A 144179-nucleotide genomic window follows, 5' to 3' on the forward strand; every position below is an offset into this window, starting at 1 on the left:
TGTAGCCGGTGAAAGAACTCTTCTGAGACTCCAAAGAAGCTACTTGATTAGCTACTTTATTAAATGAAGACGGGAGGAGCCAGCGCCAGCGATTGAAAACAAATCTCATCGTTTGTAGAACAAAGCTCATGTCACGCTCAATCGTCTACGATACATAGATCGTGTGCCTCCATTGAGTGCGCCTATACTCAGTGCAGCGGAGAAACTGCGGGAAGCTTGTATTTCTACCACGCCTGGTGTGAGTTGTTCTTTGGAGATTGTCTTCATTGCGGTGATCAAACCCATGTCATCAAGTAGATAGCAATCTAGTGCAGTGATTTCTCCACGCGAACGTATATAAGCTTTCTCGGAGAGAAAAATCCAAGAGGGAATAGGAGTCATAGAGCCATCCTGTGTTGCACACTATGGCTTTTCGATCGCCTGTAGTGGCTTGAATACCCGATTTATGCCATGTACCTCTCCAACGCACATTCAAGAAACGTAAAATATGCAGTAGATGCGGCCTACAAATGTAGGTTATTTTCCGTGCGTAAAGAATTCATTGAAAGTATCGTTCAAGCAGGTCCATCGCAGAACTGTATTCTCCCCAAGAGCATGGGCCTCAAGAGCATGCTGCTTTCCTGGAACCTCCGAGTTTCGACGTGAGTTACGGAAAACGTTTTGCGGAATTGACGTCATTCTGAGCTCAGGAAGCACGAATACAAGTCGGATAAAAAAGGTTCTTTTCGGTTGAAACACGATCAGTAAAACTGAGTTCGCTACGAACACAGCAAAGTGAAAATCTGGCTGCTCGACTCAGAATCATGTCATCGCTAAATGTACATTCAACTTTCCCCTTTTGATTGTAAATACAGCCATTGATAACGCAAATTCAGGCCACCTCGGTCATGGATATATCGTGTCTCGTATTGATCGCAGAAAGGTGTCTTTGGCTGAATATTTGCTACAGATTTCTTTATTTGTATATTTATAATAGCTTCATGGCAATGATATTGAAGCGGGAAGTGGATACACACGAAAAATAGAAACAAAACAGTGTAGTTAATTCAAGTCCGACATATTTCTTCAAAATATACAAAAATAGTAGTTATTTCAAGAAATGAAGACGATAAAAAAACAGGAGCAATAGGCAGCGGTAACACTGTGCCAAATAATTCTTGAGAGACTGATTGGTATCTCAGATTGCCAGGTAAAACATCTACCATTTTATCGTTTGGAGCCAGTCAGTTGGGTGCGAGCTTGAGTGCTATTCTGTCAGCGCTACATAAATTCATTCAGGCAACCGGAAGAATACGCTGCTAGTGGTACTGCCAGATATATCACATTCTTTGTCCCCCTTTTTCATTTATGCTAATTTGTTTTATAAATTCTGCTTTATCGAATTCTTTTGCGCTTTTTCACGTTTTTTCAAAGGAACATTATTATTGTTCTTAACTATTCCCTCTTTTTTTAGCAAGCGTTGTACAAAAACTTTTCATTATAAGGTACGATGTGGCCAATCCCCCTTGCGGGTATTAACAAATATCTTCTAGGCGACAAGACAAGACATTATCCTGGTTGTGCAGTGTAATTATTATTTCATGAAAATTTTTGCAGTAAGTGATACTTGCAACCATTGATGGAAGGTGGTTTTAAAGCTGAGACGTATAGAAAATGTACGACTGAAAGACATAGTGTCATAATATGCAGTTCCTATACCTTATTACGATTATAAACACGGTTCGAAACGTACATAGGCCGGGTATGAGGTAATTAATAAGTGTTTATTGGTAGAACATTTTTTGAAATAGAAAAATATGGGTGATTTTTTGCCACTGATTCCATACAAAAGGTGACGTTCTTTTTTTATGAAGCTTATGCTGGCAGTGTTGTTATAGTTAGATATGGTGAATCTAGCAGAGATATTTTGTTCTAGTTCAACAGAAATGATAACGTTAGCATCGCTAAGATCTCATATGGCAGAGGTATACTCAGGTTCAGAGCGTATGAGATACTTATAGCGTGTTAGTTTGAAGGAACGATGTGCTATAAAATTTGAGTTGGAAGTACCCGAGCATGGGATTAGCATTGTTGATGATTTAACTTACGTCAGTTGTACAACTTAAGTTATTTATGCGCATGCCAAGATATTTATTTATAAATTACGGAACCCAAAGAAGGGTGTTTATATTGTATTGCTTTGCAATAAGTATTATCTTTGCGCGCAAAAAAAAATGAAGAAAAAATATTGCTTGGTGTTGGATGCAAAAAAAAAACAAGACAACGATTGTGAAAGGGAAATGTAGGCACCTTGACTCGACTTGTCTTCTATCTATACGCCTCAATCAGCGTCATTACGCCCGCACTAAAAGCTTATTAGACGCCACACCAAGGCTTGCAGTTCTCAAACGTAGGTCGAAATAAATTGATAAGGTATAAAATATTATATCATAAAATTATTCAGTAGCTACCACATTTGGTAAACTCAACATCGGGAAAAGGTGTCGCAAACATAAAAATTATTCCAGTGTAATGCAAGAGAGGGCTCTATCACATCACAGAGTTAGCGATTACCCCGTTACCTTCGTAAACAGTGCGTCCCACTTGAACACGTGTGATAGGGGAAACAATCTGATCACATTCGCTACAAACGGTACCTATCTCAACTTCCCTAACAAGAAAGTAATTGATAAGACCCAGCAATGCATGCGCTGAAGTTTCGATGCTGCTGAGCGCACCATTTTCAAATCTGAGACAACTGGGTGGGGAAGAATTAAACGATGCGATTGCTTTGAGTTCCCGCCTGTCAGAAAAAAAGAAAGTGATTCCTCGCACAAGCAACCGAAACCACCTCGAGAGCGGCTCAACAAACGAGCGTGACGGGCGACAAGAGAAAGCCCTCGCCAGATGCTACTCGAGGTATTGTGCGCATCCCGATATTACTTTTGACGTCAACAATGCCTGCCTTAATTAATCATGTAACATCACGTGGGGCCTCTGTCTGCGCCAAACTAAAGAAGATGTCGATTAGTGTTGATAACTCAGACGAACCCTCATTCTTAACGTGAAATTAAAGTACATATAATAAAGGTAACACACCTCACTAATAATTTGTCAAAAGTGCCCCCACAAGGACGGTTAGGCAACACAAGTATGTCGACTTTGCAATTTAGGTTTTAGGGGTCTCTCGAAGGCTTAAAAAAGAACTGAAACGACCCGTACTTCAGGGAGAGTTTGTTGGCAAAAAACGTTTCTTTGATAATTGCACTTATTCACTGATTGGAATAAAAAATAAATTAAAAAAAGATGCCTCCAGCTTGAATACACCGCTCAACTTTGTCGGCCTTCCTTGACGGGGCTGCGCGTTTCATTATGACCGATAGCATGCAGCATGTGCTGAGGTATGGCTTTGACCTTTTCGAACAGTTACGTAGTTTGAAAAGACGTGTCATCAAAGCAAAGAAAGACCTTGAATTTCTCCAAACCCGGGCCATCCTGCAGAGCACCCCAGGATGCAACGACATGTATAACATATTTTCCGATTGTTATGTATAGATTGTGCTCAGCGCGCACACGTTCGCAAATTTTGCTGGAACTCAAAATAGTGTCAGCTATAACGCTGAAAGGTTTTCTCAGGCGTGTCCATAAAGCAACGGGTATTACGCACGATGAGGTTACCATCCGCTCATGATTGCGTTAGAGGGTATCTTGTCTTGTCTCCTAGGAGATCTTGGCTCATACCAACATGGGGGATTGGCCACACTGTACCTCATAATAGATAATTTTTCACAACGCTTGCTAAAAAAATAAAGAGAAAGTAGATAGGAACAATAATAATGTTCCTTTGAAAAAACGTGAAAAATTGCAGAAGATTGCGATAAACCAGAATATATAAAACAAATTAACAAGAATGAGGAAGGGGGAGAAAGAATTGGATATATCTGGCACTACCATTAGGAGCGTATCGTAGCACTCAGTAAGTCACTTCGTTTTTTTTGTTCGCAAAAATTCGCGAAAGAAAGTATTTTGTTTTTGACTGATCATATTATGTTCATTACCGTGGACACGTGGCAATATACTGAAGGGTCACGTTTTTGACCGTATACTTGATAACATATTATGATAGATATTTCACTTGCAGTGTCTTCTATTTTGACAGTTTATTGCTGCAGCGTTTGCAACGTCTCCAAATATATTTACATGCCAAACTTGATACCCTGGCTTATAAACTGCATTCTTGCCGTCTCCTTCAACAAAAATAAAATAACTAAAAATGTGTCTTGTGGTGGTATCTCTCCCAGCACTTCTTATGCGGTGCCACGCTTTAGAATTGATTGAGTCAATTCTGAAGATTTGTACTCAGCAAGCGAGATGGAAAGAGGCCAGGTCCTCCGGCGTATTGACCAAGTCTGACGCTTATGTCGCAACCCCGCCTTTTTATTTCGCACTATCTTTGTCGCAGGGTCATGGTACTCTTTAGAATGCTAAATAGCGATGCTTTCCACTTGTTTAGTTTTTGCAGACGCTGCCCGATTCGCATCTTCTAATAATTTGGCTTTCGCCAATGTTAACGACCTCAAACGTGCCAAGATTGACGTTGAGAAGGACAATCTCTTGGTAAAGAATACATTGTATTTTGTTAACCTTTCCTGTTTTCAACAGCTGATTTGTTGGATGAAACTAAATAACATGCCATGACTTTTTAAGAGGCTAACGAAGAGCTCAGATATCAATAATAAAACACAAAAACCCACTGAAAAATCAATGCCAAATTCAGCTTGTAATAAGTATATTAAATTCTGTGACCCTAGAATAAATTGAAGAATCTGCAATGGGCCAGTATGTCGCACTCAAGAAGAAGCGATGAAGTTCAATGGATCACCTTTGCTGGTTTTCTAGAAGAGTTAAAATATTTAGCGCAAAACTTCTCTGTGGTTTCTGATTGGTATATTTACCACATTGAGTCGCATATCAACTGCAGCTACTTGTTACGGTGAGTTACTAGGCGAGTCTAGAGTGGTGGAAGCCAGTCGCTCCAAGGTACAATGACAAACACACAAAATTAAGAACAGGATGTATTTCATTGCCGCGTTCATGTCTTTGTATTAAGTTGTTGAATTCATGTGTGCTTGAGTATATGTTGCCATTAGTACAGCAGTACTTATTACAAAAGCATCCGAAGAAGTTACAACTTTGACACTGATAAAAACGAATGTTACAAAACCATTTGGTTTCGCATAACACAGGAATACAAGATCATATATAATATCAAAATTGTTGAAAAGAGCACCCAGAGCCAGCTTGAGATATGCAAGGATGAAACATTTAATGCCTAAACCAATATTTGCATCTGATAATGCATCGGTGAATGGAATATAGTTTTCTGTGAGAGTATTTAATATAATGTCAATGGTCCTCATATAACCTTAGGTGCCAGCTGCATAGAAGACTCCAGACGGCTCAAACAAGTCATGAATGCTTCGAAAGCTGAGTCTGAGGAGTCTGAGAAAACACAAGTGTGTGAAAAAGGAAGGAAAACTTATACCTATGACAGAGGAAATAATTGGTCTATATTATATTCACTTCAGTCGTTAATTGCTGATGTGGTGATAATGTTGTGTCCAGACGCCAACCTGTACTGTTTGCCATCATTTACCAACATATGACAACGACATATGCTTGCTGAAAGGCACATGCGTTATGCATCATCTTTTCGAAGTGATTTTGAGGAAGTAGTTTTACAGTGACTAATTTGTTTGCGTACTGCAAGCACTTTTGGCACCCATCTATCTATCTATCTATCTATCTATCTATCTATCTATCTATCTATCTATCTATCTCTCTTTCTATATATATATATATATATATATATATATATATATATATGTATATGTATATATATGTAGGTATGGGATATGGCACAACGGTAACGTTGTCAACAAGGATAAATATATTTATTTCCCAACAGTTTCGGAAGGGGTCCTCCCTTAATCAGGGGATGAGTTATCCTGACATGAACTTCCAAACTTCGTTGCTGCCGCGTCCCTCTCGCCTTGAAAGATGTTTGCGAGAGTGAGAGGGAACTAAAAAAAGAAAAAAAAGGAAAAAGGGAAGAAAAAAGTCGAAAAAGAAAAAGAAAGAAACGAAAGAAAGTAGAAAAGAGGAAGAACCACTGTCAACACTGAGAACGAAACCAACTGTCCGTGTACGTCCACATACGGTTCTTATCACGTGCTGTTCAGTTGTCGACGTGTGTCGGGCCACCCAAGATTGTCGCCGCGGTGGCGGGAAGGTCCGTGACGGCGTACGTAAAGAAAGGGTTTCCCCTTAATGGGTCGGTCGGCTCTTTACCCTTAATCTTCGTCCGTTTCCCTTCAATGGTCCTCAAGTGGTAGGCAAACGTAAACACTTTGTATGTGCATGTGAAAAAAGAAAACAAGGAAGTAAAAAAGGAAGAAAAAAAGGAAGAAAAACAAAAAAACAAGAAAGGACAGTGTACACGTACGAGTCAGTCAGAAAAAAGCTTGGTCTCCAGCTATCAATCTTTGTCACCAATTTCCTCCTGGCTTACTTCTCGGAGGCAGTTGAGTTTTCGGGGTCCTCGTTGATGCCGGCTAGAAATGTTCGAAATTTGAAAATAAATTATGCCTCACGCTGTTCGCGCTCGCGTCTGTTTGAGAAACCAGACTGCAAAAGAGTTACGCTGATATTTTCAAAACTGTGGTTTGGCAGGCGCAGATGTCTAGATAAAGGTAGCTTCGGCAGTGAAGTGGCATGGTACCAGTGATTATTGAACCGAAGCCAGAATGGCGTGTCTGTTTGGCCGATATATTCTTGTCCACAGATGTTGCAATGTAGAATGTATATTACGTTACTGGAGTCACAATTACGGCTTTCAGTTATGCAGAATTTGAAATCCGAGATGTTCGCTTTGGATTCACGTGTTGTCACCATCTGTGGGCATACCTTGCATACAGCTTTTTCGCAGGGATGGCACCCTGAATGAATTTTGGGGGTGTTTGTTTTTGCTCTGACAGGAATACCTTCATGAAGACTAACTGGCCCACTGAATTATTACTCCCACATATATGTATGTATATATATATTGAAATACAACGGTTCATCTGACGCTTTATTCAAGCAACAGCCAGATGGCGCCGATGATGAAGAAGAACGGGCGAAGACTGATGATGGTTGCTGACAGATGAGGAAGATGACGTCCAATGAATTCTTACACTAATTTCCCCGTCGACGGAAGCGGCCAGTCTGGCCGCGAATTACGCTGGGGAACGCATACGATAGGGCTTGAGACGCGAAACGTGCACAATCTCTGTCTCTTGGCAGCGTTGGTGGGTGGGGACATGAACAGGTGTGACAAGGTAGTTCACTGGGGAGGTCTGTTCGACAACTTTGTAGGGGCCAAGATAGCGTGACTCAAGCTTCTCGCATAAGCCAGGCTTTCGCGCAGGAAACCACAGAAGTACACCGTGGCCAGGGCGGTAGAGAACGACGCGGTGAGTGGCATCGTAACGATGTTTGCGATCTTTTTGGTTAGCTTCGGTGTTTACACGGGCAAGACGACGGCATCGAGCAATACGGGACAGAAACCGGTCGCAAACGAATGGTGAAGAGTTGACGGGGCCCGAAAAGAATGAAACGTCGAGTGGTGATGTCGGTTGGCGTCCGTATACTAGGAAGAATGGAGAATAACCTGTGGTTCGTTGAACTGACGTATTATATGCATACGTGACAAAAGGAAGTATGCATCCCAATTGCGAAGGTCTGGTCGGATGTACATGGGCAGCATGTCACACAGCGTGCGATGAAATCTTTCTGTTAAGCCATTGGTTTGCGGGTGATAGCTAGATGTTGTTTCATGAACTGTTTTTGATGCTTCAAGAACTTCTCTGAGCGTGCTTGAAAGAAATGCCTTGCCCCGGTTGCTTAAAAGAACACGGGGGGCTCCGTGACGTAGATAAACAGCATTCAAGAAGAAAGTTGAAACTTCCGAAGCAGTTCCTGAAGTGATCGAGGCCGTCTCAGCGTACCAGGTTAAGTGATCAACGGCGTTGACGATCCATCTCTTGCTGTGTGATGTAGTTGGGAGGGGCCCGAAGAGGTCAATTCCGACGACAGAGAACGGCTCTGATGGACAAGAAAGTGGTTGTAGGGTCCCCACTAGAGCAGTTGAGAGCCGCTTGCGGTGTTGGCAAAGTGCGCACGAGGCGATATATTTAGCTACCGTCGTGGAAAGACCTGGCCAGAAGAATCGACTGCGGATGCGCTCACATGTTTTGTAGTAACCCAAGTGTCCTGACGTCGGGTCGTCGTGGGAAGCGCACAGAACTTCAGTGCGTAGTGCGCGTGGTACGACGGGAACCCATCGGTGGCCTTCCTGGTGGAAAATGTATCGATATAGCACATCGTCCTCCAACTTGAATAAGCGGAGTTGTTTCCGGAGCCTGGCATTAGGGGAAGATGAAGCGCCGGTAAGCCAACCGATGATGTTAGTGCAGCGAAAATCGGCTCGCTGGTGAGTAGTAAGTACTGACGGACGGGTGTATGAAGGTAGGGAAGAAATGGCTGATATAGACGAGGCGTTCTTCGTATAACCATTTTGACAAGGGGATGTGACGTGCGCCGAAAACTGCTGTGGCAAAGGGCATCGTGACAAAGCGTCGGCATCTTGATGTTGTCTTCCAGTCTTGTAGATGACGTCAAAGTCATAAGATTGTAATCGGAGAATCCAGCGGCTAAAGTTCCCGACAAGTTTTTGATTGTGGACAACCAGCAAAGAGCATGGTGGTCTGTCACAACAGTAAAATGTCGACCACGTAGGGACGGACGAAATTTTCGGATGGACCAGACAACAGCCAAGTACTCTTGTTTGGTTATCGAGTACCTTTTCTCTGCAGAGATCAGAGTGCTGGTTGCATACGCGATAACTTTCTCGTGAAAGGCATGGTCGCGCTGGAGGAGTACGGCGCCGATTCCTTGTCCACTAGCGTCAGTGTGTAATATCGTAGGTTCCCTGTCATCGAAATAACCAAGCACCGGTGGCGATGTCAGTGCCTGCTTCAGTTCTTCAAATGAGGCTTAGCATTGATCATTCCAATCGAAGGAACCGGTACTGGCAAGGAGTTTGTGGTGAGGAGCGGCAGTAGTGGCAAAGTTGCGAATGAAGCGGCGAAAGTACGATGTGAGTCCAAGGAAACAGCGTAGTTCTTTGGTGCGAAAGGGTCGCGGAAAGTTGAGGACTGCGGAAATTTTGTCAGGATAGGGCTGGATGCCATCTTTACTAACGAGATGTCCTAGAACTTTTATGGCTGTGTTGCCAAAATGGCACTTCTTTGTGATTAGTTGAAGTCCAGCATTGGAGAGACATGTGAGCACTTGATCTAGGCATTGCAGATGATCAGCAAAAGTGGAAGAAAACACGACTATATCATCGAGGTAGCATAGACAAGTTTTCCACTTGAGGCCACGAAGAACAGTGTCGATCATCCTTTCAAAAGTGGCGGGAGCATTACTCGTAAAGACCGTCCGGCGTAGAAAAGGAGGTCTTTTGTTTGTCTGCTTCGTTCATCGGTATTTGCCAATACCCGGACTGAAGGTCAAGTGTGGAGAAGTATTGCGCGCCTTGCAATGAGTCAAGTGCATCATCTATACGGGGCATCGGATATACATCCTTTCGGGTAATCTTGTTGAGCATGTGGTAATCAACACAAAATCGTACCGATCCATCCTTCTTTTGTACCAACACAACGGGTGATGATCAAGAACTGGCAAAGGGTCGTATGATGTTTCTTTTTAGCATATCGGTCACGTTCTCCTCGATGATTTTGCGCTCGGCTAAGGAGACTCGGTAGGGACGACCGCGTTCAACAGTGTGACCGTGAGGGTCAATGCGATGATGCGCAACTGTGGTCTGTCCTAGTGCCGAAGCATTGGCGTCGAAGGAGGCCTGGTGTTTCGTTAGCAAATTTAGCCACACCTCACGTTGAGAAGCAGAAAGGTCAGGATTTATCCCGGGAGCAAAAGAGGAGGAAGTAACAGACTGGTCCTGTTGTGGCTGAGCTGTCAAGGCGTCGAGAGAGACAAAAGATACCGGTTGGGTATCCACATAACATGACACTGCACAACCTTGGGGTAGGAGGACAGGCTCTGGGGTAGGGTTTTGGCCTAGGATTATCACAGCACTGTCTTTGAACCGCACCAGGCTGGAGGGGACTATTACGCCGTGAGCTAGATAGCTGCTGGAAGGGGTGATAAGGACGTCACCATTGGCAATATTCGGAGAAGTGATGGTGATGAGTTGCTCTTGACCCAGGAGCAGTATGGATTCGAAAGCTGTGAAGAAACACAATGGTTTTTCGTCGACGCGTTCGCTGCAGTGATCGGTATCGGTCATTTCGACTACACGCTGACGGCAAGAAATTAATGCAGATGCTGATGAGAGAAAGTCCCAACCTAAAATTAGTTCATGAGCACATGAAATTAAGAGAGCGAAGGTGATGCGATGATGAATATTATCAATGAAGACACGCGCTGTACATTGGGCCGATGGTCTAATTATTGCTCCATTGGCCCCAATCAAAGATAATTCAAGATAGGGTGTCTTCACTTTCCACAATCGAGAACACAAGTCGGCACGCATAACTCAAATAGTTGCTCCCATGTCCACCAAAACCACCACCCGCACACCTTTCACAGTTACCAATAACATGTTTGACGGTTGTTTAGAAGGACTTGGGTCATTTCGCCGCGATGCAGTTTTCCGTCAAAAAACTGCACTGTTTAGTTTTCCGATCGCTGGGCAGCAAGTTGAGAGACTGGCCGAAGTGGTGAAACAGAGCTTCGGAGTGGCGATGGGAAGCGTGGTCGGGATGCACGTGTGTTGTTGGTCGTGTTGGAAATGCGCACGATGGTGATCGGTGGTTGGAACGACTGTCGGCATAATGGTAGTAACCTCGAGCACATATGTCGTCTCATTCAAAAGCGGCATGCCCACGACGTTCGTCTTGCAGCCGACGTCGACAGACCCGGGAAATGTGTCCTCGAATTCCACAGTTGTAGCAAATAGGCCGTGGGTCCTGCCAGGAAGAATTTTAGGTTGGGTTCGGTGGACGGGCGACTAGAGGTGCGAGATGTTCGTGATCAGGCACAGGTGGTGGTACTTGAGACGGCGAGGGTTGCATTGAAGCGATCTGTGCATACGAAGCGGGTTGGGGGCATGGTGGAGCACGGTGGGTGCTTTGAAACGCTGACATTTCTTCCCCAATAATGCCACGCCGATCGCTAGAGGCGGGTTGAGCGGGAACGTTGTTAGAAGGAGGTAAACTGTAGGCTTGCAATTCCTCACGAATTATGGCTCGAATGATGGATCGGAGCTCCATGCTGTTTGCCAGGGGGTTTTCAGAGAAGTCGGGTCGCAGGCGGATTGACTGCAAGGTATCAAGACGCTGGCATACAGAGACGACGTCGGAAACCGTCGAAGGGTTGTGCGCGACGAGGGCGTTGAAAGCGGTAGGTCCGATACCCTTCAGAAGTTGCCGGACACGATCACCCTCTGGCATGGTGTCGTCGATACGGCGGCAAAGTGCAAGCACATCCTCAATATAGGAAATTTAGGACTCACCGCAATGTTGAACGTGTTCTGCCAGTTTCTTGCGAGCAACTTTTGAACGGACGGTCGGTGTGCCGAAAATGCATCAGAGCTGGTCTTTGAAGGAAGACCAATCGCGGAAGTCGCTCTCATGATTCAGGAACCACGTTTTGACAACCTGAGAGACGTAAAACTGGACGCGTGCTAGTTTCGATGCCTCTTTCCAGTTGTTGTAGACACCTACACGGTCATAGTTGTCGAGCCAGTCTTCGACATCTTCGCCAGGCAAACCGGAGAAGATTGGGGGCTCCCGAGGGGGGTTGTTGACAGGGCTAGGGTTGGCGGCTCGTGCGCCGGCGGGTGGTTCGGTTGGGCTTGTTCTTGTGCCATGGTGCTCTGCTGGCATAAGCGACGTCCCGAACGGAGCTCCAGGAGTTGGCTTTAGATGGAGAGAGGTCGAAGAGATCGGGAAGCACCTCCACCACTTGAAATACAACGGTTCAGCTCACGCTTTATTCAAGCAACAGCAAGATGGCGCCGATGATGAAGAAAAACGGGCGAAGACTGATGATGGTTGTTGACAGATGAGGAAGATGACGTCCAATGAATTCTTACAATATATATATATATATATATATATATATATATATATATATATATATATTGCCACAGCTCGATTATCGCAGAAGATGCTTGCCACAATTCGCGTTCGTAAAAGCCGCCAAGCAAGTAGCAAGAAAGCCGCGTCATGGAACGCCGTCCTGCACGCGCCACGATGCTATGCCACGGGACCGCCACCAGACTCGAGGGGCAGAGGAAGGGACCGACGAAGTTGGAGTCAGCGAGCAAGAGACATTTTTGGCTGACCATTTTTAGCTTTAAGTTTACGGGCACAAGTTCGCCCTAAATAAAGGGTTTATATAGTACCAGGTGCTATATTTATTCGTAGCAATCTGGTGGACGTGCTGGGTATGATTCCAGGCCCACCACAGGCAAGGGAAAGAAGCCCAGATCCCAGAAGATTGGAGCCAGCAGAATTGACACCTGTGCACCAACGCACGAGTCGCCGACTACGTGATGAGCCGCCCAAGTTTGGCCCCCTAATTGACTCATCAAGACCTGTCGAGACCTCAAGCACAAGCGTCACTGCGATGGCCACACAGTCGATGCCATCTCCATCTCACCTCATTGTGGATTCGCCACGTACACCAGAGGTCTTCCACGGTGAGACCGTTGAAGACGCCGAGGACTGGCTTGAAGGCTTCGAGCGCGTTGCACGTTTGAATGGTTGGGACGAAGCCCAAAAACTTCGTTACGTTTACGTCGCCCTGCAAGATTCGGCACGTACGTGGTTTGAGAACCACGAAGCGTCCTTGCTGTCGTGGGGCGAAGTCTGACGAGAGCTATTCGCAACCTATCCGAACACGGACCGCAAAGAAGAGGCAGAGGCTGCTCTTAAGGCGAGGAACAACGGAATAACGAGAGCGTGGCCATGTACATAGAAGACATGTCGCGGCTCTTCCGCCGAGCCGACCAAAACATGGCCGAGGAGAAGAAGTTGCTGCACCTAATGCGCGAAGTAAAAGGAAAAATTTTTGCAGGCCTGGTGCGTAATCCACCACGAACTGTGGCGGAGTTCCGGTCCGAGGCAACGACCATGAGAAGGACACTACAACAACGTGCGCGACTGTACAACAGAGACTTCAGCGTCTCTTCAGTCAGGGCGGAGTCAACGACCCTCCCCACTAACGCTGACGTCCTTCGGGAAATGGTGAGGGCAATTGTTAAGGAGGAGCTCCAGAAACTGCAACTCCCCCAAAGTCCTCCAGCGATGCCCTCAATCGTGGACGTTGTACGTGAAGAAGTGCGGCAAGCAATTATTCAACCGCAGCCTCAGGTGCCACACCACACGCAACCGGAACCTCAGCCACAGCTGTCGTACGCGCAAATCATACGGCAAGATATGAGACGCCCGAGCTTTGCACAAGCTCCCGTTATGCCACCGACCTTTCACCGACCTTTCCTCGCAGTACGCCACCGCCGATGCAAAAATCGAGATCCCGCAAAAGTGATGTATGGCACACGGCAGACCGGTGGCCACTCTGCTACAATTGTGGGGAGGCAGGTCATCTTTATCGGACATGCCACTACCATCGGGTCAGGCGCACCCTGCCCTCGTAACGGTGAGCGCCCTTACAAAATCGAAGAATATTTTTCTTTGCGCTATCCCTATCCAAACACTCAGCTACATGAATCGCGGTCGATTGCACCAATGCGCAATAGGTCGCTGAGTCCACACCCATCATCTACTTTTCCGAGGCGTCGTTCACCAAGCCCGCGACGGGAAAACTAGAATTAGCGACCTGTGGAGGCAGGATCGCTGATTTTCGGAAAACTGAAAACCCTCCATCGCTAACCGGATCAGACGACGACACTGACACAATGACGGACAAGCACAGTAATGGTGACGTGACATCCGAGCTACTAGTCAGAATCGACGACGTCGAAACCTTAGCGTTAATAGACACAAGCGCAGACTACTCAGTAATAAGTAGCATGCTCCAAAGAAGCTGAAGAAAGTGCTCACTCATTGGACTGGACCGCAGATACGCACCGCCAGAGGGCATTTATTCAGCCCCGTAGGATTGTGCACAGCGAGAGTGGGAATAAGAGGCCATGTGTACCTCTGCAGTTTTATTGTTCACCCCGAATGTTCCCGTGAGGCAATTCTGGGCATGGACTTCCTGCAAGCAAACAGTGTCATCATCGACTTGCAGAAATCCCAAGTTTCTTTCTCTACAGAGAACGCTGTTGCAGTGTGTCATGCGGAGCAACCAATTGTTTCGTCTCTTCGTATTGTGGATGAAGGTGTGACAGTGCCGCCACGTAGCAGCGTGACAGTTTCTGTGAAAAGCGACGTTTTTCGTGAATATGCCGGACTAGCTGATGGAAATATCAAACTGCTGCTCACAAAGGGGAATACGCGTGGCGAGAGGTCTAGTGAACCTGCGGAACGGATATACTGATATGCTATTGACTAACTTTACCAGCGAGGTACAGCATGTGGTGAAGGGAGCAGCCATAGCATCGCTTCATGACTACGTACAAGTCTCAGACGTTTGCATCATAGAAAAAGTACCTACAACACCCTCAACAGTGGACAGTGTCCTCGACAAAATAGATATTGAACGAGAGCTTTCATCTCTGCAGAAAGACCAGATTCTGGAGTTGATCAAGGAATTCGCAGTGTTTTTCCTCTTCATCGAAAGTCGGACAAACGCCTGTAGCAAAGCACCGCATTGTAATCGAGGGGCATGTTAGACCAGTATGTCAGCATCCATACCAAGTAGCTCCGAAAGAAAGGGAGGCGATAAAGAAGCAAGTACAGGAGATGCTCGACGACGATGTCATACAGCCCTCCAAAAGCCCATGGGCATCGCCGGTAGTACTGGTGAAGAAGAAGGACAACACCATGCGGTTCTGTATTGGTTACAGAAAACTCAACCTCGTCACGAAGCGAGACGTGTACTCACTTCCACGAGTCAACGATACGTTGGATAAACTGCGCAATGCTCGCTTTTTTCATCATTGGATCTAAAGAGCGGGTACTGGCAAATAGAAGTCGACGAACGAGATCGTGAAAAGACGGCGTTTGTGACACCCGATGGACTCTACGAGTTCAAAGTACTCCCATTTCGTTTGTGTTCTGCTCCCGCTACCTTCGAGAGGGTGATGGACACTGTGCTCTCCGGCCTCAAATGGCAGTCATGTCTTGTGTATCTTGATGACGTAGTAATTTTTTCCACTACGTTCGAGCAGCACGTACAGAGACTGAGAACGGTACTGGACGCCATTCGCATTGCTGCACTTACGATCAAACCCGAGAAGCGCTAATTTTGATTCCGGGAGCTTCGGTTCCTCGGGCACATTGTCAGTTCTCACGGTGTCCGCGCAGATCCCGATAAAATCACTGTGGTTGAAAATTTCCCAAGGCCAAGAGACAAGAAAGCTATGCGACGTTTCTTGAGGCTTTGTGCCTACAATAGGCGCTTCGTTGAAAACTTCTCCTAAATTGCGGAACCACTGACATGGCTTACGAAGGAAGGTGTGCCATTCATCTGGCACCAAGAGCAAGAAGACGCCTTCTTTGAGTTACGACGGCGTTTGCAGTCACCTCCCATACTCGCTCATTTTGACGAAGATGCCAAAACAGACATTCATACGGACGCCAGCAACGTTGGCCTCGGTGCTAATCTTGTTCAAAGGCTGAACGGGGAAGAAAAAGTTATTGCTTATGCAAGCCGCACTCTGTCGAAAGCTGGGTATAATTATTCAGCTACGGAAAAGGAATGTCTCGCAGTTATATGGGCCATCAGTAAGTTCCGTCCATATTTATACGCTAGACAATTCCGAGCCATCAGTGACCATCATTCATTGTGCTGGCTTGCGAACCTCAAGGATCTTTCCGGAAGACTTGCTAGATGGAGCCTGCGTCTACTAGAATACGACAACACCGTAGTCTAGAAGTCTGGACACAAGCACAATGACGTAGATTGCTTGTCACGAGCACAAGTCCAGACCTGGTCTGCTTAGCATGAACAAGACTCCGTATTTCTTGGAGCTGTGAATGTGTCGGAGATGGCTCATGATCAACGAATGGACCCAGATTTACTTCTGCTCATTCATTACTTAGAGGGGCAGCAAGTCGATGTTTCGCGAGTTTTCTTCCGTGGACTACGTTCCTACGTCCTCCGCAACAAAGTTCTCTACAAGAGAAACTTTCAACACACCGGTGAAACGTTTCTACTGCTGATACCGTCATCACTGCGAGCGGAAATTTTAGAAGTGTGTCATGATGACCCATCGGCAGGTCACTTGGGTATTAGTAGGACTTTGGCAAGAATCTGCCGGAGATATTACTGGCCAAAATTGATGAATTATGTACAGCACTACGTAAGATCATGTCGAGAATGCCGAAGACGCAAATTACCACCTCTAAAACCAGCAGGTCTTTTGAAACCGATAGAGCCACTGAAAGTCCCGTTTGAACAGGTCAGAATGGATTTGCTAGGATCATTTCCTATGTCATCGTTTAGGAAGCGCTGGATAGTTGTAGCAACCGACTACGTGACCTGGTATGCCGAGACGTCATCTCTCACAAAAGGAACGGCAAATGAAGTGGCTCAGTTTTTTGTGACCCAGATAGTGCTGCGACATGGTGCACATAAAGTCCTTATAACTGACAAAGGAACTGCATTCACTGGAAGGCTTGTGCAGTCTGTCATGAAACTAATGCACACCGACCAAAGAAGAACTACCGCATACCTTCCGCAAGCAAACTAACGGGTTAACTGAAAGGCTGAACAGGACGCTTGCTGACATGATCGCGACGTATGTGGACGTCGAGCATCGGACTTGGGACACCATATTACCGTATGCTACATTTGCATACAATACCGCAGTACAGGAGACAACCCACTTCACGCCATTTCAACTTGTTTATGGTCGGACAATAATAACGACATTAGACGCGATGCTGCCTGTTAACAGCACGAATTAAGAGGACCCTGACATAAGCGAATATGTAGAAAGGGCAGAAGAGGCGCGACCACTAGCACGGAACCGCATCATTCAACAGCAAGATGGCGACGCGAACCGTTACAATCTAAGACGAAGGGACGTTCAGTACTCCCCTGGAGACCAAGTGTGGGTCTGGACGCCTGTACGTGCACGTGGCCTATCAAAAAAAAGCTTATGCGGCGCTATTTTGGCCCTTACAGGGTTCTTCGTCAGCTAGGCCCATTAAACTACGAAGTGATCCCTGAAGGTCAAGTATGCACAACACGACGCAGGAATCTCCCGGAAGTTGTACATGCATTACGTATGAAACCGTACTACGACAAGAACTGAACAAGTGAACTGACTCACGTGGTCTAACACAAGGACAAGTCCTATTGTTTAGAAACTGTCAGTCGGCTCTACGCATCGGGGCGATGAGTGCTAGGAAGGGGACTAATGCCACAGCTCGATTATCGCAGAAGACGCGTGCCACAATTCGCGTTCGTAAAAGCCGCCAAGCAAGTAGCAAGAAAGCCGCGCCATGGAACGCCGTCCTGCACGCGCCACGATGCTACGCCACGGGACCGGCACGAGACACGAGGGGCAGAGGAAGGGACCGACGAAGTTGGAGTAAGCGAGCAAGAGACATTTTTGGCTGACCATGTTTAGCTTTGAAATTACGGGCACAAGTTCGCCCTAAATAAAGAGTCTATTTAGTACCAGGTGCCATATTTATTCGTAACATTATATATATATATATATATATATATATATATATATATATATATATATATATATATATATATATATATATATATATATATATATATATATATATATATATATATATATATATATATATATATATATATATATAAAATAAGTGTACGCCTCTAAAAAACTGTTTATTGGTGACGTTTCGATCGGAGACCGATCTTCATCAGACAAAATTTAGTAGGCTCCGACGCGTTTTTATGCCATCGTCCAGCCGAGAGAGAGAGAAAGAAAAATATACATATACCAGTGGCCCAACTACCCATCATGCACTGATAAGCAGCCGAACAGCCACGTGTGCGTACTACGCATTGCACGTGCATTAAAGAAAAAGAAAAAAGAAAAGAAAGAAAAAAAGAAAAAAAAACGCACCTGGGCCAGTGGCAATACCACCCATTATACACTGATAAGTAGTCAAATGACCACGTTTGCGTACTAATAATGGCAGGTGCATTTTGTAAAAATAAAATAAAGAAATAAAAAAGAGTGGTAAACAACGTACAATCAGGGCAAGTTTTTGGGTCCAGTTGGCTAAAAAGCAAATTCCAGTGATAAAAAGTTTGACTCCTTAGGTTCACCTCTCATCAGCTTTCCCCATAGCTTGTAAGGAATACCAAAGTAGATTCCTTGCGATCATTGTCGCTGTCGCATTCCACCTGTTCTCCCCCTCCATAGTTGCTCTTGAAGCCTGGTCAGAGCAACTATTGAGGGGGGAGCAACTATATATATATTTGCATTATATATATATATATATATATATATATATATATATATATATATATATATATATATATATAATGAAGTCTTGGTAGTCTTGGTTGCGGCAGTAATTAATTGAGGAAAGACCTCACAAACGATCGGGCAAAGCCAGTACACAGACGATGACGATGATGATGACCCAGAGTGGCAATGAGGACAAAGAGCCAAGTGGATGATGTTGATTGTGATCATGCAGGGATGAGGACCATGTAAGTAACAAATGCCCACACTAATTCCCCCCACTTGGAAGCGGACACCCTGGCCGCCGTAAGTCAGTGACGGGAAACGTCGCGTGAAAGGTTTCATGCGACAAACGTGGACAATCTCTGTGCTGCGGTAGCGGCGGTCTGTTGGGGCGAAGAGTGGTGTCACACGATAATTAAGCGGCGAAGTCTGTTCTAAAACAATGTATGGCCCAATGAAGCCTGGTTGGAGTTTGTCACAGAGACCAGGAGTGCGAATAGGTGTCGAAAGCAGCACCTCATCACCAGGTTGGAAAGACACAACGCGGTGGGATTCGTCACAGTTGATCTTGCGCTCGTGCTGTCTCGCTTCAGTATTGATGCGAGCCTGATGGCGAGACTGGGCCAGGTGGGAAATGTATTCTTTGCTAGAAGACTGACATGAATTCTAATGGCTGCTGAAGAAGGAGACGTCGAGAAAGGTAGTCGGCGTGCGTCCGTACACGAGGTAAAACGGTGAGTAGCAGGTTGTTTGCTGAACGACAGTGTTGCGAGCGAATGTCAGGAATGGTAAAAGAGTATCCCAGTTTTGTGGTCGGGATGGACGTAAATGGCTATCATGTCTGCAAGGGTTCGGTGAAATCTTTCTGTGAGACCATTTGTCTGAGTGTGGTAGGTTGAAGCTGTCTTGTGAGTAGTTCCAGAAGCGCGCAGTACTTCATTTACCATTTGTGACAAGAACACTTTGCCGAGATCACTAAGCAGTACACGAGGAGCCCCATAACGCCGGATTATGGCGTGAAGAATAAAGTCTGCAACTTCCACAGCTGAGCCTGTAATAACAGAGGAAGTCTCAGCGTAGCGTGTCAGGTGGTCAACGGCGGTCACTATCCATCGTTTGCCAGCAGATGTGACGGGGAGAGGCCCGTAAAGGTCAACACCTACAACCTCGAAAGGCATTGAAGGGCACGGAAGTGGCTGTAGAGGTCCAGCAGGCACACACGTGGGAGTCTACGACGCTGGCATGGGTAGCAGGAACCGACGTACTGAGCTACACTAGAAGAAAGGCCAGGCCAGTAATAACGACATCGAATGCGGTCAAGAGTTTTTTTTAAAACCAAGATGACCAGCAGTCAAGTCATCGTGGAAGGCTTTGAGCACCTGAAGTCGAAGAGAGCGTGACAGTACAGGAACCCAGCGCTGACCTTCAGGGTGGTAGACGTGGCGGTAGAGAACCCCATTATCCAGCTTAAAGTGCAGAAGTTGACGACGGAGTCGCGCGTTTGGTGCACGAGAAACTCCCGAAAGGTGGTCCATCATGCGTCTGCAGTATGAATCGGACCGCTGGTGGGAGATAATGTTGGCTCGTCGTCCGAAAAGGGTTGCGTTATTGATGCGAGCGTATGAACTTTGGTAGATGTGGCGGTTGAGTTCTCATCAACGCTCATATGGGTAGTTGGAAGCGGGCAACGAGATAAAGCATCGGCGTCTTGATGTTTTCTGCCTGACTTGTAAGTTATGTCAAAGTCGTACTTCTGCAAGCGTAGTATCTACCGACCCAAGCGTCCGGACAAGTTCTTCAGTGTAGAAAGCCAGCATAGAGCATGGTGGTTCGTAACGATTGTGAAGTGACGGCCGTGGAGATAGGGACGGAACTTCTGGACCGACCAAACCACAGCCAAACAGTCTTGCTCAGTTGTAGTGTACTTCTTTTCAGCAGGGGTGAGTACGCGACTGGCATATGCAACAACTTTCTTTAGGGAAGACTTGTCGCGTTGTAGAAGAACGGCTCCTATACCAAGGCTGCTAGCGTCGGTATGAAGGATAGTCGGTGCGGCTTCGTCAAAGTGCAGAGCAGAGGTTCAGACGTGAGTGCCCGCTTCAACAGCTTGAATGACGTTTGGCATTCTTGAAACCACAGAAAGGGGACGTTCGAAGCGAGTAGTTGGTGTAATGGAGCAGCAAAATAAGCGAAGTTCTGGATAAACCGGCGAAAATAAGAGGCGAGACCAAGGAAAGTGCGAAGCTTCTTTGGTTTTTCGAGACGCGGAAAGTGAAGGACTGCAGAAATTTTGTCAGGGTCGGGCCGGATGCCATCTTTGCTAATCACATGTCCTAAGACCTTGATAGATTTGTTAGCGAAAGAGCATTTTTAGTGTTTATTTGAAGCCCGGCGCCGGCAAGGCATGTCAGAACTTGATCCAGTCGTTCTAGGTGCTCAGGAAACGTTGACGAAAAGATAATAATGTCGTCCAGAAAGCAAAGGCAACTTTTCTGTATTAGGCCGCGCAGCAGGGTATCTATCATGCGCTCAAAAGTCGCGGGTGCGTTGCAGAGCCCAAAAGGCATCACGTTGAATTCATATAGCCCGTCGGGGGTTGCAAACGCCGTTTTCTTCTTATCGTCTCCATGCATGGGGATCTGCCAGTACCCAGAACGCAAATCGATGCTTGAATAAAATTCCGCGCCTTGTAGGGAATCAAGGGCGTCGTCAATGCGTGGCATAGCGTACACGTCCTTTCGTGTGATCTTATTGAGCGCCCGGTAGTCCACTCAAAAACGCACAGAGCCATCCTTTTTGCGGACCAAAACAATTGGAGACGACCAAGGAGTAGATGAGGGATGAATGATTTCCCGTTTAAGCATGTCCGCAACGTTTTATTCTATAATTTTTCTTTCAGCTAGAGGCACGCGGTAGGGTCAGCGGTGTACGATAGATGTCCCAACAGTTTGAATTCGATGTGCTGTAGTATTAGTGCGGCGCAGCTTAGACGAGCAAAAATCGAAAGAATTTACACGTTTCTGTAACAATGCGAGCAGCTGCTGCCTCTGTGAATATGTCAATTCGCTGCTGATAGCGGTGGTAAAGGTGGAGGAAGAAACATGCTCACCAAGGGAAGGTTCTTTGGATGCGACGACCTGAAGTGGCGTGACAAATACAGGCTTGAAGTCGGCAACACGGGCCAATGTAGTGCCCTCTGGCAGTAAGATCTTCTCCGGCGTAGAGTTGACAGCGGTGACAAGTGCAGAGCCATTGCAAAAACGAGTGACACCGGACGGAAGAACTTTACCTTTACGAACGCAAAGTGGTGACAGTGAGACCAATACATCACCGTGATAGATGTCATTGAACGTAATGCTGACAATTTGCTCTTGTAGTGGAGGCAGTTCGATGTCTTTCGCAGCGACCAGATGAAGTGGCTTGTGATTGTCGTCGTCAAGCATGTAGTCGATGTCAGCGAGGTAAACGGCGCGTTGTCCACAACAAATCGCCGCGGAAGCAGACGATAGAAAATCCCACCCTAAAATTTGTTGGTGAGAGCAGAGGGACGGGACAGCAAACTGGACATGATGGCGGCCGCCGTCAATGAACACACGCACAGTACAAAACGCGGAAGGGCGAATGACGTTCCCCTGGGCAGAAACTAACGTGGGGCCATCGCAAGGCGTCATTACTTCCCTTAAATGTTCACACAAATCAGCACGCATCACAGACAATGTCGCACCTGTGTCCACCAAAGCATCGACTCGCATTCCTTCCACTTCCAACGAAAGCGTGTTACACGGGCCTGATTGAGGAATTTTAGTTCTAATTCCGAATGCAGTTTTTCCTCCACAAACTGCATCATTTAGATTCCCGAATGAATATCAGATGAGAATGAGGCGGGCCGAAGTGGAGAAGTTGAACGGCGGAAGGGCGAAGGCGAGCGGCGTCTCGTGTTTCGGCTGTTTCGCGGTGCAGTCGATGCCGGAGGAGATGGAGACCGGTGCTGGGGAGACGAATTACACCGGCCTTGATAAGACGCCCTAGTGTACGTATCCCGTTCGCGCACGTCGTTCCGACGCTCATCTTGCTGGCGCTTTCGGCAGAAACGAGATATGTGGTCGCGATAGCCACAGTAGTAGCATACAGGGCGAGACGAGCGCCACTGTGGGGAATAGAATGCATTCGGGGCACCTGAAGATAGTGCGATCGGGAGGGCCGGAGGGTCAGGGAGCACGGAATGGTAGTTTACCGGAGGAGCGGCAGCAACTGATGCGTAGGATGGACGCAGCAATGTCGCGTGGGCGTCGCTGGGAGGCACGGCAGCAACTTCAGGGTACGTGGGTATGGGGCGTGAAGCAGGTGGCTGTACGGGCGCAACGCCGGTCAGAGATGTAAGTTGCTCCCTGACGATGTCACGCAAGGGCACTCCCGAAGACTGCGTAGGACACGGTGTAGGAGGAGTGAAGCCCATAGACCACAATACTTCACGTTAAATGTCCCGGATGAGGTCAAGCAGGTGGCCATGAGACGTAGAGTGGTGGTCGTCAATGTCCGGTTGGAAGCGAACAGAGTCCAGCGTATCAAGGTGCTGGCATGTCGTCACGACATCAGCGATGGTAGCTGGGTTTTGGACAGGAAGTGCATTAAAGGCAACAGGCCCAATGCCTTTCAATATGTGGCGCACTTTGTCCGATTCCGGCATAGATTGATTGACACGCCGGCACAGTGCGAGGACATCCTCGATGTATGAAGTGTAGAATTCACCGGGATGTTGTCGGCGAGTATCGAGTGTCCTCTTCGCGACGGCGGATCGAATGTCTGGAGTGCCAAAAACATGTTGCAGCTGCTGCTGCAAGGTAGCCCAGTCGGGTAGGTCAATAAACGTGGTTAAAATACAATGTCTTTGCGACTCCGGTCAGACAAAAAGGGACGTAACGTAGTTTGGCGGCGTCGTCCCACCGATTAGCGACACTTACGCGGTCGTAGTCCTTTAGCTAGTCTTCTACTTCTTCTCCACGAAGACCAGCGAAGAGCGGGGGTTTCCGCTGATGTCCGTGTATGTAAATAGGATGGGCAGCTTGTGTCGGTGCGTGGTTGATGACATCAGCTCCAGTAGGCTCGGTCCGGGACATGCTGCCTGACAGTGCGCGCAATCGGCGGCCTGAACAAAGCTCCAGCGGGTAGAGTGGGCTACGAAAGGTAAGAACGCTGAAAATACACCTCCACCACGTATGAAGTCTTGGTAGTGTTGGTTGCGACAGCGTTCAATTGAGGAAAGACCTCGCAAACGAACGGGCAGAGCCAGTACCTAGACGATGACGATGATGATGTCTCAGAGTGGCAATGAAGTCAAAGAGACAAGCGGATGATGGTGATTGTGATCATGCAGGGATGAGGATGATGTAAGTAACAAATGCCCACACTATATATATACATATATATATATATATATATTTATATATATATATATATATATATATTTATATATATATATATATATATATATATATATATATATATATATACATAGCCACTTATGTCTGGGTGCTCTCGTGATAACCCCCTTAACTTGGCGTGAACGAAAGTTAGTATGCCTGGGTAAGATGTTTTATGCCTGTAAGATAACAGCGGGGGCTAAGTGCTACTGGTATGCGGGTATGTGCCACAGGTGACTGCCACATAATGGCGTAATCAGTTGGCTGCTCCGGTCATCTGGCCCTTATTCACCAGATGCAGAAGCAGCTGGCAACCGGAGCGTGAGAGGCAGTGTGCCAACCGAATACTTTGCCCATCCCAGAGCGCTTAGCGTCACCGTGCAGCCAGCGCGGGAAGCTTCCGGGTAAACATTGCTGCGCCGCATCAAGAAATGGTGCCGATTAGTTCAGTGGAAATGTCTGATAAGTCCGACTTTTCTTCAATGCTTTCTATTTCTATCTCACATATGTTAAAGTGGCAATCGTGTTCGTCCGACCTGTTATCTTCAAGGCAAATCACGAGACTGTCTTCGAGCTGCCATAACGACAGCATTGACTTTTTCTACCCCTTCGCTTGCCGCCTCGTTATTGTCGTGGTGCATTTATGGCTTGTAGAGATCAATTTGCTCAACACACACCCAAAAACGTCATTAACAACGCACATGAATGAAGTTTTATGTGCCCTGTGATTACCCCTACCGAAATGCGCGCTTGCGCTCTCCACCTTGTTTACCTGCCGGCCACCATGTGATTGGCCAGCTTCTGCCACGTGATCCGTCCTTTCAGTCAGATCGCGCCACGCTTTCACTTCGAAGTCAGAGTGGTGGGAAGCGCTCTGAGTCAGCTGCTGGTGCTCTGAAAGAACTAACCGAAGGTAGTCTGAGCACTTGAATTCTACCAACCGAAGGCGATACCACTTTTAAGAGCGCTCCAGAGCGCTTGTAGACACCCAACCGAATACGCCATTAGTATCAATCGAAGAATGACGAGAACAAACTTAAGAAGTTTGAATGCGTGAGCGTTAAGAAAAAGCTGACATTTGCAGCGTTCACCTGACAAACGCAAAGAATATGTGTCAGGTTTCCAGCAGAATTCAAACCCCAGCATTCTGTGTGGCAATCAAGCCTTCTACTACAGACCCACGCCTTGACTCGGAACCACTTTTGAAATAGACAGTAATGCTCGTGAAACGTCAATTACGGTTGCAGTGCTGGGCAACCACATTTGATAAAAAAGACATGTGCACTTCTTTGCTAGAGCCGCCCATTGGCTTAACGTCCATTGCAGACAGGTGCCATCTGATGAAGGTAATTTATGCAGCAGCGTACGGTGCTAATATTCACGCGCGCACGAGCTCTTCATATCAGCTTATCTCTCCTGGTGTTTATAATTCTAATGTTTCTGTTGGCATCTTTGTGCAAGTGCAAACAACTGCTTATATAAACATCTACAACTGTTATGCATATGCGAGTGCATGCAACATTTTTACATATTGTCACGCGTTAGGAGCTCGAAGAAACGTATAAGGAGAAGCGACTGTCAAAATCTCAGACACAAAGAAGGACGTCTCCGCTAGCACGGACTGCTCGTCTTCTTCGTTCCCAGGCACAGAACTGGCTCATTGTTCACTGGCACAGAACACAAGATGGCACTACTCTTCCTCCCAAGAGAGCATTGACCTGATGCTCAAAGAAAAGGGTGCACAGCAGTGGGTCAAAGTATGCAACACCAACAGACAATAAACAAAGTAGCGCACCAGAGAAAGTGCGTCCTGGGCCCGGCAATTTTAAAGAAACGGCATTCAATGTTTACATGAGGAGTTCACTGGTACACGAAGAAAATTTGCATCGCCGCGTAAAGTATGGTTTTAGGTGGACCTCGTGTACAGTATCTGCGCGTGGTAGCCTGCGCTGAGATGATGTTAAGCCTCCGTCTGGAACCACTTCGTAGTTCACGTCGCTAAGACGCCTGAGTATTTTGTAAGGTCCAAAGTACTTCCTCAAGAGGTTCTCCTTGAGACCTCGCCGCCTAAGGGGTGTCCAAACCCAAACTTGGTCACCAGGTTCATAATTAACTTGTCGATGGTGGATGTTGTACCGCTGTGCATCTGTGCACTGTTGAGTTCTGATGTGCACGCGGGCCAGTTGACGTGCTTCCTCAGCGTGCTGAATGTACTCATTGATGTCGGGGGCTAATTGGTAAAGCTTGTCGAAGTTCTCACATGGCATCATGGCGTCTAGAATAGTTCTGACATCTCGACCATAAACGAGCCGAAGTGATGTGAAGCGTGTATTTTCCTGCGTTGAAGTGTTGTACGCAATCGTTACATACGGCAGGATGTCGTCGCACGTTTTGTGCTGCACGTCCACGTACATAGCGATCATATCGGCTAGCGTTTTGTTTAGCCTTTCTGTTAAACCATTACCGTGAGGGTGATACGCAATGGTATTTCAATGGGTTGTGTAACTTAACCTGAAGATACCATGCAAGAGCTTCGCTGTTAATGATGTCCCTCAATCAGTGATGACATATGACGGGGCGCCATGCCGTAGCGCAATTTCATGCATAAAAAACTGGCAACTTCAGCTGCGGTCCCTCGTGGCAATGCCTTTGTCTCAGCGTAACGCGTCAAGTAATCCGTTGCGACAATAATTCATTTGTTGCCGGAAGAAGACAAAGTAAACAGGCCAAGGAGCTCCATTCCCACTCGATTGAACGGTCTATGTGGTGAATCGATCGGTTGTAGAGGGCCTGCAGGCTTTAAGGGTGGTGTCTTTGCGACGCTACCATTCAAGGCATCCCTTCTCATAGCGTTTGACACAGGCGGATATTTTAGGCCAGTAGTAGTGTGGTCGCACCCGATTCATAGTTCTCGAGCAACCAAGATGGCCGGATGTGAGCTCGTCATGCCAGGCTAATAAGACGTCATCGCGAAGGGCTTCAGGCATGACGAGAAGATGAGATCTGTCACCAGCACCGGAGTTCTTTTTGTCTAAGACGCCATTTCGTAGGCAAATTGATGGCAATGTTCGTGACATTAAACGAGGAATGGGCGCTGTGCCACCTTCTAAGTGATATATAATCATTTTTAGATCGGCGTCATTTCATTGATGAGACATCAGATCCGGCCTGCTCAAAGTTTCCACGAAAGCGCCGTCCTCTTGTGCGCTTGTACTGGTGGATATAAGAGGCGCCGTGATAGTGTGTCGGCATCTTCGTGCTTTTTACCTGACTTGTACACGATGCTGACATCTAATTTCTGTAGGCACAGATTCCATCGTGCTAATCATCCTGAAGGGTCTCGTAGATTAGTGAACCAACACAAAGCATGATGATCAGTCACCACTTTAAATGGTCTTCCATAGAGATATGGCCTATACTTTGTAATTGCCCAAATAACCGCGAGAATTTCTTTCTCTGAAGTAGAATAGTTAGCTTCTGAGCGAGACAGTGTGCGAGTTGCGTAGGCTATTACCCGTTCAATAACGTGTTGTCGTTGTACCAAAATAGCTCCAAGACCAATATTGCTGGCATCAGTGCATACTTCTGTGTCAGAATCTTCATCGAAGTGACCTAGCACGGTAGGGGAAGAGAGCCGGTGCTGTAGTTTCGCAAAAGCAGTCTCCTGTTCGTCAGCCCAGACAAATGGTGTGTCATTACGTGTGAAGCGTAATAGTGGTTCCGCAGTGTTGGAGAACTTTTCAATAGAGCGCCGGTAATACGCGCACGGACCAAGAAATCGTCGAAAACTTTTCTTGTCAGTTGGAGCTGGAAAAGCGGCGACGGCAGCAGTTTTGTCAGGATCAGGCCGAACACTGACGGCGCTTACGACGTGACCAAGGAACTTTCATTTTTCATAGCCTAATTACAGTTCTCAGGCTTTAGTGCGAAATCGGCCAATCTAATGGCTTCGAGCATAATCCGAAGGCGACAAAGATGCTCGCCTAACGTACGTGAATACACAACGACATCATCAAGGTAGACGAGACAGCTTAATCACATGAGGTCTGCCAGGATGGTGTCCATCATTCGTTGGATTGTGGCTGGAGTGGAACAGAGGTCGAAGGGGAGCCCTTTGAAATCTCAAAAGCAAACCGGCGTTGCAAAAGCGGTCTTTTCGCGGTAACGTTCATCGACCTCTATTTGCCAATAACCACTCTTGAAGTCGATGGATGAAACATACTTCGCGCGCCATAGCCTCTCGAGATAATCATCGATTCTGGACAACTGGTACACGTCTTTATTTGTGACATTGTTCAACTTCCTGTATTCGACACAAAAGCGAAGCGTGCCATCTTTCTTTTTCAGATGGACGACTGATGATGACTAAGGGCTGCTTGAAGGCTGTATCACGCCATCCTGAAGCATTTCCTTAACCTGCGTTTGAATCGCGTGCCTTTCGGTTTGCGAAACACGATAAGGCGGCTGCCTTATCGATGTCAACGCTGCGGAAAGGCGCTTCAGCAGTGATGGTGGCCTTGGAAGCAAAACACTCGGTGACATTGGCGAGTGGGATAACTGCTGCAGTTCTTCGCGGATCACAGAACGTACGAGCTCTAGGAAGAAGTCGACGTGGCTCCGAGATCACCCGTATAGTCCGTAGCAGAGGTTAAGTTCACTTGTCGCTCGTACGTTTGTGTCCGTTGCCGAAGCGTGCTTTCAATTAGCTCGAGCTCCTTGAACTGGGAGAGTTTTGGTGTATAGGGTACCCAGCACCTCCACCAGTTATCACGCGCTAGGAGCTCGAAGAAATGTACAGGAGACGCGACAGCCAAAATGTCAGATACAAAGAAGGACGTCTACGCCGGCACGGGTTGCTCGTCTTCGTCTTCGTTCTCTGGCACAGAACTGGCTCACTGTTCACTGCATCAGAACACCAAGTGGCAATATATTTAGCGTAATTTAATAACATCAAACTCAATACAAATATTACAACATGCTCACAGTTCCTCTGCATGCTTTGCGTAATACTCATTGGGAAGGTACCTGAGATCGGCGGAATTCTGTGCTCACTTCAGCAATTGCAATTATTTTCAGAAAATACACCTAAACTTCTGAAATGCCTGGTAAATTTTTCAGATAGTTTCATAATCTTTCGAGACACAACAGGAGTCACTGAATACATATACGGTCTCATCGAATGGAGATATACGGAAAAATCTCGAGCGCCACAACATGCCGACGAAAAGAGCACACCATGAAAAAGTAAGTGCGGTGGGATAAGAGGTAACGCCAATTCCCTGTGCCGAATAATTAGGAGTAACGGCAACATTCTTCGCCACTGCAAAGCGGATGAAGTCCAGTCGTTTATCTGCTACCTCCATTCAGTTCTTCATTCTTTTTTCAGGATAGGTGAGATTGATGACTCTATGGTTGAACTGGTTTTGCAGCACGGTGCGAAACGACTTGCCGTAAAAATGGCCACTGCACGCTCACTAAGTTGTGATCAAGAAACAGTAAAAAGTAAAGCCACGTGCATGGTGCGCATAAGCTGTGTCACAGCGCAAGCTCGTCTGACGAAGAAGCAAACTTTATGAGTTCAATGCACGTCGAAAGCAGATCAATCTCTTCCTAGTCGTTTGTCACGGTTCCTCCGGAGTTTTCTTTTTGTTCATCTGGTCGACATCGTGGACTTTTTTCTCTGGCCACTTAACGGGATTCAAGCGAAAACAGGCGTGCGAGGAAGCTATCAACTGTCTTTACGTTTTTTTTGTGCACCAGGGATATGTCTTTGGCATCGATTTCCATTGACCAATTTTGCAGACTTTCTCAGAAAAATTTTCAGATGCCTAAAGTTCACATTTGAGGCTATGCGTTTCCGTATAATAATTCTTATTTCTCCTCTGAAAGCCCACTTAAGCTGCCAAGTGAATGGGTAGTCAGGTGAATCGGTCCTAAACCTCGCTTTGGAGTGCAAGTGCATTGAACGAAGATCACTGGTCATTTTAGATAATGTTATCGCGGATCGGTACAAACCACCTCGTACGACATAGCTTCATTTCAACTGGAAATTGTAGGCAAAATAAATTTACCAATCGCTTGCATGAGATGTTTTGTATGTGATTTTGTACCACTGAATAGCACCCAGAGTCTTCTAATAAGCAAAGTATGTGATTGATGTCCTTACATTTGTGACCACCATGTGCGTAATTGTTTACGATTGTTCAGAAAATGTGCGAAGTTCACAGACGTCTGACAGAATGAAATAAAAAAGTGACTCTTATTTCTTCTTTCAGACCCCGAACTTTTATTTGTTTTGTGTGTTCATGTTGAGTTGTAACTGGTACGCAGAAATACGTGTAAAGTGAAGTCACACTTCACACGTAATGCAAAAAATTGCACCGAGGCGCTGTTATTAGCATGGTTAAACGAAGCTTCTGTTTATGTTGGAATATTTTTGCAGCAATAATAATCACTCATTTAAATGTTTAATTCCTTTATTTTCATTTAGGTGCTTGCAAACTGCATAGAAAACTTCCTCGTAGCTGAAGCCGAGATCGGAAGCACCGCACGAAAGTATATTTTTTATTGTGAATTTCAGCCCCAGGATAGTGAAAGGGAGGACTAATAGTGTTTTATGTATCGGTGACATGAAAAAAATAGTGCTCTATTGTTTGTGATTCTGAACAAAAGATGCATAGCGGTGAAATCGCCAGACCCGCCCTATGTGAATAGAAATTTAACGGGTGGACACGATATCGAAATCTGGTTATTATGATTTACAACTTTCTTGTAGGACACCAATAAATTTTCCATGGAAATCTTAAGTGAGTAATTTCTGGTGTTGACTATAGTGCTTCCATAGTGTCTGCGCGAAGCGCAAGTTTTCTGTATCTTGTCGCCGTTATAGTGGCCCCTTCAGAAAGGAGTGATAGTACTGGCCCTACCAATGCTGCTCGTGCTGGAGAGTCGGCGATTTCATTTACTTCTAAGCCGCAATAACCAGGTACCCATACTAATTTCAGTAGCTGCAGCTGAGGAGGGACTAGCATAAGGAGCGTCTTTAAGGCCATCGATTTTGTTGACGCAGTAATCGACGTTCATACTGACAGGGAATCCGTGATTGTGATGGCGTTATTGGCATGCAAAGGTAGCTTTCGCAGCGGTAGAACTGTTGCCAACATTTTAGCTTCAAAAACTGGAGTGAAATACGGTAATCTTAATGAAAGAGGCCAGTCAAGCGAATGGGAGTATATACCTACACCTGTCTTTTCATCCACTACTGAAGCATCTGTGGCTATAATATTATTCGTTCCTGCGTGTGCAAGATAATCCTGCAGCCGACTATTTAAGATCCTATAGTATTGTAATTTGGGCTTAGAGTGCTTAGAGTGCAATTCGAGAAGAGGCTTTTCGTCCTCTTCCGATGGCGCATAAGCGTTGGTGCATATACTCCACTACACATGACTTTTTTCTGGGCCTCTGAAACACTCTAGAACAAAAATCGAAATGTACCAATGGGTTTCTAGGTGTCGTCTTAGGTTGCGTGCTTTCTCAACAAACTTTATCCTGAGGTTTATTTAACTATCTAGCGTATGAACTGTGCTGGTATAGTCACCTTACATCACATGCTCTTGGAGTGCTGTTTGGTACGCGGCACCAGCCCAGCATCGTTCAGCAAGTGCAACGGCGCTCTGCGGAATCCGGATGTGACGTCTAGTCTGCCTTACGAATCATAGCCACATAGTCCAGACAGCCCACGATGCAGTGGTAGGTGTTGGCCTCACTCTCCCGTCGTGGGAGCGGCCCGCTCTCTGCTAAGGCACACGATTTCGAACTTTTGACAATAAATTTTCCCCAAACTAAACAAAAGAACACCTGTTCTTTATGTCGTTTTTCAGCCTTCCAGTCTTTTTTTCTGTCTTATTTTTACCACTCACAAGCAGCAGGCGAGAAGTGCAAAAAGACGAAAGTAGCGGATTCAGGCTGATGTTTATGATGGTTCTTGGTCCAAAGTTTCTGACGTGGAACTCAAGCCCTTGGCGTTCTGCTATAATGACATTTCCTCTTCCTTCCCTTCGGAATATATACGGTATATTATGCTGATTGATTCGTTATATGCCTGTTTTATATTAATAAGCATGCAGCTAAGGCATAGTTAAAATTTAAGGAGGTTCCAGGCTATGAAACAGCGTATTAATATATTTAAGGTTAATACACTGTAAGTGTATTCTAAGGGGATATCACTTGGCGTAGTTGTAGTGCAGAGAAGAGAAGTTAGGTGGAATATTGTTCGAAACGTGGTCATCTTGGCCGCGTTTCTCAGCAACTTTCTCGTACGTGCTTTTGTAGGGTTGCTGAAAAAGTTTCACTTTAGCTTTCGCTTCGATGACCTGCTTTTCCTTTCATTATTGTGGCCTCTTTTCTTTTTTACTTCTCTTTTAGAGCGTGTGCTATTGTCCAATTGTTATTGATATTCTTGTTTTATTCTGGCAAACATGTGTATGTTTCGAAAATGGTGATATAGGTTTTGAAAGTGGAACTCAGCGGCTCCTCTAGCCGTCCTTTTAAAGAGTACTAAAGCTTCGAGGCAGCTTTCTGCCACCGCCTATTCATACGAAATTGGTGGCATTGCTTTAGAGGACCCTGAAACACTTTTTTGAGTAACCATGGAGTTATTTCAACGGCAAAGCATAATACCTCACAAATTGAACGCCGAAAAAATTTGAAGAATCCATCCAGTTTGAGTGGAGTTACAAAGATTTGTCACACTCTGCAATCACATTCTCTCTCTCTCGTCCCGTCAAAAGCGTTGAGAGCTGAGCAGGGAGGGATGGGAAGGGCAAAAAAAAAAAATCATTCGCGCCTCGTGACCTTGATCATTTTTTTTCTTCGAATACGTGGCTGTTCAGTGCAATCGCGCGCGCACGCGTGAACAAGTGGCGGCCTCTATTGGCGACTTCTGTAACTAACCAGCGCACCATGTTCAAATCAGCCAATGGCTAATAGATAGGCTTACTGGGCTTATTTTCCGTAATTTGTCGAGAGAAGAAAAACCTATGCTTAGCTGACTTTGATAATTCATTGTGAATTGGAGCCCACATGCTGCGCTATATTATTTGGCTCGCCTGTTGTCGGGAGCCTCTACTACCAATCGGCAGCGTTTTCTGACCAAGCTGCAAAAGTGTTTCAGGGCCCCTTTTAAGTCTCTTGAGCATTTGTGCTGATCATGAAAAACAATTAGTTCTGTAATTTATGTGAATAAAGCTTGGGGAGTGGTCCTCAAGGGGCCGCCCCGTACAAACACTAGGTGAACCCCATTTGCAAGGACAATTGGCGTAAGCCGTGCCCTGAACTTTTTGAACAAGGGCCGTTTGGCCGTCAGGTCGGAGCAGCCAAGAAGAGCTGCCTCCAAGGAAGGGCTTGGTATAGGGGTCAAGTTGGTAGTTCTTAGACACGCCCACACTACGTGGAAAATGTCACAGCAATAATCCTTATAGTGCAGACACTTCTCCGTGCAAGCGGGGTGGGAGAGTTTTAGAATCGCCGGGGCGAATAAAGTTTAGCCAGGGAGAAAAATAGAAGAGATAGAAAGGGCCAAATAGTGCAGGTCTATAAAATAATATATGAGCACAAGGTCCTCGTATAAAAAACTACTTTGCTGTTCTGTAGAGACATCTCTAAAGGAGGCACTTTGAAGTGTGTTAGTGCCTCTGCCAGGACTTCAAAACAATTTCTCCTGCTTCGTCTCTTTCTTTTCAATCTCATAGCCAAGCTACCATTTCAGTTTTATAAAAAGTGCCAACTTTACAGCGTGTAATATAACATACCGTAGTGCATTGTAAAAAAATGTGCGTAATGCCATCTCAGTGCCACTTTTGTCTTTCTGTGACAAAACAACGACAGTGCAGGCTAATCGTAAACCTCAAGCCTTAGTACAGCAAAAATTATTTAAGAACAGCTGAACTCCAGTAAAGCAAGTTCCTCCTAGCTGCCTTCATTCTTATTATTTATCCTGTGTAATCACGGGACGATTACTACACTTTCTGGTGCCAGCTCTACAGCTTGAGCTGAAGGTCACGGCTTGTTTCTTTCATAGTTTTTTAGTAAACCTTTACTGCCCCGCTGTGGTGGTCTAGTCGCTAAGGTACTTGGCCACTGACCCGCAGGTCGAGGGATCGAATGCCGGCTGCATTTTTGATAGATGCGGAAATGCTGTACACTCGTGTGCTCAGATTAAAAAACCACGTCAAAGAAACCCAGGTGGTCGAAATTTGCGGAGCCCCCCACTAGGGCATCTCTCGTAATCATATAGTTCTTTTGGGACGTTAGCCCCCGCATATGAATGAGTAAGCATACACCACCGTAGGAGCGCTCTTGTATTCACGTTGTTTCACTCGAACACAGGCGCAGCCGTAGACATATGTGACCAATTAAGCTACATTTTTTCAGAGTAAGCTTACCCAATTATATTTCACTGTGAAGTGCAGGTTGGTGAATTCGAACATATTTGGGAAGAATGGCTGTCATTTTAAAAGCTATATTTGTTGCCCTATAAAAAACACTACGAAATCGTTCGAAAGCCCCGTGAAGCCATCGTCCATAGGTCTTTCTTTGTCGGAGTGCATAGACTGATTAAAAAAGTTTATTTTACAACGGCATCTATGCAAAATACTGTCATTATTACAGCTTGTATGTATGATCACAAAGACAGTCAGTTTTAAGTCAATGTAGCAGTTAAGGAGATTGTCACAAATTATGATAGTATACCGAAGTAGGTTGGCAGCTAACTTTTTTGGGTTGATCACCAATTTTATGTGTGGTTTTACTGAATTATCTACAATTTATGAATGATTTTATCAGACCTTTATTTATAAAGGCCGATGTAAAGCGTGGTTGAAGGTAAGCTTCAGTAATCAAATCCATATTGATGCGAAGCCTGGTGAACGCGGAAGTAGTGTAGCGCTGAAGAAACTTTTACTCTGCTTATCCATCTACGTCTTCAACGTCCAGTTCATTTCTGCTATGATATTTCATACTCTCCCCCTTCATTACCCGCGCTTCACTTGTCTACCCTGTAACAGCACGTAGAAAGGCATGCAAACCTTTAGCTGATGTGTGTCGAGATAGAAAGCATGCATGCGTTCGGAACCACGCCCTCATGGTCAAAATTAAAGTTTATTACCGTTTATTATTTCACCAGCACCCATATTTCCTCCTGTGTCCAAGCTTATTCGCCCGAAGAAAGACGGGCATAGCGTAGCTTATTTTTTTAGTTGAAGTGAATTGCAAGTGTCTCAGTCGGGGGTGATGTTACCGCGTGCGCGCTCGGAGTGACTTAAATGGCCAGCTCAATTCATGCCTGGTGCAGCCGCATTGGTCATCTACGCTCGCGTGCTCTTTCACCGACGGGTACAACAAATGATGCGTGGGGTGAATTATCAATTTTGTTGGAAATGACAAAAATGCACCGAGAGTGTGAATTTAACTGAAACTACAGTAATAATGAAACATAAGTCAAAGATACATGTTCAGGGCGCTTCAAGGAAATAACCTCACTTCGTTTCATTACGTGGGGTGCAAGTCAAGAACTGCATGTCGAAGAACGCACCAGAGAATAAATAAATAATAAGGGATTGTTTTGGATAAATGATCAAACTTTTCAAGATCGATGTTTTTTTTCTGCTGGAAAGAAACTCAAAACACTTTATATTTGTCCATCGCGATTGCATTGAACCAATAAAATAAAAACGAACAATAAGGTACATTCGTGAAAGCTCAATGAAGCGTACGTGCAGTTGCACTACAGTGCAGAAGTAATGCTGCGCATTCATTTATTGTCTCAAATGAGTCAAGTGTCAGAGGGAGCTTGGTGCATCACTACTGCATGTACCTAATACAAGAAATACATTCCAATATCCTGTTCTTTAGTCACTGTAGGTGGTGCAAGTTATAGCATGGTCACTCTGACGCACGTTTGTTAGAACAAGCTGTCACAAAAAGAAGATGCATCTTACTTATCGTACGCACAAGTGACACGTATAAACAATTTTGAGCTTTTTAACAAACTACCTTCAAATTATCTTGACGACTCGCAGCTGTAACATATCATTTTGTCAATGTTCGTAAATAACCTGTGTTGGCAAGTGTTGCTCATCAAATATGTGATATTTGTTGTTTGTTTTTATTTTTGAAAAACTTTGGTTTACAAAAAGGGTTATTCGCTCGTCTTTTGGTGATCGCGTTTTTGGGTATCTCTACTAGGTAAGCAGCAACAGAAATACTATACATTTTTGAAGAGGCAGGGAGTTTCCAGAAACAGGAAATAATACAATAATAATTTTATTGTGCCTATGTTTCGTTATTGTGCGTGCAAAAATTCAAAAAAAAGAAAGAAGCTAGAGCTCAAGATCACTTACAAGCAAGAAAGAAGTAGCTTCCACCAATTGAGTGAAATATTAGTTCAAGCCACTTCTCATATTCCAAAGATCTATTATCACTTGGAGGTTTTGTCCCCGAAAATTCTACCGCATAGGTATATGACGCATGGACCCATATGCGACACATCAACACAGAAACGTATGGGGCACATAGCATATATGCTATGCACATTCTCGCTCTGACACTTCATAAGTGTTGACATGTGTAACATAAGTTTTGTTCTGTGTGTGCAGTTTCAACAGAAATCTCACTGGGATCAATAAGCTGAAGCTTGTTGGTATGCGTGGGTTTGTAAAACTTCTTTCGAAGCATCCAACTTTAGCCAGGCACTACGTACTACTTTTCACATTGAACGAGTTAATTTAAAAAAAAACATCGCAAACGCGGTTGATTCGCTACATTCCTAGGAAGCTAAAATAAGTGAATTATTTTTCATATCTATTTCTGTTTTTCTAACAGAGCTTTGCTTTCTAATTCACAATATTTATTGACCTGCACAATTTGCACAGTTGTATATTAACATTTTGTGCCACATTCCCTCGCTTAAAAGAATGAGCAGGTAAAAATGCTGAGTGTTCGAATTGATGCCACGTCCGAACCGCCATCGCCCGGAGAGACCCCGCAGGGAGCCGTCACTAATGCAATGAATACGAATTGCCCTGTCAGTTCCAGGAGGCCCACTTTGAGAAGAGCCATACTTGTATATTGCATTTCGCTTTCTAAACCACCAGTGACTAGGCGTGGTCAGGTAAAAATATAACATTTTGGATTGCAAAAATGCAAGCGAAGCTCAAAGCCCCAGGGCACTGTTGACGTTTTCTGGTGGGTTGTGAGTGGTAGAAGTAAAGTAAATCACCTGCAATATAGATAAGAATACCCGTGCGTACATTTGAGTATTGTTGGTTGCGTTGGTGATTCTGTTATTTGTCTCAATGTTATACAAAATGTCAAATCTCACGCCAACACGTCTCAATATCACTTTAATAGTGTGCGTTACAAGAGGTAGGAAGATAGATAAAGTAGCTTTGATAACGCAACATTTTAACCTATTGTATCGGTGAGAGTCCTTATTTTTGATCTGTGGGCTCACCAGTATTGTGCTCTGAACATAAACCCTTCACATGGTTCTCAGTATTAGGCTCACCATAATCAGACTTATAGACAAGCACCGTGTTGGGCTAAAATATATAAGAATCAATCATTCTATGTCAGTTTCAAAGAATACGACAAGTAGGATATATTGTTATTCATTTCAGACCGCTAAGTAAAGCAGCTAATACACACAGTTCCAGGATTGCTCAGAAGTGTTTCACAGGTTCTTCAAGGAGTTTAATGCGGGCGTATTCGCTCCTGCGCATACGTGCTTCATTTGTCTTCAGCAGACACAGAAACGTTTGCGCTACCACGGCGATTCCGCTTTACTGAGTTTTACGAAGCGAATCGCGAAGTTGCTGTAAAAACCACTTAGCATGGGTGCTGCCGAAAGTTATCCCATCAAATAGAAGCCTCCAAAGCATGTTTTACAGCGTGAGAAAACAGGCTAATCGAAATGTTTATAGCTGTGAAGTGATGTTTTGACCAGTTTATGCTATTCAAAAAGCGCTAAGCATTTGCAAGTTCACAACAATGATCCTACAAGCTCAATGAGCGTGCTATCGACGCGTTATCCGCGTCTCGAAGGACTGGTCACCTAAGAGGAACATGCTGCTAGTCAAGAAGCGCTAATCCACGTGCAGCTAAAGAATTCTTTTCGTGGCATTGGGAACTGTATAACTTTGTTTTATTTCACGCAGTCTGATAATTAGGAACACACCACAAGGGCAAAAAATGAATACAAAGTTACATATACAACTGCAATAACTTTGGCATCGATACAGAAACAAGGAGGTGCTACCGCAGAATCACTTCTTTTTAGTGCCACAACGATGAGTATTTGTGTCCCGTCCTTTTGAGATAAGGGCCTTGCTTCAACAAGTATTTTGTTGTGCAAATCCACTTATACCAAGAGCTCCTAGTAAGTGCAAAGAAGCAACTCAAAATACTTCGTAGTTGATGGGGTCTAACCTCATTAACTGCCATCAGATTGCAAAACACGTCGTAGATGAAGGCTGCTAAAACTTCGTTGACACGGGGTTCTTTAATGGGCATGTAATTCTAAGTGTACCAATGGTGCTACATCGAAATTCAGTCACCACGGTAGGCATTCAATCCCATGACCATGTGGGTCAGTAGCCAAGCCGATAAACACTAGACCACTGTGGCTAGTATGGTATTGAGGATTACCATTATATGGTTTGGTCTACAGGCTCTAAAGCAACTCTAAAGAACCTGGTCGTCTGACAAAAAAAGGCCTTGCGGTGCATTGAAGGTGTATGCTATAACGCACACACTGCTTCAATATTTGCAAAATATAGAATTTTAAGACTTACCTGTTATTACGAATACCAGCTTTTGTCAGCTTTTGAATCAGAAATACGTAGAGGAAGTATCTTCTTACGCACCTTGGCCACCTTGCAACCAAGTCCTGCCAGTCGCGTTACTCGGTGTACGGAGACTTGGCACGTACCGTGTCCTGGCACAAACTATGGATTTGAAACACTACGTTACCGCCTTCCAAGTGTGATGAACAAATGGAAACTAACAACTGATAATCGGCGTATATTGTCTAAAACTGAAATGTTAAATCGGATGTGCTGATTGTGTTGTAAATGAATGTTTTGTCATTTCTCTAATGGTTATTCAGTTTTTATTCTTTCATGCATTGCTTTGTTATGAATATTTTGTGTGTATTTTAGAGTTGTGATTCTATTATTTGCTGTAATGGGCCACATGCCTGTTACTTTTTGTATGGTCGCTTTCCGCTGCCTGTAATTTTTGTAACTTTTTGTAAATTTGTACTTTAGATTTTTTTCTGGGTTAAGGGGCCAGTCAAGCTGTGAAATACAGCTTTTTTTCCTTCGCACCAAACCACGTATACAGCGTATTTTCGTGTACTTGTCACGTGGTTGAATAAACTCAAACTCAACTTAAACTCAAACTCAAACCATGCCTACTATGAATGACAAGAAATTGATTTTTTTGTTTATCTAACTGGTATTGACGCGCCGATGTATACGCACGTATTTTTATTTTGGGACAGGGCGAACTGCTTGGGGAACCAGAGAACTAGAACTACTTTACGAGGTGACTATGAACACAAAGATCAAAACAGGCACATCCTGGCTCAGTGAGTTTACCGAACTGCACGATGTTATGGCTGCGTACACTGCCACATTTTCATTCAGAGGAGATCAATGACACAAACACAGTGAGTGTGCACTCACAAACATGCACTGTACTTATCTTTACAAGGTGACTCGTATTACCTTCTAATAGCCTGCTCGCATGGTTCACACATAAACAGTAAAAAAAACGACGATGAGCAAACGAGCGGCGGGCAAGAGCACTAACTGACATCTACGTTTTTATTTCGAACTGTAAAATAACCATTAGCATTAGAAAAAGCGTGAAAAGGAACATCCATTACGCATGCTCACAATAAAAGAGAGTAGCAAAAAATTATGGTTGGCTGCATATACAGAAAAATACATAAAGCGTTATGACATTCCTTGCAGCGAAGGTTGATTCATTGATACCTATGTGACCGTCTAAAAATAAGTAAAAGGAATCTGTAATTTGTCCTGTGCGCTAATCCTTGAGCAGAAGCAAAGTTTCCATCTCATAAGAACATTGATTGTAACCACGTTTGAGAGCTTGATTAGCCAAATGATAACAAGTGTCATTTTAACATTCTATTCGTGCCGTTCAATCCTAATATTTACGCACTTACTAGTTTTCCTTTTGTATATTTCATTGTAAACAAATAGAATTTATTGTAGCATTTGCGTGACAACTCAGGAACTATTTTTTTCCACATGATGGGCATGTTCTTGAAGTTCAAGGGTAAGCATACATATTGTTGCGTACATGTACGAAGAAAAAGAAGCATATACGGTGAACGCACTGGTCGCCCAGAGCGAGAGAGGAAGAAGAGGATCAGGAGGATCTTTAACCACTCGGACGCTTCTGAGCTGCCCCTCACGACCTAATAAAAGGCCCCTTTCAACGTCTACCAGTCTCTTTCAAACGTAACAGAGTGGTGGAGGTGCTGGGTAAGCGCTTCAACTACGGAACGATCGCTGCCACAGCTTCGACGAAGTCGTCGACTTGCCGGTCTCCCACCATCTGCCGTGAGTGACTTCGACATGCCCGAAGAAGCAGGCGTTTCCCGGACGGCACCATCTGGCCCGCTTCCGTACTACCGAGTTCCACCGCCCTTCGGAGGAAAAGCCGAAGAAGATGTCGACGCCTGGCTCACCAAGTACAAACGTGTGGGCAAGTCCAATGGTTGGGATGCAGCCGCTATGCTAGCCAACGTAGTGTTCTCCCTTACCGACACCGCACTGGTATGGTACGAGAACCACGAGGACGCACTGACGACGTGGGATCTTTTTGTTGAAGAGCTCAGGGCGTGTTTCGGCGACTCGGTTGCTGGAAAGAAGCGGGCTGAGCAAACACTGTCGCAATGGGCACAACTACCAGGTGAGACATGCACCACTTACATAGAAGAAGTGTTAAGGCTGTGCAAGGTGGTCTGTGCTACCATGTCGGAAGAGGACAAAGTTGGGCATCTGCTCAAAGGGATAGCTGAGGACGTGTATAATTTTCTAATTGAAAAAGAAAGCCTCAGTTCTGTGTCTGACGTCATTCAGAATTGCCAAACGTTTGAAACGCTCAAGAGGCGTCGAATTGCGCCCAAGTTTGGTCGGCTGGCTAACGTTACAACTGTTGCCAGTGTGGACACGAATCCTGGCCTCGACCTTTTTTCTACAACTTGACAGATAGTTCGTGAGGAACTGTCCCACCGCGAATTGACGTGTTCGACAGCTGACAATCGCGAGTTGCGTCTGCCACGTGATGCTATGGATGTGCCTCCTTTGACTCCATGGCAACCGACGATGAGTGCGGCAACTGTGGAGTACAGCCCAGCCCCACAGTCAAGGATGACAACCAGACTTCCCGCGTCACGGTATGACCGACGCTCTCGGCGCATGCCTCCTCGACACCCGACGTCTCGGTGCGACTCACCCAACCAGTGCATCCGTCACACAAGAGCAAATGATGACGCTGTATTCATCGACGAGCGACCGACGTTTCGACCTCGGCCGGTGTGCTATTCCTGCAGTGTGCCAGGCCACATATCGCGATTTTGCAACCGTCGGGTGACTCCTCGGTATCACCAACCATCTGACTTTTCACGACCCTTCGAACAGCCTCATGGTGTCCGGCGGCCAGCCCACATACCACCTGATGACAACTATTGGCCCAGCAGCTTCCGCAACCACTCTCGGCATCTGACAGGAGTTTAACGCCCCCACCGCGCCCTCGTGCTCATCGTTCTCCTTCACCGCTGCGTCGCAAAGCGCCCTCTTCGCCACCGGAAAACTAGCCAGCGCGACCAATGGGGGTGAGGTCGCTGGAAACGTGCTACTGAGAGAAATACCTCCTGTGTGTATGTTTAAAAACAAAGTGCGTGTTTTGGTGAATGATGTGCCTGTGATGGCCTTGGTGGACACAGGTGCAACAATTTCCGTCATGAGTGCTTCATTTAAAGACGTGTTAGGGCGGAAAGTTGTTTTTACCTGGGATGAAACTTCGACGTTTTGTGGAGTGAGTGGAGAGCCATTGCGCCCTATTGGTGTGTGTAGTGCTGAGGTATTTCTGGGAGGCCTTATGATAACGACAGAGTTTGCGATTATTCCTCGGTCGACACATGATGTCATTCTCGGCATGGACTTCTTGCGAGAATGTGGTGCCACTGTAGACTGTCGCACGGGGAAAGTCTTTGTGAGTGCCAGATGCCTTCAGAACTTCTGGACACTCCGGCAAATGATCAAACTACGCTGTGTGTCTGTGGCGATACGTTCATACCTGCGTTGTCTACCGTACGTGTTCCTGTTGTTTGTCGCGGCGCGGTTTCTGACAGCTTCGATGCGAGCGTAGAACCAATGCACATAAACTGCGTGAAGAAGAATGTGTTGGTTCCCCATTGTGTGGTGTCGATTGATGGCGGACGAACTGGTCTATGGACTGTAAACTGTTCCTCTGAGCCCGTGACACTACCCAATGGTTTGAAATTAGCTTCGGTCAGCAAAGAACACGTGACCTTATCAGTGGTCAAGCTCACAGACGTGCCGGAAGAACGTGACGGAACTGGTTGTCACAATTTGGACGGGGCGCTTATGGCAACGATAAATAAGTCCCTTAGCTCAAGCGAGCGCCGAACTTTATTGAATGTGCTGTAGACGCACCTTTCGGTAATTTGACTTTGCGCGGAAGGGCAAAGTAGTCCCTATCCCCCTGTCTCGAACGCGCCATACCATCAACACTGGCGCGGCAAGTCCGATTCGCCAAAAACCATATCGTGTTTCCCCGTCAGAAAGACAAATTATCAACGACAAAGTGCAGGAAATGATGCAAAAGGGAGTGGTACAAGAGTCAGCCAGTCCATGGGCAGCACCGGTAATCCTCGTTAAGAAGAAAGATAGATCTTGGAGATTTTGCGTCGACTATCACCGACTGAATGCCGTGACTAAAAAGGACGTATACCCGCTGCCACGTATAGAGGACGCAATAGACTGCTTACATTCGGCCTCCTATTTTTCCTCCGTAGACTTACGATCCGGTTATTGGCAAATTCCGATGCACCCAGAGGACAAGGAAAAGACTGCCTTTGTAACCCCTGATGGGCTCTTTGAATTTAACGTGATGCCATTTGGACTGTGCAATGCACCGGCCACGTTCGAGAGGTTTATGGACACCATTCTGCGTGGCTTGAAGTGGAACATCTGCATGTGCTACCTCGACGATGTCGTCATCTTTAGCCGCACGTTCTGCGAACACAACTCTCGTCTGGACACTGTTTTGAACTGCATCCGAAACGCTGGCCTAATTTTAAACTCGAACAAATGCCACTTCGGAGACCGCCAGACGCTTGTGCTCGGGCATCTCGTTGACAAGGATGGCATCCGCTCTGACCCCAAGGAGACAGCAGCAGTTGAGGCGTTCAATGCGCCGCGTTCCGTCAAGGAGCTTCGTAGTTTCCTGGGGCTTTGTTCATACTTCCGCCGCTTCATTCCGAAGTTTGCCGACATTGCATACCCTCTCACATGCCTCTTACGAAAGGACAATTCCTTTGAGTGGACTCCGGAGTGCGATTCTTCATTTCGTCAATTGAAGTTTTTGTTGACGTCACGACCCGTCCTTCAGCACTTCAGTCCTTCTGCTCCGACAGAGCTTCATACGGATGCTAGCGGCATAGGTATTGGAGCCGTCCTAGTACAACGTTACAACGTTACGGCGACCGCGAACACGTCATCGCATACGCAAGTCGCTCCCTAAGCAGGCCGGAACGAAACTACACTGTTACCGAACAAGAATGCCTGGCGGTATTATTTGCAATTCAGCGGTTTAGGTCTTACCTGTACGGACGCCCATTCACAGTCGTAACCGACCACCACTCGTTGTGTTGGCTTGTCAACCTTCGTGACCCTTGTGGCCGCCTTGCGCGCTGGGCACTCCGGCTACAAGAATACAGTTTTACCGTTGCTTACAAGAGTGGTCGTTGACATGCTGACGCGGACTGTCTTTCACGTATGCTACTTAGCATTACAGATTGTGAATCCTATGACCTTGACCAGCTTGTAGCGTCTGTGTCGCCTACCTTCCCGGACTATCCTAGTTTCAGAGCAGAACAGCGCAAAGATGCCAAACTAGCACCACTATTCGCCGCTGCATCCGCTTCCACTAGTTCACGCCGTTTCTGTATGCGTGATGGACTGTTGTTCAAAAGGAACCTCTCCAGCAGTGGCACGCGTTTCCTTCTAGTGGTCCCGGAGAGCCTGCGAACAGTTATTATGAGTGTCATGCACGACGACCCTACATCTGGACATTTAGGTTTGGCGCGGACGCTTCACCGGACTAAAGAGCGCTTTTATTGACCGGGTATGCAGAAGTCTGTTGAGAGTTATGTGGCAAGCTGCATGCAATGTCAGCGTCACAAACATCCATCAACTGGTCCAGCTGGTCTTCTACAGCCGATGCCTACTCCAAGCGCACCTTTCAAACAAGTGGGCATTGACTTTCTGGGCCCCTTCCCAAAATCGGCTAAGGGCAACCGATAGATAATTGTTTGCGTCGACTACCACACACGCTACTGCGAGACGGCAGCCGTCCCCTGCGCAACTGCCAGTGAAGTCCCGTCGTTTTTGTTACAGTACGTCATCCTCCCACATGGCCCACCTCGCCTGATTATCAGTGATCATGGACGACAATTCACAGCGGATGTCGTGGAGGAGCTACTCCGTTTTTGTGAATCCCGCCTGCGTCACTCGACACCATACCACCCCCAAACTAATGGGCTGACGGAGCGTACCAACCGCACCATTATCAACATGTTGTCTATGTATGTCTCATGCGACCACAAGAACTGGGATGAAGTACTCCCGTTCATTACTTACGCGTTCAACACCGCGAAGCATGAGATTACAGGCTAAAGCCCTTTCTTTTTGCTTTATGCACGTTCGCTCCGGCACACAATCGACACAATATTGCCTTTCCGTGACCACGACAACGTCACCGTCGCCGAGACTTTCTACCTCGCCGAAGAGGCGCGTCGCATAGCTCGACTACGCACATTGGCATCGCAAGACAAAGCGAAGGCACGCTATGACATTCACCATCGACCAGTGACTTATCGCCGTGGTGATCTGGTGTGATTGTGGACTCCGATGCGCAAGCGCGGGTTATGCCAAAAGTTTTTGGCCACTTACGATGGACCTTTTGTCATCGTCGACAGACTTACAGAGGTCAACTATGTAATAGCTCGTCACGGCGAGTGGTCGACGAGCTGCCAAAACTCAAGTGGTTCATGTTGCGCGCCTGAAACTGTACACGCCCCGACAACTCGACTGACTTGTCCGGCGGCCTTCGTCTGCGTGGAGAGGAATGTTGCGTACATGCACGAAGAAAAAGAAGCATATATGGTGAACGTACTGGTCGCCCAGAGCGAGAGAGGAAGAAGAGGATCAGGAGAATCTTTAACCAGTCGGCCGCTTCTGAGCTGCCCCTCACGACCTAATAAATGGCCCCTTTCAACGTCTACCGGTCTCTTTCAAACGTAACAATATTGCTACAATATTTAGGGGACGCGTGGAAGAAGAGGAGAACGAGGTTGGCACCAGCGGTGATCTACCAGCACCCTGGACTCTCGCCTTCATCATCTCTTGTGAATAAAGGCATCTCACCGTTACAAGATTGGTGAAAAGTGCGGGGTACAGCGGAGCAATCCCTGGCGAACGATCACGGAAGCGCTACCTCAGAACTACGCCGAAGCCGCCGACTGGCTGGTCTACCACCACTCTCAATAGATCCAGTTACTGACGGCGACACCTTGCACTCTTCTTCTGGCTATACGTGGCCCCGACACATGGTACCACCAAGCTTGTCTGGGAGGGTTGGAGAAGATGTCGACGAATGGCTGAAACAATTCAACCATGTGAGTAAGTACAATTGTTGGGATGCGGCCTCCCAGTTGTCCATCGTCGGAGTGTTTCTTCAAGGTATGGCGTTGTTGTGGTTTGAAAACCACGAAGAAACAATAACGACATGGGAAGCGTTTCAGAAAGAAATAGCGAGCTGCTTAGGGGACCCATTGATGAAGAAGAAGCGCGCTGAGCAAACTTTGATGCAGCGTGCTCAAGTTCCGGTGAAAAATGCACAACGTATATTGAAGAGATTGTGAAATTTTGCGAGTCTGTAGACCCACGCATGAAAGATGACAAGGTTTGGCATCTCCTCAAAGGGGTTGTTGAGGACGTCTACAATTTTCTCATTGGCAAGGACACCTTGGCGTCTGTACCGGACGTAAATCAATATAGCCGCACGTTTGAGACTCTGAAAGCTAGGCGCATAACTCCCAAATTTGGTAGACTTGTCAACGTCGCCACCATTGCAAGTGTTGACGTCCCTCCAACATCATCCTGTGATCTTGCCTCAATGATCAGGAAAATCGTACGCGAAGAACTTGGACGACGTGATGTTGTCAACCCACCGAGTGCACAAGCTAGCAACGCCTCCCCGCCATACGACGCAACGTGTGCTGCCGTTGATGCCACGCTATATGATGTGTCCTAATCAAGAGCACCAGAGCCCTCAACCGACAACCTACATGATCGCCGTGGTTTCCAGAACGCCTCCCGCCATCCACCTACAATAGTGTCTTCGTGGGACGATCATGGGTACACGGTGCTTCGTTGAAGGTTTGGGGACGTGCGTGAGGCCCCTGTGTGCTATAACTGCGGTTTCAGTGGACATGTGGCTTGATTCTGTGGTCAGATTCGTCGCCCCCAGCAGCGCTACTACGAGGGATCATCAGCTTCTCCACAAAACCGCTGGCGCGGTGGTATGCGCTCGATGTGGAACGCGTACGTTAGAGACGGCTTCCAGCATACCACTTACAGTGATGCACATGTGGGACGCGATTTCCATCAGAATTTACGCAACGACTCGCCTTCCTCCGAGCGAAACTTGACGCCTAGCGCAACACGCCGGTTCCATTCCCCGTCTCCTAGTCGACGTGTCACCTCCCCGCCTCCGGGAAACTAAGTGGTACGGCCAATATGAGCTGAGGTCACCGAACATTTTTCACCTCATCCCTCTATGCCTCCACCCGTTTTTATGTCACAAAATTAGGTCCCCGTGCTTATCAATAGACTTCTAACGATGGCTTTGATAGATATTAGAGCAGCTGTTTCAGTGATGAATCTTCACTTCAAATTGCGGCTCGGACATAAAGTGATGTTTCACCGGGACAGTTGTGCATCATTTCGTGCAGTGAGCCGGGAGACGCTGTGCCCGATCGGTGTGTTTGTTGTTAGTGCCATTTTAGGCGACAAGGTGTTCGAGGCTGGATTTGCTGTCCTGACCAGCTCCACCCATGACATCATTTTGGGAATCGATTTTCTACGCGAGTGCGGTGCTACTGTAAATTGCGGTGCTGGCGATATTATGCTATTGGCATTCACTGACGATCCCAGGTGCTGTCAATGATCTATCACCGTCATAGAGGATGTTGTCCTACCGCCCAACTCGATAAAGAACGTACGCATCGACGCCTCTGCCTGGGACGCCAGCACGTTTGATGTGCTTGTGGAGCCCATTCCTCTCAATTGCGCAAATAAAAATGTGCTCGTTCCTCATTGTGTTCTGTCGATCAGTGATAGGCGATCGGCCTTATGGGTGTCTAACCATTCAAGTGAATCCATCATGCTACCCTGCGGATTGCGACTCACCTCCTTTAAACAAAATGCGAACAGTTTTATGACATCTTTAGGTGACGAGAGCGTAGAACTTATTCGTGCAACGCTCTAGACAGAAGCCAACTTTCTGAATATGGTAAACAAGTCGCTATCATCAGAAAAAGCTTTGCTCGAAGCTTGGTCAAGCTTTGGTCGAAGTCCTTGCAAAGCACGCTACTAAACTTGAATTTGGGCAGAATGAAGATCAAATAAGTGTACCCGAGTCGCGTATTCACCACGGGATCGACACAGGATCTGATCACCCTATCCGGCAGAGACCATACCATGTCTCATCTGTGGAGTGCAAGGTCATTATTCAACAGGTAGAAGAGATGTTAAAAAAAGGGTAATACAAGAGTCGTGTAGCCCTTGAGCTGCCCCTGTCATTCTAGACCGAAAGAAGGATGGTACATGGCGATTTGGCGCGGACTACAGACGGCTCAACTTTGTTACTAAAAAGGATGTCTACCCGCTTCACAAGGTTGATGACGTCATCGATTGTTGGCATTCGGCATCGTAATTCTCTTCAATGTATTTGAGATCTGGTTATTGGCAAATCACCATGCACCCGAATGATAAAGAGAAAAGGGCATTCAGTACAGCAGATGGTCTATTTGAATTCAAATGTAAAGCCGTTTAGCCTATGCAATGCTCCAGTGACGTTTGAGCGCTTCCTCGACCCTATATTACGTGGACAAAGGTGGGAATATTATCTTTGCTACCTGGATGACATTATAATTTTTGGCCGTACATTCGATGAGCACAACCATCGTCTAGACATTGTTCTCACCGGCCTTGAGAGAGCTAAGCTCACCCTGAAATCTATGAAGTGTCACTTCGGCAGCCGTGAGGCCATAGTTCTCGGTCTTCTGGTGGACAAGCATGGCGTTTACCCAACCCCAAGAAAGTCGCTGCAATCAGCAGCTCAATCGGTATGAAAGTTGCTAAAATTTTTGGCCCTATGCTCGTACTTTCGTCGCTTCGTGCCCAAGTTCGCCGACCTCGCTTACCCTTTGAAGTCCCTACTCATTAAGAACGCACCATCTCGGTGGTCAGCGGAATGCGAGTTCTCTTTTTCGCAACTCAAGTTTGTTCTTACGTCAGAGCCCGTACTTCGCCACTATGACCGGTCTGCTGCCACAGGACTTCATACAGACGCCAGTGGTGTAGGTATCGGCGCCGTCTTGGTCCAACGCCATGGAGTTGCTGAACACGTCGTTGCCCATGCCGGTCACTGTTTAGGTAAACCGGAGCGAAACTATAGTGTCATAGAGCAGGAATGTCTCGTGGTCATATTCGCCGTGCAAAAGCTTCGCCCTTATATCTATGGACGACAATTCTCGATTGTCACAGACCACCATTCTTTATGTTGGCTCACTGGACTAGGGACCCATCTGGTCGTCTTGCTCGTTTGACATTACGATTGCAAGAACACTACTTTGAAGTCTGTTACAAGAGTGGTCGTCGTCATGCTGACGCTGATTTCTTTTCGCGGCTTCTCTTCCGACAACCAATTAGGACGCTCAAAACTTTGATGAATATTTGGCAGTAGTTAATACTCCGTTTCCTGCCCTAAAAACTTTTCGAGCAGAGAGACGCAGCGACAACAGTCTCGCTTCTTTCATTCTTTCCGGAACGAACGGTCAACGTGGTTTCTTCGTAAAGGATGGCGCTCTTCACAAAAAGAATTATTCCGGCATAGGCCCTCGCCTACTTCTAGTTAGGCCTACCAGTCTGCGACAACACGTACTTCGAGCAATGCACGACGACCCAACATCTGTCCATATGGGTTGTTCTAGAACATTTTATCGCACGCAAGAACGCTTCTTCTGGCCGAAGATCCGTAAAAGTGTTACTGCATATGTTACGAGCTGTGAGCAATGTCAACGCCACAAGCGTCCTACAACTCCGCCAGCTGGACTACTTCTTCCCGTAGCACCCCCGGGTTCACCGTTTGACGTCGTCGGTGTTGACCTGCTCGGCCTTTTCCCGCGATCGACGAACGGAAAGTGATGGATTATTGTGGGCGTTGACCACCTCACACGCTACGCCGACACTGCGGCGATTCCTGCGGCAATGGCCACTCAAGTTTCACTGTTCATGCTTTCGCACGTTATATTATGCCATGGATACCGCCGTGTCATCATCAGTGATCGCGGGCGGCAATTTGTCGCCGATGTAGTTGAAGACTTCCTTCGTCTCGCTTCGTGCCATTTCCGTCACACTACTCCGTATCACCTGCAGGCTAATGGTTTTACGGAACCAACTAATAAGACTCTCGTCAGCACGATTTTCATGTATGTTCCGTGTATGTACGGACACAAAACATGGGACGCGATCTTGCCTTTTATAACTTTCGCCTCAAACACTGCACAGCACGAAACAACGAGATACAGTCCATTTTATCTGCTCTACGCACGCCAACCCCGCACAGTTCTTGACACTGTTTTTCCTTTTTCCGAGACTGATCAACCTATACTCTGGCCTAAACAGTTTTCCGCGCTGAAGAGGCCTGGCGCATCGCCTGTCTTCGAACTTTCATCTCCCAAAAACGCTCTAAGAACCGTTACGACAGAAGTCACCGGCACGTATTGTTTGAGAAAGGAGATTTGGTGTAGCTTTGGACGCCGCTTCGCAAGCACGGCCTCTGCTGAAAGTTTCTGGCCAACTAGACTGGTCCGTTTGTTGTCCTGGGACGTTTCAGCGATGTCACGTACGTGATATATTGGCTGTTGTCAACTGGCCGCCGCTCGATCAAGACACACGTCGTTCATGTCGCCTGTTTAAAACGCTGTCATAATCGCAACGGAGCCTAGCTCACCCGGTGGGCATCTCTGCAAAGCGGGAAGTGCTACGATACTGAGGGAACGTGTGGAAGGAGAGGAGGACGAGGTTGGCTCGAGCGGTGATCTACCAGATCCCTGGACTCTCGCATTCTTCATCTTTTGTAAATAAAGAAATCTCACCGTTACAATAAAAATGAACAGATAAACGGAGTACATGAGAATGTCTCAGAGTAAAAACTGTCTGGGAGACCTCCTAACACATTGTGAATAAGATGATGCATAATATGCAGCACACAACTGGCGTTGTGACAAAGTTCTAAATACAATGTGTAGCATGAACAAAATCAACAAAAGCACTTTACTCAATTTTCAAAATACGAAGATAAACAACAAGTTTACAATAATTAGAAGAGCTGAACTAAACAATACATAAAAGTACGTTTTCTTTAGAGGTGGTGTACGTCTCCAATTACACTATAGGAGTAGCGGCACTGTTATTACACATATAACATACAATTCATGAAAGCAGTGCAAAACAAGCAGAAAGTAAAAAAGAACAAATATCACTTTCCTAATTGCACCTATTTTTAACAGGTTCTAGTTCGGTGAATGAGGGTATTGTGGTTTGTCGGCAAAATCAGCTTGTCGTGAAAGATTGTTTAAATTTAGGGGAATTTAATCCCACACGAACACACCAGCAAATTTAGCAGTCATTTTCCCATTATTTGTGCGAGCTTTAGGTAAATGAAAATTCTCACGCACAAAGAACATTTCTGGTGTTTGTTGAAGTAGTTTTGCCAATTGTATTATTCATTCTGTTTAACTTCAAGTGGCCATTGCTTGTCGTTCGTTCACTCATCCTTTTTGTGCTATTTATTGGTTAAAAATAATAAAAGAATAACAAAAGGCGTAAGTGATTGTTCTGTTGTAATCTGCTTTGCAACTAGTCATTTTATGCGTGCATCTACTTTAGAATACGGGAGATCTAGTCATATGTCTTGGACCACATATGACATAGAATCACAAACGCAATGCCAGTAAAGCATATTTTACAAAAGGGAAACGTTCCTATAGTTTATTGAAGCAAAAAGAAGCTGCAACAATCTTATTCATTATAATTTTGCCACTCTGCTTTGCGAAAGTTTTCCCAACAAAAGGCCTATGGCAACCGAAAACATTGTAGCTTATTTCACGCATCAGCGATCAACCGATTATAGTGTCTGTGGCTGTGTGGCCATCATATTTTGCTCAGCTTTCAAAAAAGAAGCCATGGCGCTCAATCTCCACTTGCGGAATCACTACGATTGCGCGTGCAGCGCGAATTGTTTTGTTGACGGCTCCTTATCAATCACAAAAACATGGTTGTTTTTGTTAGTGAAAACTAATTGTGCATTGCGTGAGAACAGACTATTATGTTGCCTTGACTTAACTGCGCTGTAGACGAGGGCAGTGTGGTTTTTTCTTGTGATAAAAAAAATAATGAGACATATGTTTTGTTCAGAGAGGGAAATTTTGTATTTGCATCTTAGAGGAACAGAATATCTCTGTAAAGTGAGAATACAAAAGCTGCTTTTTAAGGAAAAGTAAAATTCTTTGAGAATATAAGCAATAACGAGTCCCAATACTTATTTCGTAAGACAGCAGGTTTTCAAATTACTAAGTATTTTATTCGTCAATATTTGAAGTTATCATTATCGAGAAAAGTATGTATTGTTTTGCATACGGGGAGCAATCAATAAAGTGCATCTTAGATTGTCATTTTCTTTCCCGATTAGTGTTCGTTATTCTGTAAAGTTCAATGAAAGGAGTGCGCGAAAATTCTAGAAAATAAGAGATTAAACTTTTCAGGGCTAACTTCGTATTTTTTTCTATAGTGAGAGATGTTTTTTCTATGCTGATGCAAATCATTTAGTGAAGTAATAAAAAATAATGTTAACGTTTTTTTTTTGCTTCAGACAGATACTTGGGTCAAATGGCACAAATGAAGTGTTAACTGCGAAGCCTTTCCTGACGCCTTTAGTTTTAGAAAAGTGGTCTGACGTAACTATTCAGAAGGAATGAATTCCAACAGAATTCACCCACGTAACGAAAACAAAAGGGCCGATAAGGGCAACTAAGGTATCACCAAAATGGTGTCTTTTTTCATGACAACAGTTGTAGTGCTTTTACTTCTCATGAATTTGTTAAAGTACGTGCGTCACTTGTGCGATAATGATAGGCACGGTAAATACCACACAAAAGTGGGAAACTTGGTCAATGATTGACAACTATTTTGAATCTCTAGAAAGCAATAGACTTTATACATTTTAGGTACCCATCACATGCATCCGTTACGTAAAAACAACAGGGTAATTTTTGTTACTGCCGTAGTTGACTTCTTATATTATCCAAATATCGCTGCAGCGAGAATTGCTTCTGTGAAGCACAAAGGAAATGTTATTTTTTTCTTAATTTCAATATTTTATGGCAGATTTCCCTGAACACATTGTATGTGACGTTGTGCGCACCTAATTTAGCTTTAGTTTGATATTTTTTGCAATGATTCATCTGTACAGGTGTGTGCTATTCAACGCAACCGATTATGTTCCGTCTACCCCGTATAGTACTTTTTTATGGATACCTTATTTTCGGCAATAACTCCGACACCAGGTAACTTTTTAGTAACTTTGGCGCCAGGATTTAAATCTTGCGGGTATCGCCACCTATAGTTTCAGCATACCGGAAATAATTTTTATTTGCAATATAATAATAATAAGTAATATACTAGGCACAATTATGGTATTGTTACGGTTGAATTAAAAGATAGGTGAATTTATTTATAGGGTGATAATGAAGTTCGGCAGTGGTAGTAAAGATGGCGTCCTCAGGCCGCACCAGACGACGTCATCCTTCTCTTCTAGCTACCCGGCACATACTACAGCCCGGCTCATACCGAAGCAATCACCGGTTCACAGACGAAGCCCGCTGGGCGAGCTTAAGTCACTGGAGGGATGAAACTTCTTGAGGCGAGCCACATGCACCAACTGCGTTTGATTTGACCGATGAGAAGGTGTCGTCAAGCGTGCCACAACGTACGTCAAGTGAGTCAAGCGATCTACAATGGCGTAGGGGCCTGTGTACTGCCGTAAAAACTTCTGACATAAACCATGTTTTCGTTTGGGGGTCCACAACCACACAAATTCACATTTACGGAATGAAATGGCTTCATGGCGTTGATCGTACCGCTGCTTGGAGCGATCTTGTGATGCCAGTGTGCGAAAGCGACCAATTTGGCGGGCTTCTTCAGCCCGGCACAATGTTTCGGCCATGGACTCATCGGTATGGAGCTTAAATGGGAGGATTGTATCAAGGTAGCTGCGTGGTGATCGAGCGTAGAGGAGGTAGAAGGGCGTGAAGTCCGTGGTCTCGTGCTTCGCTGTATTGAATGCGTAAGTAATAAATAATAAGATCTCATCCCAGTTTTCGTGATTGGATGCGACGTACATAGCGAGCATGTTAGTAAGTGTTCGATTGGTACTTTCTACAAGACTATTCGTCTGGGGATGGTATGGTGTCGAATGTCTGAACTGTGAAGTGTAGAGGCGAAGCAATTCTTCCCGAGCGTCCGCGATGAGTTGGTGACCACGGTCACTGATGATTACTTGAGGTGGACCATGACGAAAAACAACGGAGCGTAACAAAAAGGCAGCGACGCCATCAGCTGTGAAAGATGGTATCGCAGCGGCTTCGGCGTATCTGGTAAGGTGGTTGACGCGCACTATTATCCAGCGGTTGTTTTTCGAAAATCGCGGAAACGGGCCCAATAGGTCAATGCCCACTAGATTGAAAGGCGTAGTAGGCGGTTCTTCGGGGTGAAGAAGGCCGTGCGGTACACTGGTAGGTCGTTTGTGACGCTGGCAATTTTCGTAGCTCGAGACGTATTGTTTCGTGAAATCTCTCATTCAAGGCCAGTAAAAACACTGCTGCGCTTGATGCAGGGTACGAATGAACCCAAGGTGTCCTGACGTTAGAGCAACGTGCATAGTACGGAGAACGTCGCATCGAAGACTTGAGGTACAACCAGTAGATAACGTGCGCCGGTTGCTGAGTAATTTGTTTTGCGCAACAGTTCATCACGAATGCGAAAGCGACCACTGCCTCTGAGATTCCGAGCGTCAACGAAATAAGGGTCTAAAGATAAATCATTCAGTTGTTCTCATTTGAAGATATTGGCGTCAAGAAACGTGTGAAAGACCGCAGCAAAACAGATGTCAAAGGTATCTTCACTATCCTCCGTCGTGGTCGTAGGTAGGCGAGAAAGGCAATCAGCGTCCGAATGACGTCGTCCACTTTTGTACAAAATGCTGAAGTGAAATTCTTGAAGGCGTAAAGACCATCGAGCAAGGCGGCCAGAAGGGTCTCGGAGCGTTCCAAGCCAGCATAACGAGTGATGGTCTCTCACAATCTAGAATAGACGACCGTAGAGGTGACATCAAAACTTCTGAATGGCGATTACAGCCGCTTAACAGTCTTGCTCCGTCACCGTATAATTCATTTCAGCCTTGCTTGGAGATCGACTCGTACAAGCAATAACATGCTCTGCATTATCATGGCGCTGAACAAGCACAACCGCGATGCCAATTCCCCTTGCGTCACTGTGCACTTCTGTAGGAGCAGAAGGATCGAAACGACGAAGAATAGGCTCAAATGTCAGTAGCATTTTCAGTTCGGAAAATGCGGCATCACAATCAGCTGTCCATTCGAATGAGCTCTCTTTTCGCAACAAGCTCGTCAGTGGGTGTACTACGTCCGCGAATCGGGGCACAAAGCGGCGAAAGTAGGAACATAGGCCCAAGAAGGTGCGAAGTTCCTTCAGTGTCTGGGGTGGTTTGAATGGGCCGACTGCTTTGATTTTGTGGGGATCTGGCCTGACACCATCTTTGTCAACTAGGTGACCGAGGAATAAGCTTGTCGTTCACCAAACCGGCACTCCTTAGAATTCAAAATCAAGGCAGCCTTTCCGACACAGTCTAAAACAAGGCTTAAAGGGACGTTGTGCTCCTCGAAGGTACGCCCAAAAATGACGACGTCATCCAGGAAGCATAAGCACAACTACCATTTAAGACCACGAAGGACGGAGTCTATAAACTTTCCAAAAGTGGCGGGGGCATTGCAAAGCCTAAACGGCATCACATTGAATTAATACAGTCCATCAGGCGTCACGAATGCGGTCTTCTCCTTGTCTGAAGGGTGCATAGGTATCTGCCAATATCTTGATTGTAGGTCTATTGAAGAAAAGTACGAAGACGAGTGTAAGCAGTCAATAACATCGTCAATCCTAGGCAGCAGATATGCATCTTTTTTGGTCACGGCTTTGAGTCTTCTGTTATCAACACTGAACCACCAGGCACCATCTTTCTTCTTAACCAAGATGCCCGGTGCTGCCCATGGGCTAAACGACTCTTCAATGACACCCTTCATCACCATTTGCCGACCCTGGTCGGCAATAACTTTTCGTTCTAATGACGACACTCGGTAAGGCTTTTGTCGGATCGGATGGGCAGTGCTGTTGTCAATCCTATGGTGAGCGCGAGAACATGGCAAATGCAGTGTCTTCTCCTCTTGGCAAAAGTCAAACACTAGCGTGTCGCGTCAACAGATGGCGTAACGCCTGCTGCTCGTGTGACCGCAAAGTGGCGCTATTCTTGTCTAAGATCTGCAACTCGTAAGAGCAACTGCGCTTGCCAAAGACTGTACCTCTCTCGCTTTCATCGTTGTTAACAACCGCTACCGAACCTTCAATGGAATTATCGAAGACGCCAAGCTTCATTCTTCGAGGGAGCACAACCGGCATTGGCGAACAGTTCAGTGCCCACAGAAAGGTTGCTCCTTCATCAACAGATACTAAAGAACGAGAACGAGTATGCCTTTCTTAGCACATTGAACCATGGCAGGTTCAACAATGGCGTGAATTGATGTGGCAAATTCTGGGACGAACACCGCAACTGACCTCTTTGACCATGGCGGCACTGTCAGCTCATCGGAAACAATCAGAGCGTCCTTCATAGCCTGCGGCGCCTCATCGATGAGGGCAGGAACAATGTCACCGCTGACGGAAAGTTCACCACTTCCACAGTCGACGAAAGCGCCACACCCTTGGAGAAAGTCAAGACTGAGAATCACATCGCGGGTACAACGTTGCAGCACAAGAAACTCTGTTGGGAACACCTTTCCTGCCAATAAGACATTGACGGCACAAACTCCAATAGGATGAAGCACTTCCCCACCAACACCACGAAACCTTGTTGATTCGCCCCCAAAAACATAGCTTTATGGTCAATGCGACTTTTGAAAGAAAGACTCATAACTGATATCGTAGCACCAGTGTCCACCAAAGCACTTGTACAAAAGCCATCTATTTCCACACGTATCTTGTTCTTGGACATTATAACTGGCGGAGGCATCTAAGGCAAATCCTGTTGTGTGACCCCACCTCCATCGGTCGCGCTGGCTAGTTTACCGGCAGCGGCGGTGATGACAGGCGTCATCCAGGCGAAGGGGAACAAAGCAGTCAGCCAGATGGAGGCGTCAAACTACGGTCATAAGCGGGAGAACTGCCACGGTGATTTCCCCGCCGTGAGTTACTCCTGGAATAGGCGGGCCAATGACCGTTGTTATGACCAGTGCCCGCTGGTGGAAACTCTGATGGGGAATGGTATCGGGATGTCGGCTCTCTCTGTCGACGACAGAAACGAGCTATATGCCCGGCGATACCGCAATGGCAGCACACAGGGGCTTGGCGGTATGCATTGTACTCCTGGAAGGCATTGCGCTGATGTGGTGGTGGTACAGTTACATCTTCATTCGGGTCTTAACGAGTGTTGGCTGGCTGATGGGGGTAACTGAAGCGGTCTTCGTACCTCGGCAGTGGGTAGTTATTCCGCTGTGACCCCGGTGGTGAGGGTAGCCTGTAGTTGCAGTCATCAGTGCTTGCTGCGACAATTCACACGGGAAGGCGAGAGAGAGGCGGCGCGTGTGTAGCTTCGAACGGCGTCGGGCGAGCGTGTCGAGTGAGCTCTTCTCGAACGATCTGGCGTATTGTCGACACAAGATTGAGCAGCGTGTATTCGTCAACACTTGCCACGGTGGTTACGTTCGGTAGGTGACCGAACTTGGGGGGATACGTCGCATCTTCAGGGTCTCGAATGTGCGAAAGTGGCTTATGACGTCGGTTACCGTAGCAAGGCTGGGCTGTCTTAGCTGATTAGGAACTGATACACGTCCTCGGCAATGCCCCTCAACAGGTGGCCAACTTTGTCTTCCTCTGACATAGAAGGGTTGAAAATCTCGCAGAGCTTCAAGATTGCCTCGACATAGGTCGTGCACGTCTCTCCTGGGATCTGAGCTTTGTGCAGTAACGTTTGTTCCGCTTGCTTTCTCTACGCTACGAAGTCTCCGAAGCACGCTCTTATTTTGGAAACGAAGCGATCCTATAACGTGAGGGCACCTTCGTGGTTCTCGTACCACACGAGTTCTGTGTCTGTTAAGAAAAATACTACATTGGTCAGCCGGGTCACCGCGTCCCACTGGTAGTATTTGCTCACCCGTTTTTAGTGTGTGAGCCAGACATCCACGTCCTCGCCATATTTGCCAACGAATGTGCGAGGCAGTATCAGATCGTGACGCAAACAGGGACCAGCCGCACGCGTACCTGGCATTAGCGGTGCTGCTGCGACTAGTAGAAGGTCTGCACCTGCGGGGATCCGGTTTCCTTCTTCGCCGTGAGACATCTGAGCTGCCAGTGGTAACAGGGACAGACCAGCAAGGCGGTGGCTTCGTCGTAGATCAGGCGCTTGAAGCGTCGTGCCGCTTGGTTGATTACCCAGCGCCTCCACCACAAAACTGTTACGGTTGAATTAATGGATAGGTGGATTCATTTACAAGGTGAGGATGAAGTTCGGCAGTCGTGGTAAAGATACAGTCTTCAGGCTGCACCAGACAACGTCGTCCTTCTCTTCTACTTACCCGGCACATTCTACAGCCCGGCTCCTACCGTAGCAATATTAGTATTGTTAAGAGTAGCAGTAGTAGTAGTAGTAGTAGTAGTAGAAGCAATAGTAGTAGTAGCAGAAGTAGTATCATGCTTGAACAACGTTGCAGTGACATCTTAGTAACAGCTTTATAAAGGTTTCACCACCATTATTTACAGTGCTTAACTTTACTATTACATACCGAGATTTCACTTGAGAAACTGATGAATCATGAGCCGCATGGTAGTTTAATGTCAGCGACGATGTCATCTGACACATCTGCTAACGTTGATTCGCCATGGCTAACGCCCATTTATAACTGAAGAGTCAAGGTCGTCTGTGTTGGTAGTTATCAACGACATAGCTTTGGAGTGTACTTTGTTCTTTTTTGTGGTTGTTTAGTGGTGATGAAATCTACTATCCTTTTTACACCACCATGTCAGAAAAACTAAACATAAATGCATTTTGATTCGGATGTGTGCACGTGACTGACCATGCTAAAGAGCTGACACAGAAACCAAGAATCTTCAAATACGCGATACCTGGGTAGGGCTAGTAAACAGCGAAGTTCCACTGTTTGCCCCTCTGTACCTTGTCATTAGGTAATACTTCTCCGTTTTAATTTGCAACCATTCGAACCAGACGCATGTATTTCAGTGCGATTGCAATATCGATCACTCAACAAGCGCTAACATTCACAGCTTTTTTTTTTTGCCTAGTGGTTTTCTCACAAGCTATAACCGCCTTCTGGGTACAGACTTGCATGTTTTAGAGCTTAGAAACGCATCTTTAGTTCTCATACTAGTGAGGGTCAGAGCTACCATTATGTTTTAAATTACTGAGTAGTGGTTGGGCCTAATACTTTGTTTCTATACAAACTAGCTGCACTATATGTACTAGTGTTGGCGTGGTACCATGCAAGCTTTCTAATTAGACAGCACAAGAATACAGATGAGTGAAAGAAAGACCCAGGAGACAGCGCCGACATAAACAAGCTTTTTTTTTGCCACAGCCAGCAGTATATATACGTGCGTAGTCTATAACAAATGAGCAATATTTTTTCTCGCCTGTACAAATCAGCACTGACTACAAGATTATCTCCCATGTAGGCGCACACATCTGTGTGAATTTTTTCCGCTGTATTTTTGCAGTTTTTATGTGAAGTATACCGTAGAGACTCGGCAAATCAGCTCCTTTCACCATGATTGTGTAGCCGAGTGAAAGGCTAGTGCAGAGAAGGCTCTACAGATGTTGGTGTACATAGGCTGTATTTTGTCTTTTAAGTGCTAGCAGACGCTGGCGCCTAGTCAATTCACTTGGCATCTTTGGTATATTGCAATATAGAATCCGTTACTCTGAAGCGTTTCGAGCGTGCTTATCGTACGATGTTTGTTTTTATTTCTAGCGTAATAAATTGATGTCCACAATAAGGTGACGTGCAAATTGATATTCAATATCCAGGGTACGCTCACTAAATTACCGCGCTTTTCAGAATTAGATTCATATGCCTTTCACATACTCTATTGGAAACTTGAGCCATGTTTTTTAGTATAGGCGTGAATGGTGCTAAGGGGGGCGAAGCGTCTGTTCCTCCATTCATACGTCTGTCTGTCTGTCTGTCGGTCTGTCTGTCTGCCTGTCTGTCTGTCTGTCTGTCTGTCTATTTGTCTGTCTGTCTGTCTGTCTGTCTGTCTGTCTGTGTGCCTGCCTGCCTGCCTGCCTGTCTGTCTGTCTGTCTGTCTGTCTGTCTGTCTGTCTGTCTGTCTGTCTGTCTGTCTGTCTGTCTGTCTGTCTGTCTGTCTGTCTGTCTGTTCACCATCCCATAAAACTCATCGCCCCACTAACCAGCATTAAATTCGTGAATATTCTGTGTAGGTGGCTGCGATAACAAATGATGGAGGAGGGACTCAGTCACAGTGTAAGGTAAAGTGATTATTTCTTTGCCATTACTTTTTTTTGCCTCAGTGAAGATGTGAAAATGTATTCTGCATATTTTATATTGAGAGAAAAATACGGTCCATGCACTGCCTTTTGGCTTTTTTCTATGGCGGGCATTCAATAAATTAATACCTAAATAAGGATAAACAAGGTTACAGTATTAAAACTTCAGCAGTTACCTAGCTAGTAAAGGTGGGAAGATTGTAGCCTCATCAAAAGTTTTCGTGCTGTCCCGAACTGCCCATCAACACCGCCACTTGTACTGAACGTGGTCCACTTCCGTGCGTACACTGCGGGTTTTGGCTGCCTTTTTTTATTGTACCCACGGTGCGCTGTAGCTTACTGCGAAGTGCATCTATGTCAAAAATGCACTGCAAACAAAGATGTTTGCAGCCTATGGCTTTCCATTTTGCAACACAGTGACGCACTTAAAAACAGCCTCCGCTCTCTGACACTAAGCCATGCAAAAGAGAAACTATTGTTGATTGGCCGAACGCTTCACTTTTGATTAAGGCTATGAAGACGGTTTTCTGGGTAACTCGTAGTGACGGGGAAGTCTGACGATGAAATGGTTGGGTCATAATTACTATTCCGAAGTGTAAGACATGCCCTACTCCTCCACAAACACAATCAGCTACTTGACAAGAGAAAATATACACGATACAAAAGCAAACGTGCTCTACGCTGCTGCCCAATGATGCATTAAATTTCCGAGTTAAAGAGAATATTGCAAATTCTACGACGAAAAGCTGCCGCCACTTTGCGTCATCAGCAGAAATTCTGATATATGAGAGATTATATGTATAGTTGTGGTTCTTTTTCATGAAACACTTCTTTGTAGTTTGCCGTTTTTTAACTCATCACTCCCACCTTAACTATTCCCTCATCACAATCGAGTAACGTGAAGAGGTGGACCAGTTGGCAGGCGCTGAAACGTTTTCAAGAACGCAATAGAGCCTCGAAGTAACATCGGTGTACCTCCTGCACCAATATTGTTTATTTCGTACAGCTAATAAGTGAATAAATAAATAAATAGTTGTTTTCACAACAAGTTGTAGCCGCTGCAAGATATCGGATTGCGTCAGTTCATTATAACTGTTTGGGGGGAGGGGCGAAACCAATGATCTGAGAATAATGAGATGTGCCATTATGGCCACCTTTCGTACTGCATGTCCTACCCTTTTTCTCCTCAATTGATACGCGGCTCCATTGTTCGACTGAACAGTTTCTCCTGGCGAACACGGAATCACGCGACGTTCTGCATATTGTTAGCGTTGAATTTTAAACTCGAGGTTCACCACCAGGGAGCCCGATTGAATTAAAGCCATTCCCAGAACTTGCATCGGCGGAAATTGGAAACCTTGAATCCAAAGCTTGAACTCATCTTCACTAATTTCCAACAGTGTTTGCGCACGCTTTCCTGAATGAGTGAAACATTTGGTTAACGTATATTTTAATTGTATTGCTCCTTTCCTCCCAGTTTTCAATGCTGTACATTAGGCTTAGAACAGCGTCGGCTAGTGATCCCGGACAGCTGTGTCACCGTTCCGTTGTTTCGAAAGCAACTAAGAAATCAACTAATGTTTACAATAGTTTAAACAGTCCTAGCTGCTGCTTTCATTGTTCCAGGCAATTCTGTAAGTAGGTTTTAAGTCGTTTTACACATGAGTGGCTGCCCTACGAGCTTGCGTGCCCTTTTTAACTTGGGAAAGCGTCGATTCTTCATGTTTTATCTGCAACGTTGTCTGTCTGTCTCACTGTATGTATGTATGTATGTATGTATGTATGTATGTATGTATGTATGTATGTATGTATGTATGTATGTATGTATGTATGTATAAATGTATGTATGTCTGTCTGTCTGTTACGAAAATAGCAGTCATTTGTTTCTTTCAACTCAAGAAATAATTGAAAGCCACATCCACTCGTCTGAAGGCAATATTCAGCTGTAGGACCTGTCAATGAGCACAAGTAACGACGTGCAGATGAGGTGTAGAGCACATAAATAAACAGTCGAAACCACTATTAGAAATATTGAACCTTAACTTAATATAAATAGTGTCATTGCTTGTTCAGCATTAAGGTGACGTGAAAGGAAGCCGTCAACCGTGTAAAAATGCATGAGGCTCTTCAGCACAGTCCCTTGGACGAAAAAACTTCATGCAGGAAATGTGCTCGGCCAAGTGTCCGCAGTTCAAGGGGAGAAATTTCAGAAGAAGTTTTATTTTATCGGATGAGGCGTACACAAGTGGAGGTCAACTACAAAAATTCAGACTTCCTCAGATTCACTTAAGTAGTATATATTCTGTGAGGGTGAAATAGCACTGAACAGAAGCAAACCTTGTTTTAGGTGGACGAATTCAAACTCAGCCTCAACAGTTTTTTTTCTTAACCAAACTCACTCAGAATATGCCTCACCAACATTTTACTCAGCCGAACTCACTAAGACTAAAACTCCCGCTTTCTGTCGTTATAATGATGGCGCCTGAGGTGACAGCTTGAATTCTTTGGACCCCAGTGGCGCCCAATTATCTTTTTCGATCATGTCTCACAAAAGTAGTGTTCAATGATATGCCTTTTGATCTCGCACTTTCATATACAAGTTATCCAGCGAATTCAATTCTGTCCAGATAATAGACAGTTGTAGTTTACGATTAGCGTGATACCGAAGGTTAAGGAAGTGGTGTTATCGTGCAGCAAACAATCGTTGTGGACAGCGTCTCCGAGTTAAGAGGGATAGCGCTTATATCATGCCACTTCATCTTTTCATGGGTGGCACTAGTGTGATAGACAGGGTAAGAACGATAGTTAACCTCTGGTATACAGCTGAAATTTTGGTTTTACTAAGCATAGACAATACATTTAAACACATATAAAATTTAGATTCTTTCGGCTCTACCTCTGCGTGCACCCAGTGAGTATTTCAAAGTAAATTACAAGAAATAAACTGTTGCAAAGGAATGAAGAATGAACAGTATGCAATATAAAAACAAGCTATCTTTTTTCTAATTTGACGCTTCTGCAGTACAGCGTTCAAACTACCGTAATGTTCTACGACCAAGATGTATCTCACTCGAGCAAAAGAAAAATGCGGCCAGCCAAGGAGTATCATAAATGCTACTTAAAAGAATATGGGTGCCTCGAATGATGTCTTTCGAACGGTAGATCTCTGACAACCTACCCCCAGGCACAACGTTTTTTCACAAAAAAAGCTATTCGAATAACTTGAGCTCAACGAGACAGCGAAGAAGTTTCTGCACGTATTTCCTGTGGGCAGAAGTACTCGAGTAGATGTTGACTCAGACTCCTTCTCAGACTGTTTTCAAGAAAGTATTCCGTGAACAAGCACCATACTGTCCTCGTTATGTTCTTCAGTACTTGGAAGCGATCCTCACAGGGTACAAATCTCGAGTGATTCTAAAGAGTCGTGAGTCCTAGTTCTTTCGAGTTTTTCTTGCAAGCTGATTACTACACCGGCATGTATAGCCCAAACATCACGCGATAAAAGACTGCCACTGATCAGCCCATTTCAAGGGAAAGCGCGTAGCTCTCATGGTCAACGTGGACTGAACTAGAATAGAGAATCGATTAAGCGCAGAGTTCAGTGTTATGACAGATATACACGCCCCGGCTTGGGCGTACTTTTTGCACAAGAAGTGCGGCTGGTTCCCCGATGGCACGCCGCCATCTCAGCAAGAATAACCGTCAGATGAGTGTTCGAAGTTCGCTTAATTTCGAGTTTTAGGAATTTGTGTAAATCTCCACTTAAGTGTACGTTCACTTGCATGTTGTTTACCAAATTTCCGCAATTCCTTTCAAACGCAATAGAACGAGGGACGGCGAAAAATGGTTTTGTATGCGGAAATGGACGAGTAAATGAGGTGTGAGCGGCAGAAAAAAAATGCATCAGTCTACATAAGAGCTCTGAAACTTTTCGGTAATGGTTTCAGTTTTCAGTGCTCCTTCAGAACGAAGTCAACAAATAATCATAAGGGGGGGGGGGGGTTGTCGGCAACCTCTCTCGACGCACTCAGTTATAGTATTACCGCTATCTGCCTTGGCTCCTTCGCCTTTCATGATTTCAAAAGGCCATCGTCATTCATGTAGAACTCCCAGTAGTACAAATAGTGCTGATTTTTCTCATAGCTTGCCGTGAGTCACGTAGAGAGCCCACCGACATCCAACTGCTTGCTTCAGGCACCACGTAGCATAAGCCATGGGCTAACGCAACTATGCGCTGTGCGTAAAAAAGCAAATTAATTTTTTCAAAAGAAAATAATTTAGCAGATCCTATGAGTCATGAGAATCGTAATACTTAGAAGCAGCCGGGGAGTAAGAGTTCATGGTGAATTTTTTTTTCGGCTTTGAAGAAAGTGGTATGCGGTGGACAAACGTCAATTGTTGTAGTGGCGTACACATCGTGGGCCCACCAGGAAAGCGTACTACACTGGGGTTTACATAACCCAGGTTAGAGCACATATAGCTGCTCAATATTGAAACAAACGGCGCTTTGCGGCGCGACGTTACGAGTATCAGGTTTGACTTTAATTAGCGCATTCTTCTGTGGGCGAGAAACGCTTAAATATAGTTTGAGAATTCATAAGAAAAAATATGCATTTATTAAAGGGCTACGATGGTGTATCCAACAATCGACCCGCAATTCATCGTAACAGGGCACGACGTTTCTGTCATATGTGTGCATAAGTAATGTTTGTTGCCTTATTATCAAAGCACATAGCCAGCACTGCAACCACAATTAGAATTGCAATGACATTAAGTTTGTATGTCGTCTTTTTTCAAAGCGCCCTGATGCCCTGGCACGGCTCTGCTGTTGAATAGCTGACTGACACGACAAACATTTGGGATCGATTCTTGCAGAGGTTGTTATTTTTTTTTGCAGTCGGCCGGTCGATTCTGCCTATTTCACTTTTTCTTAACTATTTCACAATTAGGTTACTTATGTCTTTTCTTACCAATCCGGGGCAGAAACTTTTCATTTTTGTGGCGCAACTGCTGTGGCAATTTTCTGCGTCGCATCTCAAACTCCTGCGGCAATCTGCCCCACATGTCTAAAAAAAAAGATTTGGTGACGTAAGTCGTAGGATTGTCTTGCTATTCATGCCTTGACAGAAAAGTCATACTCTTCAACTGATCTAGTCTCTTATATTAACTTAGGACTACACGATGGTTAGGAGACGATCGCAAAACAGCACAGGCGTAGGTGGCTGCTTCATACGTAAAGAGATGTGCATAAACTCAACATTTCTCTCAGAAATATTTAGTTCCCTAAGCTTATACGGGTGGGTAGTCGTAGAATTGAACAAGCTTTAGCAGTGCACACTCGTCAATGAGGAATCGTGACGACGGCACGCAGTACCGTCTTGATGATGGCATGAGAGACCATCAAGTTGTGATTCTAACATTCTTTGCCCTGAGCATGCCTTGCGCTTGAACTATTCTTGGAAGAAAGAAGCAAGCTAACGGTCAATTTCCTAATTATATTTATTTTTTGCGCGCTACTAGAAAACAAAACATGACGTAGAAAAAAAACAGTGGGCAAAAAACAAACAAAACCTGCTTATTTACTCAGTCATGTCAAAATATGGTGAAAAATACGTATGTCTTTACAAAATACAAACACTCACACATACTCAACAGTCATATTTAGAGATATCCGAATTTTCATCTGAGGCGAAGTTGTCTCAATATCTAATAGCTTTACCTTGTGTGAGTGAACGATACCTTCTTGTTGATAATGACACTGAGTGAGCGCTGATACATGTATACACGCCCGTGCGGCTAATGGTAAGATGTTTTTATAATTCTGTACTTCGGCATTTCGTTTAACTCACGATAAAGTTGTAGTGAGATCAAACTTTTGATGACAATGAGACTTGCAACAATGAGTGTGTCTTGTTTACGGGCTGAGTAATTCGCTCGCAGTTTCATCTATAGAAAAAAGAACTGTCCACTATAGGCTCGGTGTAACCACGTTTTTAATGTCCTCTATTAAGCTAATTCTATTTTATCGTAAAGCCAAGACTAACCAGCTGCAGAATAGCAGTTTATGCACTCACAATGATACACGAATCTTTCAACAAGCAGAGGCGGGTCTATCTGAAACTGCTCTCTCGCAACGGCTCCTCTGCCCAAGACAAAACAGGCTGTGAAGATTTAACGAGATAGAATATTTTAAATGCATAATATAAATAAAACTTCGATGATAAAGAAAGTGTGATATATATTTGTGCTTTATTTTTCACTGATAGCTGGCACAAAACAAAACAGACTGAAAAGATTTTGCAGGATATAATATTATAACGAATTATTAAAAAAAAACTTCGTTGCTATAGAGGTTGTGATTTGCACTTTGTTTTCTATGATAACTCATTGTTTTAAATAGTTGTCATTTTCACTTCTAATTTTCAGAAGATTGGTTAGATGTTTAAAATACAAAGCAGAATACTCTATAGCCTAACACTGTGTTTCAATTATTCACGTTGAAACCAAGTTGAGTAATCTAATGGCTTATTCCTGTGACACACTGTTAGTGCTCATCAAAACAATACGATGAATATTTATTTTTCGCTTGTGTGCTTCCACGGGTGTGCTCCATATTTCAACTCTATTAAACAGGCACCGACAAAGTCGGGGTTTTAAAGGCTGTCGGAAGCTAACTGCGCCTGCGGAAACTGTACTGTCATTCGTTCCAGAATGTTCTAAGCGCTGTTTCGCGTGCCTCGCCTGTTTATTCTCTAAGATATTGGGGCTTTGAAATTTGGCGCTCAAGAAAAAAGTAGCGATACATCATGGTTAACACCATCCGGCACCTTTTCACTATGGCGGTTCCATAGCAGTAAATAACAGTGCCTCTCTTTTATACGTACAAACCCTTTATGCCATTATTTTTTCTCAGAAGTATAGAGGAATGGATGTACCTAGTAAGCTTCTCAGTGTAAAAAAATAGTGTCGCTAATGCCAAGGCGTGTGCTAGGTAAGCCTGGAGTAGAGAACGACGAAGTCGAAATAGAACATCCGGCCATTAGCAAGGGTGCTTGCTGACACAGCACTGTCACTTTTTCTTTTACAATGACAGAGTCCTCGAAAGTGTTTGGTAAAGCTCAGCTGCAAGCCCAAGGTAACGCGCCTTCCAGGTGAACGCCATCACAATTCCTCAACTATGAAGCCCGTGAGCCGACCGCCGCGGCAAATGTGAATACGACCTCCAGCGAATGTCATCCAGGCCTCCTTGTCATTCCTGGGAACTTTTCCAGTGACATTGTACATCGCGCCAATTCCGCTTGGCTTCTTCTCGCCCAGGGACGGCGTATCATGCCTTTTCGGCATGCTACGCCAAGCCTAGGCGAGAATGGGCGCTTCAATCACCATTTGTGGGCGGCCTCCAGGCCTTCTTGGCGACTCAACCTTGCTTCATTGACACCACAGTGCCAGTTAAAACAAATCAAAAAGATTCCGCTTACCAGAGAACGTAGTTTAAGCTTTTAATGGTATGACTCTCATATCTCTAATTCTGACCAAAGCTTGGTTTTGAAGAGACGCCGTGCACGCCTCCTTGGTCACTCATTCAGCCGCCATGATGACCGGAGTGGCTGTAATCTTCGCAGATGTTAGCCCGGTCTCTCTTACGAAATCATGCAACAGCACCACGGATCTAGAGCACACTATCTCGCTACTCCAGTCACGGCTAGCATCTTGATAGCTTCTTGCTTCAAGCTGTTACCAGCCACCGTGCCAACATTGCGCATATTCGATGCCATGTTGGCTGCGGTAGCGTTGCAATAACTTGAGGTCAAGCCACCAAAGAATCCTAGCAAGCTCCGGCATCCCCTACCGGAGATCTCAGATTACCTGGGCTTATTGAAGTCGACATTCTCCGGAATTTGGGTGGCTGTATTACCATAGCTGGCTGCCCGCAAAGTACCGTCAATCTGTGACTCACTGGACAACGCCGACAAATAGGAGTCCACGTTCAACGCTTTCGTTGCTTTCAAGCACGGTGGAGGATTACACCGTGCTCGAAACGTATGGACGAAACCGCAGAAGTGGTGCATAGCTACAGATCACCATTGAAACTCGGGACATAGGTTTGAATGCGTTCGGCAGCAATCCTGAGCCGAGTGGACCTTCAAGCTCATTGCAGCTTTTTGGAGCACTGGCTTCCGCCTCTATGCCACTGCGCTAATCAAACTGACGGTTCTCCAGAGACCCTTCCCCATGACAACCTTCGTGAAAGATGTTGCCCTAACAATGCAGCATCATCGAATCATCTTAACTAGCAGCTGTGCCCTGAAGACCACTGCTGGCCTCTTGTTTTAATGACGTGTGGAGAACACGAAAACAGGTGACAAAGTACGCTTCATCGTAAATATATACGACCATAGCCTTGAGAACCTTCTCTCAAACTTGATTTATAGCGACCAACGCAACCACTATGTCGGAGCTCCTGTAGTCGCAGACCCGCAGCATATCCTCACATCGAGCCCTGAATCTCTAACAACACACACTTGTACGTCAAAAGATATATTTTCGAATGACTTTTGTTAACAGAATAGACTTTTCACCATCACAACTAGATCTCTCCATCGTTAGCTTCCACAGCAATGAGCACCAATGCGGCAGATTTCGCGGCAGCCAATGGCCATGAGTGCAATTTTTATCGATGTGCCCCAGACAGAGAGAGCGAACATTGGCTATTTTCACTAAATACGTCATTAAAATGACAACAACAAGCATGCCATACTGAATCCTGATGCAACGCCTGAACGAACAATAGCCGGCCTAGAATGCAGATACTGTCTCCTTTTTTGGCCTTGTGACAGCGGCGCAGGCTTCAAAAATGAAGCCTTAAAGAAGGAAGCACCTGTCCTTGACCGTCTTTGGCCTCGTAAAGCCACCATTTCAGGAAAGCCACCATCATTTCCTGGAGCATGGCAACCACAAGCCAGATGCCGCTAAAAGTGCCGTTCAGCAAGGGTGGCGTCCAAGCCTCCTCGTCGCCCGTGTACCTGCCGCCGCAACAAGCAGCGTCCGTTGAAGGCGTCGAGACATGCTCTGCAACTCAACTCAAAAACATTTCACATCCGCTGACAGCAGTCTTGTATTCCATGTGGCTCACCCGACGATGCTGTGAAAATCATCCGCGAAAACTTATGCTTGTCTTGGCAACTTCAAAGCTTGCCGTCTTCGTACGGGTTCATCCTAACCCCTCGCGCGAGTGCCTTAGCCCCCGAAGTCTCCGCAGCCATCGCCCCTGGTTTCTCCAGATCCCCACTCGACTTACCCATGCACGTCATAGGGGCGCCAGCCTTCCTCACCTACGAGCTAGGCCACTTGTTTGGGCGAACTCCTAGATTATCGTACTCAACGTAACCATCAGTAGTTGCATTCAAACTACCGGTGTTCCGCAGTTTGAGGATGTTGCTGTCTTACGGACCAAATGGATACACGCTCTCGGCATCAGTTAAGCCTGGTCGAAAGATTGAAAAGTGGAGTGGGCCCCTGACTGCCTTCATGTTTCTGCTAATGCCTCGCACAAGTGAAGATGAGAGAAACAATCCTGGCCGGAGTAGTGTTTCAGGTGGAGCTATGTAATGAGTCCAAGCACACAACCTCGGCGGTGGAGTTCGGGCGGCAGCCAACCTGCCCTGCTTTTGCGATTAACTTCACGAGGTGCTGTCGTCCATTTGCAACAGCTGTTTCCTGTAGTATTTACGAACAGCTTAGCAGACCACGCTGCGTGAGTCATTGACAGCAGTAGTGAGGTGTACTCTCTACAGATCTCAGACTCCCCGTTAATGTCTTTTTCAGTTCAACCCTTGGTAGAGACCAAGGCCAACTTATAGCCACAGCAGTCGGCAAGCCGACCTTCACGATGATCAGAGCTTGAGTATCTGGAGGCATCGGTATACTCTGCGACAATGTGAGCTCTCTTTAAAACAACTGAACACGAAGCACTAGCCACCACATTGAAGAGCCCCATCATTAGCGGTCTACATCGCTCTCATTGGCTCAGTCCACTGACATTTGCCTCTCGCAAAGTGCCGTCTCCTGAAAGATTCTTGAGTGGCTATAGTGACTGAGGATGTCACAAAAAACCACCTGCAACAACCCCCATTTGCATCTGAATGTAAAACCTTTGACTGGGATGGCTGGACAGCCCAATGCAAATTGTCAAAAGCCAGCAGTTTGAGCATCAGTAATTCTCGCCGCAGTGGTCTAGTGGGTAAGGTACTCGACTGCTGACCCGTAGGTCGTGGGATCAAACCCCGGCTGCGGTGGCTGCATTTTAGATGGAGACGAAAATGTTGTAGGTCTATGTGCTCAGATTTGGGTGTACATTAAACCCAGTGCACGATGAACCCTGTTGGTCGAAATTTCCGGAGCCCTCCACTACGGCGTCTCTCATTATCTTATAGTGGTTTCGGAACGTTAAAGCCTTCATATCAATCAGTCAGCACCAGTAAGATATCGGGAATATCACATGAGAATAATCTTTCTCGCAAGCCAAGACATAAACTTGACCCTGTGATGCCACAGATGTGAGTGGTATACCTCATATTCTCTTGACGCAGGAAAAATGGCACAGAAGTCTCCACTTAGAATGCACAGAGATGTTACAAACAAGAGACACTGCCCTTTTTTCGCAACTGTGACAGGATAGCCGTCATGATAACGTGAAACTGATACGAACCCTCTGCATCAACCAGGATTACCTGGTATTCCTTCATGCCACTCATAACAACAATCATTCACTGCATAGACCGCACCTGCAAAGACCACCCCCACAGAGTCCATGCAGTCCTACTGAATGTTCGCTGTACAGCAAGACAAGTCCTGGCGTACGAACAAATGACTGGCGTGGTTTAGACAAGGCCACGTCTAATAGTTGATTTCGGGAGTTTTCGCATTACCACAGCAGGACGAAAACCTGAGGCCAGATGTGGCTGCCAATCTCAGCCACCTGAGTCTTCGCACTACTTCACAGCACATCATTAGGTGGAGGAGAAGGACAATGAAGGCCTAGTGAGTGTAGCCCGCTGAAGCTATCCGGTAGCTCGGCATGGTAGTCGCAGCTATGGCTGAGCGTAAGGATGACCGCAACACTGAAACATGGGTGCACACTAGGGGATACTAGGCAGACGAGAAAGACGATTGTGAATAAGAACAGTGCGGCTGTTCTACAGGCATTGTCTGTTGTCGTTCCCTTATAATGCACTGACGAGCTCGGCTTAAGCAACGACGTTTCATCTGAAAACTTCATCTCTGTCAGCAGTGGTTCGTGCAATGATTGTGTCCACGACTACAGACGTAGTATAGAGCCAACAAGCATCAATGTTTTGGCGCAAATACCACAGAAAATTAAAGAATGAAGATAGCAACCCTCATGCAGCCAGTCATATACATTCTGTGTTAAGCGTGTATTTTTGGAAGATTACTCAAACCTTCAAAAAGACCACATAGCCACATCTAGGGTGACATAGATATGTACTAAGTGCGAGACATTCACTGCATCACACGCATTGTAACTCGCTGGAAGCACATGTGACCACTCTTCAGATTAAGTTGCAGGTTAGTTAGGACCAACCACGCAGGTGCAGTCATTTTCGTTCTCCAGAAAAACTTCTGCAGCTTGATCGCAATCCAATGCTACAGCATGCCGAGTGTAGAGAAGGTAGTACCGCTATTGCGAGTGCACACACTAGGCAAGTTTTATGAAGAGAGCGACAAAGTATAGCGCAGCCGGTCCATTGCAACAGTGTGGTCTGCCTGTCTATTTTTACAGTAGATACAACGAGTAAATGCCTCTGGTGCCTGTAATCAAGAGCTGGTGCTCTTCATTACCTTCAAACAAGATTGGTGGTCCTTATTAGTGGCTTCTATACTAAGTGTATGCCTCTGCTTGCAGACGTTTGATTTTGTACCTAATAATAATTTCTTTAGTTAATGGACAAAAAAAGAGTTAACTTGACGGGCGTCTGTCACAGAACGAGCGCTCAAAAAGGGCGCGCCGCCAACTTCTCGCGAGGAAACGCCGGAGTGACGCCGCAAAGTCAACGATAAAAAAAGAGGAAAGAAAAGAAACATCTAAAGGATCCCCGGGTGCGCGACTCTCCCCCTCGAAAGCGTGGCTCCGCTGATGAACCTCCTCTCCCCACATCGGCGGCCGAGCAAGCACTCGAAATTTCTAGATGGAAAGGGGCGTGGTCATGCCGGGTTGAGTCTTTCGTCGCGGACGGCCTTCGTATCCTCTCGACTTTTCCCCCAGCCTTCGCTGCGCATCGCGCCGACGAAATGATGAGAACCTTCTGGAATCTCGCGGGGAAGGTATTTAATCGAGAAGCCGAGACGAAGGATCAAGAGAAGACGGAAGATAGCGCCAGAGCGCGTGGGGTATCCCGCTATGTAGTCAGCGAAGGTTTTGTCCGCAGGGACAAAAGCAGGAGAAGACGTGAGGTTTCCTGGAGGAGAAACGTTGGAGGAGAAGACGGAAGATAGCGCCAGAGCGCGTAGGGGTTCCGCCCTGTAGTCGGCGAAGGTTTTGTCCGTAGAGACAAAGCAGGAGAAGAAGAGGATTTCCACCTGAGGGGTGACGACTCGAGCTGCAAGCAAGAGTGTGTGTTTACCGCTATCGAGCGAAGACGCGTGGCAACAGCTGCGTGTGGGAAGCCGACGTGTTTCCGGCGAAGAAGTTTGAAGCTTGGAGAGTGGCCAATTGAAGACGCGAGGTTTCCTGGAAGAGAAACTTCACGGGCCAAATGAATACGCGAGGTTTCCTGGAAGAGAAACTTCGGCGAGGTTTCCTGGAAGAGATACTTCGAGGCAGCGGAACGACAGAGGTTTCCTGGAAAAGAAACTTTGGGGGCCGCGGAACGAGAACAACGCTGGACTTCGAGTGAGTGATTCTCGGAAGAGTATCATCCAGACTTCTGTTCCAACAACTTTGGACTGAATAGGTTTTCTATCTCTTTAGTCTTTAAGTGTCTTGGTTGTTCAATGCATGTGACTGATTTGTAGTGCGTATTGTTGTCTGTGTCCGTTGTTTCGAGTGTGGCTGATTGTACTGTGTAGTACGTTGTTTTATTGGTGACATATTGTACTCAACTATTGTGGAGTGTGCATACTTGTCTATTGGTTTTGATCTGCCATTATTGAGAATATAATTCTGTTCTGCTTATCAACTCTGACTTGTTCTTTGGGCCACAGCCGGCGTCCGCTGGTGCACCGAAAAGGACCACTTCTAAATTGTCCACGCTTTCGTGGTGCGGCTCGGGGGGCCGATACTTCGGCCCTTGGAATTAGCCCGGCGATCGCCTCCCTAATTAACGGGACCTGTGTGACGGCGTATGGGTTGCTACCGTACACTATATAAAAGGGAAAGGTGGATAAAGAAGGAAAGCAGAAAGCAAAGATTGCAACTTCAACCTTGATCGCAGATAAACCTTAGGGTTTGAGGCTGAGGTCTGCAGAAGTCAGCTGTTCAGGTTACTTGGGTTTCTGTGGTCTACGGTGGCACAGGAAAATAATTTGGTGCTCGACGCAAGTAGATCAAACCATACAAAATTTATCAGCTCTTGGAGGCACTTGTGCGCAACAGTTGAGTCACAAGAGCAGCATTTAGCACTGAAGAAACGACGAAGGTCACCAGCTTTCTCATACTAATCTGAAGTTTAGAACGATTTAACAAATGTCTGTCGTCACGACCTATAAATGCATGAATAGAACGCGCACCTAAGTTCAGGTGGCCTCTTTTCTTTACCAGCCAGCACATCAGCGACCATTTGGGGAGCTCGTGAAAATTGCTATCTCGAATAATTTGAGATCATCTCACCAAAGTTTTTTCGACATCATTTTTTCAGCTCCTATATAACAGTGGTATAGCAGAAGTTCTTGGAAAAACAAGGCGCAATAAGGCTTTAAACAGCAGTTTTTTTTGTTGAGTTCGGTGAGCACCTATAGCAGCAATCTGTATACGGTCGACACAGCTAAGCTTTGAAATCTTTCAAGAAGCATAGCAGTAGGAGCACAGTGACCGGTAGAGATCGTAATTCAGAGAACAGAGGTGCAAGCTTTACTCGACGCCTGACCCGATGTTCATTAGCCACAGAATAAAAAAAAGGTTAGCTAAGACGCCCAGCGGTACCAGCAAAAGAATTTGATGAGTTCCAGGATTGCGAAGCTGTAAGGCACTTCTCGTAATGGTGATTGTTTGAGACACAGAATTATTTGCTCTAATATTTGCAAGAACAATGTAATACGTGAAAGTGAGGGCAGGGTTTTGCCCAGTACGGCAACATATGAAAACAGGTCACTTAGCGCGATGAACAGTTTGAAAGAAAGGCGGCTGGCACAGCTGAGAAAAGGGGAGCAAGTTTTCTTGGAGGCTTTTCAGATATAAAAATTTGGCTTAAATTTATGCAGATGCTTTTGCGAAAAATAAAATATCTTGTGGTAGAGCTTCCCATGATGCAGTAAGAATTGGTTCCCGAAAAACAGGTTCTTTGATGTTTAAGGACTATTCACGGTAAACTTGGCCACACACTCGTTTTATGAATTTTATGGGCGTCGGCTTAAGTAGGCGAAAATAATTCTGTGTGTTAGTGCTCTTAGCAAACTACCCCAAAAAGCATCGCAACTATCATGATTGTTTCCAAGAGTTATTAGACTTTGGGCAGGATTCGATCATTTTATTGTAATGCAAGCATCAGCAATCATACTGGAATGTATTGTCAGGCAGTCTAAAAACTGACGTCTTGCGCACACGTTGAGGTTAACAACGACTGAGAAGGGCGCTCACAGCAAGTATTGTTTTTAGGGGCGAAGCTCTTTATGGTGTCTTGTGCGTCCCCTGTTCTCGTAGTGCGTAGCCTGTGGAGCATACCCACATGCCAGTGGAACAAACGCGCCCTCGGGCACATATCCGCATGTCCACATGTTACGAAAAACGTAGCATGGCATTGTTACCACGCTCATAGTGTTGACAAAGCGCCTACAGCAGAAATGTGATGCATGCTGAAGCGCAGTGTTCTGGTCGCTACTTGGTCGCCGCCGTAGAGAGGATAGACACGTAAACAGAGCATATCCGTAGACTTTCTCCTAATTGATTTGTTTGGCTGCAGCACTTTTGTTTGACGTTGTACACGCTTGTACGCTACATAACCAAGACAACTCTGCGCAGCAGCCGCTGCGACCTGGTCTCGCGGCGTCCACTGTGCGACTCTCTCCCGGCTTTGCAGGCAACATCCCGAGTGCCCGCCCTGAAGCAAAACCAAAAATGACCACACAAACGCCTCCGTTGACGACTCAAATCAGGTAGAACAAATTTAAATAGGTATATTCACAGGGTGAATGATGACGAGTAGGCTAAGCTCCGGAGAAAATCATAAGTACACCCTGAATCTTCCGCGTAATTCGCCGAATCGATCGTCGTTTGAAGGCGTGATAAACGCTCTGTGTGTATGCCCTGTCGCTTAGACCTTCCGCTCTCGTACGGCAGGAGTTTGGTAGTGGCGTCGCGGACCTTTGTGGCGCGTCAACAGAGAATGAGTTTTATCACAACGCTCCCCCTTGCATACGGCACCGCACTAAATCTAACGATTGCCTTCGACCAACGACAGGCGCCATATGTTATATCATTCCTATTATAACATCTCGCATCTTTATGTATTAACTACAGGTACCGCCATCTAGATTTATAGCATGTCGCATCTATTCATCACCTACAAGTATCACCATCTAATCAACACTCTAAGTACCACCATCTAGTATTATAACGTCTCGCATCAACTAACGCCATCTAGTGAAACTGCAAGAACTAAACTAGAGGTGGCTACCTTATAATACTACTGCAACTACATACCTCGGAGGATGTACAGACCCACGTCATAAGGAGCTTCGCCCCTAAAAGAAGCGAGATAGCGGTATTTGAAGTGTTCACTAGATGGACGGACGGAGGCATGAACGGACAGACAGACAAGCAGACAGACAGACAGACGGATGGACTGACCGAAGAACTGACGCATGAACGCACGCGCAGACGAACGCATGGACGGACGCATGAACAGATGCACGAACAGGAGCATGTATGAATGTACTGAGAACAGATGGACGAACGCATGAACGGACGCACCAACGGACGCACGAACGGGCACACGTAAGGACGCACGGATGAAAGCATGGACAGATTGATGGACACTTCACTTCACTCATCGTCATTAATTCCGTGGATAGGCTGCGAATTTTTTTGTATTCTCGTTGTAGGTGCAAGTTTGCGCAATAAAGGATTTCGTATATACCAGTACTCGTTCGACACTCTTGACACCCACTAATACGTTGAATGTTCAAGAAGGTCAACACTAAACAAAGATAGCTGTGTGGCATGTATAGCGTGCTTTTAGCTCCTCGGAGTCGCAGCTCTTGAACAAACGTCTACAATAAAAAAGTCCTGTGACACTTTTAAAGGTAGCCATTGAATGAGTTCCTGATAAGTCCTGGATTCATAAATTTACCACAGCAAAAAGATTTATAATTCGTGGAGCACGAGCGGAGTTGCTAAGATTTGCCAAGTTGTCTTATTTATTTTTCCTCTTCTCTCCACGAAACTACTGAAAGTTAAGAGGCGAGAGTTGCTACAATGTAAAGAAAATATGTCACATCTGGCTGCGGATCTTTAGTATTTTTTCTGTTTTTTGTTCGATTGCGCGACTTTCAAGTGGTATCGAGCCCGCCGGCGTGGAGAAGTACCCGTCTTCTACGTCAGCCCTGGTAACCACCGAGCACACCATGCTCAAATACGCCAATGGCTGACATTTGGTCATTGACACAATGATATTTGAGGCTCTAGCGTCATTTTTAGGGAGAACAAAACGCGCTTTCAGAGGATTCTGAGAATGTATGGTTCATTCGAGGTAACATTTTGTGCTACAGTATTCGAATTACGTGTTCTCGGCAGCCTCGACTACCCATAAGCAGCGTTTTCTCACCATGCTCAAAAAGTGTTGCAGATCCTCTTTGGCATTTATGCGAATTCCCGATGCTGCACCGACAGGCATCGTTATTTTGTAATTTTTGCTTCATTCATTACACTCGCTGACATAGAGTGGTTGGCATTTCAAAGACCTTATGTTCGTGCATCTGCGTAGCATTCAGCAACGAACACTGTCCTCCAACTTAACAGCAGAGATCAAAGTAGTAACTTCCACTGATCTTTCCATGTAGTTAACTTAGGCTTGAAGTGTTTAAAAAGGTTATGAGTTTGGTTAGCTCCTAGAGAAGTTTATTAGGCACGGTAAAAACTGCTACTCGGCAAGTTGGAGGTCTAGTTTGTCGGGAAACATTCCAAACAGTTTCTTAAGGATGTTCAGAAAAATGCTATAAACGCAATGCAGATCTAAGGAAGCTAAGTTATCCAGCGGCGCTCTATTCAAATGTAAATGGAAAGCTTCTGCCTTCTTATCACAAAGCGATGGAAAACTGTGAGACGACAGCTTCGCCAGCTCATTAGGCGAAGACTTTCGTTTAGAGATAGCTGCGAGTTTCCAAGTTCAACTTCTCAAGTGTGCAATCACTTGCGTTGAATAGGATCTAAGAAGTTCCGAAAACGCAGCGTGGCAGGAGGAATACGCTGTACCACACGCATCCACTGCAGAACGCCTTGAGCATGTTTTGATGAACCAAAAGTCTTACCTATTCTAAAATTTTCTACCTGCCTAATCAAAATCCCGTGTTGTCTAATGTATGCTCTGTAACGTCACCTTGAACCAAAAGAACCTGTCTTAAGACTCATCGCTTCTGTACGTACGTCAAGACGATGTTGCTTCAGTACTACACCCTAATGAACTATTTAGCCTGATGATTAAAACATTGAGCCTCACATTTTTGCTGGTGCTGCTGTCAGACGCCCGAAAATTCTATTTTCGAAGGGAAATTCTTTTTTCGCTCAACAACAGCAAACTTCCCATCCATCTGGGTGGTATTCAAGGCATGCGTTTTGGACGGAGAAAAGATTTCGAAAAATCATGGCTTGTTGATACACTACTTCAAGCCTTATTCTTGTTCTCGCGCATGTTTTATTTTGTGATTCGCTTTACTTTTCTTGTGGATTCATTGCCTCTATCTAAGGTGGTATGTGGGATCTGTTGAATATCTATGAAGTAGTAGTATCCGCACTAGAAGTGTATTAGTTATTGTTACTATTATTTATTTTGCTTCTGCCGTGAAGGTCAATGTGGGAGGCGAAGTTACAAGTGTCTGTCCGCTGTAAAGATTCTCAGCCAACCAACAGAACACATTATGCAGCAGCCTAGCAAAAAAGGGTCACGGAAAATACGACGCAATAAGCAATTCAAGTAGACGAGAAAGCGGCAAAGGCCTCGGTTTTTAGAAATTTAGGTATTGATGCGGGTGTCTCGGTTTAGGAAAAAAACAATTTGCTGTTCATGCGAAAATTGAACGCTGAACTGCTGCATAGAAAGCAGTTTGTGCACAAAGCCAAGACTGCGTTATTTTGTGAATGTGTCCCTAACTAATGCAATATTGTGTTTAGAAAGCGTAGAATTGCACAAGGTGTAAAAACGTGTTTATAGCGCTATATATGGTACCTTTAAAGACCACCCACTATGAAGAAAACAGGCGCAATAAGTCGTCTTTATCGGTACCAGTATCAACAAAGTATACAGCTGCATAGGTGCAACTGCTGCCGTATGGTTGTTCTGGTCAGAACTAGGCAAATATACGCAAACGCGATTGTATGGAAGTTGATTTCTAAAGGTGGACGTCTATTTTGTGTTCCTATGTTATTCATCTCTTTGCATCTGTTCAGCGCTTGTTTACCTTTTCTGGCGCAAATACAGAAAAAAACAATTATTCTCAAAGACGGATACAAAATTTGGTATCTTTTGTTGAAGACATCATACCACGTCGGGAAACTACAGCCCTCTACAATTAAAATAAATCAATCACATTACAACAGTCAGGTTTTCCATGTGCTTTCAGGTGGCAATTTCAAAGGACATTATACCCTAATTATTCGTTTTATCCCGTTCCGCCTTTGTCAATTAGATTCTGTAGGCCTTGTCCTTCCGTGGAAACAGTCCGGAAGTTTGTTGTATTCAAAAATATTGCATTAACAGTGAATGTCGCTGAAACATCAAAAAGCTATTGCTAACCAAGTTACGCAAATGAATACGTATATTGTTATTATTTCAGAACAAAAGGTACATAACGCTTATCAATATAGGCTGTAATAAAAAGCTTGACTATAAGTTGCAATATTCGCAGAACTAGAATAAGCAGAATAAAATGACCTGGTGGTTGTTCCATTTCATGATAATTTCTTCAGTGCCAAAATGCACGAGAAAAAAAAAAGAAGTGAGAAGGAGTTTCATGTACGTGTCTCGCCAGTTAAATATATAAAGTATTACTAGAACATATCAAATTGTCTTGTTCACGTCAGATTTAGTACATTGATGCATTTCTACAGACTACAGAGTTTTAAGATTTGCGTAACCAGACCTATAACGCAGGAAACGAACCATAAAGTTTTACAGAGAAAATTATGCAACTTTCAGCACAATATTCAGCCAAGAAAGAAAGGTATAGTTTCAAAAGCCTCAAAGAGTAAATAGAAAACACCGAAACACTAACAGGAGAAGGAAATAGTCGTGAAAACTTCCGCAACACGACCTTTAGACCATTGCTTTTAAAGGGCGAATGAATCGATTTGAATTTTTCTATTACTATGACATTGATAATTACCTAATTACTGGGCTGACATGAGCAGAGTGCAGTGAACGACGCTTCAGCTTTGAGCAGATGGCAAAATTTATTCAGAGTGCTGGCTTTCTGAGATATGATGGATCGTCGGCTATCTTGTACTCTCGCATAAACAAGTGGAACTGTGGTTACGATGCCCTAGTCTCTCCAATATCTCGCCACCAAAAGCTAGTGTAATTCATAGGAATGATGTTTGTTTACGGCAGTGTTAATTATAGTACCGCAGAAAACTGTTGCAGAATGAAGCGCGATAAAATTTATGTTAGTTGCACTGTCATAGCAAACCAAATTTTATCAATGAAGGCAGAAAAGCGATTTATAACAGGCACGATTTTATAAAAAATGGAGCATTTAAAACCATATATAGGCCATATGCTTGTAGTGCCAATCGTTTTATTAAACAAGAATTTGTCATTCAAAAAGCGTAACATTTGTGTATACCTTATGAAGCAGATTCTTTCAAAGGCTTTAAATACGGAGTATTTTATTCCAAACTAAATTCCAATTACTGTTTCTATCTATCTATCTATCTATCTATCTATCTATCTATCTATCTATCTAATTATCTATCTATCTATCTATCTATCTATCTATCTATCAATAAGGCGTCTTCTATTTCTGAGAAAAATTCCTGCAAAACATTTCTCTCCAAGGGTAGGATAGTAAGTAAGCAATTTCTATTTTAGAAATTTGGCGGCCAGCGACCAGCGGTAATGCACTTTCCGATTAGACGTAGGCTATTGTCTACGTTCTTCGGGCTATCAATCACTGATAATATGAACAATGCAATTGACATACTGGAGTGACACATTCATCGGTAGATCTGAAAACTACACATTTTTAAATAAATTTAGCACTGTCATTAAAATGTTCCCAGCAGCTGGTAGAGACAAACCTTATTACGTCACACAAATCTTTAAGCCCACATTGCTCTACTTTCTCATAGATCGTCACCCCCTCTTTTTCGTTGCCCATTTGCTTGTTTCCATGAGGGGCCTTTAAATTTTGCGACAGATGTCAGTCGTGGTAATAAAGCCAAACCCTAAAAGCTTCAAAAAACGCGAGAATGAAGCATCATTGTGAACGCAATCGACAAAAACGTTCACAGCATATCCACAGAGTGAATGATGATGAGTGGAGCGAATCGTCCATCAGTCCGTCCACGCTTTCGTCTGTTTGTTCGTTCTTGGTTTCGTCCGTTCGTGTGTCTGTCCGTCCGCGCATCCATTCGTGCGTCCGTCTGCCCACGAGTCCGTCCGTCCATTCATCTGCCCAAGCCTGCGTCGAGCTCTACGTCCATCTGTGCGTCTGTCCGAGCGTATATCCGTCCGTGCATTCGCCCGTGCATCGGTCCGTCTATGCGTCCGTCAACAGACATACGACGAACAGCCACAGCCAGCGGATGATTAGCGGTTTGCCGATAAAACACTTCGAAGCTTCGCCCCAGTCATCGTCATTCACTCCGTGTATATGCTGTGACGTGGTTACTACATACATGGATATTTAGGGTGACGGCCGACCCACATCCTACGGAGCTTTACTAAAAAAATCATCATGACGTTACAATGTGACCTTCAATGGTGACAACGTACTCATTATTTGGAGTTGGTGGGCAGATTTTCCAGAAACCAGTAAGGAGCACCCAACTTGCAATGCCTGCTATACAAGATACAGTACAAAACCATGCTAGGTGTAAACAAATTTTTAGACCGGTAATCACACACCATCGACTGAGCACAATAAAAAAAGTAATGGCCACACAGTCAGTCATTTTAAGCCAATCCATGAGGGAGCGTGCAAGTCTTTGCGATAACAGCAATGGATGGACGGAACAGCATCCATCTCACAAATAGGACACAAAGTGCACTCTACCAAGCTTAAGTTTTCGTATTATTATTATTACAACGAAAACTGTATATGGCTGGAAGAAACAAAAAAAAAAATCACCGCCCTCGCACCCCGTACCCATGGTTAACTAGCGAAAGCTAAAACGTATGGCCCGGTGTTTAGCAGTAGGTTCAAACCGACGTGGCACCGTAGTTTTTGTCAATTATTCGTTACACATTCTTCCTTCTTGATGAGGTTAGACACACGTTGGGCTTGGGTTTACCGCGGTGTTTGTTTTACATGCCGCACATTGTAAGTGGCGTGATTACGGTCAAGAAGGAGTCTAATGAGCGGTTAAATGCGTTTTGCAATGCATTAGTCACAGAGGTTGTTCTCGAAAAGCACCAACAATGGAAACGTGAGGGAGCTCCCATTTGCCGGGCTGACTGTGTATTCTGGGCCCAAAACAGGCCCGGGAGTTCGACTGCCAGCAGGAACTGCGCACAAATGGTCCAGCAACTTTCCAAGCCAAGCTAAATTCCGAACGGGAGTGCAAGCACTGGTGGCGGGTGTATTTTCAAACTACGCCGCCGAGTTGAATATCGATGTCAAAGGCTTGCAGCAACACCGCGTCGACAAAAGTGCCGTTTGGCCACGATAGCAATAACGCGATGATTGTGGTAGCGCGTCCGTCGAGCCAAACACTAACTTTCGCCCGGAGTTGCTCCAGCGGCACATCAGCTTTGTTATGACTCCTGTGGCTGCATGCGTGTCGAAAAAAAAAACACTTTGATTAAAATAATTTCGAGACGCATCCGCCACTCAATACACTGCTTCATGAGTGTGATCATGCAAGGCACATTGTGCGGCATGTGAGACAAACACTGTGGTAAACACAAGTCCAAGATGTGTCTAACCTCGTTAGGAAGCGTGAACTTGTAACCAATTATTGTCAAAGGCTTCAGTGCAGCGTCGTGTTGAACCCACTGCTAAGCAGCAGGGCCGTACGTTCCAGCTTTCGCTTGTTAAGCATGTGTATGGAGGGGTCAGACTGTGCTTATTATATTATTATTATTATTATTGTTATTATTATTAATATTATGATTAATAATATTATTATTATTATCTTACGTAGTGGTAGTAGTATTTTTATGTTATTACTGTGAATTTCGGCCATCTGAAATTTGTTACTATTTCTCTGAAAAAATAAAATCATGGCTCAACTCTGGGCCTTATCACTCACTAACCTTTGTTTCATTGGTTTTTATTGATGGTTTCATATAGCGGTTTTGGGTCGTTAAACCCCGGATATCAATCAATCAGTTATTGGTTTTTATCGTGATTGCTTTAAAGTGTTCATTTCGCAGAAATTCAGGCATCGGTTTCGGTGTCCGCGTCAGTGTCGGCGTCATTGGTTGTAAGCAAATAAAATTAACAAAATGAGGAAAAATCTTGAAGCAGAGGGGGACCGAACCAGGGTAGTTTGAGTCTAATTGGGCATCAAACCCTAGTTGTTTTTATGGCAAGTGAGTGTTGTTTCACACGGCCACGCCTCTGGATGCAAAAACAGTAAAAAGAACTTCCTCTGCATGGAAATGCAGTGAAAGTATCTCTCTTGCTTCACAAACACACACGTCCTGTATGCATGCTTCACCATGCAACTCTAATAATTGCAGTGATAGTGCCTGGTACAAGCGTACATTGCCAGCGTGCGTAATAATATGTCAATATCCTAATGGTTCCGGGGTTGAAACCCGGCACCGTACTGTAAAAAGCACACTTGCTACTGTGCCTTAAGGCCACGTAGTGGGTGCACAGCGAATCCGAAAAGGCTTCATACACTAAGTGTTTCAAGTACGCCTTAGGAACAGGATGTCGCTATCGCGCTCAACTACTTAAGGCAACGTTTGAAGGGTCCCGTAATGTTTGTTGCTGTTTGCCTACTTTTTGCCACTACTTCTTTAGCCTTATCTTTATTATTTCAATCACAGACCTACTTATGTGTCACGTTTCGAGTGTCGCTCCTAAAACCCAAGGCTTCATGCACCCGAGTGTATACCTTCACTATATTTTGAAAAAATTGCTCCACTATTCGGTTACTTTTCTTACGCACGTGTAGTTCTCATTTAATTAGTTTGAAATAATAATTATGCGTTTAACTACAATTGCCAGCACTTGGAACATTGAACTGTTTCCGTTTGACTAAGTAAGACGTAAATTATACCCTCATCATTTTAGTCAATGCTATAATGATTGTTGTATTCACCTTTAAGCCTTGGTTATTGTTACTTAGACCCATATTTTCCTTCCATCACTTTAATCCAATACTTGGTTTCACCCTCTATGAGGTCTCGCTCTATCCTTTCATTTACGACGTGACTCATACTGCCAGCAGTATACTTGCTGGTGGGTATCCTAGTCAATTTCTTACTTTGATTTTACCCTCTGTTATTTTCGACTGTAATTCAATCCTTTTTATTCATATTAATTTTTTATTCAATTCTCGAAGCTGATATTCAAGCAATTTAATTCACTGACAACGTCACCGCGACATTTCTTCACGTCATACAGTCGTGTATTAGGCTCTAATTAATTATCTTCACTATCTGGCTATAGTTAAGCGTCAAGTGAAACGTGGGGCAATAGAAAGAGTCGTGTGGGATAAGGCAGGGTAATTTTTACATTGACGTAGAATGATAAATTTAAAAACTGCGTCTTACCACCAAACTAGGCGTCTTTATAAAAATTCAATAGTTTTATTGCTCTGACGAAACAATACATCGAACAAATTTTTCTCTGAAGTGAAATTAACTCATTGAGTAATATTGAATACCAAAATATTTAATGCATATCAATATCTATATGTTCCCTGGTAAAGCGCATTTCTGGTATGGTTCTTTTCAGCCTAATAAATGGTAATTATTTCTTGCTTTCATAAGATAATATAGATTCACATGAATTGTTACCCGTATGGGAGTTGCCGAGCGCGTAGTTTCAAGTCATTCCATAAGTTTTGTGCACTCAATAGCAACACAGAACTTGTTGAAAACTCAGCGAGAAACACAATCTCTAAGTCAAGATGTGCGGGAAAAAACTGCATAGACAGCCATACCAAACAAACGCAGGAAGAGAAGCCACTACTGATAATATTTCTTTGCATTGGATGATGTCCTAGTGTAAAAAAATGGTCAACTTTGATTGAATGTACTATCGGCACTATTCTGACCAATTACGGCTACAAAAACCACAGTTCACAAAAGCATATCTATTTGTTATCAAATGTTTTCTTAGATTTAGTATAAGCGAAGAATAGAGCGGCGCATCTAGTAGCCGACACGTGGGCGCACTTAGCGAAGAAAGACAGGTGGCCCTACCAGCTTGCACAGTACCAGCTGCAGGAGTGCATCATACTTTGAAAATATTCGATATATAAGAAACAAGAATAATTAAACCATATTGGCACAATAAACAAAAAGTATAGCAAGTGCAAACATTTATGGACGTCCTTAACCACGATAACAGAAAGTTTTGTTTGTTCGAAGGCCTCACTTCCTTATAGTACCCATTGTTTTCAGGCACTCAAAAACGTGTCCGCTTACTGCGACAAGTGTTCAATTCAAAGGAAACGAGCAGAAATGACCGTGTTGACAAAACATCTAAGCGAAAACAATCTAAGCACTTTGTGCCAGAATGAAGAACTACAATTACATTAGTGACACAGTTATTAGTCTTTGCCTTTTTTATCATGTCCACTTCTTTAAATCAGTACGCCACTTATAAATTTACATGTAATAACAAGACTATAGAAAACCAATCATTAGTGAAAAAATTTGCAATGTACCCACATTAGTGTAGGGGTGTGCAAGGTTTTTGTTGTTCTTTTATTTCTCCCTGTAGGCATTTGCTTAGCATTGTTTGTGGGTGTTTTTTTTTTTGTGTAAACCTGATTCCAAACATCTGAATGCGTGCGTTTTTAAGTATTTTTTTCACCGATGGCAACGTAATAATTATTGCAAGAATTTTTTTGGCATGTGCACAGCGTAGAAAAAGAAAGTCGCACATCACGAGAAGTTTGAGAAGTTTGATGGAGCTTTTCCATGCAATTTTCCACGAAGTTTCCTTCTTCGTTAGAAAAGGCACTTTTTCTATAAGCAGCATACTTGCTCCTGTTTTAGCAATCAATCCCGCAGAAAAGAAAGCACCGCTTTTATGCGAAAGAAGCAAAACAAGAAGCCTTCTGTGCTCACTCTATTTCCGAAGCATGCACGAAGATGATTGCATGCGCTTACGTTCAGCGCTGACTCTGAGTACGCCGTAGAGCCCGAGGGGCAGTTACACGCACTTGTGCAAGTCCTGATTGCCCACGCATTCTGCGTAAGCTCAGTGCCTTTGAAAGTGTTGATTTTATGTTGTTATGGTGACAGGCTTTCTTCGAATTGCTAATTACGAGCATTCAAGTTCCACCTTTAAGTTCCCCCTTTAACAACATCAGAATTTTTCAGCTCGTTGATTCTGTTGTACGCATGTGGTGGCTTTGGGAGGTTAACTCCACATATCAATTGATTCTGTTCTATGTTTTGTTACAGAATTAGAACTTGGAAGTGGAGTAAGCTACCTAACAACATCAGAATTTTTCAGCTCGTTGATTCTGTTGTACGCATGTGGTGGCATTTGGAGGTCAACTCCACATATCAATTAATTCTGTTCTATGTTTTGTTACAGAATTAGAGCTTGGAAGTGGAGTAGGCTACCCATAAAGGAAGAGTTATTGTGCTAAAGACCTAGTGACAAACACTGCAATGTCCATCTCTGCTCTATTGTCATTGTTGGACTACTGTGAAAATGATGCAGCATTCCAAGCAAATGCTTCGATGGGAAGGGTGTCAAGAGTTGACAAATAAACTCGCTGATGTCATGTGTTGAGGCCTAACCGACGCTGCCTAGAAGACAAATTATTTGAGAACAACAACGTGAAGCAAGAACTAAGAACAATAACGAAAAAAGGGGTTATTTTTTCTCAATACCCACTCTAGGCATTGCACAGATTCAGAAGTCATTGCCAGTTATGTTGGTATTATTACGAACATGCCCAATTTTGAGGTGCGTTCTATTGTTAGCACCAGCAAAGGTCAGCTAACTCGCTAAATATCTGAGGCTGACTTCATTGATAGGCTGACAGATAGCTGTATCTCCAAGACGGTCGATTGCCCTCTACTGTAAGGATTTAGCCTATCTGCGTAAATATTGATGAAATTTGAAACGTGCGTGCAACAATCTCAAATATTAATCAATGTTGACTTTATGGGGTTATGTTGACTTCAATATGACATGCCAACACATCAGAAACAATACGTTACAACGCTTCACTTTTAAAACATCAAGCCCTTTTCAACATGTTCCTCGCGAGCCAACGGCAACGATCGCGTTCCTCACTACTGCTGTTTGAAAATTCGTCGTCTTTCGATCTACATTCCGAACAACATTTTGTCAGTTGTAATTGGAGAATTATTTAATGTCTCCTTGTCTTTTGCGAACCACGGAATGCACGTATGCAAGATTCAAAAGTCTGAAGGGCTTTATGTGGCCTTCTGCGCTGAATAAATCTCGGTGCACAAGACTACTGGTGGCCCATTCATGGTGATCAGACAACTCAAAGAGTGTTCAAGGATTACTGACCACACGACTGAATATTGTGACAGTGCTAGCTCAAGAAACATCAACAAAACATTCTCGAAACGTCTAGCGTACCAAAAGAAGGTGCCGACTACCTTTGCAAGGGAAGTATATTCCAGGATGCGCAGCATGCCCACGGGTTGGGTCAAAATTTGCCGCTGAGAAGAAGAGAAGCATTCAGCAGCCCTTTTCACTCACGCGAAGCCCTGTGTCGGCTGGTGTCCAAGATTTGAACTTGATGAACCGCCTGTAATAAAGGTATCTGCAAAACCAGTAGCCTCATTTTGAAAGGCTAACCATCACTGCGTCTCACCCGCTCAAAAGGAGGTCAATTTTGCGGTATTGACTCATGATGATTTCCACGCAATATCTATTGACGCTGTATAGAAAACTTTTAGACCATGCTCTATAAACGGTCACGCTTAGTGTTTTCAGAGTGGTGCAGCAACACATCCTTTTTAGTGAAATGAGTGAAAAAGCCCACTGCCTCATCAGTTGACCACCTAAAAAAATTTTGAATCCGTGAGTACGTGCGGAGTTACAAAAGTCTGTCTCATGCTGTAATTTCATTCTCCGTTCTCTCATTTCGACAAAAGTCTGCACCCTATCAGAAAGAGATGGCATGGGCGACGAACTTATGTCACGTTCACTTCATTCAATGTGATCTCAGGTAGACGCGAGGAAAGGTCGTGGCCTCCCGCGGTGGCTGCAAAAACTCGCGAGTGCGCCATGCTCAAATCATCTAATGGCAATATTTTGACCCGTGATGCAGTAAGTATTGAGTGTGTAGCACCCTTTTTCGTGAGAAGAGGGCAATTTTTTGCTAACTGTGAGAATGTTTTATTTCCATTCAACTTTTTGCCCTATAAGATATGGCTCACGTATTTACGGGGACCTCGCCTCCAGGTCTCCAGCTTTTTCTGACAATGCTTAAAAAGGGTTCCAAGGCCATTTTAAAGGTATAAGTGGTTGTGCATGTGATTGTCTTGACATGTTCTATAGCGTAAAGACGCATGAGATAGACGCGTCTTCCCAGGTCATTGTGTGGGAAAATGGTACCTGGCAAAAGTATATTGCTTCGTTTTTGAAAAAAAAAGTTCAACGTTTTACGAGTTAGGGATTCATTTTCCGTTAAAAAAACCCAAGTTGTTCTGGACTATCGTTGTTTGTCTTTGAATAAGCACCCTATTTTTTATAGACACTGCAGAATTCTTCCATTTCCTTCTACGCATGAGTCTGCTGTCGTGCGTTCAGTATTGTGCTGGCTGGTGGGAAATTGTAGCCTTCATGAAAGTTACCAAGATGTAAGCCACCAGTTTTGGAAGTCCTCCTTCATCTATTCTTTTCAGTCATGGTGTGTACAATTCTACACGCAAAATTCAATGGCACGTCTCACACTGCGTGTGTTATCAAATGGTTTTAACTTTTGTGCACATTCATTCATGCCTCCTGAATAGGCAACAGCCGATCATTTAACCCCATTACGCTGCGTATTGCTGCAGATCATCACTTTGCTGGTTACACTGCCATGTTTGACGATGGTTCAACGTGACGTGTTCGGGGACTAACAAAAAAAGCATTTCTTATTCAAGCAATATGACGAAAAAACAAACAAACTGGAAATGCATTTAGGTCACGTTAGTGTATTCTTTTTACGCAAGTAGTGATGCTTATTTGTGACGTAGTAATAAATAATTAGGTACGCACTCATTACCAATAATTACTAAAGATCACACAGAACAACACATTCTTTCATTTTTTATTCGGAAAGTAATATTGCATTCCTGAGTAGGCCTTGTGCATTTGGTGCGTTTCTTACAGCACATCATATTTCGTCACTGAAGGGGCTCCTGCCTACATTTTTTTTGTGGAATAAGCCGCACTTCATTAGGGGGCAAAGAAATAGCATCTGCTGCGGTAATGCTCCTATCAGTGATTTATTATTAGTGTAACTAGCCGAAAACATGTGATGGGCTCACAGATTTTAAAATAGAAGGATGTCTACTTATGTGAATAATTTTGCACCTTTTTTTTCATTAGCACGGACTTCTGAGATTCTTCAGCCACAACACTTCTTCAATCGTATGTGAGGGCCTATCCCCTTTAGTTGTAACACACGAGTACACGTATAACAGTAGTATTCGGTTTCTGAACATGAGGTTTTTGCTATATAAAGGCTGCACCTGTTTTTTATTTTCTGAGTGTGTGTGTGCCCCCCACCTTTTTTTTTACTTTCCAAATCTCTTTTCTTCTTTCTTTCCTCTGTGTCTCACCTCCCCGAAGGAGCAGGCAAGCGTTGTGTCCCTAGAGGCGATAGTCGTCAGCCTGTTCGTTTCCTATTTTTATGTATGCAAACAAAACAAGTAAAGCAAATAAATATATATTAAATGGCCTTGTGCTTCCGGACCTCCTCCTTTAAAAATACTATGTATGCTGTTCCTTTTTCTGTACTAGTAACTGAAAAATAATGTTGAAACTTGAAGCACAACCCTTCTCCCAACAAGCCACTGCTTTCATATTAGTCGGCACACTTCTAGTTCTCGAATAGAGTAATAGCTAAAACTTTTTTGCTCAGCGCATAACGCACATATTGTCCTGGGTGCATGAACAAACATTTCAATGAACAAATCAGCCGTCCTCGGTACGTGCATTACCTTACTCACGTGCTCGTCACCGTCACAAGTAGCCTTCCCAAGTTTACCTTATCAAAAAAAAACACCAACTAGCCAGCTTCCAGCTGATACATACAAGGTAGCAGTCTTTACGCAGAAACGGACATTACGACACCAACTAAAGTGATAAAAAGATGCCGCGTGCTCAGATTTGGGCCCACGTTAAAGAACCCCAGGTGGTCAAAATTTCCTGGGCCCTTCACTACGGTGTCTCTCATAATCATATGGTGGTTTTGGAACGTTACACCCCACTTATCATGATAAAAAGACGTGCGAATGCCAAAGTAGTGACTTCGCCTCCCGACAAATTGAAGTTTATTCGAACTAACTAGAGTTCCCTCATTGATGAAGTAGTGTTGGAAAACAAGCATAAAAATAAGTTTTTAATGAGTGATGTGTGGGGATTAAAGTCCGAAAATCACCATATCAACATAAGAGACGCCGTAGTGGAGGTATCCAAAAATTTCGACCAGCTGTGGATTTTTAAAATGCACCCAAATCTGAGCACACTGGCCTGCAAAATTTTCACCCCGTAGAGAATGCAGCAGCCGCAGCCGGAATTCGATATGATGATGAAATAAACATTTGTTTTTCGAAACAGTGTTCCCGAGTTTGTGAGCTTGGGGTCACCCTAGGTGGGAGGATCCCTTATTCCAGGAATCCTCTGGCCGCAATCGCCTTGCGGGCCCTGGCGATAAGTCCTCGTTGGTCATCTAGGTCGCGTGCGGCAATCTTGACCTCCCACGTCTCGGCTTGGGGGTCGACACGAGCAGTCGTTGTGGGCTTGGTATTGGCATTTTTATGGCACCACGGGCACTGGAGTACTAGGAGGGCCATTGTGTTTGGCGCGTTTCATATTGGGCAGTTTTAGGCTTAAAGCGTTGGGTGGGCTCTATTAAGGGCCTTTCTGGATAGGTGTTAGCTTGAAGTCTCCTAAGTGCTGTGGCCTCTTCTTTAGTCAGCTTCGGCTGAGGTGGCGCGTACACCCTGCGAGTTTGACGATAGTGTTATAGGATGGCGTTCTCTGTCGGTGGTACGGTCTCCACTTCTTTTGCAGCACTGGCTAACCGCGGGTCAAGCGGGGCGCCGAGGAAGGCCCGGTTGACGTGACCGTGGGCCGCGGCGTGAGCCGCTTTATTTCCTTCGAGCCCTTCGTGTCCCGGCACCCATACCACGCAGGTGTAAGGAAGCAGAGATCAGCTCTTTCTCAGAATTTAGAGAGCGGAGATTTGGCCTCCCGTGTAATTGCGGACAGCGGATTGGGCATATGTGAAAACTACAACCGCGTCCTTATCAGTTGTAGTGGAAAGGGCGATCGCTGCTTCTTCGACAGAGTCAGATCTCATCACCCGGTGTGTGGCGGAGGCCAGCGCTTGTCCTTTGGCGTCGACCACACTTAAAGCGTAGGCGTTTTTGCCCGGGTATTTACCCAAGTCGATGTAGCGAGCGTCTGGATCGTGCTGGTGTCTTCTGCGGATGGTGTCGACTCCAGTGATTCGTCTTTACCGATGGTACGTCGGGAGGCAAGTTTCGCGGTACTTGTGTGATGCTGAATGATTCTCGCAGGTATGACAGCATCTTCTCTTCACGGTCTGCCTCGCAGATGTAGCTCTCGCTGTAGCCCAAGCGCTCAAGGACCAATCTGTCCGTCGACATAAGCTTAAGTCTCTCGAGTTGACTGGTTTCTACCAGCTCTTGCCAGGTGTTGTGTATACTCATTCTTGGAGGTGTGGTGGTCGACGCCATTGGAGGTAGCCCTATGGTGAGCTTCGTAGCTTTGCGGATGAGCACGTTCAGCTTGTCGACTTCAGATTTCTTGATAGCGAGGTACGGAGTTCTATAAATGATTCGGCTGGTTAGAAGAGCCTACACCACTCTCAGGATATCGCTTTACTTCAGGCCACTGTGTCGGTTTGCAAATCTCCTTACGAGGTGAGTGAGCTGGAAGACTGTGCGTTGTAGTCTAGGAAGCGTGGCGGCCGCTGATCCGTCGTGGTGCAGGTTCAAGCTGAGTACGCGAAGCGAGGTGACCTTCAGTATTTGGACCCCGTGAAGAATGATGCATGGGTCTGGCGCTTCGCAGGTTGGAGGTCTTCCTCGCGTGTGGGTTTTCAGTACCAGTAATTCTGATCTTTAGGTAGGTTTATAAAATTGATGCAGTTGTTTACGCTGGTCAAATCTCATGTCTTGAGTGACCAAACGCCGTGCTGGCAACTGCACGTGCTATTTCACCACCATGAAGGTAGCCAATTTCTCCCTACCGAGAATATAATAAATATGATAAGTCGGCCAAACTTTAAAATTATTTTGGTCTTCGTTCACGAATCGCGCCCTTTCACTGTAAAACTGGGACTTTCACCCTTTCAACACTATTGAGGTGGGGTAAAAATTTCAATAAGTTTGTTTCGCCTTGACGTTCTTGTCCTGCCCAGGCCCACCTGACACTTTGATGACACAAAGATTTGGTGCAGATTCATTGTGCGCGAATACCTTGAAATCATTTATTTACTCCAGGTTCGCCATGCCCAAGTGCCTGTTACTTTTAACTCTTCTGACGTGGGTTTCTTTTATTTTATTTGTATGAATTTTATTTTGATCGCACCATTCTCAATTCAACGTGTTTCGCAATACGTGGCATCTAATAGTGTTTGTGAAAGCATTATGTGGAATGAACCAATCACTGCACGTATTACGTATTCACTCATAATATTGGTAGGCGAGAGCTTCAATGCATGAGCTTGCATATAGCAGGGAAGGAGAATCCCCTTCCTCGGTTAGGCAGAATATATGTGCTGTCTTCGACCTCGTAAAAAAACAATATATACTCACACATAATAAAACTACCACACAGGCTACAGTCAAAATGCCCCACAGGCTGCTAGACATCATACCGGTGAAACGCTGCATGGAGTTCTCCCAGTCACGTCGTCATCGTCTTTCACACTAGATAAAAAAAACACGTGCATTTCCAACATTCGGCCATCCCGAAGAGACTCAACATTCTTGTTGAGGTTGTCCCTAGAACGTTTTTCACTGATTATACAGAAAAACGTTCGGCCATCCTGAACGACTTACTAAATGACACATTATGGACACACTTTAAAGAAAGAACAAAAGTAAAATAGCACAAAACGATACTGACGCGTAAAGTTCTTGAAAGTTTGCAGAAGTTCACCCGTTCGTATCACGAAACTTTCAAGGCAATGTCGTAATTTCCGGCCACCCTGACTGGCTTGACCTTGGCGAAAGGCACAACACGCGCGACGCCTGTGTCCTCTTGCCTAGACTTCGGCTTCAACGCGTGGTCATGCTCGGGCTTCTGCTTTTGGCCCGTCTGGGGTGAATCTTCCTGCGGATTTGCTCTGCTGTTTTCTATTTTTTTCGTATTTGTTGTCTTCGTCTCACATCTTCATTCGCGTCACTCCGGTACTGTTTATTCTCCTTTCTTCCTGTCGGCTCTACGGCATTTTTTTATGATTCTTCCGGTCGCTTGTCTTCCGTACCGTTATCTTGGCTTCGTTGGTCTTCTGGCTTTTTGTCATTTACAACCTCGCCCTCCTCGTTCTTATACCTTTATGTCGCCTTTAGTCCCTGAGCTGCTTCTTCATCATCTTCCTTTTTCTTTTTTTCTACACAATTATGTCCAGCTGTTTTTTTCGCCGTTCCGGGTTTTTCCTCCACGTCTTTTTCTGTATCACCAGGTTGCGAGTTTTTCTGCTTTTTTTTGCCGTCAGCTTTGGCTTCGTTGTTGTCTTTTAGCTTTTCGTTGGATCTAGAAGGCCTCTTTGGCTTTCGTTCTTCACCTATCAACGCAGTAGGTACCTTACTATCTCCGGAGTTCTTCGCGTGAGAGGGGGTCGTTGAAAAACCGGGTTCACGTGCCTTTTTCGGGCCGCAACTGGCGCGACTTCTCGTTTCTGTATACACTGAACCTACCCTGCTTCCACCATAACGTTTCCTGTTGAGTGTAGATGATGACCTGTCGCGTAAACTCTGGAGCCATGTTGGACAAAGGTACGACAAAAACGTACCTCAAAATTGCCCCACGATGTGATTTGGGAGCTCCTCGAATGGCACCAGTCATTGGCAGCTCCAACCAGTCGGGCCTCGGCGATTTCCAGCGTGTAGGCAGCTGACTACGAACGACGTTTTGACGTTCCACGAGCAATTTCAATCAACTCTCAAGCAGAAGGAGCATCTTCGGAGCAGTAAAAGGGGCTTATGTTGTGGATAATGTCGGTGATCACCTGGACCGTTGGCATTTGTTTCAGCTGCGCTGCGCCGGTAAAAATCAATTATTCCAGCACGGTCTATATCAGCCTGTTCTTTTCTTGAAGCACTTGTAGTAGCTCACAAGCTGTGATAGTACCCCGGTGGTTGAAGTCTGGGTCTCCACCGGGTCTGGCTGACTCGAGCGTCTGTGCGCTCCATTCCGGAGTTAGGCTTACCAGTTACATTGTCACGGGTCCTGTTAATTAGGGAGGAGATCGCCAGGCTAATTCCAAGGGCCGAAGTATCGGCCCCCCGAACCGCACCACGAAAGCGTGGACAATTTCGAGTGGTCCTATTTGGCGCGCCAACGGACGCTGGCTGTGGCCCAAAGAACAAGTCAGAGCGGAGAGTTGATAAACAAAACAAAATTATATTCTTAATTATGGCAGATCAAAATAATACACAAGTATGCACACTCCACAATAGATGAATACAATATGTCACCAATCAAACAAAGTACTACAGAGTGCAATCAGCCACACTCGAAACAACAGACACAGACAACAATACGCACTAAAAAGAAGTCGCATGCATCGAACAACCAAGACACTTAAAGACTAAAGAGTTAGAAAACCTATTCAGTCCAAAGTTCTTGGAACAAAAGTCTGAATGATACTCTTCCGAGAATCACTCACTTAAACTCCAGCGTTGTTGTTGTTCCGCTGCCCCCGAAGTTTCTCTTCCAGGAAACCTGGCGTCTTCAATTGGCCGCTCTCCAAGCTCCAAACTTCCTCGCCGGTAACACGTCGGCTTCCCACACGCAGCTGTTGCCACGCGTCTTCGCTCACTGGCGGTAGACACACACTCTTGCCCGTAGCACGAGTCTTCACCCCTCAGGTGGAAATCCTTTTCTTCTGCTCCTTTGTCACGGAAGACAAAAGGCTTCGCCGACAAAGCGGAACACCCTACGCACTCTGGCGCTATTTTCCTTCTTCTCCTGATCTCCCAGCTCTGCTGCTCGGTTAAATACCTTTCGCGTGACATTCCAGAAATTTCTCATCATTTCGTCGGCGCGATACGCAGCGAAGGCTGGGGGAAAGCGCCAGCCGATTCGAGGGCCGTCCGCGACAGCTGACGCAACCCTGCATCACCACGCCCCTTTCTGTCGAGAACTTTCCAGGGCTTGCTCGGGCGCAGATGTGAGGAGGTTGGTCGGCGAACCTACGCTTCCGAGGGAGAGAGACGCGTGCCCGGGGAGTCTTTGGATGTTTGTTTTCTTTTTTTATTGTTGACCTCGAGGCGTCTTTCCGGCGCTTCGTCGCGAGAATTAGGGGGCGCGCCCTTCTTTGAGCGCTCATTTTGTGACACTGCCCCCCACTTTAAGAATATTATCTCATAATATTCAAAACCACACAAACGAGTGCGAACAGTCCCCACACTCTCAAAGACTGTAACAGAGCGCATCGCTCATGACACGTCACATTCACAATAGATCACTCAATACAATCATACATTGTAATTCAATCTCACAACACATGAAATATAACCACAGGTACATGAGTACAACACTCCATCATATATTTCAAACAATGCAAATGTACAAAGTAATTTCATTACAACAATTGTACAATACTATAAATCACATCACCGTAACAAACATTTTGACTCGCTCGACATATAGTTGTGACACAGGATAACAACCACATTAACATATTGCACTCAGCACTGTCAAACACATTCCGATTCGACCTCAACACCTATCCCGTGTATTTCGAGCGGCGTTTGCGCCCTTTGTTGCCGTGCTCGCTCGATCTCAACCTTGTTTTTCGCCGTTCTTTTTCGCAAGCTCTTTCCAACGACGGTATCTGAGGCGGCGTCTCAGCCATCGTTGTCACTTCCGACACTGTTAACGGGGGATAACGTTCAACCGATACTGTCGGGTTATTCACCCGCTTGTTCATGTCACGACATTTGGCCTGGCTGGCCGACTCCATCACCTTTACACTGTCGCTCGGTTGAGGTCGTGCCGACGTAGGTTCAGCTGCCCAGCACGTGAACTCATTCAACACGATCTTCTCCTTATTCACTGTCTCTTGCATCGCGGCTTCATCGTGGGCTCGAGTGAGATCCGTCACGGGATGCTCCTCCACTGTATGTCGCGGTCGCTGGGTTGGCGAGGGCTCTATCTTAGGGTCTTCTCCCAATCGTTCTGGATCATTCGGCCCTCGCACCCCGTCGATGTTTCCGATGACGAGGTCGTACAGGGGGGTCGACATGCATAAAGCAGTAACCTCCCCGCTGAAGTACGGGGTTTCGACCTCAATTTCTGCTTCGGGAAGCATCCGAACCGTACTAACAATTAGGCAAACCGGCTTCGTTTTGCCTGTTAAGTCATTTTCCCGTACCAAACTTTCCGCACGATAACCGTGGTACTACCGGTGTCTCTTAATACCGTAATCTTCTTGCCCGCAACTTTTCCAGGCAGCGTTAGATAACGTTCAACCGATACTGTCGGGTTATTCACCCGCTTGTTCTCGTCACGACATTTGGCCTGGCTGGCCGACTCCATCACCTTTACACTGTCGCTCGGTTGAGGTCGTGTCGACGTAGGTCCAGCTGCCCAGCACGTGAACTCATTCAACACGATCTTCTCCTCATTCACTGTCTCTTGCATCGCGACTTCACCGTGGGCTCGAGTGAGATCCGTCACGGGATGCTCCTCCACTGCATGTCAGGTTGCTGGGTTGGCGAGGGCTCTATCTTAGGGTCTTCTCCCAATCGTTCTGGATGAGTCTGCCCTCGCATCTTGTGAATGTTTCCGATGACGAGGTCGTGCAGGGGGGTCGACATGCATAAAGCAGTAACCTCCCAGCTCAAGTACAGGGTTTCGACCTCAATTTCTGCTTCGGGAAGCATTCGAACCGTACTAACAATTAGGCAAACCGGCTTAGTTTTGCCTGTTAACTCATTTTCCCGTACCAAATTTCTCCGCACGATAACCGTTATGATACCGGTGTCTCTTAATACCGTAATCTTCTTGCCCGCAACTTTTCCAGGTAGCGTCGGCATTCTCTTCGTAACATCGGCTGGCTGTTTTGTCATTACGGCACCCACAATAGGAAGTTTCTCCCCATTTTTCAACTCTACGAATCCGTCGGTGATGGCATTATCATCGAATTTTGGTGCGGCTAGCACACAAGATACCTGGTGAGTTTGACTCGCTCCGTTACGACATGCGTCTGGTTGTGCCCAGTCTGACCACACTTGAAACATTTTACAACCGTAGGGCCCGTGAAGTTAGTTCGACTGCTGTTAGCGCGGTGACCCACTCGGTTACACAGAAAACATCGCGGAACACTCTCTGGTGCACGCTTCTTTTCTTCGGGAGCCGAGTTCTTCGAATCTTCAAAACACTCCTTCTTGACCTTGGCCAAATTAGTGCCACCTTGCGCTTCCAAGAATCGATCAGCTAATTCAAACATGCCTTTAAGTAACTCAGCTTTCCTCTCTTTCAAGTACAGCGACAGGCTTGGGTGGCAACTAGTAAGAAATTGCTCTCTAATTAGGAGCTCCCTAAGCTCATCATACCCCTGTGCTGTGCCCGAAAGTTCAATCCATCTGTCAAAATATTGGCAAAGTCGGGCGGCATACTGCGTAGCCCTCTCACCATCAGCTGACTTTCGTGTCCAAAACCTGTCCCAGAATCCTTCCACAGTAAATCTAAATCGCTTCAGTAAAGCAGCTTTCACCTTTACATAGTTGGCTGCATCGGTCGGCGTCAGCTTACAGTACCCACTGAGCGCTTCACCACTCAAGCAGGTACTCAAAGCAGTTGCCCATTGATGCTCCGACCAATGCGGGCTTCTTGCAATCGTCTCAAATTGGTGAAGGTATGCGTCAAGGTCGTCCTTCCTTTCATCAAACGCTACAAGAAGCTTGCTTGGGTTCAAGCGTAAGCCGTGGTCCTCCCGTTCGCTGCTTTCAACTCCAGCTTGGACCGGAGTTTCACTTCGCTGTTGCAAGCGCAGCCACTCGAGTTACATCTCGTGCTTCCACTGCCGTTTCCTTTCAGCCATCTCCGCTTCTCTTTCTTTTTTCGCCCTCTAAGCTGCCAGTCTTTTTCTCTCCAGCTCCAAATTCAATTGCTGCTCTCTTTCTTATTTCGTCCTTCCAGCTGCCAGCTTTTCTCTCTCCAACTCAACTGCTTTTTCTTCCTTGGCCTTCTGAGCTGCCAACCTCTCTCGTTCCAACTCAGCTGCTTTTTCTTCCTTGGCCCTCTCAGCTGCCAACCTCTCTCTCTCAAACTCAGCCGCCTTTTCTTCTTTGGCCCTCTCTTTTTCTTCTTTTTCCTTCTGGGTGGCCCACTTCCGTAGTTCGGTGCCAGTAAGACCCATCTTCTCAACAAAAGCTACTAACTTTTCGAGATCCAAGGTGTCTCCCAAAAAAAACCTTGCCGCGTGCAAAAAGTATCTGCCTAAATCGGTCTATTGGAACACTCTCCTGCACTCGTTAACGAGAACAGTGAGCAACACACCAAATCGTTCCGATAGCAGTATCAACAACTCGAGGCTCTTTCTCACTACTTTGGACACACTGTGCGCCAAAACGATCCTTGTCGCGGACGCCATATAATTGTCACGAGTCCCGTCAATTAGGGAGGCGATCACCGGGCTAATTCCAAGGGTCGAAGTATCGGCCCCTCGAACCGCACCACAAAAGCGTGGACAATTTAGAAGTGGTCCTATTTGGCGCACCAGCGGACGTCGGCTCTGGCCCAAAGAACAAGTCAGAGCCGAGAGTTGATAAACAAAACAAAATTATATTCTGAATTAGCCGAGAGTTGATAAACAAAACAAAATATATTCTCAATTATGGCAGATCAATACAACAAACAAGTATGCACACTCCACAATAGTTGAATACTGTTACCAATCAAACAACGTACTACACAGTACAATTAGGCACACTCAAAACAACGGACACAGACAACATTTCGCACTACAATGCAGTCGAATGCATCGAACAACCAAGACACCTAAAGACTAGAGAGTTAGAAAACTTATTCAGTTCAAAGTTCTTGGAACAAGAGTCTGAATGATACTCTTCCGAGAATCACTCACTTAAAGTCCAGCGTTGTTGTCGTTCGCTGCCCCCGAAGTTTCTCTTCCAGAAAACCTCGCGTCTTCAATTGGCCGCTCTCCAAGCTCCAAACTTCTTCGCCGTAACACGTCGGCTTTCCACACGCAGCTGTTGCCACGCGTCTTTGCTCGCTGGCAGTAGACACACACTCTTGCCTGTAGCTCGAGTCTTCACCCCTCAGGTTGAAATCCTCTTCTTCTTCTCCTTTGTCCCTGAGCACAAAAGGCTTCGCCGACAAGGCGGAACACCCTACGCACTCTGGCGCATACTTTCTTCTTCTCCTGCTTTGTCACTAAGGACAAAACCTTCACCGACTGACGCGGCAGAATAACCCCACGCACACTGGCGCTAACTTCCTTCTTCTCCTGATCTCCCATCTCTGCTGCTCGGTTAAATACCTTCCACGCGAGATTCCAGGAAATTCTCATCATTTTGTCAGCGCGATACGCTGCGAAGGATGGAGAGAGCGCGAGACGGTTCGAGGGCCGTCCGCGACAGATGACCCAACCCTGCAGCACCACGCCCTATTCCATCCAGAACTTTCCAGGGCTTGCTCGGCCACCGATCTGAGGAGATTCGTCGGTGAACCTACGCTTCCGAGGGAGAGAGACGTGCTCCCGGGAAGTCTTTGGATGTTTGTTTTCTTTTTTTATTGTTGACTTCGAGGCGTCTCTTCGGCGCTTCGTCGCGAGAATTTGGGGGCGCGCCCTTCTTTGAGTGCTCGTTTTGTGACATACATGCACTGGTAAAACTCACATTCAGTCATCCGTTGGCGACTGGAAGTTAATACAACTTCTGAAGTGTTGTCTTTGACCTCGTAATAAAAATAATAATTTACTCATGCATAATAAATTACTGCACAGCCTACACTAAAAATGCCAAACTTGCTTTTAGACGCCACACAGGCCAAACACTGCACGAGAGTCTCCCAGTCACGTCATCGCCCTCTTTGATGCTAGCTAAAAAAGCCACGTGCATTTCTAGCATTTCTAAGATACGAATGACTCGTAGGCCCGTGTGCTCAAATTTGGGTGCACGTTAAAGAACCCCAGGTGGTCAAAATTTCCGGAGTCCTCCACTACGGCGTCTCTCATAATCATATGGTGGTTTTGGGACGTTAAACCCCACAAATCAATCAATCAATAACATATGAATGACCTTGCCAACTTCCAAGGACAAAAACAAAGATGGCAGATACTTAAAATAGCAGCGAATGATTTTGTCGACTGGTGCAGTTATATTGCGCTCCATGATTGGATCAGAAATTATTCAGTGGGCATTCTCGTAGGTACGTGCATTCAGCCTAGATTTTGGTGTCTCGACGAATGCGCTTTTCAGCCTGAAATAGTAGATCGAACTGTCCCAGTTTTTGTTCTTTGTATGCACTTAATTCAATACGTTGCAGCTTCTTATTTGCAACAAGTGGACGACGCCAAACAGCATAGTTGTAGTGGAACAAAAAAGTGACAAGTTTAAAACCTTGATTGCTAGCAAAAAGCGACCCTTCATCAAGGCGGACATTACAACGAAGGTAGAAATTGAGATCGTTGTGAAGATGAGATTCACTTTGAAAACTTTTAGAATAGTGTCACGGGAAACTTTTCAAAAGGTAAATATCCAGAAACTTCCAGAGTCCAGAGTGTAGCCAGAATAACTTCTTTGAAACCGGCACTACACAACGATTGATGCCATTATTTCTTTGTCTCTTTCTTGTATACTATCCGATGAAAACATATTTCATATAGCTTCTTTTAAAGTCAATTTTGATGTAACTAAGCAGTGTTTCTTGAAGCTCATCTAATTATTCTTGAGCACCCTTATGTGCATAGGTCAAAAGTTACCATACGGCAACGACACTTCCCAAAATAATTTGGCGTGACAATACTTGTTTTTTCAAGTGGTACTTGCATGCAATTATTCTTAGAATGACACATTTCAGTTTAATCGAATTTCAATCTCTGTGAAGAAGGTATCAACCATAGGTATTTTGTTTCGTTTCGGGTTATATAAGTCTCCACAAGAAATTCTATCATGTAGAGACTTCTGAGTACAGATGAAGAATGTCGATTTCTCCAATATTTTTTGCTAAATAACCGCGAAAGCAAATTGTATTTATTATACGGTGCTGCAAAACAGGGCAGTTCTTGTGTGCACAGTCACACACAAGTTACGCAAAAAGAATGGGTTCCTTGATATGCTGTGTTGTAGCACGACACAGCAGTAAGCTCCACTTCAGGGAGCAAACCATTGGCAGAAGCCCACGTCTTCACGGATTATTCCGTTTCTTGTAAATTCACTAAATGTTAGCAAAATGTACGGAAATACTTCATTTTAATGGTTTAGTGCCGATAATGACATCCATGTTTATAAGTACACGAGCACGTTTTATTCTTGCTCGGTGCGGCAGCTTTGTCTTACACGAGTGCAGCCAGGCTTTTGCCATCTTGCGCTACCAGAGTTTAGCAACTGCCGAAGCCTCATCACTAACATTCCAATGTATATTCATGGCTATTGGTGTCGGCGATCATCAGAGGATCGAGAGAAGAAGCAATGATGAGCCGCTGCTTCCTCGGTCTTGCGCCGAAAAGTGCGTGCGGCGCAAGCAACATGATAGAAAGTTCATTGTTTTTTGTCGCCGTTAAAGGCGTTGTGTTGGTTATTTCTGGGCCAGGCTTTCAGGCGACGCTACACGTAACAATGGCCAGCGTTCCGCGACAATTGACATATACAGGGTGTGCCACGGAATTTGAGGCAGAGTTTACGAATATGTCGGAACACGTAACCACGACGCGACCAAATGCATGTTACTCACTGTTGCCTGGAGTTGAGTGAGACTATTTTTAGTATTCTCAAATATTGTATAAGTATGTTCAATTAACTAACTTTTCAAGAAGCAAAGATAGGTAAAAAATCTCAATGGGAAAGTTGTAGATTGGTTTGCAGAACATCTGACGAGACAGTTTTTACCTTAATATCTGTTAAGTGTTAGTGTTTTTCTGCTATTTGTAAACGCCCGCGAAATACCAAAATTACAACGTGACAAAGCCGGGCGCTTGACACTTAGAGATAAGAGAAACACAAATGAGAAACACAAATGAACCTGATTTAGAGAAACTCAAATGAACCTGATTTGCGGGCCATGACGCGATGTCCGAAACCCTTAGGTTACGGAAGAGCCCGGCCGGCTGTTTAGCTTCGAAAACGTTTTTTTTAACGGTTCACAACACAGCGCGTAAAACTGAGGCATGTTCCAGAGTTTTAAAAGAGAGTAACTCCAATTGCATCGTTGTTGTACAAAGCATTGTCATACCAGTCTCGCTCTTCTGTTTTACTTACACGGAAAACTTTATTATTAGATTTGTATTGATCGTGCCTTCTCGGTGTCCTTTCAGCGCCATAGAAAGATTATCATTTGTAGTTTCTCATTTTTTTTTGTGCATCAGAGGAATTCTTTTCAATCGATACACAAAACAAAGCAGAAAATATTGATTCTCGTGGCATGGACGTGACCTGCCGTCAATGAGCACGCTAATGTTTTCAACAAATTCAAGAAAACAATATTTATGCCTTGAACTCATACTCCACTCGCCTGCACTTGTACTTAAAAAAACAAAAAAACAATGACACATTAATCTTCTCCGCACTCTGTGTCTTTTCAAACGTAGCAAACATTTCCGACATTCATTTGTGTGCAGTTTTTCTTTCAACAAGGTTTCTTAGAAGGAAATTAATGAACAACTAAGTGGTGCTTCATGTCCTGAGATACGTGATATAATTTACAACTTTAAAGATACAGCGAAGAAAATTGAGCATCAGCTCTCCTGAAAACACAACACTATCATTTCGAACGTTTCACATGAGATGCTCAATGTGTCTTCGAATTATATGTATGTAAAAACGCATTTGCTCTGATCTTTGTCCGTGTAGCCGTTATAAAACCACCGAACTACTTATCAGCCTCCAAGAAATATTTCAAAATTACGATTGCACAAAACCAGCCTCTCTTTTACTATGTTAATAAAACAATAAACCCTAAAGATTGATAGGGCGAAATAGAAGAAGGTTAATGGTGATGCAATAGAAATATGCAGAATTGTACGATAGAGTATTCATATAGCTGCTAGCACACTACCACGTTTGCGTTTAAGAACATATACCCAGCAACGTGAAATTGGGAGACAGCTCGGTAGAAAATTGTATCGACGTGTCAAAACAGAAACTCAGGAGGAGTGAAGCATGTAGGGAAGGGTGATGAGCTCAGCTAATGTGAAACTTTCAGAGGGGCGAAGCCTGAAGTTCGTCGAGAGAGATTTCTTTGATCAAGCACTCGTGATGCCAAGCCAAAAACCGGACATATAGAACAGGGCACTGAGTGCTTCTTTTTGTTTGCTACATGCCCGCTTTTGGTTACTTAAGGCGTGATGTGAAGAAAGTTTCGGCTGCATCAACGGCTGATGGTATCTTATTCATTTTAGTGGACCGGTGAAGGGTAAAAGAATTCACCCAATTTTGGTGTCACATACAAGTTTTTCAATAGACCACGACTACTTGACACATTGCGACTACATGACACGCCGAAAAGCCTAGCACTCATGGTGCTTCGCAGCTAAAGCTTCACAGAGCTGACAAGTCCGTGGTCGACGAAGTGTCACAATAATCCCGGTTCTTCACACGATATGTCCGACAAAGTACTCTGACGCAAACTGTGACTATTGCCACGAGCGAGCAACCACGGAGCATATCTTTCGGGAATGCCGCATTTGCGAATCAAGCTGAGCTGCTTTTATAAAAAAAAAAGCTCGATGTACCCTGTCTCAGCTACTGCAAGACATGGAGGAGACTACCAACTGGATACTTGAAGACCCGCTCATCAGTGCCAGGGGAAACTTGTGGTGCCCTGCCTTGCGCACGACTGCTACTCCCTGCCTCAATTAGAAGCTGATCAGTTTGAGGTTACCCGTGCCCTCTTTTCTTTCTATTTTTACAGCATGGTGCTGAAGCCAAGGAGCTAAAACAGATTGTAAGTAGTTCATTAAAATTTTCATTCAATCATTCAATTAACGAGCACCGACAGACGACACTCAGGTAGTCTCAGCCATATGCTATGGTGCCTCCTTCGCAGCATTTGAACAGACGCTGGCATCAGGGCACCCTTTCAACGCCACCTAAATGGCTGTGGCAATACTCATCATAGCGAAGCATGGCCGATGCACTTAGCTACGACAACGTTTCTGAAGCTAACCTTAGAGGCCACGAGCAGTTTGACGTGACGACGACGGGGTTATGTGATTTCTCTTCCGCGCTGTATTGGTGTGCCAGTAATTTGCTTCGTCTTTCGGGTTTTTCTGGCGTCTAGTTTTCACATACACCAATGGTGTTTTTTACCGTCTACTGATACGAGTGTCAAAGCATCAACTACGCAACTACGCGTAAGTAAGCGCTACCGAAGGACAACTGCATCGAGAGGCTAAATGTCGCCCAAGTGAGTTGGCTGCAGTGAAGGACACACCAGGATGGGCCATGATGCCTTTGCCTGCTTTAGACTCAAGCTTAGAACTATGCCTGTCGTGTGTCTGAAGTTGAGCCTGTCACGACACAACTAGCTGCCGTACACACACTAAACAGTGCTGCATTGATCACTTTTACCAAAGCGATCCACCAGCACGACACTCTTCGCTAACGCAACGCCACATGCCAAGTACATCCACATAACGGTCGCCAACCGGTGAATCTTAAACCCGTCAGCATAGTGGACAGTGACTCCACAAAACTATTTAATGAGATTTTTTAGATCTCGCTTGCACCGTCGGAAAACGCCTGTGGTTCATGTGTGGTTTGCGCAATGTTCCGGCAATCATGCAACACAGTCTGTATCTCGGTCGCGAAGTGTTGCTTGTTTTTATGAAGTGACCAGACATCCGCATGGGTGCGTCAACGTCTAAAGACGCAGTGGCAACTAAACACACATGTACATTACATATCAATGTGCATTAAACATTCATCCGCTTATTCCGAATATGAGTCACTTTCATGTGCCAATTTTTATGTCAGAGGAATCGACCATACTTTTTTACCAGTGCATCAATCTGCCTTGGGTCAGAGCACGAAGTTACCATTCTGTTGTGGTTGAGGGCTTAAAGCATAAATACATCTTCTGAACGAGAAGCTGCAACTAACAAATTAATTGTGATGTCACTAGGCTTATAGCCTTCTAAATACGTGAATGTTTACTTCAAAGACCTGAACGACTAGGTATTGTTTGTGTAATTTACATGTGCTGAAAAGAACACAAACAATTGCTGTGATAATGACAAGTGAGACATACAAAGATTCTTCATTGGTCCTGCCATTCAGTAATGAGAGCCGATCACGTAGGAATATGAGAACCACCCAGACTTGTCGAGAAAACTATAGATCTTGCGAATACGGTGCTGTTACGGGTAGCGTGCCTTCATTGCGTGTCTGTTCACTCTATACCCTCTCAAGCGTCGCATACGCTTGTGCTAGATTAAACCACAAGATATAAAATATCTAACGCACGGTATTGTCGCCCTGAAAGTGCAATTTGGCTCAATAATTTTGCTACGCGGAACGCGAGACGTTCCAGTAGACTGTAAGTCAACTCGGCCAGACAAGGCTAGACAACACGGCCAATCAAAGCGTTCCGATTGCCAGCAGTGACTTGAATGCTTGATGAGCACAACACCAGCCAAGAAATATGGCGAAAAATAAGACAAGTTTTCTCGGGGGCAAGGAACGCTAAGTCATTCTCTATGCATAAAATATTCATCGAAAGTATCACGCAGCCGGGCAAAAAGAGAAATATTTCGTCGGATAAAAGGTGTGTGGATATTCATGTCATGCCTCTTTCTAGACTGTAGCATCAGTGCTTGTTTCTGTTTTGCACGTTTGACGTCATCTGTAGAAACCACTCTCATTCAGTGACCCTGAACAGAAGGTCAGAATCTATTTAAAGAAAAACTTTTGCTCAGGATACAGAAAGCTTCCGTCTCGAATCTGCATAAAGCGTCCCACTTTATTATCCTTTAAGATATATCACGCGAAACTTCTTTCTTTTGCTGGTGGCTCGTAACAGTTGTCTTGCTAAATGCAGCTAATAACTCTCAAAATTTCCACACTTGCTTTTCTGAAATGCCCGTGCTCTAGATAAATTTGGCGCTCTCTTTTTTCTGACATCAACTCGCTCCTGGCAGCCAGATTACAAGGAGCTCGTTCAATTCTGTATTATTAGGATCAAGGTGTTATATTGGCTGTTTTGTGTTGCATTGTTCGAATTTAACTCTGTAACATTACCAGTTGCAATATATTTTGCGTATACATTACACTGTATTTTACTGTTAAGAAAACTGTCTAATAAAACTAACCCGAACAATATTTTTCTTCTTGTTTATAGCGTCGTGGAGTGCTTGCATTTAAAGTACCATCAAGAACATGAACGGTGAGCTGAATGGTGGTCCCTTGCGTTCAAACTGCGTCATGAGTTTTACTGTGACAAAAACTCGTTGAGAATGTGGCAGCTCTTGCTCATGAAAGACCAGCGTTAATCACATGGCTAATACAAAATGTTGCTAATTTTGCGATTTGCCCGAAGAACCATGCTTAATAATGGCTGTTAAAGTGAATGTCTAACACTAGAAAAAATATTTTGCTTTGTGGTGAAAATGAGAAGATGTATCAGCACATTTGTGGATACGAGCATGCTTCTGTCGTATAAAAAGTTGAAATATAATTTTAATTTTATGCTGAAACTCGACAAGGAAGAAGCGCTTTAGCGTTACTCATTAGCGGTGTGGTTCAACATACTGCAGGACAAAGAATCGTTGCAGTTAGACACAATTTGCTTAAAAGCAAACATGTGTGAAATGCAATTTTTTTACGCACTCGAGGCAGCTTTAGGTTACGCAAGAGGAAAACGTTTGCTTTATTTGTGACTTTATAATTTAAATAGGTGCCCCGTGGTGGCGCTTCCTGTGGCCCGTTCGCCTGCCAGCATGCCTGCCTATCTAATGTGAAGTTACGTGAACACAGCGTCTCGCCGTGGTCCGCCGCTGCTCATGAGAGAACTAACATGAATGAAAACACACACACACACACACACACACACACACACACACACAAACACACACGTTTTCAGCAAATAGCAGAGTGACTAAATTCAGAGAATTTTCGAACCACGCCCATGCATCCGACGTATTCAAGTAACTTTCCGCATATCCGCAAGCATTACGAGCACACCTGTATTCACGGAGGTTCTGCACCAAAAAAATTATTAGCCATCGCGGATCCACTTCACCAGGGCGGCCATCCTAGCTGTCATCTTTCCATGCAACCCCGAACACCTAAACATAACTGTAACAGCACGAGTCGTCTGTTTTTTGGGAAACGAGTATTATGTTCGTTTTAGTAGCATGTTAGGCATGAGTAGAACAACTACACTTCGTTCCACATCGCCGGTGTTCGAGTGTAGCTTGAACAGACAAATTTTCCCGCTTTATTGCGGTGGATTTTCAGGCTCAGTATACAGTGCTACAAAAACTGTGGTAACAATACTTAATTTGCCCATTTACAAAATATAAACTTCACTGCGGTATTTGTTTCAATAATAAATAAACTCAATGAAGCATGCAAAAACTGCTCCAGGTTTCTGTTTTGGCCTTTCACTAGCAACAAAATCATCGTCCCATCTTCTTCATTGAGCAATGGTGTGGGTGTTCTTCCCACAAATGCAATAAGACCGATAATATTATCTCTGGTTACATCATCGGTTACAGCGTTACAGCGGGGGTCATGCGAAGACACAAGACAAGCTCGCCTCACATCAGACCAACGTTATTTCTTCAGTGATTTCAGTGGCTCTTGGCATCGCGGCAGTTTGATTACATGAGTAAGGGAATAATCAAGATACCCCGCGAATTACAAACAAGAAAGTGACCTACACTAGGAGTTATTTAATATTTTAGTATGTTGAACATACTAAAACGACGGATACTATGATGGAGGGATACCATTATTTAACTGTGCTCGGGTACATTTACATTATGATATTGGTCTGGTGTGCTGACTTCCAGTCGTTGTGCGACATCTGTGAAACTATTGTTATGGCGGTCGTTACCATTGCTTTGGCTATGAAATAGTATTTCCACAAAGGTAAGCGAGAGTGTTAGTAATCACTTACTGTGCACGAATTTCAGAACTGTTGCATCTTCTAATGACTTTCACGTGCTCAAGCAGAACACTGCTGATGAAAAATACATAGTGAATTTGTACCTCACGGCGTTCTAACGTTTGGTCATCGAATGTGTAATAAAAAACACTTGTGTTTAAGAATTTCAGCTCCGCTGACAGAGAGAATAGGCTTCTTTTTTCAGACACGTGCGAATGTGATCATTATATTGTTTGTTATTGTAATCCAGTCCGGGAAACAAACGCGCAGTGAAACTTTGCTGCCCATTTTTATTTGTTCTGTTACCAGCCCAGGTAGCAAAGCCGTTTGGTGTGGCATTATTTAGCTGCGATAAACGGTTCTGCTCCCATCCAAGGTGTGCAGATTTCGATGGCGGTGAAAAGAAAACAATTCTTGGGTGCCTATGGGTATTATTATTATCTGACCTTCGACATCCCAAAAACACAATGTGACTGTGAGAAACACCATAGTTGAGGGCTCAGTAAATTTTGACCACCTGGTGTTCACCAAAATGTGCATCGACATCACAGAGTGCATGAACGTACATCTTTTCACATCCATCGAAATTCCACCGCCACGGCAGGGATCGAACTTGCGATCTTCAGGTAAGCAGCTGGGCACCATAACCGCTGTTACACCAAGACAGACAACGTACTTATGTTTTGGCGCACGTTAAAGAGCTCCAGTTGCTAGAAATTAGTGGTTAATCCAACACTATGGCGTTCCTAATATAATTATTGTTTGCACAAGTAGGATTCCAGCAAATATAGTATAGGGTATTTTCTTGCAGTGGTATCACGTTTGCTGAGTTTCGAAAGAAAATTCTGACGCTTTTTTAAAGAGCTTGATGTAGCTCTGAATGTTATAAGCGCCACGCAGAACTAAAACGCAAATGTTTGCCAAGTATGTTAAAGCCAAAGATTTATAGTAATCTCCAATAAAATAAGACTGTTTTCATCGTGTTTTCGAGTAACCAACGTATTCAAGAATGCCCCTTCAATCAATGTTTCACCTTGACTTGAAAAGGTCGATGGGAGCGCCGTCTCGTGGCAGACCATGTTACTGCATATCGGCAAAAATCTTCAGAAATTTTTGAGAAGCGTAGTGTCAATTTTAGTCGAGCCACAGTGCAGTGCTCAACTTAGTCAAGTGAAGGACGAGGTTTGAGTCAAGAAGCGTTTCTAAATACGGGGTAACCCCCGTATTCTAGAACCTCCCTTCACTGAACGCTTCACTTTCACTTGAGAAAGCCGACGGGAGCCCCATCTACAGGTGCGGCAAGTTACTGCATATTAGCTACAGTCTGCTGAGATTCTTGAGTAGCGCAGTGTAATTTTAAGCCGAGTGGTGGCGCAGTGCTCAACTTTGTCAAGTGAAGGGTGAAAGTCGAGTGGAGGAGCGTTTGTGAATAGGGGGGTTAGACTTCTTAAGCCGTATTCACAATGCTTTCTCTTGGCTACGCATTTTCTTAGCCAAGAATTCTCTTATCTCGAGGAATTACGAAAGCGCGCATAAAAATTTCACTTATTCGGCACCTAAGAGGGCGAGAAGGACACACGATATCCGATGAAACAACGAGGAAAGAAAGAAGTGTGTGCCGATAATAGCAAGGTAGCACACAAAGCATCTAGCATTGAGAGTATATGATGACAGCCAATGAATTACAGCATTTCAGTTTCAGTTCCGCAGGCGTCTGCTGAAGCACTTACGCGACTCCGCGTTGTATTGACGTCTGGGTGTGCTGTACAACACCAAGCGCTCGCGTTTCATCAATGACCGTGCCTGAAAAAGAAATTGCTCGATGTCCTTAATTAATAATCCATGCATTATCTAGCCAAGTACAAGTGAACACTTCAGGTGGTCCACAGCAATGAAACCACGCAAAATTCGATGCATGCAGTGTTTCAAATTGTGTGCCGGTTGTCTTCCCTTGTGGAGCGCGACCAGTTACTATACAATTTAATGTAGGCGTGCTGCTAATCAACTAATCTTGATTATTCGAGCGTGGTATAGTAGTGAACGTAAGGGTGTTTTGGAGCTAGACCTAAAAGTTTGCCTTTCTTACAATATTTTTATTACATAAGACAAGAGCGGCTTTTGTGTCTGCGGACAAAGTCTGCAGAAATATAGAACAGCAGTAATCATATGAAAATGTGAAGACAATTTTGCAGGTTCTATGCACCACAGCATTTCGATAAAGCCGGAATAAGAACACATGCATACGCTTACGCTTAGATATGTGTCTATGTAAAATGAGGGATACTCGTCGGGAGGTGTTTTCACAAAACACGGTGCAGTTATTTTGTTTAGTGGTGTTTAAGTGAGCAAACAAAGCAAGGGACGTGTATACGTGTCCTGAAGTTAAAAGGCATTACCACAGGCGCGAGAAAGAGGAAAAAGTAAGAGAGAGTCTTGTTTTGTGTCCACGAAAACCTGAAAATAGGTATTAAAGACGATTTTCTGCCCCAGCATACGTCAGGAAAAGTATCTGCAAAGCAGCATCGGATGCATGGAGGGCATAAAAAAGTGGAGTAGGTGGTTTATGGGAGCGACAGCCACACAGAAACCGAGATGAAGTGTGACTGTCTTTAGATGTCAGAAGCACTGCTAATTAGGAAAGTTGTGAGGTAATGAGCATAATCTTCCTTAAATAACTATAATGGAAACAAACTGAGTATTTATCTAGTGAAAGTGACACTAGTGGCAGTGAATTCATAATAGTTGATTAGCGTTGTCACAGGCCGATATACTTTTATTTTTTATTGATATTTGGCAATATATGGAAGGTAGCCTACGGTAGAACCGGCTATCTGACGCCATGGCAGTAATGTACAAGATAACTTGGTGCACGGTTATACAGCTTGGTGGTTTCTACCTTCTAGTAACCTTGAGCGAAAGCATTCTAAATATCTTTTTTTTCTATTTTGGACCAATGTTTTACTAGATGTTTTGCATTTCGCGTCATTCTAAGGATTTAAGATATATTAGCAATAAGGCAAATGCTTCGTTGGCAAGCTCTCATCTCAAGCACTGCAGCAGTGCATGAGTGGTTGCAGCGTTCAACTACAATCTAGAAGGTACTGGGTTCAATTTTCAGTGTCACCGAGCACTGTTTTTAAGAGGTTGCCGGGCCGAAGATAATGCGTGGCAGCGGGTACTCATTTCTTCAGAAAGTTGCTCTTACGCTCTTTTCATTCACTCCCGTTTTGACCGAAAAGCGCTACGCTGGCTTTTACATAAGTAACATAATTCAGGGTTCATATTTTTCCCCTTTATCGTCCCTTTTGCCCAGAGCCGAAATACCAATATTATACTTGGTATACTACTTATAACTTGTCTGGATATTCGACAGGAAGTCAGTCATCACGATACTTTGAGGAGCATCTCGACATGCAGTGAGGAAATGCTTGGGGTCAAGTTGACTGCCTTTTCGCGACACGTTTTTGTACTAATTTGGCTGGAATCATTACATGCAACAAGGCAAAAAAGCTTGAACAGATTGAACAAACAGAATGAATACTTCGTGTCTTCTCTCTCGCTACTTTAAAGTTGCGCGCTTCGGTATAATGCTGCTGTCAATGGTTAAATAGATCTATAGCAGCTAATCGAGATTGCTGAGAGGGTCCTGATTGTCAAGAGCAAAACAGAACAATGGCGAATGGATTTGTGTACCGCACACCTACTCTCCTTTTGGTTGCTACAATTATATTTTAAACCAAAGTTTATTTTTATTAAGAACAGTTGCAGTACAGATGAAAGGCGCATGGACAAAATCCGCCTATTCAGCTTGACTAGGTTTGTGCCCTTATTAGTAATTGCCAACAGTGATTACAATATGCATGATTATCACACACATATACGACCACGGGTGGTTTCTTGTTTTCTCGGATTGAAATTGATATGCTTAAATCGACATATTCGACTAACGCTATATGTACAAGATATGCCACGTAGAGAAGCTATGCTCTTAGCTAATCTTTGCTGCTTGGTTCCAATTTACCTGATTTTCTGCTCATGAACGTACGTTGGCAAATGAAGCAACTTCTTCGAATGCACATATTTTGTGTAAGGTTATATTTATTTTATGCAGTGAACAATGAATGAAAACGTATAATGGCTCAAAAAAGGGAACTAGAAAGAAATTCAGCCCAATAATACCTAACCTATTCGTCATAGATAAACGAATTCTCAATTAAAAGATACATACATACATACGTACTTACATACATACATATATACATACATCTCGACATACACTAATACAATAGTTGTTTTATAGCCGTTCATCTTAACGTTCACACCTCGCTGTATGTATGTATGTATGTATGTATGTATGTATGTATGTATGTATGTATGTATGTACAAACATACTATCGTGAGCAATAAGAGCTTGAACGCGCGAGCGCGTGGCCAACGGCCTCAAAACCGAGACAGCGTCATGCGTGGATGGTGCTGTCGAAACCGGCGGGGCAAGAAGGGGTGCTCTTCCATGAACTGTTTTCACTCCCGCTTCTGTGGCGTTTCTTCGAAACGGCAGCTCATTACTTGCTATCGGCTGCTAGCCATGATAAGATATTAAATCATGCAGAACGTCGTAATCTGTTCCCTAGGGTTCGGTGCCGAACACTCCTGTATCCTTTTACTAGCTAGCGGAGAACGTCTCAACGTAGAGAACACAACAGTATTGTTGTTTATGAATATTGTGCAGTTTGCTTGTCTCGTGGTTAGAGAAAAGTCACACGCTGTAGTTGGTTGAAAACAGTTACTTGATGCTCCCGAATTTGTAACAAAATTTTAAAGCGAACAATGTATCAGCTAGCTTGCCCTTTTCGTACATGTTTGCTGGGCTAATAAAGGGTCATGGCTTCGCCGGCTTGAATCACGCTTCCATTCTTTCAGGCAGAGTTCTGTAGAAAGCCTCTATGAAGGTTATCTCTGCTTGCATATATTTCCACTCTTCTTGTAGAGCCTTCCACAGTTCATCAGCTGTAACCAAGTCCAAACAAAGCCTAGCAATGTTAGCTTTCTTACGTGCCCACGCGTGTTCAATAATGTTTAAGTCCGCACCCTTCGCACATCACTCAAGGCGCATTACCCCTCCATCATCTAAAATACGTGCGACGTCCTTTGCTGTATGCACGGGAGACAAGTACTGCTGGAATAAATAGCATTGATATGAATGTGGGCCATTCAGTACATATGGAATCATCCCGTGCTCCAGCAGCGTGCAATACGCATCACTTGTGAATCTCCCGGAGATTCTCGCAAGGGGACTTACGCCGTCACGCGAGATAGCTGCTCAAACGTTTACCGATGTGCGACTACTTGCGGTTACCTCGATGATGTTCTGTGGACAGAAGTGCGTGTTTCGCATGCGCCACACTCTGGTCTGCTGGTCCCAGTGGCTGGAGAAAGTTTATTCGTCGTAGAAGTCGACATATTTCTAGTCCTTCACCATCCAGCTGTGGTGATCGACCGCGAATATAAGGCGAGCCGTTTTGTTGGCACATGTGAGAAGGCGCTTTTGAATGGTGATGCGACTTCGGAGTGCACCTTCCCTTAGGCTCCGCTGTATTGTTCTAACACTCACATTCGCAAGGTCTAAAGTACAGCGCAAATATTTCGCACTTAATAGTGCTTTCTTCCTGACTACAGCAACAACTCCCAGATCTTGGTCCCATGATGTGGCACGGGGTCGCCTTTTGGGCAGCGCATCCTTAATTAGTCCTTCATATCGATACGCTTGGACTGTCCTGTTGACAGTCTGAGATTACAGCCTGCAAAGGTAGCAATGTTCCGCGGTGAGTAACCTTGTAGTGATAATTAAACGACTTCTTCCCGCTTATGCATAGGCACTTGCGACATGTTTAGTCACTGGAATCCAGAACAATACTCGGCAAAAACTGCAGTAGTCTGCGATATTGCTATTTTGAGAAACAAGATAATCAAAAATGTCGTATCAAAATCACCAGCCAACGCCACGTAGACTTGATAAATTCATGGCCTGTGCATCCCGGAAGACTAGGTCACAGCCGATATCGCGGCAGCTACATAATTTGATATTGCACTGAGTGTAGCTGTGCGCGATGATGTGAATTGATATTACCGCAAGCGACTTGAGACATAGTACAAGCTGCTGTTTTGGTCCTACGATATCGAGACGGGAGTGTCAGCAGCTATCGAAAGCGCGGCACCCTTTGCACTTTGTTTCCGACAGTGGCCGCTGCGAATCGATCGATGTAAGGTTCGAGGCTATTTTTCACGCGCTCGCGAGTTCGAACTCATATTGCTCACGATAGCACATAGATACATACATACATACATACATACATACATACATACATACATACACACGCAATATCGGCATTAAATGAAACACGAACAGCGGAGCGCGTGGCACAAGCCATATCAATGGCATTGTGCGCGCCGTCCACCAGTCATTGACACAGTCAGGCCTACACATCCGGTGTGGCAGCACTGCGCGATGCAGTGCTGCCACAATATATATATATATATATATATATATATATATATATATATGTGACGTAAGAAGGCAGGGATGGTTGGGAGAAGTTGATGAGGCAGAAGTGCTTGAGAATAAACATGGCGTATGAGCCAGGCCACGTCACCCATTCATCGTAGCGTCACACAAGTCGACAGGATGAAGACCTCGCAACCACTTCATCGCCCGGCCATCATCATCGAAGACCTCAGCGAGACGCAGTGACCGAACACGGACCACAGAAGAACGCGGACCACCAAGACCACCAAGCATCATGACAGCACCATCAGACGACCTTGACATCCCCAAGTACACCGGATCAGCGGATGACGGACCCGTACAGGACTGGTTCAAACTGTTCGAGCTCCATGCCGCCGCTGCATCATGGTCGGAACGGGAGATGATCACCAACTTTACCGACTACATCTCCGGTGAGGCATTTAAGTTTTACCTGATACACATATTCGAAAACGACGAATCATGGCAAAAGATCAGAGAAACGATGATTGCCCGTTTTAACGACTACGACAAGGACTTCCTCATTACCGGCCATCTGCATGAAACTACACGCGACCGTCGCAGTCCACGCTTATTTCTCAAGGAACGTAACTTTCCACCAGGTTTCCCTTCACGAAAGCCGGTATTTTCAAAGTCGTCGCTCCAGCACATGACACGAGACGTTGCTTACCCACCTCATGCACTTAAGTTTTCGTCTCGAATACGTGGTCCACCACCCGGTTTTCCATCATGCGGCTCTTCAAGCGTTCCTGTCACTCACCGTTTGCCTCATAAGGACACCATGTTCACGATAGACGAGTTGACGCATCGGAAAAATACCCTGCCAAGCCACTCTTCTTCCGTACGGTTTCATGCATCACCGTTCGGCGAACACACTCTCGAGAGTCCAAACAAAACAGAAGGCTCAGACGCATCGAATGTCGCACGCTACCAGGCGCAAGAACCACTCGCAGTAAACAGCGAAAAGGAAGCCCCTGAAGAGTTTCCTGCCATTTCTACGGCACCGCAGACTTGCCAAAATCTGCAGTTCAAACCTAGTAATGCCATGTCACCTATGGGGCCCACATGCAGAGCTCACCAATTCATGAATCGAACAAATTCAGAAGTACATGATACATCAAACCTCGTACAGAGTTGTCTTTCAGAAGCGTGCGTAATGAACCACGTCACCGAAGCCTCTGAAAAGCCTGCTAGCGATGAGGACGCATTACCGACTATGCCCGACAAGCAAGACACCGATTCACCAAGCATCCGCTGTCGACAGGACACGTCAAATACCGAAGGAAATGAATGCCCCATTCTGGAAAGGGCGCCACTACAGCCATCTCTTGAGCAGCCTCAGGAAAGCAAGCAAAGCCAAGTTCATAAACTCATGCTACAACGAGAGAGACTGCTACGAGGGCACCGACGAACACAAAATTCAACGGAAGCGCACTCACCAATAAAAGAACATCGGAAAATAAGATCTCGAAAACAAAGACGAATTCAAGACGTCAGACACTTTCGCACAAAGAAAAGTCACCAGAGACACTTCCTGCCTCAGCTATTACACCGACTGCACCACCACAGAAAACGCCGACAAAGACAAGGAAGCACTGCTTGCACACCGCAAGCACTAAGGCACTTCGTCACTGTCTGTCAAAAAGCACGAAAGCAAGAAGCACTGGGATGGCACCATTCACGACGAAAAATACAACCCCGACGACATCCGAACTTCAAATGCTACAGGCACTCCCAACCTTGTCCGTTCTTCACAAAAGCTCAACCGATGTCATCATCAGTTCACATTTCCAGGGTGTGGTTATGCCATCCAGAACGCAACAGTCAAGCTCGTCCACCAGAGTCGTCATAGAAATCACCGGACTGCTCCCTCAGCCTTGAAGATTCAGTGACATTGTGAAACTCCGTCGGGATGTGAAATTGTGAACTTGGCCATTGTTCTCTTTATTTTCTTCTTCAATTTGTTGTAGTTTGTAACCGGTGCCATCTTTCGGGGGGAGGGGGAATCCTGTGACGTAAGAAGGCAGGGATGGTTGGGAGAAGTTGATGAGGCAGAAGTGCTTGAGAATAAACATGGCGTATGAGCCAGGCCACGTCACCCATTCATCGTAGCGTCACATATATATATATATATATATATATATATATATATATATATATTGATTGATTGATTGATATGTGGGGTTTAACGTCCCGAAACCACCGTATGATTATGAGAGACAGCGTAGTGGAGGGCTCCGGAAATTTCGACCACCTGGGGTTCTTTAACGTGCACCCAAATATGAGCACACGGGCCTACAACCTTTTCGCCTCCATCGGAAATGCCGCGGCCGCAGCCGGGATAGTGCAGTGTTTCTGTTTGTGTTCCAGGTATGTTAAAGGTACTTGAAGGAAGAGGACAAGAACAACAAGAGAGAAGGCAGGGAGGTCAACCAGGCAAATGCCAGGTTTGCTACTTTACGCTGGGAAATGGGAAGGGGGCATAAAGATGAGAGAGATATAGGAACAAAAAAATACAGAGGTTAAAGTATACTGCAGCCGAAGGCGAGTATTGTAGCACGGTTTGTCTTCACGGAGTCCATAATCACGGAATGCCTGGCAAATTCTATTTATAGCAGCCAAAGTTGGTTCATAATGCTGGCAATTTCACGCTGTCTCACTACGTGCTGGTAAAGCGATACAATTTGCACTCTCTCTTCTGAAGAAACGCACGGCATTTCCAGTTTAAGCGAAGCCTTTTCCTGTCGGTTTCTGAAAGAAGGATGCAGGCGAAGCAGCGCTGGTGAACGTGATAGGGCGATCGTTTGAAAATCAACCGCAAACCGATTGTATTTCTCATTTTGTTATATCTTGGCAAGACACTGATTGCACTGCGACGCTGAAATAAAAGCAAGGAATTGCGAGTGATATAATAAAAAGCGCTTGGTACGCCCATGATGGCCACCATTATCACCATACAAACACTAGGGCAGAAACAAAGACAACACACTCTAGAGAGATCGCGCAGTGCTGCCAAACCGGATGTGCAAGCCTGTCAATGGTGATGACTGGACGACACACACTATACTGTTTCTAATGCTTGAAACACGCGCTCCGCTGTTCGGGTTTCATTTGACGCCGATAGTACATACATACATACATACATACATACATACATACATACATACATACATACATACATACATACATACATACATACATACATACATACATACATACATACGTACATACATACATACATACATACATACGGCGAGGTGTAAATATTAGATGAACGGCTATAAATAACTGTTGTGATACATTCACTCTGAATAAACAGAAAGTAACTTGTGAGAGAAATTCACCAGCACTGTTATGTCTGTACGCGGTGTTTCTTGAAACATCCTAAAAAGATTGCAGCACAGTTTTTGCTGCTGCCCAGTGGAAAGTAGTTTTTATAAAAAACACAAGAAAGCCCTTGACAATGACATCCTAAAGAAAAGGGCTGTGCGTCACAATTTGGTACATGTCTGCTATATTACTCTATTTATTTACATAGCTCGGCTCATTCATAACCAATTAAGAAACCATGTTAGGACACTTGGGTTGAAGAGTTGGAACAGCGCAAATAATTTGTAGAGAATACATGATTATTAAAATTCTAAGCTACTAAGCTGTCAGTCAGTCTGGTTGAAAAAAAAGTCAATTCATTGGAGGGCAAGGACTATAGAGTAAGTATGTCAGGTGTTGCTCCAGTGCACTGCATGTTTGCCTTGCTGCTGGCCTCAAGTGCAATGTTTCTCAGCACTTATGTGTAAATTCAAAACTAATACTATGCCACTACAAAGTAATTACGTGCCATTTGCATGAAACAGGGACAACAATAAAAGAACGTAAGAATATTTACCTTCACACAGTTAAAAACTGTATATACATTTCTATAGAGTTTTCACAGCTCATCTGAGAAAAGCAATATTAGTTATAAACACAGTATTACTTCTACTGACAAAATAGTTTTAAGATGCCAGCTTCAATACAAGAGTATACCAGCACCCTTGTAGGGCTGAAAAATAGTGCAGGCCTCTAAAAAAGTTAGGTAAATGCAAGCTGTAGGTAAACATATACAAAACAAATACTTTATACTCTGATATGAAGAAAGCTGTGTAGATGATAAGTTACTTGCATAGTGCACACTTACAATATGAACGAACCTGCCCAAGTAAGTTCAACTATATATAAGATACACTTACACAGTAGAAGCAGAGAAGTAGACTGTTGAAGGACCAACAGGCAGTGGGATAACATCAAACAAGTATAAACCTAGTGTTAGATATACTAGGAGTAATGATGGTCCTCTTTCTTTAAAAAATAATCTACATACAAGCACTTTCAAGAGGATAAACACGCATGACATCAATGGTGCTATTGAAATGAGTGTATACTGAAGAATCATATCGCCTAAGTACAAGATTGCCGCATCCATGTTTTTACTTCTTGTACAACAAAGAATACAAACACTGTTACCATTGCCGAGCATCGATGCTTTGATTTATGGCAGTGAAATGCAGAAATATGCAGGCACTTTGAATAACGTGTATGTTAAAAATTCAGTTGGAATTTATTTGTCCACTAGCACTACAGCAGCCTCTAAATTGGTCTCATGGTTCGGTATCTTGTACGCAAAATTTATTTAACTTTGATTGCTCAAGCGCAAAGGAACTGGTCAAAAACATACTGCTAAGAAGTTAAGCTGCACAGAATGTTGCTGCCTATACAAATAAAACTGCTCCAGACCCCGCAGTGTGCTGTTTCTGCTGTTGTGAGCTTTCAGCGGGAGAACATAGTCACTGACACTTTCTTTCTACTTGTTGGTCCTCTGTGCTCCTTTCCTGATACACTGCACACGACCTTGGAGCACCTCATTTTTGTTACAGCTGGAACATACAAAAGTACAGATCATCGTTACAACCAACCTACATGCAAAAGTGTTCAATTGTTAAATATGTGATCCTATTTACAAAAGTCGTATTTTCGAAAGCCAACGACAAGTGTTCAGAAATAATAAAAAGAAAGGTTGTCTCAACACACACAAACAGTAATAACTGAAAATATAATTTATAATGTCACAAGTGCAAAACTACAACGTTATATATGAAGGCATGAAACTTCTCCCAGGCATAATAAGCGAGTAAAGTATCTTTTATTTCGTCTTTACATAAGGTGCGAGAAGCCGACCACAAATAGGTACACCAGCGAACACAAGTTAGACGACATTACACGACAACAGCTAATGTTCATAACATTAAAGCTATCTAACATCGCCAGCTTACCATACAGCATATAGGAGCAAATGGCGAACATATAAGCCACAAATCACTTGTGGAATATAAGTGTGCTTGTTGCTCACATCTATTATTGCAAACAAAGAAAACCTTTCAAAATTGCACTTCATAAGGGGAAATACTCATAACTAACACATACAACAGGCACCTACACGTGCCACCAACACTCACCATTATTATTGATGTCAGTGTCTTGCCGCATGGATATGCTTTGTCCTGCACAGAACACCAAAGGAGCGCTTCATGACTTGGCTTGCGTGAGTGCTGGCGGTATCGCATTGCTGCTCAAGTAGGCTAGTGACAGGAAGATGAGGAGTCATGGCTTTGAGGCCCACTGAGCTCATCCTTAGAGGTCAACAATTCATACTTAGGTCAGGTACAATTTGTAGAAAACATATATCACTATGAAATTGTGGTGAACACGTTCGGCTAAAACACAACATGTCAGAGCACTAAGAAAAAAAAGCTACATAAAGTAAAATATGCAGTTACTTGCCCTATGTCGTCTGCGGCTTGTACGATAGGTCTTTTTCCTTGCAAGTCGTGAACAACCAGGTGATTTTCACCCACCTGCTATGTTCTTCCATAGCACATCATCCACAGATTGAGTCACGAGCTCAAGAGCTCTGTAAGAAATCAAAGTATTTGTGCTCGTTCAAAAGCACGAGCCTCATATAAATGGAGTTTCATTTGTAAGCTGCAGGCTTTCCACTTTCAACGTTCTCAATTATCTCGCAATTTACTTCTAATACTGTTCAATCAGCATTATGTGTGGTTTTCCATTTGGGCACAGTAAGTGGTGTTTACTTAATCGTATGTATTAAAAAAACTAACCTTGCTACCAGCCGTTAGGCAGTTTTTTGTCCTCGAAGCTCCGAGTCCTTCCAGATGAGGCAGCCATGCATGCTTCCAGGCCACTTCCAGTTCCCCTGAATGATAACAGTACCAGCAGAGACAAAGACTTGCACATTAAGGAGGCACATGTGCTGCCTAATTTTGTACAGGTGCTCCAAGATATGAGGAGGCTTGATGTGCCTGTGCATGCAATCGCTGCATCGCAGGACCTTAACTAATTCTGTGATCTATGAAGGGCCCAAAACACGATATTTGAAAAAAAATCATTGAAAGCACTCACTTTTAAAGCTCATTTGACAAATAAATCACTTCACCAAAGTGATCAAATCTGCTATATTTACTTTGAAATAAGCTGAAGCCCCATGTAGAATTTACGTACCGCATATTGAAGTAGTGAAGGTAGTCCTAGTGAAGTATAGCGCGTCCGCAGTGGTAATCGCCTATAGAGCTAATTTTTCGAAATAACATGAATGCCTCAAGTGCAGCCTATCTTCTGGAAAATTGACGTACGTTATCTTTCCAACCATCAAACGTGGTAAATAGACAGGCCCATCATAATAATAAAACAAAAACACTCGCTTATATAAAATAACAAAAATCTGCTGATGTATTTCCACCTTTCCCGTAATAAAAGTATGTAAATAACAGTAGCAGCAAATCTTTCATGCTTGAGACCAACAAAAAGAAACATTACATCTGATGGGCTGAAAATTTACACACGGTATAGTACTACGTGAATAGCAAAAAATTAAGTTTCGCAAGGTCGACTCACAGATGGCAGCTTTCAGTAAAACAGTCTGTGTCATCAGGTACCAAGTGTGCTCTGGGGCCAACAGGCCAATAAACTCCGCGCACTGGAAGCTACCGATGACATAGCAATGAAAGGCTGGCCAGGCGTGTACGTCCACTGATATAGTCTAAGAACTGGTCATGAGCCGCTTTTATAAAGGCTGTAGAGCCGTGCAAAACAATGGTCAGACAAACTCTAAAACCTGTAGTTAGCCGGTACTGACCTACGACTTCAGTCAAAGCAAGACACTGGTGAAATCTCTGCTCTTTCAGAGGGCCAGAGGGAAACTTGATCTTCACGAGCTCTCGATGGCAGGTAGAATTCTTGAGTTCTTACCGAAGAACAGTCTGGGCGTGCTGCTAAAGCAACACAATCTACAACAGATTGTAGCATCTCGCAGCTTCGGTTCGTAACAACACGGTGCTCAGAATATGGTTATCAGAAAAGGAGAAGTGACGAGTTAACAAACAAAAACGCCAAGACCCACCAGCGTAATTTTGCAGGGCGAAACATTTATCTATGCTGTCTTTCAATTTTCGATCACATGAGCACAGCCTCTTCACAAGTCTTCACAACGTCAACACAGCACCATCGTTAAGAACGAACATCGTTTCACTCTCGAACACTAGATTGCTCAGAAGAAAATAAGAGCGTACAGGCAAACCAGTCACGTGGTTAGAACCGAACACAGCGTGTAGTTCTTACGCTTCCGTACGTACATAGGGTCACTCAAGTAACGCGCCAAAACGCTGTCAATCTGATATGTCACACAGCACCCAACTGAGAGACTGGAAAGTGAAGCGAATGAGCTGTACGAGAGCACAAACACACATTGCTGCCTTCTCAAGTGCTAGCTGCCTTAAAAATGTGGCAGCATGGGCTAGTTGGTATGACATGACGATAGTTAGAGCGCGAGAACAGAACGACGAGAAAGAGACAAGAAGGACACGAAGGACACGAGCACTCGGGTTTTTTGTGTCCTACTTGTCTCTTTGTCATCGTTTTGTTCTCGCGCTATAACTATCGTCATGCTAGTTGCCGTTGATGGAAAGGCGCCAATCTCGCTTGATGAACACACACAAATACTGGCTTCGCTACGCGTTACCGTACACCAATACACTGCCGCTGGTTTTCACACCACGTAGTAGCACCAAAAAAGCAGCGATAATCACAACTCATTCAATGAAACTCTGAAGGAACTCAAGCGAGAGGTGTTTGTTGAAATTCGCACTGACCAATACGCTGTTTGCGACGCCATTTTGTTTTCGACAACTGCGCAGCACGTAAGAGAGCTCTCAAAAAGTGCTTGCGCATTTTTCACGGCCTGAGAAAATTTGCTCTTATGTACGAGGGGGATGATATGACGAATACGGCAGACGTCACAGATGAAAACAGTGTTTTACAAGGGCACGGAGTGAGCTGATGTTGGGAGTATTGCTGTACAACCAATCACAAGCTGCACCTGTCGGCCAAGCCGTCGTCTGCTCGCATTTGTCGTCTGCTTTGATCTGAGTATAAAATGGGGTTTCACCTTCGCAACACAATTTGTCCAAGGTCAAGTGGTCACTTGATCGGACAAAATACATATCAGTGGCTCGCTCTGCCTTTAAATGATATTCGCGCATCAAGTTAAACGGCTGGCAATTGTCACAGGGACAAATTCAGCCAAGGTTTGCTCCAGAATCGTGAGGGTTTGAACATTTCCGGTGTCACTTAAAATTACTAGGGTTATTTTTAGTGACTGCTTGCCATATTATCATGGCCCATATCGGTTTCTGAACAGTGAAGGCGGAAACGCTTGATCTTTTTTTCTAGTTCCATGCGTAACCACACACATCTCTAATAAGCTTCGGTTAACAAAATACACGCCTGTTCCAGGTCGACCCAAAGTGTATAGACAGCTGTATTTCGGAGACCGTGCCCATTGGACACTTAGAGCCAATAGAAACACACTAGAGCACAACACAGAATTGGCTTCATGAACCGCTAACTGAATAGCTCCGCTCATTTTTATTTCCAAAAGCGTGCAAGGAATGTGCTTTTATTAACCTCATTGGTGGTGATTCCCACCGATGAGGCAAGTATCTCGAGTCGCACTTTTAATTGGATGAGGTGGGGTGCAACACAACAACATAGCAAATAAGATTGATCATATGCCGTGCCACGTTCGAATTCACCGATCATTTACGTAGCACATTGGTTTTCATCTAAACCTTTACATGCATAATCTTATGATATCGGCGCTAAATAAGATTCTTCAATTACTGTGACTCTAAACTTATTGGTAGACGGCGGTTGTCAATACCGTCCACTGCGTACAAGAGAAACAACACACAAAACTCAAAGCGCCGAAATAAATAAAACACACCAGCAGTCCTCAGGCATATGCCTACAAAGACGTGCAATAACTGAAAACCAGCCAGGGCACCAAAGTATGCCGCCACGGCAGCAGGTTCTAAATAGCATCATTGTTCCTAAGAGTGGTCGGGACCACTTTTAGTATTTTTTTCTAGCCACGCTGTTTTTACGCGAAATTTCGCTTCATGAACCCACTTACGAGCATTTCTCGGTGACATTAGCAAATATAGCAAATAAATCACCATCGCTGATATGTTCCTGGGCAGTCGCAGCGAGCTTTATTGCGGCGGTCGATGTTACAACGACGCCTCCTTGCAACGTGTTTTCTTTTGTTTGTTTCGTGAATTGACTTAGGCAACAAAATTTCTATAGCGAAAAAAATTTTTTGTTAGTGAGTTATGGAAATACGACCCCTTGAAATGAAAAAATGAACACTTCGTCCACAAGCGTGAACAAACCACAAGATAGCGAACTATGCAGCGCATGTCTCGAAGGCTGAGCAATAAAAATGACAATTTCAGCGCAAGTGCAAAGCAATCAATGCGATATCAAGAAATTTGAATGTCCAATGATGAACGTCAAGCAGCTCGATACATGCAGCACTTTGCTGAAACACGAAGATGGACCCTCGATAAGAACACACAGGTATATACAGTAAAAGCGTGAACTAATAACTGTTGCATTGGTTACGCCTTTTATTTAATTTGAGCGACGCGTTGCAAAGGATCACATGTGGAGCTTTTTCTTTTAAAATACGGGCACATGGACTGACTCCACTGCGTCGTATCTTGTCACGTGGTCGCGTCGGACAGACGGCTTGCCCGGTGTTATTATTTTTGCATTTGTTGTTCTACGTCATGTGTTGGTACAGAAAAGGGCCATTTATTATTGAACGTTTCATGTGTGCGTAGTATTCAAATTAAAAAAAAAATGGAAGCCTTGCATGATAAAAAAAAACCCTCTCAAGGTCCTCCTTGTTCTGCACGCTGCCTGTGGTGAATGATTTGTACAAATATCTGGCAGTTACTTAGCAGGTGCATGCATGGCACATGCTTTATATATTGCAACGAAGATGCACGAGCCTACGAGGCGCGGAAGAAGAAGAGTAGTGTGCAGCGGCGCTTGACCTGTGTGGTTGGGTGAAACGTTCTAGGCCTGTCTCAGAAGTACGCTGCTCTTTCACAACGCCATTTCACCTCAACTTTAAGTAAACACAGTCACTACATACATACATATATATATATACATATATATATGTACACACATGTATATATATATATATATATATATATATATATATGAAATAAGGGAAAGAAATGTGTACCTAAGGGCTCCTTTTTCCGTGTTTTAACACCATGGTAATGAGATCTAACAGACAGTAGTGCCAAGGAATGTACAGGGGAAGTTATTGGAACCAATAGAATGTATATAAGAAGAAAGAAAAGTGGATGAAAAAATAACCATCCGTGAGCAGGAATTGAACCTACGACCTTTGAATAACGCGGTTTATGCTCTAACCACTGAGCTACCACAGCGGCCTTCCCTCCATCCACTTTTTTGGGTTTATATGTGAATTTACAAGTAGGAGTGACAGTCAGCGCCATCTATAAGCCATGCGACGAGTGTGGAAACACTCTTTTATGCGCATTTTTGGCGTCACGTAGCACGTGAACTTATTATGAGCGGGCAACTGATTAATAGTCTCTCGTATACAACCTAATGACACAAAGTCTGCCAGTATGAGACCCTCGTTTAATGAAATAAGGGAAAGAAGTGTGTACCTAAGGGCTCGTTTTTTCGTGTTTTAACACAATAATAACGAGATCTAAGAGACAGTATTGCCAAGGAATGTACAGGGGAAGTTATTAGAACCAATGAAATGTATATGACAAGAAAGAAAAGTGGATGAAAAATTAACCAACAGCGAGCAGGAATTGAACCTACGACCTTCGAATAACGCGTTCGATGCTCTAACCACTGAGCTACCACAGCGGCCTTCTCTCCATCCACTTTTTTGGGTTTATATGTGAATTTAGAATAGGAGTGACAGTCAGCGCCATCTATAAGCCAAGCGACGAGTGTGAAAACACTCTTTTATGCGCATGTTTGGCGTCACGTAGCACGGCTGGTTATTTTTTCATCCACTTTTTTTTCTTATATACATTCCATTGGTTCTAATAACTTCCCCTGTACATTCTTTGGCATTACTGTCTGTTAGATCTCATTAATATTGTGTTAAAACACGGAAAAACGAGCCCTTAGGTACACACTTCTTTCCCTTATTTCATTAAACGAGGGATTCGTACTGGAAGATTCGGTGTCGTTAGGTTATATATATATATATATATATATATATATATATATATATATATATATATATATATATAGTTATATATATATATATATATATATATATATATATATATATATATATATATATATATATATATATATATATATATATATATATATATATATATATATATATACTTCAATGGGTCACTGTTTTGTGTGTGTGTTTTCCGCGAGAAGTTTAAGCGACCTTAGTATAAAAAGAGGCGATGCGTGTTTACTATTTGGATTAAATAGTATATTTTAGTGCTTCACTCATTTCAACATGGGTCTGAGCACTGCTTGGTATGGCCTCTATTAGGCACTTTTCATCATGGTAATCACGCGACCGGAGATGTATGGACGAACAACATTCGAGCCCCTCAAGTACTAAAAACTGAGCACAGACGTTACCGTACTTATAAAACAAACAAAAGATGCCACTCATGAATCGCTGGTGTGAATTTCACGTACAAGTAATTGCAAGTGACATGGCGTTCGGGGCTACTGCTGGGCAGTGTCCAAAGCGCAGCTGAAGCACGCAATTAAAAAGAACTTCACGTGTGCATGCACACGCGGCTAAGGCTATACGTGGTTAAGGACAAAAACTTCATTGACTGATGCTTACCTCAAAAGGTTGCAAGAGAAAAAGCATCCGCAAAGGAGAAACTAACTTCCCTTATAGAGCAAAGAAGTTCATTCTTGCAGTCTTACCCTCGTTACCTTTTGTGTTTTGTGTATGGTCTGTCTTGCCGAAATATAGCCTTTATCGCTGTCAGTTTTCATCAAATAATCTTAACTAGCCCGTCTTGTGTCAATATACGCGTAGGTGGTTAATGAGTATAGTTGCTTTAAAAAGTTAGAAAAGGACTTGAATAAACGTCCAAGCACATTGATAAACATTACATGACATTCGCGTTCATTCGCTTATTCAATGAACAAGCGGGATCAATTGCTGGCACCCTTTTTAGCACAATGTGAGTGATTATGATTTCCCTAAATGAAAGCTGTGATACCCTAGCTTCGAGCGCTTCGACAAATTTGAATTTGACAAAGTGAACGTGAATTTAATAAAGCTAACTTTGCAGCGACTTTAACTTGTCAAATGTTTACACTGCAAGGGCCCACCGTATATATACTTTGCTCCGTACAAAGGCTCGCTGCAATTCCTGAATGCTATGCGGTACTTTGTTCAGTGATGTACTGCAGAAAAGAAGTATAATGATCCTGAGTATAATGAAAGCAGAGAAGATACCTTACTGAAACAAACTTTTCGTCGTCATCCACTACGAGAGTGAGCTTCATAAGCCCCCTTGTTGGCGTTGCTTCTTTATTCAAGAAATACCTTCTCTTTAGTCTAGAAAGGAAAGAAAAAAATAGAAGAATAACAACGGCAGGGAGGTTAACCAGCCCATAAGCAGCCGGTTTGCTACCCTGCGCATGGAAGGGGGATGGGGGAGATGAAAGATAGAGAGCAGAGAGGGAAGGGAGATAAACACAGCACACGTGCGCACATTCAACCATAGTTCAGTCTTGTCTTTCGCAGTGTGTGACATTGCTGTTACAGCCGCTTGTTCAAGTCCGTGTCACGTAAGAATTTCAACACAGCTTTTGTCGCCTTCTGTTGCAATGTCTTCTCTCGGGAACTTGACAGAATAGTGTCCACAAATATTTTGCTGTTGTCGATGCGCGCAAGAACGGACGCCAGTGACTTTCTCTGGATGTCATACAACGGACAGTGGCACAGGATGTGGTGGAGCGTCTCTTCGCAATGACAGGCATCGCAGAGAGCATTGTTGGGCGTTCCTATGACAAAATAAATAACATTTTGTGAATGCCAGTCGTAGCCATAAGCGATGAAGAAGGTTGGCTTCTCTTCGATCGAGCACAGTGGGCATGCGGAGAGCCATGAAAGAGAACAGGTGGTGTTGACGATTTGTCTAATTGCTTGGTGGGCACAATAGTGAAGACGAAATTTCACGCGCAAGTCGTCAAAGATTACTGGCTCGTTCTTTCAAGAGCTGCACGCGCAGCGGTATCGGCATGTTTGTTCCCCATGACGCCGCAGTCACTTGGCAGCCACTTAAACATCGCATGATGGCCTTTCTCGTGTGAAGTGTGAAGCAGGCACCGCATTTCAAAAACAAGCTCTTCGTACTGCCCGCCACGCAGTGCTGAGAGCAAAGATTGTAGGGCAGCACTTGAGTCGCTGAAAATTAACCATTGTTGGGGGGGTTCCCGATTAACAAGACAAAGTGCAGCGTGCAAAGCAGCTAGTTCCGCTCTTGTAAATGCCGTGGAGTGGTCAGTCCTAAATCTGATAGTAACACTTCTTGCTGGGACAACTACTACACCTGACGAACACTGGTGGTTCGTGGAGTTATTGGTATATATATGTGCACTGTCTGAAGATTTCTCGTGCCATTGAAGAAGAGACAGTTGTTTCAGCACGGGCGAAGAAAAATGAGATTTCCTCCAGATCCCTGGTACACTAAGATGCACTGTTGGTCAAATAAGACACCCAGGGTGTATCAATGATTTAGATGCATGAGTGAAGCCCGAGGGAAATTTCTCGTTGTACCTCACAATCATTTTAGCGAACGATGCTTGGCGCTTCTCTGAAGGCAACAGTGCAAGGTGATGTGCGTCTGATGTGCGTTCTCAGGACTTTTACAACAATGTGAGCGTATCGGGTAGTCATCAGCAATTGAAATTGTTGCCTCTGTTGACATACATATGAGCAGACCAAAACGAACGTCCGCTTATTTGATTAGCATGAAGGCTCCGTGGTTGAAAGCTGGTACCCCACTACGAAAGGCACTCATGCTACGGCGCCTATCTCCTTAAAACAACGCAGCGGGTGCTTGGCAACTGGGAAAAGTCTTCTTGCACTAAATGTTTGATGTACGCACTAGGTGCGAGGTGTCGCTATCGCGTTGAATTCCTACAGAGGAAGCTTTAGGGTCCACTACTTTCATGAAGGTTTTCTCATAAAGGAGCAGGGAACGTTCCCGTCCGTCGCTCTTTACTTTCGACCGTTCACTTGCTGGGTGCTTCTCAAGGCGATGGCAGAAGTCGGTGATGGCGAATGTCTAACGGCAACGCTACCCTGTTTCGACGCAATAAATGCATTCGCATTTCCTCACGATCCCCTTCACGGAGGGGGAAGCAATTTTTTTGCTTAACAAAGCCGGCATATTTTCGTATTCGTTCTTTTGTAAGCTTGATGCCTACAAAGATAGTTTTCGTGAAAAGAAGCAACCACTGGGTATACCCCCACATGTGTAGATCGATTCGTTGCATTGATTTTCGCTTACCGGTTTTCCTGACCACGTGGTCAGCTTTCTTAGATGCGCCAAGCAAAAACTTCGGCCACAAACTTAACGTTTGATATAACGCTTTTCAAAGTTTTATGCAAAACTGTGCGGTAACCTGACGTAGTCAACGGTACGAGCTCTAGCTTGTATTATTCTTTTCTTTTATGTATTTTTCTTAAAGCATCAGTGCATGAACGCTGTTAGGTTTCCTTTTTTAAGGAAGCAGTGACATGCGCGCCACCAAGCTCAGAAAAAAAACATTTTCACTCTTCTTCTTGGCTGAACAGCGCTGCTCGAAATTAGTAGAATTCAATACCGAGGTGTTCCAACTTTCAAACTACTAATCATTGTGGTCTAGCGGTTACAGCGCCCGACTGCTGAAACGCAGGTCGCGTGATAGAATCCCGGCTGAGGCAGACCCAGTTTCGATGGAGGCAAAAGTGCTTGTGGACCACGTTCTTAGATTTAGGTGCACGTTAAAAAACACCAAATGGTCTAAATTTTTGTACCCCTCCACCACGGTAATTCTCACAATCATGTGGGGCTTAACCTCACAAACTTTCGCTTTAGTCATAGATAGAATGCAAAAACACAAAACGCTGCTTAGAATATTGGCATGTTTTACAAGACTCCCTGACTAACATACAAATTAATGTAAACAATAGGCGAAGAAAACTTTTAACACGTCTGCATGCTCTAGTTTGCATTGTGGTGATGCGCGCACGAATGAAATATGCGGTGCACTTTCATAGAAATACGACAACTCGTAAAAGTGGACACGTAGCGTATACGCTTACTTGGTGCCTGTTGTGATACGTTAACCTTGCTTTGTGTGCCGTTAGACATTCTTCATGAGATTAACGGTATGTAAAACAAGTGATTCACAAACCAATTCAGGACAACGTGTAACAAATAAGTGTCGCGCCAGCTGTTAACTTTCCTTGCTTCCTGGCCTTTTTTATGTAGTGAAAAGCGAAGCTAGTTTGATTAACGTGCACGGCAATGTCTCACCGCTACACGTATTGCGCATATGGTTACATGGAAGTGTAGAGAGAAAACTGTTTTATCAAGACAAATTTGGTGGAGACTGAGAAATATGGCTCATCTGCTGTCTAACCCAGTTACGTCAATACCATAGACAAGCAAGTGTGAATGAAAAAAAGAGACTAAATGAACAGCCTTAGGACAGAATTGCGCTGTGGTAACCATGTACAGCACTATCACACGTACAGGCTTTGTCAGCTACCTGCCGTATATATCACGATGCCTATTTTGCATAGCAAACGCATTATAGTTACAGAGCCTAGCATTGCTCCGGTCACTTGTCCAGCTGCGACAGCTGATGTGTGGCAAAGGTTATTGAGCCAGATGTATTTCATATAAAATTCAAAAATATGTGGCGCCAGCAAATAATAAAAAAGTGGGAGCCTATTCTGCTTCAGGCTTTTAGCTGAGAATGATATATTTGAAGTGAAAGTAGTGCTACAAGATAAAAGTACGATGCAAGGGCAAATGATTCATGAAGGAAACTTCACCGTGTGGTCGTTATTGGTGCCCAACTCCTCCTGTAGCACTCGGGTTACATTCAAAGTACAAGGGGGACATATGAAGCAGAAGAAAAGCTATGTGGTCAACTATAGCCAATTCTATTTCTGACGAGCGAAAAATTGCAGGGGATTAGTGTCACCCAATGCGTCACTTGGTTTATAGTTGCGGCCAAGTAGGGCAGACTTTAAAGCTGCTTTCTTATTTCTGTGAGTTTTTCTGGTCAATTCGTTTTAAGGAGACGTTAGTGCGCAGGTATTGCTCTACATATTTGCTTCGAATGGACTTTTGCGTGCATAAAATTTATATTGCATTGCATTGTGAACATGGATATTGAGCCTTATTATATATATGCGCTTAGTTACAAGTGAAGAATATTGGTCAAGTATTGTCGCAATGTGGGCCTTCGCTTTTATGTATGTTGGAATAAATGTCTTTTTTGTGCTACCTATACAGTAGCTTCGTTTTCTCTGGTTATATCTTGTAGGGCAAGTGTACTTATCTTTCAAACCAGTTATTACCCGTGGGGGAAGCAAACAGAGGAGTGATGGGTTGTGTTACGGCTAGTTACGGCAGAGATAATTGACAGTAATAGCTGAGCGGCTGAGAGGGCCAGCGAAGGAGCGGAGGGGCCAGCGGAGCGCAAGACCAATGGAAGAAAATAAGCAGAGATAATGCTCGGCATAGTTTAGTGTAGCATTGATCCACGCCTACCCCCCTGTGCAGGGTAGTATACCGGCTATGCCCAACTAGTTAACAATGCTGCATTTCGCTCTTTCTTTTCGTTCCTATTGCCGAGGTTACCAAGACGTCCCTGGCGTACTTCTCTCACAAATATGACGTTGGTAAAATGAACACTAACGGCCGACAAAGGAATATTATACAGAAAAGTGTAGTTCATGAGAATCAAACTGGAATTGAACCCAGGAACTCCTGGTCCACGAAGCTTGGCGCCGCGCATTCTGAGATGTGTGGTACTGACGCACATAAGCGAGGCTCGACAAACGCTTCTTGTATTTCTGAAATTCTTCCTCGCATGATGCTCTTGAATGCAGGGTACAGTTTCTGTCTCTGGGATCAGGGAAGAATGATAGTGGCTCATGACACTAATAGGCGCCGACAGGGAGGGATTCGGTTACGCGCAGTTCAGCTGGATCATTGCCATCGAAGGAACGCTGGCTGCACCGGCATAGAGTTGGCATCCTACAAACAGTTGTGTTATTTCCTATTCGTATATAAGGTTAGCGTGTGATGGCTCGCTGTTAGAGTAAGGCAGTTTCCACATGAACGAGTGGTATATATCCCCCTCTTGCTGCTTGGGGTGTAATAGCACTTACCGCTAAAACTGATTTTATGATAGCGGCAGAAAAATAACTATATATACGGGCAAATGCCCGCCTATAGGGTGCGACCTATGTACTCTGCCAGCGCGTAATGTCGACATTCTTTCTGAATTGTTTATTTAGTGTGCATCTTGGGATCCTGTACGTAGCGAGAGTGCCAGACTTCTTTTTTTGCGTTTGATTGTAGTGATTGTCGTCAGCGTTGTGAAGACCAGCAGGTTCTTCAATTCAACAGTACCCATAGAGTTAAGAAAAGCAGCGGAGCAGTGATCAATAATCACAGACAATGAATTCGGCACAAATATAGATTGCAAGGGGAAAGGCAGGTGTCGTTGCGCGGTGTTTTGTACTCGCGCTGCGCAGCACTCGGATAATCACACTTTTACCTCTCGAAAAAGCCCAAGGAAAAGTCCCCACCATCAAACGCACTAAATATGTGTGAAGGAAAGGCAACTTGAGATGCTTTGATTAGCAAAAAGTTCTGTATTTCAAGTGCCCCCCCGCGGTGGTCTAGTGGCTAAGGTACTCGGCTGCTGACCCGCAGGTCGCGGGTTCGATTTCCGGCTGCGGCGGCGGCATTTCCGATGGAGGCGGAAATGTTGTAGGCCCGTGTACTCAGATTTGGGTGCACGTTAAAGAACCCCAGGTGGTCAAAATTTCCGGAGCCCTCCACTACGGCGTCTCTCATAATCAAATGGTGGTTTTGGGACGTTAAACCCCACAAATCAATCAATCAATCTGTATTTCAAGTGTTTTGGTGTTTTTTTTTGTTGGATACAGCCGCGCATTTTCGTATGCACTGAAGCAGTGCCCTATCACAAATAGCTCGACGTAGAGGACAGAATATTTATCTCACTTTTCTGCAGTCCGATTTAGCATAGTCTGATTTGCAGTCCGACTTGCTATCACGAAGAGAACAGCCGTATTTTTCTTTAAAGAAAAACAATGATTTTGTTTAACTGCTTTTAAAAAAAAGGGTTTAAAAGACGCAACGTGGGTTACGGAAACACTACACAAGCATAACAAACAAAAAGGTGGTCATGCACGCATGCAGCTCAAGGACTGGTTACTACAAAATTTTCATCTGTATCTGTATTTTCGATAAACAATGAGTGAGGAGCTTTCATTTCAATAAGCGGTAATTTATTTCATGATGAAGTCCACCATAACATTGCCGCGCGTTTCCATCATGGATTCATGTCAGTAAAGTAGCTGGCAAAGAAAAAGAAGTTTCGTTGGTTTGAGTCGCATGGGAGCCGAACTCTCGACCTCTCAATACACGTGCATAGGTGGCTAGCACCCTATCGATCGCACCACTTACACACGAACACATATTCACAAACCCACTTTATTTATCTATCAAAAGTGACTTTTTTGGTCACGTGACTTTGGCCATCTGAGATAGGTGAAAGAAAGCATCTCTTCATGACCGCTGTCATCAAGATTAGGTCTGGCAACACGCTTTTGATTGCCTCTCATGCTATGTGAAATCAGAAATGGGCAAGAGGCGAGACATGTCATAACGTAACCTAAAGAGCGCCGACACTGAGCACTTCAGCAGTTTCAGCTTTCATTGCTGCGGAAAGAAGAGTGCCTTCCCAAAATCCTGTTTCAAGCTGTGAACTTTACCTATTTGATTTTTGAACCAATATATTGTGTGTACATAAGCTCAGACTTTGGTTACTGCATTTCTGAAAAGCCCATGCCTTGGCTCTTTTCCTCTTTAAACAGTGATTGGATTGATTGTTTATGCAGTACCTGTGTTATGTGATTGCTAATGTTATCTTTTTGTGGGATTCAGACCATGCGTCTGGCGTAATGTTACCTTTTGAAGCTATCAAAAGGATAAAATCATGATCTGGCGTAGCGATTACCATCTTCCACAAAGGGTAAACGTGGGCGCATTTGTTTTATGCGATGCTATAACTTTTAAACACAAATAAACATTGTGTAAGCTGTCTTACATCGCTCCACAGTGATGAATAAACTAAAGTTTTGTGTAGACACAATTCCATTTTGTCGTATACTGATTCCTATGACTGAGCACTAAATGCTCTTCATTTAATTTCTTCATTGACAAAGACCACGTTGTGACCAATGCATGAAACACGCACAAGAATCCACAAATTCGATGTCTGTATTAGGCCAATTTGCACCGAGGCGTCTCCCTAAATAGAATGTTAAAGGGGTTATCCGGAAGCAGCCTTGTGAATGATGCGCACAGACTGCTTTTGTTTTTCGTGCGTTATGTGAGTTTCCACAATGAGACCCATGTCACAAAGTACAAAGTTGTAGATCTATTCGTGGATATGCATACCATGCAGTTTCGTTTCGAGCTCTAATAATCCTGACTTCGAAATTGGATTACTTGGAGCGTGTTGTATCTCATTTAGAATTAAATTATTCAAAAAAAATTACAGGAGGTTTCATAAGTAAGCTGCCATTGTGTGCCATTCAGAAATTCAAGCAAAAACCTTGCAGGTAAGCAGGACATGTCGGCAACATTTGGTAGAGTATAAAAAATTGAGAGAGCGCATAACTCTACTTCCGAAAATGACAACCCAAAAGCTACACAAAAAGTTTCAGCAGAAAATTCGAAGTGCTATGTATTTTACGAAATAAAACATTTTGATAGAAACTGCTGCTTTTGGAAGTGCAGATTGTTTAGCCGGACACAGCGCAAAATAAACATTTCAACAGCACCCGAAATAGCACAACACGTTTGCGACATTGTTCGGCGATAAACATTACTGCTTTTGTGCTGATCGCTTCATTTATTTTTATTTCTTGCTGCGCTGTCGTTGTTTTACGACTGCCATGCTCTCTTCGGTGGTGTCGTGGCTCTGCTTTTATAGAGCTTCATCCCATCGACGCAGCGATACGCGTGAAACAGAGAAGCGTAAAGAGAGTCATTTGTAACGACGGCTCTTCTTCAATCTTGTTTCTGGTTTTGTCATCACTCGCTTTCTTATTTTTGATGCTCCTGTCTCTCTTATTTTTTTTGTTGCTTCACCGCCACATATATTGGGACAGTGAATGCTTACTGCCCAGGTATAACACTTTTTTTTGGTGACATATTGCTTTCTGAAAACAGAGCGCTACCTCAGCATCATGCTACTTTTACCTTCTCGGTGCAACATGCACAATTGACGGCACGTTCAAAAGCTGAAGAGAGAGAAAAATTAAGTGACAAGCAGGGAGGGTTAACAAAAATGTGCACTTCGCTCTTCTCTACATGTGAAAGGGCAAAGGGGGACAAAACTTTATGGAAGTAAAAATGAAAAGAAATATATTTTTCAACAACTCAATTAGGTGTGAGTGTGCATAGGGTGAAGCACCCTTAACCCTATTTGAGAAATTTAGTTGAGTCCGCAATAGCTTTCCGAACATAGCCTGCCTTATCAAATGTGTGGCAGGATGCGTCTGCAGGCCTGCTGTGGACTCCCAGATAAATCTGTCAATTATTTAGCTTCGTTCTCTATATGGTTGTACTTCCCGAGGCGGTCGTTCATTCTCCGTGTCGTTGGACCATAGGCTCCTCTTGATTTCATTCCAATGATGAATTATCGCTTGTTTAGGTCTTTCAGACTCACTTTCCACATCTGTCTAAATATTTAACCGAGCTTCTATTTCTACAAACATTATTAAACATCGGCTCTTTCTCTGTTGAGCCTGAACATCGCAACTCAACGTGGACACAACAGTACACACACACAAACACACACACACACACACACACACACACACACACACACACACATGTCTAACTTTCAACTGGAAGCGCGCTTGCGGCGCCGTTCCACAAAGTAGAACACACACACACAAGATGCCCGCTTTCAACTGTAAACACTGTTCACGTGGTTTCTCGGGCTCTTTCTGTGACGTCAATCCAGATGACGCGGTGAGCGGTGCGGCTATGGGCAACAGCGCAACGGTGAAAATGCGGCTAATGTATCTCCCGCTAAAAAACGCCTACGGGTATGATGGGTATAACGGTCCATTTACGACAACTCTATTTCTCAATTGTCAGTCTGGATAATATAGACAGTGCTTTCGTCATTGTCTACTCACTATACCAAATTCTCTGCTCAGTGACTATTCAGATTAAATAAAATTCTGGCAGAACGCCGTCATGCACAGTCATTCACTTTGAGACAGGAACCCTCGTGTAACGAAATAAGCAGTTCGATCTTTGGCTACGTCTTTTCCTGACCTGCCAGATTTTTATCCTTTCTGCTAGCTATGATAAACGCAGTGACGTTTTTCTAGCAATGCCAAATTACGAAGCATATAGCCTGTGTGGTGAAGTAGAATAGGGCCTGTGGAATATGGGATGGAATGTGGGACATAGCTTGTGGGATATAGCCTGTAGCCTGGTGTATATGGGAACAGTATGCATGCTTAGGTTAGTTCGCTGAGAAAACAATGTATAGACATGGCGCTTATTAAAGCGGTTCTACGCGCGTGTTGTTCGTTTTTGCTCATGCACAAGTAATTATGCATAAGGAGAAACACAGTAGCTATTTAGGGATTTACCATGAAGTTAAACAAAGTCATAACAAGGAAAGCAACACGTACTTGCACGATAGCATCATTTGGATAAAATTTAAAGTTAGGACTAAAGGCTGGTACCAGAGAGGGGTAAGAATTGCCTTACTTAAATTGCTCAATGTGAATTCAACAATTTGATGAATATATTTAGGGAAAAATACATATTCATGCAAACTGAACGAGGAAATTTATATTTCCTAGAAACAATTGCACAGTGTGGGTTTTACTGTGTCCGAATATTGCTATTGAACATATTTATCCACCGCAATGGCTCACTTAATCTTTGCATGTTAGTTAATAGAAAGAATAAATAACTCTTATCAATTGAACAGAATCAATGGCATCGCAATCCCTGGCCTAATATTTTCATTGTTAGGTGAAGCGTTTCTCTAACTTCAAATTCAAGTTGAAAATTAGGTTGCTGCTTTATTCTCTAGTGTAAAACATGCAAAACTTCAGTGAGGTCGTGAGGAGTATTGCTTGATCAAAGCAGCACCATAGGTAGTTTCAACGTAGAGAGGCGGAAAAAACAAGCAGAGTGCACGTCAATAAGAGCTGCATCAGAATAAATTACATTCCCTCGTACATCAAGCTTTTTATGGAATGTGCGACAAGGCGCAGAGGGAAAGAAGAATGGGCGAGAGAATAGCTGCCATGACAAAGCACTGAAGACTAGACTCCGCGGTGGTGAAAGGTGGCTGCTAAACCTCGTTCTGCTCAAAGAGAGGGAAAGCGGTAATGCCATAGCAAAAAATAAAGTAGTCACAAATTGTTTCCTTTTCTTTATACCACTATTTCATTAATTCACAAAAGCTGGGCCGCGCCCACAAAAGAATTTATCACGCTCGGTGCATAATTTATGTTTCTTCCCTGCCGCCTATTAAGCTTCGCCTTTCATTAGCCTTTTCTTCAGCATCTGGACGAGAGTGCTTCCTTTTTAAAAGACGCTTTTATTGTGTCGTGAGCAACTCTTTCTCCGCCACACTTCTCCCACACTCGTTAAACTGCCCCTGCAGCAAAATACCTACACCCACCGCTTTTGAAGTTGCATGACCAGATCAAAAAATAAAGTAACAAGGAAGGAAAGTTTGGTAATTTGCACGGCAGTATTATAACGCCTACAGTATGTGGACGCTCTTATAGCGGGTATAACACAGAGCGCCTACTAGATCCGTACGCGAAAGCACATGAACAGCTTGTGCTTTCTGTGTGTTTGTGCGCGCATGCATGTGTATATGTGTGGATGTATGTGCGTTGTCTACATTGGTCTCAAGCGTTTTTAAAGATTTTTAAGCATTACCAACATCCCTTCAAGACATTTTTTTGGTGCACATTCGCTTTAAAATGATGAATTTGAAACGCTGAAGTTAAGAAACTTTCAATTTGAACGCCTGTGTGATTTCTCTCTTCCCACGTGAAATCGACGCTACTTTAGTATATATATATATATATATATATATATATATATATATATATATATATATATATATATATATATATATATATATATATATATATATATTCATTTATTTATTTATTGATATTGGCGCGAGAGGAAACGACAAAAGGGGTGTAGCGAATGGTTGGTTACTTGGTGGCGTTAGCCACCGCCCGATATAAAGGGTCTAAAGGGTATAGCTAAATCCATCCATTCATCCATCCATACTTTCACCGCCCACAGCTTCTTCCTTCTCAGCCTCGACTGCCACTAGCGCGGGGCATTACCCCCTACCCACGAGAAAGCAGTGCTTAAGCTCTATATCATTGTTTGAAACAAAAATTAAAGCTGAGCCGAGAAAACAAGGGACCACTTGAATAGTAATGGACAAAATTAAAGGAAAAACAAAAAGAGACAAGATGAACTTCACCGCAGGCGTGGTACAGCAATGTTTGTACCTTGCAGTCAGCGCGTATAGTACGGATTCAGACTAGTGACGTGAACTACATAAGAAGACCGTGTTGCACGGGAATGGTGAGATGTCTCCGTTGGAACAACTTCATAGTTCACTTCGCCAACGCGATGCAGAACGCGACAGAACCCAAAATACTGGTACAACAATTTTTCTGAGCGGCCACGTCGTCGTATAGGCATCCAATTCTAGACTAGGGCTGTGATTCAATACTCACCGTAGAAGGCTAAATAGACAGCTAAATGGATGGCGGCCATCTTAAGTCCGATTCTAATTCCCACGTAGCCAGCAAAGTAGACAGTTCCGAGAAGACCGCATCGTAGACAAATACCATGCACGTTACTTTGCTGTCTAAACAAGATGGCGGCTCAGAGAGTCGCTCAGATAGATGAAATCTCACCACAATGGCCGTCTTCACACAAGCAGACGCTTTCCCAGCTGCTCAATGTGAGTAACATTTACTTGTTTTTGATTTTAACATGAAATAAGCCAGAAAAAACTATTACGTTTGTTTCTTTGAGCTTTTTCTTCTCGACGCGAGGTGGCGCAGCGTCGCGTAAAAGCTGTCTAAACGTGTTCAAATTCTCGGACAGCATGGGCTCCGTGCGGTCTTCTAAGCAGTCTGCGTAGACTGTCTACGTGCTGTCTTAGAGTTAGAATACAGCCTAGGTCACTTGTCCTATAGGCCGCCGCTCTGGGATGGCTGTTGCACCGGCAAGCGTCTTGGTCTAGACCAGACGAATTGTGTTGCCGCGTAAAATTTCGTGCTGCATCAGCGCGCTGATCGAAGACGTTTGTATCCGGAGAGGTGGTGGCAGACGATGTTGGCAGAAGCATTACGTCAAGCATCGTGGTGACATCGCGGCCGTAAACGAGTCTAAAAGGTGCCAATCTGGTGATTTCCTGGAGAGGCGTGTACAAGGCAAATGTTACCTATTGGAGAACTTCTTACCAATTCTGGTGATCTGAGGCTACATACATCGAAAACATATTTGCAATCGTTTTGTTGAGGCGCTCGGATAAGCCTTTAGTCTGCTGGTCTGCGGGTGATGTGCTGTTGCTGTTCGATGTGTAGTACTACTCAGCTGCAAGATATCACATACAATGGCGCCGTGAAGGCTGTACCATGATCTGAGATGACAACTGCTGGGGCACCATGGTGGAAACAATGTTTTTGACGAAGAAGTTGGTCACATCAAAAGCAGTAGCTCACTATACGGCTTTGGTTTCGCGGAATCTAGTCAAATATTTGGTAGAGACAACAATCCAGTGGTTGTTGTTGTAGGCTTGAGAAACGGCCCGAGGAAATCCTCTCCAACCTTTTCGAAAGATGCGTGCGGAGGTGTGATAGGCTGAAGGAGACCGGCTGCTTTTATTGGGGAAACTGCGGTGTTGGTAAGCAGTACAAGTTTTGACGTACTGTTTCACGGATTTTGCGAGTTTCTTCCAATAGTAGTTATGTTTAATCTTCGCCAAGGTGCGTCTGAAGCCAAGATGCCCGTACGAAGGCTCGTTGTGGCGCGTACATAAAATGCCGTCACAGAGAGAAGCAGGAACTACTAGCAGGTGAACGGTTTGCGTGCGATGAAAGTTGCGCTTCTAGAAGACATCGTCGCGTATACAGAAAGATAACAAGTCACGAGCAAACTGACGGGGAGGTTGTGGCTGACGTCCTTCAAAGTATTCAGTTACTGGTTGCAGTTCTGGGTTTTGGCCTTGCTATTAGGCCACATTGGAAGATGCTAGAGTGGAAAGAAAACCGCAGACTTCGTCATAATTCTCTGGAGCGGTCTCGACGGGGGCACAAGAAAGGCAGTCCGCGTCGGCGTGTTTCTTGCCGGACCAGTACATGATTGCCAAGTCGAATTCCTGCAGCCGAAAGCTTCATCTCGCAAGGCGACCAGAAGCATCCTTGAGATTTGCCAACCAGCAGAGACAGTGGCGATCACCGACGATTCGGAAGGGCCGTCCATAGAAGTATGACCGGAACATTGTTGTAGCCCATACTATGACAAGGCATTTTTTTTCAGTTGTGGAATAGTTCTTCTCGGCAGAAGACAACGCGTGGCTAGCATATGCGATAACGCGTTCGACGCCATCTTCAAACTGCACGAGAATGGCTCCAAGACAATGGTTCCTAACATCAGTGTGCAGTTCCATATCTGCTTTTGTGTCAAAGTGACCAAGGATCGGTAGGTTTCGAAGAAGTTGCTGAAGCTCACGGAAAGTGTCAAAATATGTCGAGCCCCACGTAAAGACGACGTTGTGCTTGATCAGTTGTTGCAAAGGTTCAGCGATGTTGGAAAAATTTGGCACAGAACGGTGGTAATACGCACAAAACCCTGGAAATTGGCGCACACCGTGCTTGCACACATGTTGCGTGTCCACACACACATGACATTACATGATGACACGCACATCTTGCGTGTTCATCATTTGTTGGAACGTAGCTGGATAGGAACATAACCCGAAAAGAAGGACCTTAAATTGGTGAAGGCCGTCAGGGGTTATAAAGGCCAATTTTTTGTGGTCTCGTTCGTCAACTTGATGCTACCAGTACCCGCTACGGAGATCCATCGATGAAATGTAGCGGGCATGTCGCGGAGATCTAAAGAGTTGTCAGTACGGGAAAGGAGAAAACGTCTTTTTTTAATGGAGTTCAACTTACGGTAATTAACACAGAATTGAAGCGAGCCATCTTTATTTTTCAAGAGTACAACAGGTGACGCCCACGGACTGGTTGAAGGTTGAATGACATCATCATCAAACATTCGTTTGACTTGCTGTCTGGTAGACAACAATTGGGTAGCAAGAGCAAAGACGCTACGAAGGTAGACGCAGAAATTTCAAGTCTTAAGGTGCACCGACCGATTGGTGACACGAGGTGTCCTCCCGCGGTAATCAGTTGTGGGCCGTCCCGCGTCCTGTTCTTTCTGTGATACCCGGTAGGCGTTTCGACGCAGAGGTTGGATGGTTGGCTCAGTGATAATTCTGTGTTTGGTTAGCGGAGTCTGCCAGACCTTCAACAAAGCAGCGAACATTCACTAAAATATGACAGCAAGCAGAGTAGTCTTTGCCGCTTGTGTTGCTCTATCTGCTAACTATGTTTAATGTGGTTCACAAACGCTACATCACACCTTTCATCTGTAAAGTGCGTCGTAATCGAAGCGCAGGTGCTCAAGTCGTCGAGGGTTTCTCAGTGGGCTAGCACCTTGACAAACGCTTGTATTCACCACTGAAGTTGGTCACTAAGATCGCAGTCCGCCCATTTCAAAGCTATACGATACCACGAGCTATGGCAACCTCTCAATAGAGAAGTAAGGTGACGTTGCCTTCGGCGATGGCTGTGCCCACTTGTTCCGGCGGGTGGCACTTAACAAGGATTAAGACGCCGCTACAAGGTGGCAACGTTATGCAGTCGTAGACTGCGCGTAACGCCACACACGGATGCTCATCCGCGTCATCCGAATCAGTATGAGTAGAGTTAGCGAAATTCCCGAACAAATCTTGCAGATTGATGACCACTGCATACTCCTGGACGTGCCGTTGACGGTATATGAACTCGCAGGGCATGCGTGTAGGATAGCGTGGGAGGTTTAGCTTGGGATTGTGGTAACGGAAGAATGAGTTGTCTGATTCCATTCCTAATGATGTCGGCGACAGCTATAATGCTCGGAGGTGCCGCTGTATGACACTTCCAGAGAACCTCTCGGACAACCTGCCGTATAAGTTCCGTATAGCGTCTCGCTGTCATATGACTCGCGTGCAAGCGAGCACGCAGCGGAGAGGGCAGTCCGTAGCTTGTACTGGGATAACCACTGCCAAAGCATGAGCTCCATAATTATCCCGCCACGTACGAACTTAGACACTGTTGTTTGCGGGTTGCGCACGAGGCCTGCGAAAAGCTGTTCTTTTACGCCACGCATCGACACCGTATTTTCTTCGCCTCTGGCATTTGCGGGTCGGCCATCGGAACAGTCGTGACATCTCTTGAACAAACGTAGCAACACTCTCTTACAGCAATTGAAATTGTGTAGACAGTGCCTGCTCCGCTCTTTCTTTGCACTCGGGGTTGCTGAAGGCCTCACGGAGTAGGAGATAGAACTCCGGCCAACTTGTGATCAAAGCCTCGTTATTCTCGTACCACACTCTTGCCGTATCAAAAAGGAACATGCAGACGTTTTTCAACTTACGGTGATTGTCCCAGCCA

The 144179-nt window shown here is 44.7% G+C and overlaps 1 long non-coding RNA gene across 1 annotated transcript; it reads left to right on the forward strand.

The window, feature by feature from the left end:
• The first annotated feature begins 4823 nt into the window (after positions 1–4823).
• LOC142785421 (uncharacterized) lies at positions 4824–87225 on the forward strand. Its single transcript, XR_012888962.1, has 4 exons — positions 4824–4972; positions 52618–52780; positions 60547–60594; positions 86950–87225. It is a non-coding gene; the product is annotated as an uncharacterized LOC142785421 (long non-coding RNA).
• The last annotated feature ends 56954 nt before the right edge of the window (positions 87226–144179 follow it).

The sequence above is a fragment of the Rhipicephalus microplus genome, chromosome 2, assembly GCF_043290135.1.
Source record: "Rhipicephalus microplus isolate Deutch F79 chromosome 2, USDA_Rmic, whole genome shotgun sequence".
Classification (NCBI taxonomy): domain Eukaryota; kingdom Metazoa; phylum Arthropoda; class Arachnida; order Ixodida; family Ixodidae; genus Rhipicephalus; species Rhipicephalus microplus.